The 137,865-nt window shown below is 37.9% G+C and overlaps 3 protein-coding genes and 1 long non-coding RNA gene across 12 annotated transcripts in view; 2 read left to right on the forward strand and 2 right to left on the reverse strand.

Moving 5' to 3' along the window:
• Positions 1 to 25,578: 25,578 nt before the first annotated feature.
• FAM184A (family with sequence similarity 184 member A) lies at positions 25,579 to 102,930 on the forward strand. 7 transcript variants are annotated; one of them, XM_018077914.2, is made up of 19 exons: positions 25,579 to 25,644; positions 52,871 to 53,725; positions 57,922 to 58,057; positions 61,155 to 61,336; positions 61,958 to 62,155; positions 65,391 to 65,513; positions 69,699 to 69,860; positions 71,650 to 71,771; positions 71,969 to 72,119; positions 82,609 to 82,650; positions 86,657 to 86,869; positions 87,976 to 88,129; positions 88,559 to 88,686; positions 90,945 to 91,129; positions 91,623 to 91,769; positions 94,716 to 94,833; positions 95,529 to 95,633; positions 99,134 to 99,336; positions 101,062 to 102,930. In XM_018077914.2, exons 1-19 carry the CDS (start codon positions 25,615 to 25,617, stop codon positions 101,141 to 101,143), a joined length of 3,336 nt encoding a protein of 1,111 aa, XP_017933403.1. In that variant the 5' UTR covers positions 25,579 to 25,614; the 3' UTR covers positions 101,144 to 102,930. The 7 variants fall into 7 exon arrangements, with proteins under 7 accessions (XP_017933403.1, XP_017933401.1, XP_017933398.1 ...); XM_018077912.2 differs by lacking the exon at positions 99,134 to 99,336 and having other exon boundaries at positions 25,597 to 25,644; XM_018077909.2 differs by lacking the exon at positions 95,529 to 95,633 and having other exon boundaries at positions 25,597 to 25,644.
• On the reverse strand, positions 86,404 to 105,526 carry LOC108640666. Its single transcript, XR_003916109.1, has 3 exons — positions 105,394 to 105,526; positions 94,075 to 94,207; positions 86,404 to 86,829 (listed from the first exon to the last, which is right to left on the reverse strand). It is a non-coding gene; the product is annotated as an uncharacterized LOC108640666 (long non-coding RNA).
• A 2,643-nt stretch (positions 105,527 to 108,169) lies between these two features.
• MCM9 (minichromosome maintenance 9 homologous recombination repair factor) overlaps positions 108,170 to 137,865 on the forward strand; it is a 48,622-nt gene continuing 18,926 nt past the window's right edge. For 2 of the 3 annotated variants that reach the window (XM_018077905.2, XM_018077906.1), the window contains exons 1-7: positions 108,170 to 108,213; positions 108,951 to 109,267; positions 113,056 to 113,372; positions 115,442 to 115,523; positions 116,403 to 116,603; positions 118,860 to 118,985; positions 120,193 to 120,312. In XM_018077905.2, coding sequence (XP_017933394.1) covers positions 108,958 to 109,267; positions 113,056 to 113,372; positions 115,442 to 115,523; positions 116,403 to 116,603; positions 118,860 to 118,985; positions 120,193 to 120,312 — 1,156 coding nt within the window. In that variant the 5' untranslated portion in view covers positions 108,170 to 108,213; positions 108,951 to 108,957. Of the gene's footprint in view, positions 108,214 to 108,950; positions 109,268 to 113,055; positions 113,373 to 115,441; positions 115,524 to 116,402; positions 116,604 to 118,859; positions 118,986 to 120,192; positions 120,313 to 125,384; positions 125,610 to 137,865 lie in introns of those variants that run through there. The other variant, XM_018077907.2, reaches the window with a different exon arrangement.
• On the reverse strand, positions 127,339 to 137,800 carry ASF1A (anti-silencing function 1A histone chaperone). The gene is made up of 4 exons (XM_029962815.1): positions 136,876 to 137,800; positions 135,443 to 135,558; positions 130,803 to 130,979; positions 127,339 to 128,967 (listed from the first exon to the last, which is right to left on the reverse strand). The coding sequence occupies exons 2-4, from the start codon at positions 135,455 to 135,457 to the stop codon at positions 128,755 to 128,757; spliced, it is 405 nt and encodes a 134-aa protein (XP_029818675.1). The 5' UTR covers positions 135,458 to 135,558; positions 136,876 to 137,800; the 3' UTR covers positions 127,339 to 128,754.

Below are 137,865 nucleotides of genomic sequence, written 5' to 3' on the forward strand. Positions count from 1 at the left end.
CACACAGAGGGAGCCCTGGGTTCATGCATCACTGAAAGGCAGGCCAAAAACTTGTGCTTGTCTGTGCTGTTGAATATGTTGGGTTTTTTTTAATATTCAGACAGGGCTATGCAGATTTAAGAGGTATACCCACTCTTCTAAATCATTAGTCACTAGTTACAGATAATTATTAACAAAGTTAACGGCTGTAGATTATTCGATAACATTTTTGTATTGTCTTTTCCATTTCCTTTTACCTCAGCTCCTACTTATACACCTATCCCTTTCCCTAATACAGTGGGTATTTCTATTTAAACTTTCTTCGGTTTTTTATTTCCATTTCTTTCTTATTGATCAGGAGATCACAGGAGCTATATTTTAATGTGTCTTACCCATGATGCAAAGCTTTATCAAAATGCAAGTTGTGCATTGAAAATCCAGTTTGATTCCAGAAAACATATAACTGAGAGCTTTAAACCCACCAGCTGAAAAATAGGCCTACAGGCTGATTCTTAGCACTTATGCATGGTTTCTTTGTAGCTTCCTCAGAACCAAATACATCCTGTTACATTTAAGAAGATAACAGGTGGAAAAAAAATATTGAAGTCAATCCCAAAATTGCTACTGAAGTTAATGCAGTGAGGATTTCATACTGAATCTAAAACCCAGCGACCTCTGACAATTGGTGTAACAGCTTACTTTTTTTATTTCCCAAATGAAAGGAAAGCATGCTGGTAGAAAGTCAGCAGGACTTCGGAGTTGCTGCTTCCCAAATAAGCTTTCTGCCTTTAATCCACTTTTTCTTGGTATCTTGCTTCAGCATGACTCTTGAAGATAGAGTCCAGCAGGAACTAAGACATGAGAACTTTGACCATGTCAGGGCTGCTTCTCTAACAGAAGGAAGGTGAAAGACAAGAGTAGAGCAGCCACAAGACAAGAGTCTTCTGGATGGCTATTGGGAGTGACAGGAAGAAAAATGAAAAAAAGTTTCCTTTGGAAATGTCAGCGTCCTAGGGGCAGCTGTAAGCTTTAAGGGACCCAAGCAGCTGCACTGGCGCCCAGGAGCCCCATTTCAGCTTGGAGTGGGGCTGGCAGTCCCTGCTTGGGCTGTGCAGAAGCAGTGCCAATCTCCACCTGTCTCCGTTCCTGCCACCTGGATGCCCATGGACCTATTGTTTACTGGATGGCCCCTGTGGTCATATGTTGCACCTTGTTTCCAGTCTCTAGCCCTGTCCCTTGGATGAGCTCCAGACCCATCTCACAGCCTTGTCTCAGGTACTGTCTCCAGTCCATTCTGCTGCAGCTCCTGACAGGACACCCTGGACAGTGTCTGGCCTTGGTTCTTCATTTTTCATCTCAGCAGCTGTCAATGAGCCCTGTTACCCCAGTTCCGCCCACCATAGTCAAACACACCCATCAGTAAGGGCACAGCCAACACTAGGATCACCCTCAGGACCCAGTTCACCCTTTCATAGGGAGCAAGCAGCTTTCATTGAGCCTTGACTAGAAAAAAAGGAGGAAAAATATTTGTCTTTGATCATGAAGAGCTAGCATTCCTGTTTCCTTATATGCTTGCCAAGAAAAGGCAAGGAGACCTTACTTCTCACATTAGAGTAGCAAGACTTCTGTAGGAAGGACTCATAGTGAGAGATAATTATTCCTCATTATTTCTCATAATGAGAAATAAGAAGCTCTGAAGTTTCATTAACATCTTTGCAGGTAATCTAATCTTCTGTCATTACTGCTTGCTATGGCACATTCCAGGTAAAATCCAACATGCATCTTGCACAGCATCTTTAAGGTTCATTTGGGGAAAACTGATTTTATTTCCATCTGTGTGGAAGACTTGGTATGGAGTTGAACAAATTGATTAAACTATAAAAGTGACACTGGATGGTACTGTGAGACTGCAGCTTCTTGAGGAATATTAACACTAATGTCTCTACATTTAACTTGCACTATCTGGTGTTACATCTTATATAATTCTGCAAGTTATGAACTTGAGCTTATTCAGCAAACACCAAGGTTTTTGTAAGGAAGGAAAAGCACATGTTATAACTTTTGTCAAACCTTCCCACTGAATACTGGCAGTCTTCAGATATGTATCTTACTCTCAGTGTATCATGGCAACACGTTTTTTTTCTCTCTTTCCTTATCTTCCCTAGTACGTGTTTCAGCACCAACGACCTTTTTCTTGCCTCTAAATGCTGCCTTCCAACTGCTAAGCACCAGAGCATGAAATGAGGTGGCTTTTTGGGTGCAGGACTCTTCCAGAGGCTATTCACTAGGTTGATGCACTTTATATTTTGAAAAGTAGCTCTAAAATGTATTCTGCTTAGAATACCTTTCCCTAAATCACATAAGGTGAGTAGATGCAACACAAATGCACATCACAACATTCCCTGGGAAAACAAAACAAAAGTGGAATAAAATCTGTATTAAAACTGAGCAGAGCTGATGCAAGGTTTTTTTCTGTCCTAGGCAGATAAAAATTGCTGTCCTCTTTCCTTATCAGTACTCACTCTCTTTCAAAATTTTCCACCCTGCCCTGTGCAGCTGTTACCTCTCTGGACTCTGAAGATGCCCTCTGGCAAATCTTGCAGGGAGATCCAAATCCTCAGATACCTGCACTGTCCCTGTGCCAGGGTATACTGTTCTGGTAGCAGCAGCGGGAGAAGAAAATATGTGTCTGCTTTTCTACTGCCCTGACCAGTAGTCTATGCTATTAACACAAATCCAAGCAGCAGGCACCCTAACTGGACTTAACAATAAAGGAAAAAATTCTGCCATAAAAATTATAATATACCTGAAACACTATTGAAAACTACAGTCTTGCTGTTATTGATCAGTCCTCTGTCCCTTTTAGTCTTTGACCCTCAGTCACCTCATTTGCAGCATGCATCCCTTACATTGCAGTTGACAAATGCCACCATTAGACCTTATGAAAGGAAAGGTATCATGACACACGTTAAGACACACACAGACCTATGTCACGTGTGTCACACCTAATGTGTTCTGGATATACAAAACAGGTTCCTAGTTGCATATTTGCAGATTAAAAAATGCAACAACTTTTTTTCTGAGTTGCCACAGACTTCTGAAAAAATTTCCTTGAAAACAAAACAACTGGTTCCTTCCGAAGCCTCCAGGGTCTTCATCAGAGCCTCATTACAACACAAATTAGTGGGTTTAAGCACAGGTATCCCTGGCTGTGAAGAGCAGCAGAAGGGCAGCATATGCCTTCCCCAGGCAACTTGTTTTGAAAAAAGATCAAATGTTTGTAATTTCAGTCTGTGAGACTGGGTAAGTTAGAAGGCAATTGCAAGTATTATTTCATTGTGTTTCCTGTAAAAATTGATGTATTTTTATTTAATTATTCTTATCATGTATTGCAATTCTTTCAGAGTAATTCTGTGGAAATTATAAGCATGAATTTATAAATAAAACAGCCTCGGGGGAGCTTTGGTTTAGTATGTATGAGACAGTAAATACAAAGAAAATATTTTCTCTTAAAATTCAGTACATCTTATATACTTTTCCAGCAAAATGCATGACTCTTTCAAAAACACATAAACACACCAGATTCACTCCTCAGCATTATTTTGTGCCAGGAATACACATTTTCTCTTTCCTTTTCTGTTTTGTGATTATTTACAGTTAACTAACTGTATATGTAATTTATTTATGTATGTTTAGCACAAGCATGTTTATGCATATCCATTGGCACTTTTTAAAAGGAGGCCTTACAGTACCTGGAAGCCACATTCGTCATTAAGACAGATTTTTAGAAAAATCTGACTTATTTATAGCTGTCAACATTTGTATGTTCAAGGGATGCATCTAGTTTTTTTGCCTATAGACAGTGAGTCAGAAACACGGCCAGGCCTGCAGTCTGTAAGAAGGTACACAGGTCACAGAACACTTTCCCTCCCAGGACAACAAAACCACTTTTTCTATCATGTTGCTCAGTGGCTGACAGCATTAATGTCTCACAGACTGGGGTGATAGAGCTTGGAAAGGCAGGAACACGCTGGGAGGTATTGCTGGGAACCTTAACTTGTGCACAGACTTCAGTGCTCTTCTGTGTATTTCAGTAGGAAACTACGGAACTTGCCTCTCCTGGGTTATCTTTCAAGCTCAGTGGACATGCATAAGAGGCCCAGAGGCATTGCCTCTGGAAAGAGAAAGCACCCAGCATGAAGGATAGAGCAATTCACACATTATGGAGCTCTTGTCTCTGGTTGCTTTCACTTCCAGACTCTTTCATGCAACAGAGAAGACCTTTAGGTGAGTAAACCACATCACCCTGAAATGCAATTCCTCGGCAGTTTAAACAAACCTATCTAGGTGCTTATGTGACCAGAGAGGGAGCTGGTTCAGGAGTTAGACTGTTTGAAGATTAATTACTCAGCAAAAAACAGGAGTTAGTTTTTGGCTGACCCCTGTACCAATGCAATCTCCTTGGATGTGAATGCCTCCAGGAAGAAGGGGCAGGAACATGCAGTCAGGAAAATGAAGACAGAGCTGCAGCAGCTTAGTCTTGGGAAGCCTTGACTGCAACAAAACAGTTTGACTTCCAAGACAATTTAAACCAACGCAAGTCAGATGCTGCAATCCTGCCCATAGCTTTGCACTGCTCTCTCATACTGCTGCCCCTAGTGTTCATATTGACCTTCTGATGCGTCAGTTTGGAAGGCTTGCTTCACAGAAAATTAAATTAGAAACAAAAATGTACAGTTCTCTCCTCCTTTCACTACCCAAACTAGCTTACAAAGGGGTAAGTAAAATTCCTATGCCAAAGGAAAGAAATCTGAGCTTGTGCAGCTGAAGGAAGGAAGGAGATGCCACAGGACTATAGCATCAACAACAAGCTAGCCTGACTTCAAACATATGGAGTTGCATTCCCAAGCTGTGGTTAAATGAACACCTTAAGCCAGCAGAAACTGGCACTGCTACCAAAACCAATAGCTCTGTTCACCATCCAGCCCCTAACTTGGGGCTGTCACTGCCTTTGTGCTTCTTTCCAGCAAGTCTTATCAGAGAACTGGTCCAGGTTAAAAAAGACATATTTTCCTAGATGACTTTTCAGTTCTATCAGAGAATGTCCTATATTTTTTCATAATAAAGTATAGATTCAGTGCTGAGCTGTGGAATTTTGGTACCTCTCTAATTTTGCCTTATGTCTACGAAATGAGTACATTTAAATGGCCTCCGCAGCAAGAACTCTGTGACTACAGTTGATAACAAAGCTACATATAGAAATAGTACCTTACTGTCATGCACAAGGAATATATTTTGAAGATTTTTTAACATTCATTTTCTAAAATTTAACAGCATCAAAAAATCCATTTAGATTCTACAATAAAATGCGGTTTTAAAAGATATGACCACATGGCATTTGCAAAATAATCCAACTATGCATTTGCTACAACTGTAAGCACACTTGAGGCATTTCATACTAATTATTAATTCCTGTATACTTGCACTAAATTGTGCTAATAGTCCAACACATTTCTTGTTACTTAGCCATACTACTCTCAATTTCATTCCTCGAGAATATATTTAAATAACATTAACACAGTCTATGTACCACATGTTCATTTTGTGCTAGCTGTACAACCCTCCTTAGGTAAAAAAGCAGTGAACTGTGAAACCAGCTCTCACAAATAGGTGATCTATATTTGCCAGAAAATTTTAATTCCTTCTTCTTTCTCTACATACAATTTTAACATGTTATGTACTTTCCACCTATGTGACTTCCATGAGCACTGCATAGGAAACAGTCCCACATAGCACCACAAGACATTATACTTTCTGCCTCAGATATAGAAAAGATGTGTATGATGTTACTAAATGGAATATGCATAAATAAAAGGGTGCATGATTATATGTACTGACAACAGAATGTATTTTTCTTGGTATCTTTCACGTAAACATGTATCCTTCCACATACAGATGGAAAAGGAAGGTTTTTTCCCTGTAGTTCTGAGGAGGAGGTGTGTACACTTCAGGCTTATGCACACAAACTCAGGTTAGCTCTGCTGCTTGCAGGGATTGAAGTCACCTGAACACAGCTGACAATTGAGCACAGTGCCAGGCACACCTCATTAGTCTGCCAAGGAGCAGCTTCCAAGCAAGCCACAAGCTGGTGGTCAGGCAGCTGTATGGCAAGAAGGGAGGCACAGCACACTTTGCCTTCAGCCGTGTCAGAGACTATTGTCAGCTGAATATAGAACACAGAAGAACTTCACATTTATATAGGTAGACATTTAAATATATAGTTCTATAATTCTAGAACTGCATATTGAAGTTCTGCATCTCAGCTCCTCAGATTTTCAATTTACTTTGCAAATGTCACTAGATACTTCCCAAAGTTCTCAGAAAATTCTTCCAAGCTTGTGATTTTATATCTGTGTGTTTGTTTGCCCATTATTTCTCCAAGCATGTGAACTCCAAATGCTTGAGCAACAAGTCTTTTTTTAAAGCTGTGTGCCTTACTAGATTGATAAAAGGTTAAACTACATTAGTAACACATAATTTTTGAAGTCTCATAGTATTACAAATAGAAACTAATGTTCCCTTTGACAAGAAATACATTTGTTAAGACTATTTCATGTCAAATTTTATTTTGCAGTTTGGGCATCTTAACTGCATCTGTACAGTCTGACATGATTTTTAACTTTTACTTTGAAAAAGTTGCAAGTTACTTACGGTCAAAATCATCATGACTGACTGTATATCTATTCCATTTATTCCATTTGATGGCATTTCAGTCATTCACAAACTCAGAATATTACTGACATTACTGAATAGTACAATTGAAACTTTCCATTTGCTTTTTTATCATTCGGGCAAAATATATACACATATTAACTGAAGTTATTGCCTCTTTTTTTCAGCAGTATGTCATAAATCAAGCTGAAGCCCTTATCTACTATTGTCTTCTCTCTATGCATCAGATGTACAATTATCAGAAGACACAAATTATGTGCATCAGTGGGAAAGAACATTATTTTCTATGAGAATAGCTGTAAGTGGGTGGATGACTTTAGCCATGACTGAACAAACTCAATTGAAGTGTAGTACAGAAATGAGCAATCAATTTTGGAAGCCTTCAATTGTTTGTGCTAAAACTGTGTGGGATGCCTCAGCCCGGCGAAAGACACAGTCCTGAATTCATAAAAATTTCCTTTCTCTTCTTTTCTCTATTTGGCCACTTATTTCTGCTTTCAGATGGACCTGGTGCTTACCAGTTAGAAACAAGAGGTGCTGGAAAGGATTGGAGACAATTGGAGAACCTGAATGCTTACAAGAAAGGGCTCATTTAACTGCATTTTGTGCAGTGAAAATTGCTTTTTGTGCAATGAAACCATTAACAAGAGCGGGATTTTGTGATACTGTGCTTCCCTGGCCTAATCAAACCTCACAAAGTTCAGAGGCATCTCCAGAGAGGCCCTTTGGAAGTTAACTTTTCATGTTACTGCAGATGATGGAAATGACCTGTCCCTAGCCTGTGGGCTAGCAACATTTTTTAGGGATGTAACTTTCATGTACGAGCTTTTCTGCCATTCCCTGTAAGGAATATATGCTGGAGGGAGCACCAGGGTTTTGCCATGGTGCTAAAAAATCTCTCTTCACATTTTATTGTAAGTCTACTTGAGAATTTTCATATTCTAAAGCATTTTTTGAATGTAAGCACCTTGAAAATAGGGACTGAAACCCTAATAGGTGGCTTCATGAAGGAAACCAGTGTCAGGAATAGTGAAAGGCTACTTTTACTCACAGTAGTCACTGCCATGGATATGTGTTTCAGATTAGGCTGTTTCCTAAATTGCTGGCTTCAGGTATGATGGAATCCTGAAGTCCTGTAGGGACATAATAAAATTGTTTTCTAGATGAAGTCTCTTCTGTAACCCAGAGTGCCATCATTTCTTCCACAGAGAATATAAAATGTTATTCATGGGTGTCGTGCAAAGAGCTCATTGTGGCTAAAAATTTATTCTGTTTGTTTCCTTTTGCCTTCTTGATGCCACTCATATCACTGTTTGTTGTTAGGGAAGATGAACCCAAGTGTTACCTCCACCTTTGTGGTACCTGGGTTCAAGATCTGTCTACCTCTGTTCACATAAAAATGGTACAGATATAGTCACTGAACAGAACTAGAGCAAAGATTGATCCTTCTGGGGCTCTCCTGGGTAGTCTTTACTGAGAAATGCCCAATGTATTCTGCTCCAATCTCCAAAGTCTTAGCAGTCTACATATTAATATATAACCAGCCTAAAATGGGCATAAAATTTCCTAAAATAATTCCTTCTATTGTCAGTCAAGGAAAGAAATAATTCATTCACCATGGCCCAACAATGTTCACTGAGACAGAGCAAAGACAGCCTCAGGTTACTGAAGTGACCTAGTTTCATCCTACATATTCACCACAGAGCAGCAGTAAAAATTCTCTGACAAGTCAAAGAAAGACTGAAATTTGAAAGTGGTAAATAGGAAGTTTTATAGCAGAAAGAGTCAGCCAAATAACACGGTTACTTTTTTAAAATATTGTAATATAATCTTGAAAAAAACTTGAGTGGTTTTTATCACTGCAAATGTTTGCCATGGACATTTTGTTAGTAAACAACAATTCCTTCACATCAATTAAATGAATTAATTCTTGCTTATATAGGAATAAGGAACATAAGGCTGACAGGATGTCTCAGCCAATGTTATAGAGAGATCCCAGGTACTTTGTGTTGATATTTCTGTTGTGAATTTCCACTGCCAAAACCCTACAAAGAGAATGGAGAGAGTTTACATTAAGCTGTAAGTGGTTTCATAGTATACTGCTACAGTATTAATATGTTAGAAAAACACTGTTTCTGATATCATTTGGGGCAACCTGAAAAATATTTTTTGTCATGAGTCTGTCTGTAATGGTAACGCTGCTATCCTCCCAGCCTTCTGAGCAGCTGAGCCACGTTCATGGTATAACCCTGACCACAGCTGACTTGCCTCATGGCTGTACACATGTGAGTTAGAGAGAAGCCCTCTGTTAGTTTTGTCCTACACTTTTCTGTTGCCAAGAGAAAGCAGAACAGGCGACTCTCTAAGTACCTCAGTTGTGAGGGATTGTTTTTGACAGAATCTTGATGAGAAAGATTGTATTTTAGCAACCTTACTTTACAGGCCTGGTGGATTCTGGGCAACAGCTCTACAGAAGAGGTATCTTTAATCTAATATGATGATTTTACATGAAAGCATTTCTGGTCATGCTTCACTTTGGAATCATCCTGCACATCTGGAAAGGAAGCACTACCTTTTGTTGTATAAAATTCTTTTGTGTTATACATACAGGATATCTGTCTGAGAAAGAACTCCTCCTACCACCTTTTCACCTCTGACAAGATGGAATTGGAGAAAAAAACCTTTTCATAGGACTTGATCCAACTGAAAAAAAAAAAAGCCATCTTTGCTCTCCTCCTCCTCTGGTGCTAGAATTACCTCAGTTCTTAAATTAAGAGAAGCAAAGTCACAGACGGCTGTGATTTGTTAAATTATATTTTAAGACTATCATCTGTTGTTTCAGATATTATCCTTTACTAGGAAAAATGGAAAATTTATCACTCAGGAAGAAGAGCAAAGTAGCACAAGATATGTTAAAGGCTACAGGGTAGCTGCAATCTATAATGACAGTTAACTCAAACAGCCACATGCCAAAAGTGGGGTTCAACCGGTCCTAACAAAAGCAAGGAACCAGAGGGAGGAACATGTCAGATAACCTTTTAATAAAACAAAAACCAAAACCAAACCCACAAATAATGCAAGGTAGTGCCTGTTCCTAATGCTTTCTTTTGAAGCTAGTCAGAATGGATTTGCAAATGCACTGTTGGAGTGTATTCAGCCTGGAGAAGGCTTAGGGGGGATCTAACAGCAATATGCTAATACCTACAAGGGAGTTATCAAGAAGATAGAGCCGTGTAGTGGTGCACGGCAAAAGGATTTATGGCAGTGGTATAAACTGGAAGGAGAGGTTCAAACAGGATGGAAGGAAAAACTTTCTCCATGAGGACAATCAGGCAGAGTAGCAGCAGCCTGCCAGGAGAAGTTGTGCTGCCGCCATCATTGGAGGTTTTCCAGCCTTGACCAGGCAGAGCCTGACCTCAAGCTGAGCCTGTTTAAGGCAGGAGGCTGGACCAGAGAACCCCTGAGGTCCCTCCTAATCTGAATTACTTTAGCAATGCTCAGAATTACAAACCTCTCTGGGTATGATTACTCTGTGTTGTAACTACTTAGCAGTGAAATACTTGAAGTAAATTGTCTTTTGGTTTAATAAGGAGATTTTTAGCTGACATAGTCTATTAACTTCATTCTAATATTAAGATTCTACAAGACATTGTAAGAGTTATCAGAGAACAGAATTGTCATCAGTCAAAAAAGGTTTGCTTTAGCAGGTGGCCTTCCATGTGTAACCCTGGCTTTTCCTTGCAAGTATCATGGAGAAGTAAAATCCATGACATTAGTTTTGCATATAAAAATGCATGAAATTGCTTTCCTTCTTTGACACATTTATTGCCTCAAAAAAGAGCTATGGAGGAGTAAGTTAGGCTAAAATGGATTAACATAGGCATATGTCAATTATTTCTATGAGTGATATGTAATCCTGCTTATTAGCAGTCATTTTACCAGAAAACATTACAAGCATTATAATTTCTCAAATGATTTGAAATATAACTTTTTGTGCATTTTTTTTAAAGCTAGTCCATGAATTTTATGTTTAAATGCATAGGTTTTGTGTGAAATATGTTAGTTTTCAAGTGGAAATAGTGGCACTACACTAGAAATGTTGCAGAGGAGGAAAATGACAGAAAACAACAAAAGAACGAAATTATGGAAGACTGGTGTTACCACTATGGTTTGTTTATATTTTTGTTTCTTTAATAAATGTGTGCAAGACTGAATAGGGTTGAGTGACATCCTGCAGTCCAGAGGCACTGCTGTACAGAGGCACAGAGGCACTGTTCTTATCTGAAGTGTTTGGTAAGTAGAGAAAATATCTGAGAGTGAACGAAAGGATCCAAGAAAAGAGAGAAATCTTTGCTTTGTTATATAATAGTGAGGTAGTAATACTTGGGGAACAAGTAATGTAAAATTATTATAGAGATTTTTCACTTGTTAATATGTCAAATCTTGATTACATTTGTATTATGTAATTAGTCTCCTAGATCTGTTCTTCTATACATTTGTCTTGGGATCATAACATGGAACTGACATCAGTAAGAACTTCTAACAGCAATGTAAAAAGTTTTCTCTAGGTGATACAGATTGAAATGGAAATCTGAAACTGCCTTTGAAAAGGAAGGATGTTCAGTCTCACTAGCTGCTCTGATATCCTGCCAAACAAAAAAACCCACGTCGTCCATACTCTAAATTAGCTCTATACCATTAGAACTACTGATTCTTTGAAGAGGTAGGTATCAGGAAAAGAGGTTTCTCAGTGGTATTCTGTATTCTCTCTCTATCAAACACAATGCTGATAGGTTTTTTTGTCCTTCTCTAGGAGGAAATTATGTTTAGTTAATTCCTCTAGTCCAGGACTAGTATCTGGGTGAAGCCAACTTCACCACTGTGCTCACTGGAATAAAATGCAGAAGCTGAAAGAATTCAAAGAGAGGTTAATATTCTTCTCTTCAGCCATGTCAAACCCATTCCATTTTCATACTTAGTTTCTCAGATATGGAAATAATTGGACCTGCAGAACTAACCATCTCTCCTGAGTAAAGATGCACCTCTTTTGTGCACACGGTTTTCTCCTCTCTCTTCTATTTTTATAAAAATGGTGGAACAGAACATGTTTTCCATGGCACATTGCATAAACTGTTTAAAGTATTTTGTAAAATTATTCTGTAAATTGATTTTAAAATTACTTGGCTTTTCACATAACACTTTATTTCTTTAGCATGGGTACCTGATACTGAGGAAGACAGAAGTGGGCTACATAGCACAATACAGAAATTCTAAGATATATGCATAGAAGTGAATTTTTATTTATACACAGGTAAAAAGGTATAATCATCTGTAAACCTTATTATTAAAAAAGAAATACATTTCATTCAGATCATAATTGAAGGTATTGGTAGCCCACTAATTGCAAAAAAACCCCAGTACCTCATAATTTCATAAGAAAAGTAGCTGAAAACAAGCATCTTGGTATTCTTTTTAGTATATGTTCATTAATTTTTTTTCCTAAATACTTGATCTAACAAGGCTAAGCAAGTTCTCTCAGGTGCACTTTGGAATTACATTTTTCTTTCTCCAAGGGAAAGTTAGTATAGAAGTAAATACCATCATGTGTTCCCATTGAAATAAATTTTTCTCTTTCCACCACAGAGGATGAACCTACACACTAATTTGGACTCTCTCAACTACTGATGCCAAAAAGGAACCCCCAAAAAACCCCAAAGCCCCCCAAGAATATCCAGTCAATCCAACTAAATATTTATGGACCAGCTAAAGTAACTGAGGACTAGAATCAAAAATAGGCAGTAGTATAGTTTCCTTAATTCTTCATTATTGAAAATAAAAATAAATGGAAGGTAATTTACAAAGCAAACACAAAGAGAAGTGCATGATAATCCTGTAAGGCTGACTGATGATTCTGAAAGAGCTGTTTTGTGATGAAAAATGAGTTGGAGTGGTGGACAGCATTTATCAATCAGACACCTTTATCTCTGAGTGATGTTAGATTAGAGTTGAGCAGATGAGTTATGTATCATTATCAAATAAATATTAATTTCTTATGTGAAGAATTAAAATACTCTTTTAATGAAAAAACAGCTGTGTATAGATCTTCCAGTAGTTTTCATATTTTGCATATCTACCACATGACAACAAAGTCTCTATGTTCTTTCTCTAAATATCATCTTTTACTAGACTTAGATGTTCCAAGTTTCTAAAAAAGAGAATAAGGATTGTGCCATAGTCAGTTTTATTTTAGAGCACAAGTATCATAGTCCTGTGTATGTCAACTAGGTTATAATGTAAACCGGAAATCTGCATTTACCTATGTATAGTTATGAGCAATAATAGAAATTACTGTTTTAATAAAGTATTCTTCCCACATACATATATGGGTTACAAGTGACCCTGAAGCTGTTCTTTATCACTAGTATATTATGGAGATTTATCTTTTAGCATCAAGGCTTTTTTCACTATTTCTATGGGACATGATCTGAGCCTATTTTAATAAAAATAATTAAAATTCTGGCTCTGGCATATTTGACATCTCTCCATAGTACACACTGTGTGACAGGTACATGGAGTACAATCAGTCGCTTACTTCTCAATATCTAGTTGGCCTTGCACTCTCTTTCGGGGGGATGCCAAATTGGGAGCTGCTTGTGACTATGATGGACCCATTTGTGTCGCAGCAGAAGCTCTGGCTTAGAAAAAAGGTTCTGAAAGGCAAATGATTTTACCCTGAAAAAACCCGAGTGTTAGAGATTTAAGATGTCTTCATGAGGGTTGATACGATTTATAATATAAAAGTGTGAAACTACCATATCAGCTTTTTCCCCAGGTAATCTTCCAAGATATTGTGCAGGTAGTCATTAAGTATAGAAATGAAGTCTGGCACGAAAAAGCTTTTGTGGCAAATAGTGCAGAAGCCAGCTGCACAGCCTATAGGAAAAGAGAGCTTTCCGTAGACATTTATTAATTACAGGAGATCTTTAAAACCGTGATCTGGTTTTAGATAGAAAATGAAAGGTTTCTCAGTTACTATGCAGAAACCTGGCACTAGAAATTACACAGGTATAATTCCTAAAGTACTTTATACTAAATGAAGGGGTTTTAGAGACAAACTGGACTTTCATAAACATTAGAATTACTGTATTTTCTTCAAAGTTTGGTTTGAATATTAAGTTTCAAAGTTTCACAGATTTTTAGATTCCAAAAGATTAAGGTATAATTATTCCTAGAAGCTTTATTATGCTTTTTGGATTTTCAGTCTCAAATAATTCAACAGGTTCTGATAAGCTTGGCAAGAAAAAAAAAAAAACAAACCCAAGTAACTGTAGACTAAGATTAAGCCTTATGAATGTCATACCTGAATGATGTTACAGAATGCCATGGAGAATTTAACTGTGGAGAAATAATACTCCTGATCAAAACAAAATCAAAACCCTTTTATCCTTCTGTTAAATGTTGGCAAATGTTGATCTTCTGTTTAACTGAAGATCAGCTGGGAAATGGGCTCTTTGTTACTAAAAGAATTAATTAGTTTTTTTTTCTCTGACTGATTTCCAATCTCTGAAAATTATAGTAGGCTCAAAATAATAGATAGCAAAAATTCCTAGTAGAAGTATATTTCTGTATTTGGCTGGTAGAGTGTGTGGCACGACTCTGATCAAGTGAAAGCTGATCTCAAAGAGAGGACTTGAACACTCAAACCAAAAATGTACCTGCTGGATCAGGCTTTAATCACCAAGCTCACTCTAAGTGGATGAATACTTGAAGAGAATTCTTTTTCTTGCCCTTCAGGTTTCCTGCTTCAGAGACACCACATTGCTTCATCACAGTCTTTGACTTAAAAAAATTCTTTGTGGAGTCACTCTTGATATTCAAATGCTTTATTACTTTCCTCGCTAAGTGTTGTAAATATTTATTTACTTTTATGCAGTTTTAGTCTTATAAATCAAGAAACCTGTAGTGTTTAAAACATGGATTTATGTGTAAGTTGATAAACTGTTGTGAGTAACTAGCTCAGCATACAAAGAGTTGTAATAATTATTTCAGAATTAGTCTCTTAATATCTAACAAGATATGTTTACAAGCAAGTAAACTAGATTTTATTATAGCAATTAGGGGCACTTGTAATAAGATGTAAAGTAAAAATGAACAATGATGTAAAAAATTACTATCAGCGACATATAATCTTTACAATTTTGCCCTACTGTTCATAAATTTCAAAAGATGCTCAAGAGCAATCATATGTTTTGTGAGGAAAAACTTAGCTCTTATTTACTTTCTCCAAAATGCCTGTTCTTAAACTTCATAAGCAATAGTTTGTAAATTTAAGTACTATTCTGGTCATAGAAATTATCTGTATCTTTTCTCTCACTCTCAAGAACATTTTTCAATCATTTTACAACCTTTTCCATAATAATTAAAAATACTGACATTCTTGTGCTTATAAACTAGCTTGATTATGCCCTAAACAGGATATGACACACTCTATGAAATTTATATGCATGATATACTGAAACACAAGTTTATGCTGACTTGGGATAGAATGTATTTTAGCTTCCAAGGGTAGCCCTTTCTCAAAGCAAATATCTTACCTTGGTCCAGAACCAAGCCTATGCAACACTAATCCTGATCCCTTCCAAAATTTTTAATATTGTTGAGTGAGTTGGTTTCCTGTCAAGAACTTGAAACCCTACCTTCTGCTGCACTCAAGCTGTGTTGCTGGTTGGAGTTAGAGCAAAAAGGGATGTTTTCAGGCCCGATGCACTTTAATCGAGATAGTTGACAATCCTGTAGTTTCCAGTACTCAATTCAAAGCTGGATGTCTGGCAGGCAGGTCTCAAATCACCACCACTGTGAATAGTAACAGTACAGTCACTAGATAACCACGGTTACCAGAACTTAAAGTAATAGCAGGTTATCCTATTTGGGGCAGATAAACTTTGCTCTGTTTCCCCTACCCCTGATGGTTTTAGTTACTGTATCAACTTCAAGAGGTATGCTTCTTGATTTTGATGGGTTAATTGAAGATCAGTAATAAACTAGAAGTGCTCTTCTTCATCTTCCCTTAACCACAACTTTTATGGAACACTTCTATAAAAGGCTTTCAGTCAGGAACCTGCATATGCAAATAAATTTTAAAATATTGCAGTTTGCAATACATTTATTTCAAAAGAAGCCTTTCCCTATTTCAAGGTAATAAAATCTTTACAAAAAAAATTTTATTTGAATATTGACACTTGTGCAAAGCTTTTAGTGCTTCAACACAATTTTAGCACAACCATAAATCCACCACTGTCAATTTTCTGGAAATATGCCAGTCTATCTTTCTTCCTTTTTGAGGCATGACCAAAATCCTTCCTAGTCTCCAAATCTTTATACCCAAATCCCCTCAAATACATTGGCAAGATACAGCAATTTGAATTCACATGTGTCAAGGAATAGACTGGAGATAAGCATGTGGAACAGAAAATCCTGAACAAATGTTGGAGATTAATTAGCTACGTTCAAAGAAAAATCCTTCAAGCACCCAATCTCTCCATTTCCAATACCATCTTAGTGAGAAACACAGATGACAAATGTTGTCTGTGTTGCTCTGCAGAATGACCCTGAGGGCAGGATCAGAGCTACACCAGCCATCTGTTTGAACTTTCCTACTGGAGCATTTCTGTGGCTGCTTCCAAGTGATCCCATTGGTACTGAGGGAGAAGGGAAATCTGATCAGTCCTGGTCCTTTTGGTGCCTTTACCTGCACTGTAGTTGAGATGTGCTACTCAGTGTGGCTTTCAGTGGTCCCACCCAACCTTCCACTGACGACCTTGAAGAAAAAAAATCTACATTTCATCCATTATGCCTGTTGCAAGACCATGTGAATTTTATAGGCATCATGAAGGCTGAACATTCACAGCTTCTCAGGGCAATCTGTTCAAGTGCCTCACCACCCTCACAGGAAAGAATTTCTTCCTAATATCTAATCTAAACCTACCCTCTTTCAGTTTGAATCCACTCCTCCTAGTTCTGTCACTACATGCTCTTGTAAAAAGTCTCTCTCCATCTTTCTTATAGGCTCCTTTCAGGTACTGGAAGGCCACAATTAGGTCACTCCTGAGCCATCTCTTTTCCAGGCTAAACAAACCAAATTCTCTCAGCCTTTCCTCATAGGAGAGGTGCTCCATTCTTCTAATCATCTTTGCATCCCTACTAAGGACTCGGTCCAGGAGGTCCCAGAAGTGGACATGGGATCTCACAAGAGCAGAGCAGAGAGGCAGAATCACCTCCCTTGACCAGCTGGCCATACTGCTTTTGATGCAGCCCAGGGTATGGTTGACTTTCTGGGTTGACCATTGCTGAATCACGTCCAGCCTTTCATCCACCAGCGAACAGGTATATGACATTAGATCAAGTTGCTGAGAGCAGTGACACTTAAACTGGGGACAGTCTCTCTAGCTGCGTTTTTCCTACTGAGGATTTTTTCCCCAAAGATGCATAATAGATGTGATAAATATCAGCTGGCAATAATGATGCCAAAATCAAACAAACAGCAGCAGCCAGACAGATTTTCTCAGGATGGTCAGTATAGTAAGTCTTATTCTAATCATGTTGGTTTGGGATTTTTCATCATATATTATAATCTGAACAATATTTGCATTGGTCAGAATTATTTTTATATTTTAGCCTATAAATCTGCTTTTCCTCCAAAAAGAGAATAAATGCATTACATGCTGTACAACAAATCCAGCATATTAAAACAATGTCAGGATTGATCTGAGCAAGTCATACTAATATTCCAAAGTAATCTTTACCAGTTGCTACTAAAAGGCCATGCAGATTTCCTTCCATTGGTCTCTTTTCTGAGATGATTGTAGCACTTGTATTAGAAACAACACAGCCCCACTCACAGCACTCCCTTCCATTTAGTTCCATCCTTAGAGGAACATTACAGAAGTCAGCAAAATTACTTAATGCATCCCTGGAAGAAACTCCAATAGTATATCAAAGGTCACTGTGCCTTTCAATAGGAAGGCTTTCATCTTAACGAAGATTAATATGAATGTATTAATTGAATTACCTGAAATGTATTCATTTTTTACTCTGAACAGTCTCCTTAATGAGATATTGTCAGAGGAGCATAAAAATGGAAAAGACCAACAGTCTATGATAAAGACCTTCAAATTCAACTTCACTTAATACACAATTTTTGTCCCATCTGCTATTTTGTCCATGAGCAAAACCAAAACCGCTTTCTGACATACATGGATAAAAGTGTCCTAGGCAGATGATTAGATTAATATTCCAGTGTGGAATGCAAGACTGGATTTTTCCTCCGCAGTAGACAATTCCACATAATCAAAGTTATGCTAAATTTAGCATATATTGATAAAATTGCATTTTCATGTGCAGAAATGTGTCTACATCTTGGGTCTGAACATAGAAATTAAACAAAGGTTTCTCTGCATCCCCAAATTTATTTGTAGCACTAATCCAAAAAGACTGATTCGAAACATTAAGATCAGGATTTAGTTTGACATATTTCAGGGAGTGAAATCATCAAGGTTGATTTACACAGGTTATGCAGGAAAGGATGGCAGTTCTTTTAATGTCTGCTAAATTCACCATGAGAGTCCTGCTAAGCAGGCCTGGCTTGAAAATCAAATTCTTTGGCCTCCTATTTCCCATCAAAAAGGCCAACCCTGCCCCAGAGGGCCCAAACTTAGACAACAAGACCTCTCTGTTCCCTTCCTCCTGTCTATTCACCATTCCACTCAAGTACTTGCTCTCAGCTGAGCTGCCAGCTTCACTGTTTTAGGTCTAATTTTTAATATCTGAAAAAACATACATAATTTAAAAATGGAGCACAACAAAAAATGAGAAAACCTGCTAAGAAGCAGCTTAAAGCAGTAGCTTACATGTTAAATCTTTAAGGTGACATGAAAGACTATAAGGACTACTATATCCTATTTAAGGACTTTATTGGCAACTTAGACCAAATGAGTACCATTTATTAAAAAAAAACCTTGAGAAAAGCCGAAACAAAACATTATTTAGAGTAAGAAGGCTTACTTCAAAAGATATATTTTGCCAGCCAAAATACTGTCTCTAAGCTGAAAATGAAGTGACTACTAAAAGCCTGTTCCTGAGAGGTTCCATAGGGTTACATGCTACATCTTGATGCAGATGACTGGCATAAAATATTCTGTACAGCTACTATTAACATTTACATGAATTTTTAACATGAGCTCTGGCTTTGTAATGATCAGTTGACTTATTAATTTTCTGTCCAGTGATGAGCACCGATAGGTTTAGTTCTCTGGTTTAGATGGGTTTTTAAATGTCTGGGTGCTTTCCTGATGTTGGCAAATGCCTCATGCCTTGATAAATTAACAAAGGACTAGATTGAAATAGTACTTGACAAAGAAAAAGTTACGAGAACTAATAGAAACACTAGGATTCATCCACTTTTCTCCATCTGTGCAGCTAAAGAGAACAGAAAGGTACCAGATCCTTTCTAAAACAAGAGAAAAAATATTTTATACTGCTTAGACTCTTGAAGCATCTTTTACCCAGCTGTATCTCAGCAATTTCCAGAACAACATTGAGTGAAACAGTCAACACTTCCTTTATGTGACTCCTGTCTCTAAATGACAGTCATGTGTAAGCAGCAAGATATTTTTCCAAAGGCATTAGTTTTTCTTTGTTTCTGTTTCTCCTGCTGTTTTTTTTTAAACTTTGTTTGTAAAACAGATCTGTGTTTTCTCTGTAATTTTTCTTATTTTCTTTAAAATATAACTTCTCTGCTGAAAAAAAAAGTGGATCAAGTTTTAAAAACAAAGTTAACTTCTAAGATATCTAAGATATCTAAGAATTAAAAAAGAGAGCTATATCAGAAGAAAGATAGAGCCTTGCACTGTTCTTACTGGTCTTTTTCCTTTGAAAAGTGGACTTTTCAATCCTTAACTACTGTTTTGTGCTTGAAACTTAAATATTATGAAAATCTTTACTTGTTAAAACCAATTGATATTGTCAATTTTTCTAATAAAAAGCCATATGCCCCCAACTGCATGCTTCTATGTGAGGAATTAACATTGTTAAATGTTATGCAAGAAAAGATATAAATGGATTTAAAGAAAGAGAGAATTATCTGGAGGTAGCTGCTCATGGGAATTTTTCTGTGTGCCAGTGCACATCTTTACAGAATCTGGAAAATTGTTTTCCAAAGAATCAGTAAAAAACCCCAATCACTCAAATACACTTGTTCACAAGTTGCAGGCCAAACACTCTCTCCTCCATTATATCTTGATGGTTGTCCAGTTTGGACACATGCATGAGGTTGTATCATTCCTTTTAGGAACTGGTGACCTAAATTATTTTCCACACACTAACAGTTTCCTAGATGGGTAAACATGTAATAAAGACAACAGCTTTATCTGTATCAGATGTGTGTTCACCATTCTCTGCTTCCTTATTTGAAATACTCAGTTTACACCAGGTTTCCACACATATAATTCAAGACTTGCAAGGGTTGGGTCTTTCAAGCTTTGAAGGCAAAATCAGTGTATAGCCATAAAATTATAAATCTCAAAAGATGTAAGGACTAAAAATCTACCAGGCAGAGTCATAAATCTGTATTTGTCACCCTGTACCACTGCCTCATATTGCCTGAAAGCTTACTTGCATACAGAGGCAAAAAGGTAATTGATTGTACTACTCAGATAAGTATCCTGAAATGCTGATCTGATTGTTTACTTTATATAAATCACAGTCTTGCTAACCCACAAATAAAAAGGTCATGAGATTATTACGATATTTAGTTTTTATTTTTGTTTGCTTGTTCACCTCCCCCCTGCATATCCTTCATGATTATATATGCAACCATAGTAAGGCAATTTTGGGTACTCCTTTATTGGTGTGAAAATATATATCACATATTATTATCTACAGCTCTATATCATTATCTACAGCTAACAAAAGAAGCCCTTGTTACTTGCACACTTTCAAAACAAAATGTTTTTTTATGATTTCTTACACAGAAACCTCAGCATCCTAGATTAACCTCAGCCTTAGCAATGAGGTCTTTATGTTAAAGTAGGACATCATGGGCTTATTCAGTTATTATATTCCACCAGGTTTGTTTGGACCAGAAAATTAAACCAGGAATGACAGATATGTTTAAGCTGTGCTGCTGTTATTTTGAATATTTTATACTATTCTTTTAAGAGGTGAATTCTTACTTTATGAAAATAATTAAATTTGTATATAAACTTAAGGTACGTATATAATAAATTATTTGTTAGCATTCTGGTAGAAATAAAGACTTTTTTAAAGAACCGCCATGTTTTAAGTATTTAGTTACTAAATTTAAGTATTTTTAAGTATTTAGTTACTTTCTTCATACACGTTCACAAAAAAAAAAAAATTAAATTCTGGTCAGAGTTGTAGCTGCAGGCTTACAAATTAAACAGCACAAACCTGCAAAGACCAGTAGGTCAAATTTCTCGTTAACCATCCTTTCAGAAAAAGCTGCCGACTTCCTGACATCTTCAGAGTTGTCAAAAGACATTATCACAAAGCAAGCTTAGCCCTTGTAACATTTTCTGTCTATAAAGAATCAGAAAGGGAGTTTTGTGCCTGCGGCTTGAAAAGAAGGCATACAGTGATTGCACACATTTATCTTAGTCAGAGCTGTGATGAGGTAAATAAAGGAGGGTTTGTGCACATGGAAATCTATAATCCATAATATTTCCAGCGGATTGAATGTAAATGAAATTCTTTCCTGGTTTCACAATTCTCAGTGACGGTATTTCATAATTTTAGAAAATGTTACACACACCGCAGAACATTTGAACAGCAAATATGCAAATAAATAGATAGTCAGTAGATTACAAAAAAAGGCACAGGTAGATTTTCCCACAGGAGATTTTATATCAGAAAAAGTAAAACTACAAAGTCTTCCCCACATGCTGCTATGTATCCTTAGCAAATACCTAAAAGATTGCAATCTTAAGGCATATTTCAAATGCATTAAAAAACCGGTCTGTACACATATACCAAGAGCACTCCCACATGGAGCCTACAGTCACATGGAGACACTAGATAGACACAAATTGTATCTCACTTACATAACCCCGTGGTGACAGAGACACCAACGGTTTCACTGTGCAGCTTTCAGAGCAATGATACACATCGAGAGCCCTGCCTTGTCCAATCGCTTTTTGCACCTTTCAGCAAACCCTGAGCGCTGCCTCCTCATTTGCCTCTGGATGGCCTCAGCCCAAGCCCCGGGACACCTTTAGACCTACAGATCCTACTGCACTGATGAGATGTGAAATCCCACCCAAGAAAAAAGCACTAGGATCCTGGCTGTGCTGCTGCATTAAGCCCCTTTTCAGCAGTAACCTTAAGAAAACAGGCTCTATCCTACATATGCAGGCCCGAATGGAAAAGAGCTTAGCAGTCACCATCCGAGCTCTAAAGGCCTAAAATGTGTAAAGAGAAGCTTGAAAAAATCAGAATATGCAAACTACTACTAAAAGGTACATGAAATATTGACAAAGAATATTTAATCACTTTTTTTAAAATTTAAAAGCACCTAGACAAAACTTACTATTTAGCATCTCAGTACAAGAGGAAGACAAAATTGAAGGTATTTGACTGTTTTGTCAAACATATATAAGCACAGCATATATAAGTCACTTCAAAATGCTTCAAAACAATGATTTGGGGCCAATATGAACCACAGCAAATGTTGTTCCTTAGATGTGCAAGAAACTGAAAAAATAAAGTAAGGCTTTTTGTCTCAGAAGAAATGTTGATAAACCCAAACCACTCCAATTAACTTGAAAAATAAGTCTATCCAGAATATTTAAAATGTGTAAACTAAAATGAAAATATTCTGTAACTTTTGAGATTTCTAGGACTAACAGTAAATTAAGCCAGCCATTTTTTAATACCAGGGGCATTATTAAGCACACTAAAGAATGTGCCCTTTTGCACAAGAATTAAGAAGCTCGTTTAAGGTTGCACGATCAGCCAGACACAAGCATTATCTGTGACAAAGCCTTCACAATCAGTCTACTGCTTTAATTAGTAGTTTGACCTTCCTAGACATGAAAATCACAGTCTCCTCTGCGACTGAATTATTTTTTAATTTGATAAAACTGAACGTGCTATTCATGGATGTCATCCATGGACACAGATTTGAAACAGATGCTCCTAATATTCTTTCTTCCCCTTGTATTTCATCTGCATGAATCAATGGCTGGGTAGGCACCATCTGTCCTTTGTTCTCTGTTGCCAGAATGGGCCACTTCAGAAGGAAAAAAAAAATCATTGTCAGAATTTCCTGGACAATGCAAATTCTGAGCTTAGCGCAACACAGCTACTGAAAAACTGGGATTAAGTCACGTCTTTAATCACTTTGATTAAATCAAAGACTCCTTGTTACTCAAAATAATTTGGGTTAATTATTTTCTTCATTATATGAGACTTTTCCGAGAACCTCCTTACTTTTTCTGGCCCTTTTAAAAATACCTTTCCAGTTGTGTTGACACATGGAAATTGCAGATCCCAGAACTCTATGAAAGTACTTCCCATGTACTCTCACAATCAATCTGTACAAAAGTACCAACTGTACCTTTTGGACAGCGACAAGTCTATGCATCAAAGAACCTAATTTACCCCATGACCTCAGGTTTGCACTGGCAGTTCATGTTTAGTTGGCTATTTACCATACAATATAAGCATGAATCTCTATCAGCAAGCAAGGCACACTGCTCTGTAATACAGATTTTGTCTTATAATTTACTATTCTGCCTACTTCTAATATTTGCAAATTTTAAGTGATACTTTTCTCCATACTGTTGCTGAGAAGTCTGTTGCTCAGACTTAGCTGCGTATTTTTGTGGTTTGCCTCTTTAATATTTCTGCCTGCCTACAAAGAATGCAGGCAAAGAAGAGATTTTTAGAGCAGAAAAAAAAGCAGTAAAAAGATAAACTACTCAACAGAGAGTACCAAAGACTCTGTAAAAGATGTGTGCAGAGGCTGTTAATCAGGGAATCAGACGTGTCCAATCCCATTAATATATATATTCTCACATGGCCAGAGCCTAGCAAGGAGATGTTAAATTGTTAAAGAGGGTGGTGGATCTCAGGAGTCACACAGGATGGGAACTGAAGAAGAGAGCAGGCAAACCCAGGCTAAAGGACATGCTAAATCCAGCTGTGAATCCCCTCTGGGGGGAACCTTTGTTCCATGCTCATCAGCCTATGGGCCACTGGCTATAGAGGCAGTGTCTGTGGCTATAGGAGAGACTGGCTGGCTCAGGTGGATGCCTCCTCACTCACCAGCCAGGTCACCCCAGCATCTGTGAGCACTGAGTTGTTTCTTCACAGAATCAATTAGGTTGGTAAAGACCTTTGAGATCATTGAGTCTGAATCTTGTCCTAACACCACCATGTCAACTATACCATGGTAGTAAGTGCCTCATCCCATCTTTCCTTAAACACCTCCAAGGACAGTGACTCCACCACCTCCTTGGGGAATCCATTCCAATGTCTAATCACCCTTTCTGTGAAGAAACTCCTTCTAATGTCCAACCTAAACCTCCCTTGGTGCAGCTTAAGACTATATCCTCTCCTCCTGTCGCTGGTTGCCTGGGAGAAGAGGCCGACCCCCAACTTCCCTCAAAACCTGAGGTAATCGTGCAGTCCCGTGCTTACTTCAGGTACTACAACTTTAACTCGGTCCTTTCCCGTACCACCTGCTGCTGTGAGGGGACAGCACACACCAGTACATCCCAGTACACCCCCGAGGACCAGCAACACCTCACCCGCTCCATTCACTCACACACACCGCACCATGGCGCTCCCTGTGCCCTCCCAGTGTTGGGGAGCCCCACCTTGGCCACCCATTCACTCACACACACCGCACCATGGCGCTCCCTGTGCCCTCCCAGTGTTGGGGAGCCCCACCTTGGCCACCCCCTCGCCGCACGCGGGGGGCTTCCCGCGAAAAAAGGCTTAGGCGACCAGCACAGCTCCCCTGAAGCTCCTACCACTAAACCTGATTCCCCACCCCGGCCCCCATCTCGCCCAAGCCCCCGCGCGGCAGGACCTTCTCCGCCCCCGTCCCCGCCCGCAGACATGAATAGGCGGCAGCTTTCCCGGCTCCGCGGGGGCGGCCGGGGGGCGTCGGCGCGGTTTGCCGGCCGGGCCGCGCTCGCTGGGGGGCGCGCACGGTCACGGCCCAGCCAGAGCCACAGCCACAAGCGCAGAGCCACAGCCAGAGCCACAGCCACAGCACGCCACAGGCCACAGCCAGAGCCACAGCCAGAGCCACAGCCAGAGCCACAGCCACAAGCCCACAGCCACAGCCACCAGCCAGACCGCGGCGCGCTCGCGGGCGGCGGCCGGAGAGTGAGCGGGGGCTGCGGCGGCGTAAGCAGCCCCGGCGGCGCGCCCCGGCAACCGGGGCTTGCTGGCTCCTGCTCCGCGCCCCCACCGCACCGACCGGCCTCCCTCGCCCTGCCGGCGGATGCGGACGGGGGCAGGACGAGGAGAGGAAGGCTGGCGCCGCTTCTCGCAGCGGCGCCCCAGAGCTTTGGCGCCGAGCCGGCGGCATGGCGGGGAGCCGGCGCCGTGAATGGCGCCCGGAGGCGGGAGGAGCCGCTCGGGCAGCGGATCGCGGCCCTCGGGTGCGAGGCCAGGGCCGGCGGAAATGTAGCGTTCCCGTTGGAGGATCCCGAGCGGCTGGCGGGGCCGTGCGGCTGAAGAGGGCGACCCGGGGATGGGCTGGCAGCAGCCGCAGCACGGCTACGGCGCGGCTCCGCGCCGGCGCGGGGAAACTCGCTCGGGTCTTCGGCAACAGGCGGGCTGGGCGCCGAGCACAGCCCGGACCTGCACTTCAAAATGAGCAAGAAGATCGCCCAGCTGACGAAGGTGAGGGAGACGCGCCGAGTTCTCCGCCGCCTCGGTTGTCTTCCCGCTCCGCGGTGTCTTTGCGCCTCGCTATCGCGCGGGCAGGGATGGGCCTGGAGAGGGGCTCGTTGTTGGGGTTGGTGGCAAATCCAGGAGGGATGCAGCCGGGTGTGTGCCTCGGAGGCTGCGCCTGGAGCGGCCGACTTGCCCCGCGGAGCATCCTTGTTCCCCGGGGGCCGGAGCTTGGCGTGCCCCGCGGTCCCGCGGAGCGGGAGCCCGGGGCTGGAGGCGGACCGCTCACGGGAGCTGCCGCAGTACCGGCCCCGATAGTTGTGTCCGAATCCCACCGGGTGCGGCCACCTATCCCGGTGTGTAGGAGCGGGTCCCTGGCTGCTGGGCTGGTACTTGATATTTATTCTGTGAAAATTACAGCTTCTCTTCTAGCTCTTTTTTAAGCCCTTCTCCAGATCTCTTTAAATTGTGAAATTCAAGTGTTGCTTGCCTTCCGTTTGCTGTAGTGGTGTTATTTTAGGTGTCTGGCAATAGCTTAAGTGCCTTAGATGGCGAGGGCGAAGAGTGAGAAAATCTCTGGTCTAGTATTGCTGATTGAACAGATTTCATTGTGTCATCCCTAGCCTAGAAAATACATTGTATCTTTCACAGAGGCTGGAGTCAAGCTACGAGGTGTTTTTGAATCGTAGGGGAGGTAAGGCTGGTAGGCCCCGCGTTTCAGATGTGATTGCAGCTGTGATTTACTTAAAATAACTTAAAAGAATGCTTTGGTGCCGTAATCTTTCTTGTATGATGCTCAAGCTGTAGGCAAATAGCCTTGTTTAGGGAATGAGAGGCAGATTATCTTTGTTAAAGAGAAAGCAGAAGAAGTCATTTCTGTCGAGAATTACATAGCTAAAACATTTAAAAGCACTGTGGGAACTGCTAGTATTCTTCAAATGTATGCTAAAATGGATGAAGGTGACATTTCGTTGGAACTAAGAATGAAGACTGCTGGCAGTCTCACAGCAGAGACAGTTCATATTTATATACAGTTGATGCACTATCGACCAGTTAAAAATAGTATTTATCATGGCACACTGTGCACCTTCATGTGTTGGAAAACTGATGACTGAGGGGTATTTTGTCTTAGAATTCAGAGTCCAATTCCTTTCTATGTTAATATCAGCGGAATTCTAATTTCATAAGGAGAAAAGTTGAATTAAAATAAGCTGAGCAATCTCCTTGGTTTTGCTCCCTGTGCATACAAATCACAAATTAAAACATTAAAGGTGTTACTACAGACTTGTGCTCCCTGAAAGGTGCAGAAAGCACCTAGAGACCATAAACATGTATTAGGCTTTACCTGAAGGCCTAGTGCATATGCAAAGTAATACTTTCAAAGACTAATTTGATTTTGTGTGTGTGTCTTTGATATATTCCCTTACTTTCTCTAGGAAACTACCCAGCAGTTTATAGTTTATTTCAGGAATAGCATTCCCCCTCTGTTGTGGAGTCATTTGTGCATACCCATGAGTTCCACATCACTGGGCATGTGCCCTGTGCACTCTCAGTTATGCATCAGATATCTTGAGGTGGATGTGAGTTAAATATGGATTTAAATGCATGATGATGAAATATTTTGAACATCTGTATTGGAAAATGTAAAAAGAGTGAAAGTAAATACTGTTTTTTCTTCCATTTTTTTTATGACCCATACTGAGTTCATCTAAAATTCTATATATTGTGTGCATGTCTGTCCTGACAAAGACTTCAGAGTACTGCAAATGAGTTGTCTTCTGATTGTGTATTTAAAATAATTCTGAACTATATGCTTGTAAAAGGAGTTTACAAGTGAATTAGTCTTTTGCTGGACTGGAATCTTGTATGTGTTTCCCAGTGACTTGCAGATTCTGGCAATATTTTAATTTGTGTGTTTGTGTTCTGTTTTCAAGTTTTAGGGAGAAAACTTGGAAAATCAGCTGATCTTTACATTGAGTGAAGGCCTGGAGTGAATAATAGTATTTTTAAATGTAAACCAGGATGTATATAAAAATACTTCTCTTGCACCTATTGCAACAATAAAATTAAGACTTTAAAGATTAAAAGTGCTGTATAAGATTAATTTCATTAAGGTGGAGGTACACCTTTTGACAGTTTTGTAGTTAGAGTGCTCAGGTACTACATTTCTGTTTGTTACTTGACCTTTCAGAAAGAGAAGCTTAAAAGAAGTATAGAAACTTCTAGGTAAAGTATAATCTAAACTTTCTAATCTGCTCTAGAATCTGAAGCCTGATTTGATAGCTGGCTGCAGAAATGAATCTTAATAAAGGACTCAAGCTACAGGGAAAAAATATGCACCCACTACTTAATGTCTCAAGGGGAGAGTTAACTGCCAGAGAAGAATTAACTTCACTTTGCAGAAGATTTCTTGAAGTAAGTTGCTGCAAAAAAGATTTTAGGATATTTCTATTAAGGTCTTTTGACCAAATTCTACTATTCTAACTTTGTCAAGTGCTCACTACCTTGTGTGTATAAAATTCCTCTTCAGTAATTTAGGAACTTATTTTTAGGAAAGCCACTTCTTAATTGTGCTTCTCAAGTCGTTTAATGTCACATGTAAGATACTTCTCACACACCTTTCAACTGTTTTCCCCGTTTATTTATTTTTGACTTCCAACTTTCCTCTAAGAGTGTGTTGAAGATATATTAACTCTTTCTGTGGATTTAGAGCTTGAGTCAGGCACTTTACCAGGTCAAAGCAAACCCACTAATATAGTATAGTTGAAGGAAATACAAATATGCATTGTCAAAGGAATATACACAGTTAAGTTATTCAGACAGCTTCTGTCTTCTGACGAAAGGAATGTGACTCAATAGTTTATTTTTGCCTATCCTTGTACAGTTTGTATTATGAGCTGTGATTAGGAGCAGAAGAAAATGCTTTCCCTACAGAAGATGCAGGTCACTCTTGAATTAAATGTAAAATTCCAAAATTAGGATTCCTCTCTTACTTTTTTGCATCACTTAGAGAGAATCTGATGTTTTAGTCAAAGCAATACAGGAACACAAAGTAAAAGGTGGAATTTGTTTAATAACTGGATTTAATCTCTAATTCAGAGTGAGGCAAAATAAGGTAGGAATCAATTTCACTAAGTGTAACACTTCTGAAGTGCTTTACTACATTTTTACTTTTGCGCGTGAGAGAAAGACTTACTTGATTTAACTTTAATGTGCTTAATTCACAGGGGAAGTTAAAACAAGTAGTTAGAAATGCAGCTTTAAAATATAAGATGATAGTTCGTGTCATGTTCAAAGACTGCAGTAAATTGTAACTGAAGCAATTTTAAGTCTTCCTCTTCAGTATAAGCTCCTTATTTTCAGGCATTTTGAAAGATCTGTGTAGCAGTTTGGGATAAAGGAGCATCTGACACAAAGATTAAAGCCAACAAGAAATAAACTGCGATTATGAGATTGCATATATGCTTTTGTGCATATATGCATGCAGGAGTGCCAATGCAGTGTTGAATTATGCCTGCTGCAGATGAAAATATGCAAACTAATTAAATATATATGCATAAGACAACTGGAATAGAAACAAAAAGCAAGTTGCTGCTACGCTTGCATCAGTAGGAGAGAATGGCACTAGGTTTTAGTATTGCCAGAGGAATTCAAGTGGCTTGGTTTTTGGTTTGTTGGGGTTTTTTTTGTTGTGGGGTTGGGTTTGTTTTTTATTCTTTCTGTGATGTAATTTTTAGCTTGAACATTTGCAATAGAGAAATCCATATCCTAAATGTGCCTGCAAAGTCTGTTGTCCAAGCTTTGTGACATCAACATAAATCTTTTATGGAATAACTGCATGATCCGTGCTGGGATTATAAAATGAGAATCTTCAGTATTGGTTGTTGTATGATATTAGTTGCAGACATTGGTCATTAACTGGAGCAGCTCTGAAGAGAAGGAAGCACTTGGGAGCATTGATTGATAAGAAACTCAATATGACCCAGCGATGTGCTCTTGCAGCCCAGAAAACCAGCCCAGTGTCCTGGGCTGCATTAAGAGAACTGTGACCAACAGGTTGAGGGAGGTGATTGATTCTCCCCCTCTGCTTTGCTCTCCTGAGATCCCACCTGGAGTACTGCGTCCAGCTCTGAGGTCCCCGGCATAGGAAAGACCTAGACCTGCTGGAGCGTGTCCGGAGAAGAGCCCCAAGGACTATCAGAGAGCTGGAGCTCCCCTCCTATGAAGACAGACTGAGAGAGTTGGGGATGTTCAGCCTGGAGGAGAGAAGGCTCTGGGGAAACTCTACAGCAGCCTTCCAGTAACTAAAGGGGCCTGCAAGTGAGCTGAAGAGGGACTTTTTACAAGTGCATGTAGTGATAAGACTAAAGGGGAATGGCTTTAAACAGAAAGAGGATAGATTTAGATTAGGTACTAGGAAGAAATTCTTTCCTTTGAGGGTGGTGAGGCACTTGAACTGGTTGCCCTGAGAAGTTGTGGATGCCTCATCCCTGGAAGTGTTGAAGTCCAGGCTGGATGGGGTTTTGAACAATCTGGTTTAGTGAAAGGTGTCCCTGCCCATGGCAGGGGGGATTGGAACAGGTGATCTTTAAGGTCCTTTCCAACCCAAACCATTGTATGATTCTGGAAGAAGGGTCTGTAAGTGCTATGCAGATGATCTGCATCCTACAGTTATAATTTCTGTCTATTTAGTAAAAAGAAAAGCTGTACAAATTTCTAATGTTTTTCCTTGGGAACATGCTTAGAGCTGGATGGTTCAGTTCTGGAAAGGTTTCAAAAAAGTCAGTTCAAATACTAAGGCTACAAAGTTATCCAAGGCACATCATACTTGGGTAAAAAGAATCTAGAATCTGAGACTCTTGAGACGAGATTCTGTTCTCAACTCTTCCAACAGCTTCTTGTCTAAATTTGGGAAAATGCGTTTTTTAAAAAAACCATAATTTTCTCCTTTGACTTTCATTCTGTTATCCTGTGTTAGAGAAAAGTACTTAGACAATAGACATTAATGTTGTAGTTTAACCTAGTGAGTTGCTAGGGGATGTAAATTTATTTCAAAGAATGAAGAGCAATTTTGATGATCTTTAATTCAGATGTTTATGTTTCTTATTGTATGTGCTCTTTTTCTGGGATGGTTAAAGGTTTCTCTCAGCTATTGCAGAATGCAGTTCTATGGAACCTTATAAGGTTCCTTATAGGCTATAAGGTTTAACTTATATTAATGATTCTTAACAAAATGTTTCCAGTGAAACTTTGTCAGTTTTTATTTGTAAGTATTCTGCCTCAGGGAACAAACCAACTAAACCTCTTGCAGAGGCTTCATTGTGCATAGGATTATAAGAAAACTTTAAAAAAAGAACCCTTAAAAACAGGGAAGAAATGTGAATCTAAAAATCCCTGTAGAACTGTTTTGATGTTAGCTGTCATCATGTGATGGTTGATACCATTAACAGTTTTGTGAAAACTTTGGATTTAGCTTTTTAAGCAGCCTTATGTCATCTCTCCAGTGTGTGTTAACATTGGCAGTAGGCCAGTATTTGCTAACAGTTCTAGGATTGCATGAAAAGAACTGAAATTTTGAGGCGGGTGTGATTTAAGTACATATTTTAATGTCAGTATTTTTCATATGCTTCTGACTGGTAGTGTGGGAATAAATGTTATGTTATTACATTAAGAAATGGTTTTCAAGAACTAAAAGATATGAAAATGTAATATTAGATATTCAATTCATTTACATTTCTCTGGAGATATTCAATTTTGTTTTGTGTTAATTATTCCAAAGATAGCTGAAGTAAGTCTTCTAAGACAGGAGAGACTGAAGGTAGGAACTGAGAAAGTTAGACATAAACGATATTTCTGAAGCAAGTGTTGTAAAACTTTTCTTTTTTAAATCATGCTAGTGTAGTCTCTCCATCTTTCCTGTCAGACTCTTTCTGCATGGTGTTCTGTGTCCTTGTTCTGCAGTAATTATGGTCTTAGCAGGGAGCAACTCATAGAAGAGAAGTTTTCTGTACCCATAATGGTACAAGGGCAAAGATGGGACTGGGTAAAAATGTCATGTCTTTAATACCATCTGGCAGAGTTCAGAAGAAGTAGAACTTCAAGGCTTTCAATATCTTCTGCAGGCCTTCAATAAAACCATCAGTTATTGTCTTTATCCAAATACTTGCTGGCTGATGTACTGGGAATTGCTTTAAAGCACCTGTGGCTTCCTTCCACATTTTGTAGGACAAGAATTATGGTATGTGGTGTTCTAGTTAGTACGCTCTTTGTTTCTAAAAAAGAGATCAGGCATCTTTAAAAAAGAAAAGGGGAAAAAAAAAAAGAAAAAGGTTGACATTGCTGATATGATGTCTGGGAACTCTTATTTAGTTCTGTGATTTCCCAATCAGGACTAATTGAAATAAGTTAATTATTGTGATACTTAGGAGACCTCAGGACCATATATCTGTCTCAAATGGTTCTTCCATTCATTATCATTGCAAACTTAAGAGGTGAGACATACTTTCTACATGGACCTGGTATGGGTATATTTTAGAGCTCAGTGTTGTGATATGTGTGAATTAGGTCAATGACTTCACAGTCTTTTATCACAAGACATCAAGAAGAAAGAAGTAGGACAAGAATGAAATATTTTTAATATTAAAAAATATATACTCAAGTAAAATTCCTTTACTCTCCACCCACATGGGTTTAATGGTTGTCTAGTAACTTGTAGTTCTTTTGAGACTACTGACAGCTTTATGTTCTAAAGATATGTTCTGTATGTGTGTGTAATTGAAAGTGTGATGGTGTTGAAAAACTGTCTGATCACACATTCACATAAGCTACTAGTCTAAAATGCCTCTTTAATATACTTGTGCATATATCAGCTTCTCTGAGATCATTTTGGTTTCGGTGTTTTTTTCTCCACATTTTACAAGCATCCAAAAGAATACTCAAAATGAAGCAACAAATAAACTGGGGGAGAGGATGAATAATATGACCTGACACGTAGGAACATAGTTTAGTGGTGGATTTGGAAGTGTTAGTTTAGAGGTAGACCTGATGATCTTAAGGATCTTTTCCAACCTAAATCACTCTATGATTCTGTATGTATCCTCTTTCTTATTCATTGCTACATCAAATAATATAGTTACAAGGAGCTGGAAAACTGTTAAATGTTATTGCTCTGGCACTTACTTCAGCTGTTAAAAACTGTGCATCAGCACACTAAGGATATTTAAGGAAAAACCTGAAAGATAGGGATTTTAGTATGAAGTTCAATGTTATCAACATGTCAAAATTTAAAAAACTAAAGAAGAAAGAACATGCAGGTCATAAATGAAACCTGATATTGCAACATCCATGAAATTTAAAATCTGTCAACCTTCAGCTGCTTTTTACATAGGATGATATAAAGCTTGTGAAAAAAAAAATAAGAAATATTTTGAATTTATTTTGATTTGGGGTTTTGTTGTTATTACTGTTTTAAGCTAAGTACTGCATTATGAAAGAAGTCTTTTGCAATTTTCTTGATTTAGATAAAATCAATAATATGTCAGTTGAGAATTGAGTGTAATACTGAAATGCTTTCCTCCAGATGCAAAAGTTGTAAAGTGGAGAGTCTTTTATGTATTTGAAAAATGAAATCAATAGTTGAACTCCCTGTAACTGTACAAGGTATTTATAGATTAATTTCTCTGTGCAGTTATAAATTAGCATATGTACAGGACATTGAAGTACTCAATTCTGCAAGGAGATTTTTGACAAGTCTTATAAAATTGTATCAGCAGAAGACAGCTGGGTTTTGGTTTTTCTTTTTTTTTTTGTTTTGTTTTGGGTTTTTTGTTGGGTTTTTTTTGTTTATTTGGTTGGTTGGTTTTTGTGTGTGTCTTTTTGGGGCTTTTTTTGGGTTGGTATCTGGAATACCATGAATGTGCAAAGAAGTTGTTTCAAATGGATGAGACTTGCCACTTCTTTAGAAGAAGTCAGATTACAGTTTAGACATAGTGGTGTTGTACTTTCTTCAAATGCAGTAAAACTGTATTTAACAATAACACTGTTTGTATGTTTGAATATTTATTATTGTCATGCAACCTATTGGTCACACATACTTTGTTTTTTCATGTCTAGAAGTACAATTAGAGGCTTACTGCATCTAATACATGTGCAAAAGTGTTACTTGTAGTAAGTCATTGTATTGGTATAGCAACTTCTAGCCTTAAGTAGCTTCTAAGCACTGAAATTATTTCAATATCTCATTCTCTGAACTCGGGCTTTGGCTTTAATAAAACCAGTAATTTTGTCAATGACATTGCTGTTTCCCACCCTTCCAATTCTCCATTGAAAGCTTCATTCTCCTTTGAACTGTGTTAAGGAGGAGAGCATTACCTTAAATAGTCACTAACTTTTTCTTACTGTTTGCAGGCTTACTGTTAAACAAACCCAGCAAATCTCAACATAACATTATGAAATCAGATGTATATGTCTCTTGGCTGATTCGAGTTTAGCAGTAGTAAGCCAGGCTTCTATGTATTTTCCTAATGACTGATGTCATACCAGTAACCAAAGGCATTGCATTCCAAAAATAACCAGAAGAAACAAAACCAGTCTAAAGCTATTCACCATCTTGTCCTACTTAATGCGTATTACCTGGTTCTGTTTCCTCAGTCAGGCTCTTCTAACTGAACCTAGAAGGGTAGGAGGAAGAACAACCTTTTGCTGCGATTGTCACTTGGCTAGTCTCAAAATGACAGCTTTTAAAAATAGCTACTGTTAAAAAGTTCATGAAGTCCTTCTTGTTCAAGATGCTGCCATTAAATGAAAGACAACCTTTCAAGTACAAAAAGTAGTATGAGGTGAATATAAGAAATACTTACTTTCTATTTTCATTTTTATGAGATTAAAGTAATCTTTCCATCCAGTTTCCTAAAATTTAACTTCTAGAAACCTGAACTGTAATATTTTTATAAGCAGGTGGGCTATAATCCAAAGATTTTTAATGGAACAATATTTTTGCTCAAAACATGACTGAAAGCTATAACTTTTAGTAAAGGGTGTCTGACACTGCCTTCTTAGATCTAGTATTTTGCAATATGTATGCTGATGTGTTTGGATAGGTCGTACTCAAATGTATTACAGTAATCTTCTTTGACTGTCTTTGTCCCTTCAAAATTTGGCAAATGAAAATAATGGTAAATTATTTCTGTAATAAAGGTTAAGAAAGGACTTTAATTTTTTGATTTAACTGCTTTGCATAATTGTAAGTGTAGATTTCACTCTTAAAATGTAGTTTATTGTAGCTGGTAGTAATAAGTAATCAATTATGTGTTTATAGGCTAAAAAAAACGCAACAGCTTGAAAATCTGTATATGTGTTTCTTCTCAACGTTAACCTGTATCGCCGACATAGTTTATTTATTAAAAAAAAATACTTTTTGTGTTGTGCCACGGAATGGTAGAAATTTATTTGAAACTTCTAATCTGTTATTATGGTTAAGTTGTTCACTAGCTTTCCATATTGTATCTAACAATATAGTGTTGGTTTACAGTTCCATTAAATTCCTATGCCATAAAATTCAGTCAGACCTTTCTTTGTCCCCCTTTTTTTTTCTTTTCTTTTGTTTTAAAAGCATATGTCCATTTGCTTTGTGCTGAGACTGGGCTTTGACACAAAGATCAGTTTACATGTTCTTTGAACTGACCTGGGAGTGTTCTGTGGCCATTCGTTCTCCTCCCATGATTCTTCTCTTGCCTTTCATTATTTCCATGCTCTACTTCACATCTTGTGAATGGTCCATATTGTGGATCAAAAAGGTATACATGGCAATTTGGTGTATTAGATATGTTCTGTCTTACCTCGAAATACCGAATGCAAGCAGTTGCAATTCTTACCATTATGTTTGGACAGACACTGCATTAGTAAGTATCCCTGCACCTTCTGTACAAGTGAAGAGCCTGAAACAAGTTTAGCTTCTGTTCATTTGCATTCTTTTTCATAGCTATGAGTTGATACTGTAGGATAAACTAGATTTCAAATCCCAGATTGTTGGGTTTTTGTTTTGTTTTGGGTTTTTTTTTGACAAAGCTGTTTGTGTAATAGATGATTTTCCTCTAATGGAAATTTTAAAATGTTTTGGGTTGGGATTTTGCTGTTGTTTTGTTTGTCTTTTTCTGTGTGTGGTTTTGTTTGGGTTTTTTTATGGACTTATGCTCGCTGGTCCTGAGGGAAACTAGATTTCCTGCTTTCAAAACACTTTGGTGAAGTTGGAGACAGAAGTAAAATGCCTGTTCACTATAGGATATCGAAAAGAGTTACATGATGATCGTAAACTGTAGCTTCTGTGTGTGCCTATATGAAATTTTTGTAGAGAAAGTCTTAATGAAGTCCTGACTCATGTGGTATATTTGACTCTGGATTTGCTTGAGCCTTGTCTGTTCTTATGTATAGAAAAGGGATTCTTATAGAAAAAGGAATAATTTATTTAAGGCTACAGAACGCAATAAAGTTCTCTGGTCTGGGAAGCATAAAAACCCAGTAGCTTTGTCAAAGAATTGAGAGTAGTCTTAAGTTTATCTGCAAGAACTGATTGACATACATATGTTAGCGAAGGCTGAGGCTGTCTGTGTGCTTTGTGGAAGACTTGTGAGGCTCTGCCCCTGTGAAGAGGAGCCTTGTCTGACGCTTTGCCTGTCGGCTGTGTTGGCACTGTTGAATTGTTCTCTTGCCCCGTGTTGCTCCGTGGCCAGCCGGGCGGCAGCTGCCGCTCTCCGGGGTGCCCAGTGCGGGGCTACCTCGATGTTTTAGCTTCACTAGTGTCAACAGCAGCCGAGTTTTACTTGGTTTATGCAAACCAGTACATTTCCCTAGTGGCAAGATCTCGTTAGAGGCCCGACTTATATAACTACAATTTCCCAATCCTTTTATGTAGTCAGTGTGGTGAGCTATAGCATTGATTACGCTGAACACTGTGAAGGTAAGTGCAGGGAATTATTTCTCTGAAAGTGTGTGCCATGCCATTTTGTAGTGTCTTCACAAAAACCAGGCCAAAAAAAAAAAAAGGACAAAGAAATGAAAATAAAAACAAGCACAAGCACTGGCATTTTTCAGGGAGTTCTGTCAACTAGCAAATTAAGAAGTGTTTGAGTATATCTGAATAAACACCAGTACTTCATTCACATTGTTGGGACTCTGAAAGGGGGGTTCATGTTTGATTTTTCTAAAGCTGACTTAGGAAACATACAAAAGAATCCCTTGATTTATTCCTACAGGATTTGTATTTGGGTTTATTCTGTTCTGAAATAGCTGCATTTTTAGCTTTTAAGGACCTTAAAAACTTGGAAATACAATTGTCTTGTCATGAAATTCATTCAAGGTATGTATTCTATTTCTGGATGCTGCCCACAGTATCTAAGATTCGCAAGCCCTCAAAACAAGAGGAATTTGCATCTTGAAACAACATACTACTTAAAAAACACTTATTTTGATGATTAATCAAAAACAATGATACGGGTCTGTAAGATGACTACCTTTTTCACCTTTTTTCACCACTTAGGTGTTGCTACTTCTTGGTTTAGGAAATCCTGAACTTAATATCACTCTGGTGAGAGAAAATTCATTTGTTTGTATAGGAAATATATAGAAAGTGAAGAGTGAAGATCCTTAGGGATCTGTATACCTGAAAGGCAAAAATCAAATATGCAAATATTCAAGAAATAAATGTGAAGGGAAATGCAGCTTTGAGACTAAAACACAACTTGAGAGTAGCCTTTGGTCTATCTTGTTTTCCTTGCAGCAATTTAAGGTCTAATCATATAGCAGATATGTCAACTATATTCTAACTAGGTGATTAGAGGGTAAATGTGATTCTTTCTCTCAGGAAAGCAGATTGGGGAATTTGTACATCTGTCACAGAATCTTTTTTTCTTTTTATTTTTTTTTCTTCATTATGCTTCTCAAGATTTAATGTCTTGGGAAATCACCCAAAGCTAACTGTGCTACAGATTTGTAATGCTTGTTTCTGACATAACTTTATTGTTAGTGGTTAACATGCCAAAACTGAAAAGGGCTTTTGATTGGGTGTTGGTACTGCCACACCTCTCCCAGCACAAGGGTATTGATTTGTTGTTGCAGGTAAATCCTGAATAAGTCTGTAACAGGAGGAAATAGTTGTTACCAGTTGAATGAAGAGTGAATACCTATGTTATTCCTGTTCATTAGAGGGCTAATCCTTGCATATGATCCCAAAGCACTGAAAACTTCAGTTTTCATTTTTTTTTAACGTGACCTGAGAAACTGAGATGATTGGGTTTCTTTAGCTTCTGTTGGACCTCAAGGTTTGGAGTTTTTGTAATGGAGTACAAAGGAAATCTAATTCTTGGTAAGTGCAGGGGTTTACTTTAGTAACCAGTCCATTACTGCTTTTTGCATATTTTTCGATGTTCATGTTTGGGTTGGGGGTGATGTTGTTTCTTTATTATGATACACTGGAATTGTTAATGTTTAATTTTCGTGGCACTTCAATGAATTAGTTGGAAACTCTGCATTGAGTTCCAGTGTATTTTGTATCTGGTTTTGTGATTGAAGATTATGCAAAATATAGGAGGTATATTAAGAACTTTATGAAAAGTCTATGGCAAACCATCAAGTGCAAGCATTTATTTAACTTTTTATTTGTAAAAGGAGACATTTCTGAAATGTACATGGCTCTGTCGTTATGCATCAAGCTTGTTAATTTTTAATGTTATTATAAATAACCTTACACTTTCATGGAAGAGATTATGTTTTGGAAGCTGTATTGTATGCAGTCTTTTTAACCCTTAAACTATAGGTAGAAAGCAATGGAAATTCTTCTAAAGTATAGATTAGAATTAGGGAGACAATCTGCTAAAAGCAGAACAAAAAGCTAAATATCAAAAATTTTCACCTTCCTTTGAACCTTTTCTGACTGTGTAATGGGCACAGTGGTGCATCAATTGCTGAAGATACTTTTCCTTAATGTGTAAGAGTGATGTTAAAAAAACACCAACAAACCAAAGCATAAATGGTATTTGCTAGCTAAATTTGAATTCCACTTTGAAAAAGTATCTGAAAACTTTAGCAAATTTGCTGTTGACTGTTAAATATTTTAGTCTGAAAATAAATTGTTCCATGCTGTTTCTTACCAAGTTAAGACAACATTTATAATGATATCAAATTACAACTGATGTACTAGAAGTTGCATGGTACACAGAAAAGTCTTAAAATGTGCCTTGGAATAATTTCTCAGCATTCTATCAGTGTGTTCTTTGTATATGAGTTACATAGATCATTCTTAAATTTTTCTGTTAACCAACTGTGCATTTTGCAATATGCCACCAATTTAGCTTATTTTTTATTCATTTCCCTTTTTGTGTAAAAAATGGAGAGTTTTGCACTAGTAGTCGGAACTAGGCATGTTTGTTTGAGACACTGAATATATAAAAACTGACAAGTGCGTGATACAGACCTGTACCCACCTCAACGCCAGAGGCCTCGAGCTGATTATTTAAGGTGAAGTTGCACACAAGTGCTCGGTGATTTGGTTTTTTTAATCTTCTTTTTTTTCTTGTAAATCTACGTGTGTTTGATTTATATGTATTCCTTAATTTAAGATTGCCACTATTTTCTCATTTGCTGAATTAAAGTAATATATATGCTGAAAGAAGACTTCTTGATTTTCCTTTAATCATCTTTACCGTGTTAGCTATCACAGATATTTTTTTTTCTTAAGGTAGTTCATCACAGCCAAAACTTGAGGTCTTAGATTAAGCTCCTTATTGGACTGACCCATCAGGTGTGGGGAATTTTTGTTGGAAGTGAAAAATTCTGAACAGTCTTACCTACTATGTACAGTGAATTGCTGGAAGAGGAGTTAGTGTCTCCCATTTCATGTGAAATAAAGCAAGTATTGTAAAAGAGGCAAATCATTTACAATATAAATACTCTTAAAATAAGCTTCTTGTAGAAGAAATTGTAGAAGGCTTTATTGCAATTGCATGAGACAACTTTTTAAGCACATTCACTAGTGTAGCTCTCCAGAGGATTATATCACTGATGACGTTTAGATTCGACTGGATAACCATAACAAGAAAATACAGATGTTGAACTGGTAACTGAGTGGTCATGATTCTACTTACTGTATTTATTGGGATGAATGGAAAAAGAGATGCTTTAGGACAAAGCAATATAATTGTATGCTTTTACCAGGACATCAGTTTCCTTGTAGGTCTCTAATGGAGATATTACAGTTTTCCCACCTAAATATACACAATCTTTTTTTTTTTTCTTATATTTTTCTTTAATTTTTATCAAATGGTTTAGAAAACTTGTGGTGAAAGGAACTGCTGCATACTAGGAGAAAGAATATATTTATTCTTTTTTTTTTTTTGTGTGACTGTTTTTAAGGAAATTTAAGATTGGTTACATCTTCTCTGCTCTTTGTTGTGTGCCTGTGAGTGCTGGACAAGTAGACCTTAAGGTAGACTAAAAACTCACTGAAACTCTGGACTTAATGTGTTGTGGTCAGCTGTGTGAAGCTCAGCTGGGGGCTGGTCACTAATGGTGTGCCCTAGAGGACGATAATGAGGACAGTACTGTTTAACATCTTTGTTGGTGACTTGGATGATGAGACAGAATGCACACTTAGCAAGTTTGTAGCCAATACAAAAGTGGGACATGTGGTTGATAAAACAGATGGATGTGCTGCTGTTCGAAGCTGGACAGGCTGGAGGAGTGCACAGACAGGAACCTCATGTGGAGGCCTGCATCTGGGGCAGCACAAAATCGACTGGCTGGAAAGCAGCTTAGCAGTAAAGGCCCCCGGGGTCCTGACAGACCATGAATTGAACATGGTCCAGCAACGTGCCTTTGGCAGAGGAGGTCAGTGGCATACTGGACTGCGTTAGAAAGGGCGTCACCAGCAGTTCGAGGGAGGTGATCCTTCCCCTCTATTCGGCACTGGTGAAACACACCCGGAGTGGTGGGTCCAGTTCTAGGGCTCCCCAGTAAGAGAGAGGTGTGGACATACTGGAGTAAGTCCAGCAAAAGGCCACTAGGATGATGAAGGGACTGGACCATCTGTCATAGTAGGAGAGGCAGAGAGAGCTGGGACTGTTTAGCCTGGAGAAGAGAAGGCTCGCGGGGGGATCTTGTGAGTGTATGTGTATACCAGATGGTAGGGAGTAAAGAAGACTGAGCAGGCATATTCTTAGTGGTGTCTCATGAAAACATAAGGCAATAGGCACAAACTAAAACATAAGAAAACACTTGTTTTGCTGTGAGGATGGTTGAATTTTGTCACAGGTTGCCCAGAGAAGTTGAGGAGTTTCCTTCCTTGGAGATATTCAAAACCTACTTGAGCAAGACCCAGTACTGTCTGTTGTAGCTATGCTTTGCACAGGGAAGTTGGACTATATGACTTCCAGATGAACTTCCAACCTCAGTTTTTCTGTGATTCTGCATACATGGTTTCTTTAATAGTGTGTCAAACCTTTAAACTGTGGGTGTCAAGTGTCAAAACTAATAGCTAGTATTGTGTAAATACTGAGATGTAGCTGGGAAATAACAAATTTTTTTCATTGCATGATAGATACCTGGAAAGTATCCCAGTAGGCCACTGCAAACTTGTCCTAGATTCATCTCGGGCTTGGCTTTGACAGTAAACTTGGAGTCTCAACTGGTGTGATTTGAGCAAAAGTGAACTATGCCACCTTGTACTTAATTTATGGTTTTGCTTCTATAACCTACATTAAAAAAAAACAAACGAGTGTAATTGGTGATCAATCCTTAGTTTGAACATGAATTTTATTTTTTTTTAGATAAAATCTGGATAGTTTTTTTTCCAGAGGAAGGGAAGAGAAATTACTTCAAGATAGTATAATATTTCTGGGGAAGTGGCTCAAATTCTTCTGCAATTATTAAAAATTCCATGAATAGACAAAATTCTGGCTGGAATTTCCTTTATTTGTTCTGGAAAATGATCATTTACCACTAAAGCTTCCAGAGATGATTTGTAGTTAATACCTTCTAGAAAGTGAAAAATGCTGTAGATGAAAATATCAAGTTGAGAGTCTTGCAGTGTATGCTTTTCACTAATAGGTGAAAAGCATACACTTTCCTGCATAGGTGCATACTTTTTTGGAAGGCTCTGTGCCTTTCCTTCACTTAAACAGACCTGGAAAGTAGAGAGACAATTATGAGCAAGAAATGGACTTGTTTGCTATTGAAAACACTGATGAAGATTTCTTCTTTGCTCCATAGAGCCGAGTGGTATATTCTTGTCTGTGTGGTCTCTTCTGCTGTGAGGAACCTCTAGATACTGGAATTGCATAGAATCTGCAGAAGCTCTTGCAGAAATAAAACTCAAAATAGATCATGCATTGAGAGGAAAAGACCTGCAGGCAGAGAGAGTGCAAAAATGAACTCTGTTTTGATGGGGAAGAGGAAACTGGGAAGACCTTTTCTCTGTCATACAGTACTGCTGTTTCTTTTAGAAAACTGAATACAAGAAACCTTTTGCTAATGTTTTCATCAGCTCAACACTTGAGGACTCGTCAGTAAGACTGAATAGCATGTATGAGTGATAATAATGCTGACTATGCCTTGCTTTCAGGTTTACAAGCAAACTAAGAGGAACAGAGATCATCTTTCTTTAGTGTCAGCTTCATTTACAATTTTCCAAAAGTACTTGTGACATTTTCAGGTGATGGCACTCAGAAATATTGCTTTGGATATCCTCTAGAGCAGATTTAGAAATGGAGATATTTCATTTTCCTTCACATTTCCACAGTTCTGGAAATGTCTTTACCACCCCTGCTTTCCCCTCTTCCTCCCCTTGCCAAATAAAAGAAAAAACAAATCCTTTTCATTCTAAATAGTTAATGTCAGTTCCCAATATTAGTGAGTACTTCCACAAAAATTATTTTTTCCTAAAAAGTAAGACAACTTGCCTTGCATATCCTTAGTTATTTAAAAGCTATGTGTTTTGGGCTAAGCCATGTGTGAAGAAATCCAAAATCAGTCAGTGACCGGACAGTTTTTAATCATAAACATCTAGTGAAAACTAAATGTTTGAAAACATGATACTTCAAATGGTAAAAGTTAGTAGGAGGTTAGATTTGGTGGTGGAATAGATTAAGATTTAAGAGTAAGTTTTTAGTCTTGAATTATAATGTAAATGAACATGAATGATGAAACAAGGAAATAGATTTTGAAGGAAATGGGATGGTGATTATTTAGATTTTGGATTCTTTTGAGTCTTATGACATTTTTTTGTGTAGTACAAATAACTGCATGACTGAAATGTTTCTTTCTGATGAAAATAAAGGAGGTGAAAGTACAGATGTGATTGTATGAAGAATAATTTTGCCAAGCCTAGCAAAAAAAAAGGAGACAAAATATAATTTATGTCAATATAATTGTTTATGACTGTTAGACATTTTTTATAGTGGCCTTTTCAAAATAAGAATTGATTTTAGAAAATAAAAAAACTTAAGCTTTGCTTTTAGGCAATAAACGGAATCAACTGCCTAATCTTACTCTTTTTATATGATTGGTTTTTTACTCTAAATTGAGAATCTCTAAGTGTGACAGATTCGTTGTTGATATATGCTTTGTATGCTTTCAATTTCTCTTCATCCTTTTAGGCTCTCATCATTTCAATCTCAGTGAATGTTATCCTTTAAGCCATTTGATCCTAGTGAAGAAAATTCACTTCAGTGCCATCACTCGTATATTTTGCACCAAAAGGCTGTTTTTCTTGTGTGTATGCTCTTTCAAGGAGTAATATGAATAGCTTTCTATTAAGAAAAGGAATAAAGTAATGCAGTGGTGAATTAGAAAATATTTTTTGCTCTTAAAAATATGCAGGGAGTGAGGGAAATTTCTGAATGAGATAAGGTCTGGAAAAAAATTCCAGCTTCATTAACTGTGGCTGACTATTAAGATGTAATTTGATGATACTAAATACAGAAACCAGAAAAGGAAAGGAGCAGCTTACTATGGTGTGTGAGTAATTAAAGCAGATGGAAATATGGCATCTGTATTTTTTCTGTATTGTAGTTCTGAAACAATGCTGATGATTTGGAATGAATCAAATAATTTTGAAGTCATAGTGTTGAAGTATTCCGAGAAGCTTTGTAAATAGCTGTTGTATTTTAGTAACATTTGTGTAGTAGAGCTCTCCTTATTGGTTAAGCAGGTATGTGGTTTAGAGCCACTTAGCTTGACTTACAGATATTGGCCAAGTTGAAAATAAGTGCTGATTTTCAAGGAGCCATTACGAAGCATTTAAACTATTTTCTGCTGGTATTTGCTTCCATTCTGACTAACTTTTGAAGCTTTTTCTAAACACTTTTTTGCTCTTTCATAAGAGTCTTTCCTTGGGTTGTATTGAAATCTGTCACCATGAAAATATTTTTGATATCATGATCAGATTGAAACTTAGACTAAACTCTGTTTTGACTTACTTTGCAAGTTGGTTTTATGCTTTGGCACAGAAAGCAAATTTATGTGCAGTTAATAAAACAAAATGTCTTAGTCATGCAGGTAATATATTGCTTGGAAGTAGCTCTATTTGAGAACAGCGCAGTATGAATGTATGGAATTGGACTGCTGAACTCTGTACAAATTTATGTAACTCCATTAAAGCCAGCAATGCCAGTGTAGAACAGCTGAGCATTTCTCTCAGAAATAGATGTTGTGTAGTAGCCAAGTGGGGGATTAAGTACCAGGTCATACAAAGCACTAGGGGTGATGTCTCACCCAGATACAATGGTGCAGCATTGTATCTGTCTGTCATGCTTTAGCCGGGTCATGATTATTTAAAAAACCTTTATGAAGTGAACTTGTATTTCATCAGTGTTTAAGTTATTCGTTTGATTTTTTAAGTAACTTTACTATGAACATCCTGAAAATCAAATTAGAAGAGCTTTCAGTATATAGGGTCTGCGTGCTATATCTAATACATGTTAGGTATCTACCATTCTCATTTTTTCTGCTCTTCCGTCTTCTAGACTTAGTAGGAATAACAACTTCACCTGTTCTCCAAAATCCAAATTGCATATTGTCAAGTAAGTTTTCCTCTTTGTAGTGGGTTGACCCTGGCTGTATGCCAGGTACCCACGAAAGCCTCTCTCTCACTCCCCTCTGCAGCTGGACAGAGGAGAGAAAATATAACTAAGGGTTCATGATTTGAGATAAGGACAGGGAGAGATCACTCACCAACCACTGTCATGGGCAAAACAGACTCAAAGTGGGGATATTAATTAAATTTGTTACTAGCAGAATCAGAGTAGGATAGCGAGAAGCAAAATCCTAAAAACATCTTCCCCCACTTCCTTCCAGGTTCTACTTCCTTCCCCCAGAGGCACAGGGAGATGGAGAATGGGGGTTACAGTCACTTGTCATTTCTGTTGCTGCTCAGGGAGAGGAGTCCTTCCCCTGCTCCCCATGGGATCCCTCCCACAGGAGACAGCCCTTCATGAACCTCTCAGATGTGAGTCCATCCCATGGGCAACAGTCTTCACAAACTGCTGCAACATGGGTCACTTTTCCACAGGGTGCTCTAGCGTGGCTCCCTCACACGTCACAAGTTCTACCAGGAAAACCTGCTCCAGTGTGGGCTCCTCTCTCCACCGGTCTGCAGGTGCCTGCCAGGACCCTGTTCCAGCATGGGTGTCCTATGGGGTCACAGCCTCTTTTGGGCATCCAGCCATTCCAGTGTGGACTCCTCCGTGGGCTGCAGGTGAATTTCTGCACTCTTGTGTTCCTCCATGGGCTGCAGTGGCACAGCTTTTCCACCATGGTCTGTACCATGGGCTGCAGGGGAACCTCAGCTGTGGCACCTGGAGCACCTCCTCCCCCTCCTTCTCAACTGATCTTGGTGTCTGCATAATTGTTCACATGTTCTCACTCTACTCTGGCTGCAATTTTCATTTGCACAGTAACATTTTTTTCCTTCTTAAATATGTTATCACAGAGGCATTCTTACCATTTCTGGTTGTCTCAGCCTTGGCTAGCAGCAGGTCTGTCCTGGAGCCAGCTGGCATTGACTCTACTGGACATGGGGGAAACTTCTAGCAACCTCTCACAGAAGCCACCCTTGTAGCCCCCTCTCACTCCCCTCTCCCCCCCCCGCTACCAAAACCTGACCACGGAAACCCAATACACTTGTTTTCCCTTCCATCAAACATCATGTGCTTTCCATAATTACTGTCTTGTTTTCTGGATGGGAGAAAGGCTAGATCTAAGGGTTTCTATTTTTTATTTTATTTTGATAAATATTTGTAAGGGGTATCTGCCATTTTTTCTTCCTCAGAAAACTGGGTATAGTTATGAAATTCCTTTGCTCCACTATAATTTTTTGGTATGAGGAAAATACCCCACTTGTCCATTTTCTGCACATCCAAGATAGTCATATAAGAATTTTCTACTACCCATATCAGGATGCCAGCTGTTCTCCAGTGGTCACGCTGTATCCAGTCCAAGACCTCGCTTGGTCTGCCGAATGGAGTTGCCCCCAAGTGTCTCTTTCTGTCAGCCTCATATCTGTGCTAATGCCTCTGTCAAATCCCCTTTTATCCCCCTAAGGTAGTATTTCACTGGTGAGACCCAGTCTTGGAAACACTCAGCTGCTAGAGCAGAAGGAGCAACATAGCCTGATTGCCCACTTGACCCCTTGTAATGGGTGAACTCCTTGGTTCACTAGTGATTGCTAAAATCATTTGGAAGATTGCATGTTGTTGTGTCCTGGCCCTGAGACCTGAGGTTTAAACCACTCTTGACTGGCAGCAGACTGCACGTCTTCTGAACTTGTGAACAGCGTGTTATTGCTCAGTGTGTTGGGCTATAAAAAGAGGTGCAAGTAATGCGCTCCTCTTGTTGAGTGTGATTACAGAGTGTTCTGCAGCTGTAGCTTTACCTGCCAGCATGCTTTTGATTTCTATCACCTGCTTGACTTGATAAAGGTTATCCCTATTCCTGGATTAGGACAAAGTGCATGTTTCCAAGATAGGCTATGGTAACATAAAGCTCCTGATTAGCTCCCAGAAAGCCTCTCATTTGCTGTCTGGTACAACTCTAGGAGAAAGAAAAAATGCTGCAGGGAGTGACCGAATTGGCCACACTAACCACTGTCCCTGTGCTGAGGCACGCTCTGCATCTCTTCTTCAGGTGAGGACATCTCCTACCCCACAAGTAATTGGAATGTGGCATGCCTTTTTCTGGTAATTAAATTTTAAGGTACGGGCCCTGTAATAATTTATAAATATGCTGGGCAGTAAATGCAAGTGGATCTTTTAAAACAGCAATAATTAAAAGAGTTAATATTTCAGTGTGGACCATACACACACAAACAAAACACAGAAAGGATTGTAAGTCAAGTAGTTAAATGTGATACTGGTCTGTACTGGGCAGTTCTGAAAGTAAAAATGGGTTATTAGTGCATCAGGTACAGGTACTTGAGGAGCATGTATTTAGGAGCATGAAGAAAGCGTCTTTAGCTGTATGTGCCCCTGTGAGGCTTTATGCCTTAGGTATATGGTATTAAACATCAGGAAACCTGAAAATATAAAATAAATTTTCCCCCCGTGTTTTATTATCAGTGTAGACGTTAGTGAACAGTGCATGGCCTCTGACATACCAAGATTTCTCTTAGTTAGAAAGTTAAGTGTAAATCTTTAGCAACAAGTGCAAAAATGAAAAATGGTTGTCATTTGTTTTCATTCAAAGGTTGGAGGTTAGGTAGAAGTGGATATCTGTAAATGTTCAATGCCTGGAATTAATGCTGAGCTTCATGGTATCATTCTCTAAGTAAATAATTGTAAACAGAAGTCATTAGAGATTAATTTGGAGAGCTAGTTGCTGTAATAAAAATAATCCAGTATGTTTTCAGAATTTCTAAAGGAATAAATAAAGTACTAAATTTTACTTAGTCATAAATTGGGCTAACACATGAAGGCTGTTGAATAGCATAAAGGATATTTTAATAATAAATTTTCTGTGAAAGTGTGGGGTTTAGGGAAAAAAATTCAAGTTCATGCCTTCTGTGGATTTTGTCTCAAAGGAAGACCAGTATAGTTAGGCCATCTTTTTTGGGGAGATGCTATTGGCAGGGGACACTACAGCTGCAGACCATATTTGTGTTGTCCCTGCTCATAATGCTGTGCCCCTGATGCACTGGCCCCGTTATTTAGGAAGGCTTGCAGTGAACCACATAGCTGATGAACAAGGGCTTTCCTTCTGCCTTTTCTGTGGTGTCTAAACAATCCTGGGCTAAAGTTCTAGGCTTGTTTCTGTTTGTGTTATCAGCAACACAGAGATCTGGATTGACAAAGCATCTTTTATTTGCAGTATTTTCCATGAGGTAACAAAAGATCTTTCCAGATAAAGGGTTTTTTTTTTTTAATTGGAACAAAAAAAAAGGGGGGAAAAAAGAGGGGGAAAGAAAAGAAAGATGGACATACAGAGGTTTTGGGATTTGGATTTTTTTTTTGTACACATCTTATAATTGTCTGTTTACTTTGTATGTAGTAATGCATTTGTAAGAATGTGCTTTGTGATTGTGGTCAGCTTTTCTGAAAGACTGTTTTAAGTAGCTTTGAAATATTTCCTATATTACTATATTTTTATAATATACTAAGGAGAAGAAATTTGTCCAGTAAAACAAACTTTTTCTGGGCATTAAACTGGTTATTTTATTTATTTTGTTTTAAATCGACCCTTTGTTGGTCATAATATATAAATCTTAAATGCTTAAATATAACATACTTCTCGTTACTTGGCATTATTTGGTCAATGGGAAGAAAAAGGGGAAAGTTAATGCAATACCCCTTGCAACAAAAAGACTATGATCAGTCTGGACTATCATATCTCATTTCTACATAAAATTAATTCATGATAATGCCAGGACTTTTTTTTTTTTAATGTTTCTTGTTAATTTTGTAGACTGGACTCTTCTGTTTGCATTCTGCTGCACTTTTTACTGTTTTTTGTATATATATATATACATATATATATATGTATATATACTGTTTTTACCAGTATATTTTACTAGTTTCTGTGTGTAGCAATTCTTGTTTTTCCCCAGAGAGCAAAGATTGGTCAGACTCATTGGTCCATGTCTTCCAAATCATTAACAGGTTATGCACAAGCAATTCCTTGTTGGCACTGTGCTTGTGTGGTTCATTCAATTAGGCTGGCAGCATCAGCAAGATCTTGGGATGTCTCCAGAGGCTCTGGTGTTTCAGGCAGCAGCATTGGGAACACACTTTACCTGAATGAGGCTGAACAGCGCTCTTACCCAGAGACCCACAGGTTAAGTCTAAAATGAAGGTTTAGCAGAGTTGTAAGGTTGGTGTTTGTGTAAGATCTGTACTGATGGTTTTTTCTCATAGGTATCAGCTCTTTTTTTCATGTAAAATTAGAGATGATGAATGACACATTTTTGGAGATATTTTCATGGAATCGTAAAATATGGTTTTCAGTGCTGCCAAATAGATTTGGCACCCAGTGCTAGTATTAAGTTGAATTACACATTTTTAATTAGAAAAACATTCCCTCGTAACTAAATTGCTGGCAGGAGCAGATGACCAAAGTGCAGCTGACTATGCAAGAGGTGGTCATCTCTCCAAATCATAACATGTGGTTTGGAGTAAAAAATATTTCTCAACCAAATAGTCAAACTTTAATCTTGCAGTCACAGTGTGGAACAGGTATTTTTGTTTGTATTCCATGTAGTTCAGTGCACCAGAGCTGATGCAGTGACTGACTTGCTTCACCTTACTACACAGACTATGACTAAACACTTCAATAATTATTGGCATAAACGAGGTTATTACTGTTATTGTTACTAACTCTGTTGTAGTTCTTCAGGCCAAGGCACATGGTATTTCAGTAGATTCTTATTAATAGTTAATTATTGTTACTGTTTTCTATAAAGAGTATTAAGACCTTTAGCTAGCAGACTTGGTATCCTTGGAGAGAGTATAGTTCTGTCTGTACCTCTGAAATGATATGCTGACTGAAAATACAGCAAAGCACAATTATTTCTCTTTCTGTCATTTGATAGGAATTACTATGTGTATATGCATTTAGAGTGAAGCTGGAAAAATATTAATTACTCAAATGAGCAGTTTATGCTTCTTAGTACTATGCATTTGTACTCAAAAAGCTGCTAGTATTTTTTAAAGCATTTTAAAAAGTATTTACAAGCATGCTTAGCAAGTGGCTCATCCTCTGATTTAAAGAGTGTGCAAAACTTGTTTTATCTACCTACCTTCAATGTTTGCAACCTTTTAACTGCTTTTCAATTTTTAGAAATTTACTTGAGAAGGACCTATTTATTTTAGCTGCAACTTTGAAATACCTTGGAACAAATTAATACATTTAATTTCTTCTTTCATTTCATTGAAATGCTGTTGGGTTGCTTTTGCTTAAATTAGTACAGACTTTCTTTCCTGTGTTCCTATACTAATACATCAAGTCCATCAAATTCTCAAAGATAAAATCTGATACAACTGTTCAATTTCTTTAAAAATACTGAGATTTATAGTAATTTCATAGAGTTGGAATTCAGGCTGCTATACAACATATATTATGACACAACGTTCAGTTGCATGCATTTTATTTTATTTGTACATGTTCCATAAGATGCTCATGTCCTTCATTTAGGGAACGAGTGGTGCTTATTGAGTTTGTCAATGTTCAGTGCTTTTTGTGGGGAGCAAGTCAAGGATGAAAATTTAAAGATACTTCTGAATCTGGAATTGCTTATAGACTTATTTTTTACTTGGAATTTTCACTGAAGTTTGCACTGTTAAATCATGATACCCTTGAAAATACTTTGATTTACACTTTCTGCAGATCATAGCACTGCATAACTTGAGACACTGCCTGAAGTGAAGAACATTATGGCATTTCTATGCACAAAGACAGGAGTCAAGGGTTGTTTTGAGTACGGGATTTGACCTAGTGTTCTACAAATGCTTATTATAATAACCTGATCTTAAGTGTGAAATTTCTTTTTTATGGTACCTTTTAAACTACATTGTCCGGCTTCTTTAACAAAAACTAAGGCCTATTCGTGCAAGATAGTGTATGTACATTTACCAAAAAAAACCCAAATGGAGTGTTAGGTCCAATAGCTGAAACTGTATGTTGGTGACAGGAGGGAGGAGAGAGCTTTGTGATTAGAAGGTACTGTTGGCATCACCAAAGACAATGAGAACATAAAAAGTTGAAACCTTGGGTGAAGGACATTGCAGTGATAGTTGTGATTTTCCTAATGGAATCACACGTGGTTTTGTTGTCATTTTTTGCAATTTGTTGGTGGAGTTTTTGAGTGTCTGAACTGTGAAGCTCCTTCACAGTAGGAGTTTTTTTTGGTTTTGTTTTTTTTTCTGGGGAGGAAGAAAGCCAAAAGTCTGCTTGCTGACTGCAGAGATATAAGCAGTATTAAAAACCATTACCAAAGCTATGGAAAACCTATGTTTTTTCCTCTGTCATTAAATAGCATGTACCGGTGTTAGAAAAATTGAATTAGAATAAGTTAAAGTGTCCTTTTTTGATATTTCTAAGTTATTTCCTTGGTATATAAAGTTGAGTGAGGTTATTTAGTTTTTTCATTACATCTGATAGTGTTTCAGAACTTTTTTCTTTTTGTGTTTTCTACTTTTCTATTTTAATCTAAAGACTGTCCTTTTAGCTTTCTGTGTCACAGGTAAAAGAATGGGGAATGTTTGTTGTTTCAGGCATAAAATTTAGAAGACAGTATCTGGACTTTTGCTAAAACAAACAAAAACCAACCAAAGAAAAATACCACCAGAAAACAGAGCACGTTATATTACATGGCCAGAATCTTGAAGCTGCTTTTCTACTTATGAGAACTCTCTTGAGCTTTGTAGCTTCTCTGAACACTGGACTGTAAATACCTTCTCTAGATGGAACATAGAGGCTTTGTGCTTGGAGCCAGGAGAGCAATTCTGAGCCTTCTTCATATTTCCCAGCCCTGAGGGCAAGTCAGCACCATCTTCCTCTGTTGCCTGGTTGAATGCCAATGGAGGACTGGCCTAGGTTCTGTCCTCATGGGAAAAAAAAATCCCCTGCTGCTTCTTTGTTGTTCATTTTTGTTGCTTCTTGTTAATTTTTAAGATATACAATATATACCAGTCAGAAGACTTTTTTTTCCCCAGATGTGTGTAGCTTTTGTTTTATTTATTAAACTACTAAGCTATTTATTATAGCTCTTCTGCCAGTGAGATATCTGGGAAGGGCGGGGGTATTTGCTGGAGTTCTTGAAGCACAAAAGATTGTGTTAACACCACCTATTGCATGAATACTTTATTCACTGACATGTACACACACATACCCACATACTTACCCATACTTCCTAGTTAAAAACCAAGATGATGATCTACTGTGTTGTAGTGCAATTGAAACATCCCAGAGCATATATCTGGTTTTCTTAAAACTTCTGCTGAAAGTCAGTGGCTTTACTGTTTTCACAGCCCTCTTGAACTGCTTTATTCCCTGGGCTCCCTAGATTGTTGCCTGCTCTGCCCTGAACTTTTCTGTTCAGCTGACTTACTTTGTTGTTGAATTCTGTAGCGAGTGACCTTAGACCTTAGGAGATCTGCATACACCTACTGCTTACTAGGTAAGCTGTCAAAAGTGAAATTGTGTGCGGGCAGCCATCAAGCTTCCAAACCAAAACAACTAGTGTTTGCTTTTTAGATGCTATTTGATGTTCTGAAATGAAATATTTAAGAATGGTTAGTATTTGGAAAGGAGGGATTTGAGATTTGGTTTTTGTTCCAGTTTAATTTCTTGTTGTAATATATTCTTGTTGTAATATATGCTGCATGTGTTATTCTCCAACAGAAGACCTCTGTTCAAATTATTTTTTAGGCTATGCTTTTAATTATTTAAAAAAAAATTGGGAGGGTTTTAAAATGTGTTGACTGTGCTTTTAGTAGTATTTAGAGCAACAACATGCAAACTTTCATCAGGAAAATTACAGGTCCAAAGAGTATAGAAAAACTGTTCTACAAGATGTGTAAGAATATCATGACTAATACAACATTTATGCTGTTACAACCATAATAACATTTGGTGTTTTATTTGTGTGATGAAAACAAGCCAGATTGTCAAAGTAATTTTCAGAGTGCTTACATGTTTTTTTCTTAGGATTTAGCAGGTAACCAGAATGTCTTTTCTCTAATATAGTATTTCATGTTTGCAGGTAATATATGCTTTGAATACTAAAAATGATGAACACGAAGCAGCTATCCAAGCCCTTAAAGATGCTCATGAAGAAGAAATTCAACAGATTCTTGCAGAGACCAGAGAGAAGATCTTGCAGTATAAAAGTAAAGTGGCAGAAGAAATGGATCTCAAGAGAAAGATTCAGGTTTTGGAAGAGTCACTAGAAGATCATAAAAAGATGAAACATCAGGCCTTGACAGAATTTGAAGCATATAAGGATAGAGTTGAAGATATGCAGCTTTGTGCAGAAGCTCAGCATGTCCAACGTGTAGTGACCATGTCAAGGGAAGTAGAAGAGATCAGAAAGAAATTTGAGGAAAGGCTACGAAGTTTCATACAGTTGCAAGTGCAGTATGAGAAGGACAAGCGTACAGCCCTGGAAGACTTAAAAGCTGCCCACAGGCTTGAGATTCAAGAACTTCTCAAGACTCATCAGAGTCAGAACGCTACCTTAAGTAAGGGGCAAGAAAAACTAGAGGAATTGCATAGACTGGAGCTGGAAGACTTAAACAATAAAGTTGAAGAGTTAAGGCTGGAAAGAAAAAAACTCATTGAGGACTATGAAGGCAAACTCAGCAAAGCTCAATCCTTCTATGAACATGAACTTGACTCTTTGAAAAGATCGCAGCTTTTTACAGCAGAAAGTCTACATGCTTGCAAAGAAAAAGAAGTGGAGCTGAGAAAAGAATTTCAAAACCAGGAGAGTATGTTACGGAAGAATCTGGGAAAGCTTAAAACTGAATTGCAAATGGTCCAGGATGAAGCTGCCAGTCTAAGGGAAAAATGCCAAAAACTTCAAGTGGCTCTTGGTACAGCAGAAAACAATGTTCAGGTGAGACTGATGGTGCCATTCCCAAGGTTGTGAACTTTCTTTTCCTATTTATTCTATCTTTACATGAGGCTGGTAGTTGAGGTAATGGGAGCGTGTAAACTTAATTTTATGTCACTCATTCTTGCTTATCATATTCTAAATTTTTTAATTTATTTATATTTTAAACTTAATTGTTTAATTAACAATGTTTTCACAAGCAGTCACTGAAATACTGCACACATTTTCAGTATGTTACTGGTTTTGGCTGGGGTAGAGTTAATTTTCTCCATAGCAGCTTGTAGGATGCCATGTCTTTGATTTGTGCTGGAAACAGTGTTGGTAACAAGGATATTTTAGTTATCTCTGAACAGTGCTTACACAGAGTCAAGGCCTTTTCTGCCTCTTAACCCACCTCACCAGCAAGGAGGCTGGGGGTGCACAAAGACTTGGGAGGACACAGTCAGGACAGCTGAATCCAGCTGACCACAGGGGTACTCCATACTCTGTGGTGCCATGCTCAGCATATAAATGTGGGGGAAGGAAGGGGGAGGATGTTCAAGGTGATAGTGTTTGCCTTCCCAAGTCACTATTATGTGTGATGGAGCCCTCCTTTCCTGAGGATGCCCGAACACCTCTCTGCCCGTGGAAAGTGGCAAATGAATTCCTTGTTTTGCTTTGCTTGTGGGTGTGTGGCTTTTATTTATTAAACTGTCTTTATCCCAACCCACAAGTTTTTCACATTTACCCTTCCAATTCTCTCTCCCATCCTCCTTTGGGGATAGTGAGCAACCAGCAGTGTCATACTTAGCTGCTTACCCAGTTAAACTCCAACACAATTTTATTTAGTGTATTGAGTTGACCCTGGCTGGATGCCAAGTACCCACCAAAGCTGTTCTATCACTCCCCTCCTCAAGGCAGGGAAGAGAGAATATAATGAAAGGCTCATGGGTCAAGATAAGAATAGGGAGAAGTCACTCACCAGTTACCATCAAGAGCAAAACAGACTCAGGCTGGGGAAAAGGAAATCAAATCAGAGTAGGATAATGAGAAGTAAAACTAAATCTTAAAAGCACTTTCTTCCCACCCCTTCATCCTTCCTGGGCTTAACTTTATTCCCAGTTCTCTATCTCCTCCCCCTCCAGCTGCACAGAAGGATGGTGAAGGGGGGTTGTAGTCAGTTCATCATACGTTTCTCTGCTACTTCCTCTTCCTCAGGGGGAGGACTTCTCACACTTTTCCCCTACTCTACATGGGGTCTCTCCCATGGGAGACAGTCTTCCACCAACTTCTCCAACGTGAGTCCTTCCCATTAACTGCAGTTCTTCACAAGCTGTTCCAGTGTGGATCCCTTCCATGGGGTGCAGTCCTTCAGGAACAGACTACTCCAGTATGGGTCCCCCCCAGGGTCACAAGTCCTGCCAGGAACCTGCTCCAGTGTGGACTTTCCACAGGGTCACAGCCTCCTTTGGGCACCTGCCTTGGCATGGGGTCCTTCATGGGCTGCAGCAGGACAACCTGCCTCACCATGGTCTTCATCACAGGCTGCAGGGGAATCTCTGCTCCAGCACCTGGAGCACCTTCTCCCTCTCCTTCTTCACTGACCTCAGGGTCTGCAGGGCTGTTGCTCTCACATACTTTCACTCCTTGCTTCTCTGGCTGTGATTGCTTTTGGCAGTAACGCTTTCTCTTTTTTTAAATCTGTTATCCCAGAGGTACTCCTGCTGTCGCTGGTGGGCTTGACCTTGGCTAGTGGTGGGTCTGTCTTGGAGCTGGCTGCCATTGGCTCTGTCAGACACATGGGATGCTTCTAGCAGCTTCTCATAAGAACCACTGCTGCAGCACCCCCTAGGCTAACAAAACCCTGCCACACTAACCAAGTACATTTGGAAACTAAAGTTTCTTATCCCTAAAGAGAGACAAGACATCCCAGAAATACAAAGACTGGGGATTTTTTTGGTCAGCAACAAATAGGACTGGGTATGCTGGACTTGAATAAAAAGATTCTGAAATTCTGCTCCTTTTTTTGGTAACTGGGCTGAGGTTTGAAGAACAGCAATTTCTGTGGGTAAGCTTGAGCGTCTTGTCTTGGATTTATAGTTACTCTCAACTTACAAAGCCTTAAAAGTGATGGTCCTAGTAATTTTGGAAGCATCATTGGTAGAGCTAAGATGGGCCATGAGCTTTTCTCATTTACTGTCTAATTCCAACCCATCTTTTGGACTGTCCTTCCTTCTTGTGTAAAGGCTACACAACATAGTGAAGGAGGACTGCTGCCTTTATCAGATGTTAAATTCAGAATACATTTTTCCAGTTTCCCAGGGGGCCTGCCAAGAGTTCATTTCCAACTCTGTTCAGTTAGTGAAGCAGAACTCTTGTCCTTCAGTTGACTACATTGAGAAGGTAGGTTTCTGGCAAGCTGCAGTGAAGAGGAAACCCAATGTATGTTGATCATTCCTGCAAGAGGAAGAGTCTAGTAGAGTATTGGTAGCAGATTTTAAAGTCAGGTCCTACTCTGATTACTGTGGTTGAGATGCTCAAAAGCATCATCTAGTGTCTATGTTTCATTACCTGTCCTGTACAGTGTTTTTCTCAGTTCTCTTTTCTGCTTTAGTTTCTGAAATGACCCTTTACTATTTCAGTAACTTGAATGATAAGAAATCTGTATTTCCTTTTAAAACGGAACAGGATTTTCTTTTCCTTCCTGCATGGCTGTGAACACATCATCATGCTATCCAAGATATGCTGTTGTGAACCAGTGCATCAGACTTAAGGCATATTTGAAGTTTAGAATCATAGAACCAATGAATAGTTTGCGTTGGAAGGGACAGTAAAGATCATCTAGCTCCAACCCCCCTGTCATCGGCAGGGACACCTTGTGCTAGACCAGCTTACTTAGAGCCCCATCCATCCTGGTCTTGAACACCTTCAGGGATGGAGAGTTCACAACCTCTCTGAGCAATCTTTTCAAATGCTTCACCACCCTCATGGGAAAGAAAGCATTTCTTCCTAATATCTAGTCTAAACCTACCCTCCTTCAGCCAAGGCCATTCCCCCTTGTCCTGTCACTACATGCCCTTGTGAAAAGTCCTTCTCTGAGTCCCTTTTTAGTCCCCCTTTAGGTACTGGAAGGCTTCTTGAAGGCCTCCCCCAGAGCCTTACCTTCTCCAGGCTGAACATTCTCAACTGTCTCAACCTGTCTTCATAGAAGTGTTCCAGCCCTGTGGCCACTGAGTGTATTCCTCTGGAGTTGTTCCAACAGGTCCTTGTCTTTCCTGTGTTAGGGGCCCCACACCTGGACACGCAATACTGCAGGTAGGGTCTAACAAGAGCAGAGTAGAATGGCAGATTCACTTCCCTTGATCTGCTGGCCACACTCCTTTTGGTGCAGCCCAGGATACAGTTGGCTTTCTGGGCCGTGAGTGCACATTGCCGAGTCATATTGAGCTCTTCGTCCCCAGGTCCTTCTCCTTGGGGCTAATCTCGATGCATTTTCCACCCAGCCTGTATTTGTGCTTGGGATTGCTCTGACCCAGGTGCAGCACTCTGCACTTGGTCTTGTTGAGTTTTGCAAGGTTCACACAGACCCACATGTCAAGGTCTCCCTGGGTGTCATTCCTTCTCTCCAGCACATTGACCGCACACCACACAGCTTGGTGTCATCAGCAAACTTGCTGAGGGTGCACAAAATCCCACTGTCCGTGTTGCCAAGAAAGGTGCTAAAAAGTGCTGGTCCCAGTACCGACCTCTGAGGAACATTTGGTTTAAGTAAATGCCCAGCTCTCATTTATATGTCTCCATGTGCAGCTTAAATCTGAGTCAGTACTAAAAGCTCAGAGTTGCAATGAAGGACACTGTAAACTGCTGTGAATATATGATGTATTTTTTAATGTGAAGAACTCTCACATATTAGAAACTAGGTTTCCAAAGTTGGCCCCCAAACTCTGTGGACCATTTTACAGTTTATATTTTTTCATATATTTTGAATATTGTCATGTTTCTGTTATGCATTATTGTCATGCCATATATCCACTAACTTGTTTTTCCAAAAATATTTTTAAAGTATTACAGATAACACAAAATCAATATAGCAGTAATATTACACTATTTCAGCTTTTGTATGAAGAAAACTTGTTTGCTGAAAGGTCTTTTCTGTGCCTTTTAACCTAATGCTCATTTAAATTTACGTGATGATAACAGGTATTGTGTGTTTCCTCTAGGTTCTTCAAAAACAGCTAGATGATGTGAAGGAGGAGGAGATGTCATTGTTAAGCAAACACAAAGAAGTGGAAAGCGAGCTCGCAGCTGCTAGAGAGCGCTTACAGCAGCAGGCCACTGATCTTGTTCTCAAAGCCAGTATGTATGTCAGTAACTTAATCTGGAAATGAACTTCATCCTTTTATTCTAACCTTTCCTTTTTCTGTCAGCCTTGTGCAGGTTTAGAGTTTCTGAAGACTGTTTAATGCTTTCCATAGAAATTTGTGACAAGTTTTGGTATTTTTTTAACTTTTTTGATATTGCATGCATTGTACTTAAGACTCTTTTTTTGTGTACTTATTTCTCCAAATGTTCTATTTGAATGGCGTGTACATATCTTCCAGGCCTTGGAACTGCATTTGTGCAGAATGCTTATACTGTGTGTCTGTCCTCCACATAGTCACTGAAACATGCTTCCTGCTCCTCCATCTTTTTCAGTTGCCTTTTCTTTTTGCTGACACTGTGGTACTTTGCTTTTTACCTACTGTCAGAATACTTATCGGATAATAAATCTCTTAGGGTTTTCTCTATAGCTGTTCTTTTTTGCTCCTTTGTGTTTGTTGGCATACGGAAAGGCATAAAAAATTGTTTAAGACCTGGCTGTACATGTGCAGGTTTTCCCTCTTAGGCCATGTCTCCCTAGTGAACTGCTGAGTGGTAGGGAATTGGCCCAAGAGCTTGAACTTGGTCAACTATATGATAGGTAGGGTCTTGGGCTGAAAAAAAGGCCCTGGTTTATCTTTGACCTTGTTCAACAAGACCAATTGTAGTGATACCTGATTGTTTTCCACACAAATTAGCACAAGCTCAGGAATAGTGTAGGCTGCATATTTGAACAATATAGTGGCCAGCAGGGGCCCAAGACTGCAAGGTTCTGTTGGATGCAAACATCTGAAAGAAATAGGCTTGCCACCTGTTCCTTGAGTATCTCAAATGGGAATCTGACCCCCCAAAAGGTGTTTTGTGAGGCACTCATAGAAAAATTGATGACCTGAGATGGTTGGGGGGAAAAAAGCCCCTGTTCTCATACACTTTTCAGCCCTTACTGTTTCGTTCCTTAGGCAGAAGCGTGTGAGCAGTTCACCAGGCCACCCCAAATAAAGTGGAAATAAACTTAAATATCCAGGCTGTTCTTCCATATTACTAATGGCATCAAGTCAGCTAGCCTGTGATTGAGTCCAGCTCTGGTCTCCTCTGGCACTGAGGCTTTTAGCTTTACCAGAAATTCCTGTATGTCTGTGCTGTTGCCAAGCTCAGTGGCACTGTCAGTGGTACATCTTTGTTTTACAGTGCATCACTGTGCAACAAGAACCAAGATCCCTGTTTACATTGGTGCCACCAAACCATCCCCATGTAATGTAATTGGCTTCCAGCCTGTTTCAAAATGGTTTCTGACACTGGCCCACTGCCATCTCCTTGATTTTCAGCTCACACTGTCAAAAATCCTGCTTCAAAGAGCCTGAATTCTCATACTTAATTACCATACAGAGTGTTTACTCATCATATTGCAATTTCAGAACACTGTATTGAGTCTATTTCGGGCAATTAATACATTCTTCTCCCATTTATCCTGAGATTCCCAGCTTGGAACTTCTGCATTTCATACCTTTTGTGTAGAGCGTGAGGAACGGGAAACCTGTTTTGTGTGACGGTATTGCTAGGACAAAAGCTCTAGATCAGTGTGTGCTTACAATAAAATATACATGGTATACTTCCCAACAAACTGAAAATTCTTCTCTCCTTGCTACATTCTGAAATTCTGGGTTTGAAAGCATCTTTCTTAAATGGCCGAACTTTTGAAACAAGTTTGTTTTTTCTTCAAAATGTTGTAGAAATTAAGCATACCCATTATCTTAAGTTTTTTTCTTCAGTTTTTAGTTTTACAAACAAAAATACCAAAATGATTTGTAGAATTCTTCAGGGCTTAGTACAAGTAAAGGTGTGCATTTTTTATGAAAATACTTTAAGCTTGAAAATACTTGAAGCTTTTTTAGTTTTCAAATTTCATTATATATCCCACTGTTATTCCCTTCACATCAGTGTCCACAGACAACAAAGGCTAAAACAGTTTCCTTTTTGGCACATCTTCCTTTTAAGCACAGATAGAAATGAATCATGAGGCTCAGTGATTTTGTCTTGTGAGAAACAGTAGCAGGTAGTCCACTTTCTTAGCTATTTCTTAGTGACTTAAATTTAAAAGCAATACTCTGTTATTAAAACTCAATCTGTCATTTTTGAGGGTTATAATAATGAGAGAGGAAACAAAAAAGTCTTACCTAGGAGTTGTGACAAAAAAAAGGAATAAAAAATTATTCTGAGTAAACAATACCTCTCATCTTTCAGTTGAACAAACCTAGAAGCATCCTCTTTTCCAAAATAGTCTTCAATCCACTCCCGAGCCTCTCCCAGAATAACAGGAATTTCACTGCTATAGTCAGTTATGTAGTGGTAGTATTTTCAATAATGCAAATATACATCAAAAAGAACAAGGACGAAAGTTTCTGAAGTCATAAACCTTTTTCCACTGGTTATGTGAAGGACAGATGATTTTATTGTCTAGTTTGAAGTTGTTGGGGTTTTTTTGTTGATTGGTTTTTAAAAATATATCTAAAGAAATAAAAATAAAAAGCAAGCCTCTAACCTGCAATACTTTACTATAGAGAAAATGAGTTTTGTTACATCTTTTAGTCATACCCGTATACCAAAATAAACAAAGTTTATTAGTAGTATTATTATTAATTCTGTAAGTTTTACAGGAGCTAAAGCTATGTATCTAGCATGCTGGCTAAATTATGAGTTTGGTAAAACAATATTTTTACCTTTAGATGTCAGTGTTTTGCTTTCTATTGTGTAGCTTCTCATGGGGTGAAATCATGTGGTTTTAGGGTGGGTAAGTTCAGATAGACTGTCAGTGTTCACAGTGTTGCCTACTTCTGCTTTACCTTGAGAGTCAATATGCAACTCTGAACCAGAAAAATTGAAACTAAAGGAGCCCCAGCACCAAGTACTCTATTGTTGGACATTTTGTAAAAGTAAAAAAGATAGAAGTGGAGAGGAAGAGAAGTATTGCAGTGAAGACAAGGGAGATACTACATGCAAGCTTCCACTAGATTTGTACTGTCGCTGGAGTCTGACTGTGCACTTCAATTGCATGAAACCAATGATGTGAGGTTTTAAAGAGCTGTTTTGTTTTTAGGTCACATTGGAATGCTTCAAGCTACTCAAATGACTCAAGAAGTTACAATCAGAGATTTGGAATCAGAAAAATCTAGACTAAAGGAAAAATTGTCCCAACTGGAAGAGGAAAGAAACTTATTACAAAGCAAAACACAGAGTCTGGATGAGCGACAAAGGCAGCAAATTCTGGCATTGGAGAAGGTTAAACAGCTTATTGGCTTTAGCTGAATAAAAACAAAAGACATAGAATTCTCAGGGGAAAAAAAGATTATGTTTTAATTTTTGTTTGGCGTGACTGGACTAGGACCAGTATGTTTCAAGTATGTCTCATGTAGCAACATTGATTAATTTAGAGTGTAAAATGAGATTAGAGGGAAGTTCAGACTCCTTTGGACATCTTTTAACAATTTCATTTGATTTATGACCTGGTGTGTGTATGCCTAGTATCTAAAGTGTCTCAGGAAGGACAAATGTGAAATGGCTAAAGAACAGTTTTAAAAGCCATTTGCTGCAAATGCACTGAACATGTTTGAAAGTACTGTACTGAAATTCTCTATAGGCTTGATACCTGATTGGTGTTTTTCCAGATTAAATAGAGGAAAAAGTAGATTTTTAGTAAGGATATATTGCTTTGCATGGATCTGTTGAAACTACCTTTTTGCTTATGGAATTATGTAGTCAGTACTTCATGTTTGCTTAGTTTGTTTTATATGGAAGTTAATTTTTTGTAGATTTATCTCATCAGTAATATTTTTGTATTTTTTTTCTGCTGTTCAAATTTTTTTACTACTTAATAGATTTTTTTTTTCCTGTATTTTATAGAAAGTGAATGAAGCCAGGGAAACACAACGTGAATATTATGAGAAGGAGCTGGTAAAATTGCAAGCAAGATTGGAAGGAGAGGCTGCACAGTTAAAGGAGGCTCACTCCAAGACCTTAGAAGAGCTGGCATGGAAACACCATACTGCAATTGAGGCTGCACACAGTAATGCTAATAAGGATAAGAAGAAACTGCAGATGGTAGGTTTGTGTTTTCTTAGTAATCAAACATATTACAAAAATCAAATGTCACAGTTTGAATCTTGTATTGCATGGTTTTGTTTTATGGCAAGTTAATTTGGAATTACCTACAGGTCTGCTGGGTCTCTCTGAAGAAACTTCTTAGCTTTCATTTAAATAACAAATATCTTGGAAAAAAAATAGCACTTGTATTGTCATTTGTCTGCATACAGAAGAGAAATTCTCAAATTATACAACTATCTGTTCAAGTATAGTAGTTGTTTCTTCCTGGGATTTGTGACCCATATTCAGAAGGGTTGGTATATCAATCAAGATCAGTTCTTCTGAAGAAGATGAAAGATTATATTATTATAACATTTATTTAGAATTTTCACAAACAGTCCAGAAAGACAAAATGGCACTATATTAGGACTTGGCTGTAGGTGTACTCAGAAGATGACAACAGCAGTTCCTAGCTTACATCATAGAATTGTGCTCACTGTACAGGATTCTTTTACTGGAATCCTGAAACTGAAAGGCCTTTTTTTGTCTCACAAAATTGGCCTTTTTCTGTCGGGAGGAGAGGATCATTTGTGAATTATTTCCTTATCTGATTGTCTGTACCTTATACACAAATTTTGCCTTACACAGGAAATACAGGATAAAGATTAATTGTTTAATTCAAGGCTTTGTTACGCTCCTCTGATGTACTCACAGGAAACATACCAAGCAACACAGTTGTAGTTAGTGATGTGCACCTCAGGCTGAGGTTGAGTTTGTTTTTGTAAATTGTTTTACTAGTGTGTTGCTTCTTAGTTTTATTTTTGATAAATCACAATTTTTTTTTTATGTTACGTAGTAATTGAAGTTGCTCTTCGAGATATATGTATATCTGATCTTTCAAATTTACTTTCTTTGTACCTTTAAACATGCCTGTTATTAAGACAATGTCTCAGGGGTTTCTGGGTATATTTTTCTTTTATTTCAGTACAATGTGGGGTTCTTTTCATTTTCTTTCGTTTTGTTTGTTACTAAAATAATGTAGAGAATAAAACAAAGCATATAATAAAATATTTTTTCTTAAATAATTAAATTAGTTGAAGTAAGGAATACTTCTGTAAATGTGAGAACTCTGAAATTATTTTAACAAAGGAAAACTAAGTATGAAATGATGTTAGGATCAAGATCTGGGTAAATCTTAATCAGATTTCATTGATCTTAAATCTTAATCAGATTTCACTGTCTCCTCTGTCAAACCTGTCTCATGTTGTGGTGTTTGAGTAATCCAAGGAAGAAAACAGGCTTAAATGCAGAGAAGAATTGAATTTAGTATAAGGAAGAAGCATGGTTACCAGAAGCCTTGGGATAGAGGACATGAAGATTTATTAGGACTGGAAGCCTGGGAAATGCATCTGGTGTGTGCAAAGTTCTGAAAAAAATAGAACAGAAGAGAATTCTACAGGATTAGAGTAGGACTCAAGAAATAGCTTAAATATTTCTTTTTGCTTCAATTCTTCCATCTATAAAATGAGCTGTAAAAATGGCATCAAGAGGATTAGGAAAATAAGAGTCGCTCATAATTTTGCAGTACTACACAGCTGTACTGACAAGTATCATCAAAGAACTATTTATTCTGTTATCAGAATAGGGTCTAAATAGCACTAGTGGAATTTAACAGACAGCAGATTTCAGCATGAACAAGATAAATTGATCCAAGTTTCATTGAGCAAGGACCATTTGTCCCACAAGGAGACTGATCTGGGACCAGTGAGAATAACAGGCACTTGTTGGGTTACATTGTGTAGCAGAGTTAGTGGCAGTGTAACCCTCTGATTTGTCACTCTGTCCAACTTACACTGTGAAGGAAGAGATTGTGCGAGCAGTTTACACAGACATTATTACCTACCTCATACCCTAACACAGTGCTAGAACTAACAAACTACTAGGCTTAATGTGCTTACACCCCTTGCAAAACACTTGAAGAGTCTCTGGTTTTGGGTGAGGAAGGCTTCTTGGAGTCAGGTGGATAACACTGCAATTCCGTTGTGCAGCTCCCTGTTTTTCTCTAGAGTTTTATATCTTTTTAGGACTGTTTTTTCCTCTTTAATACTTGAGAGCTCTCTCTCTCCCCCCCTGTCTCTGCAATCTTATTGATATCTGCTGTTATACTTTTTGTTTCGGGTTGTCTCTGTTCTATATATTTTCATAGCTGTTTTCTGAGGTATTACTGATTTCTCAGAAATCTGAGCCCAGGGTTGCACAGAGGCACTGAATCAATGCTAAACCTTGCATTACAGCTGAGCCCCTAGGAAGGAGTTAATTAAGGAGCCTCTGTAGCTGCACAGAAAACCTTGAAGTCCTGTATGACATGACTCTGGAGCACATTGCTTGGCAACCTTAATTTTCTTCAATAAAACATTGTGGTATAATAAATTATATAGTATATTCCACTGAAATATGTGATGAAGTTCTTAATTTTAACATATTTCCTTTAAAGAATTTTGTGAAAGAAATTGTTCTTCTGAAAATGTATTCTGAATATTAATAAAGCTGAAGTGTAAATTTATTGTTTTCCTTGAAAAAGGTTTCTAACATATATATATATACACACAACATAGGCTCACGTAAGACAAATATAATTCATTCAACAGTTACTTTCAGAATTTGGCTATTACACCACAAAGACTGAATGAAAACAGAGGTGTTACTTGATTCTTTCCATGTAGTTAAACTTGAAAACTAATTATTGATTTCTTTTGATTCTGTGTAAATTTTGTAGATATGGTGTAGGTGGTTTTTTTTAATCATAACAGCCTCATTCTGGATTTTAAGATTTACTATTTTCTGTGGGGGTTATGTGTAGGAAATAGATGGCTAAAGGCTGAAGGACATGCATATTATCAGTGTAATTTTATAAAAAGTGAAACCTTCTGTCAACTCAAATTGAAAAACTGGAAGTGAATATAGTTTTAATGATTTTGATAATTAATTGAGAAGTAATTGATAGGAAAGTTGTGTTTGTCTCTATTTTGTGCTTAATAAGGGATGTTACATTATAAAATAAATGGGAAAATGAAGACATTCATCATAAAAGGAAATAAATATTCATATTTTATGAGTTTAAGGAAAGGGTGATTCTTGGTTGAGATAAAGAACATTTATGCCAGTAAGAATCATTTTCATGTGGGACATCTCTACTTTGCAATGACTGTATGGCAAGTATTTAATATTTCTTCCATCCTTCTTATCTCTGAAGGAGTTGGAGCAGCAGTTTGAGAAGGAGAAACTACATTTGGAGGATGACAAGAATCAGCTCCGACAACAGCTGGAAAACATGAAGGAAGAGCTGACAACAAAACTGACTTCTGCCAATCAGGAGGCAAGGGTTAACTTGGTTCTTTCAGCTGTGTGTCCTTTGTGCTAGACCACATTTCATCAACAGTGATCTTGTGCTGAGAGTCCAGGACAGCGGTAGGACTATGCTGTTCGGTCTGTTTAGTGCCTTATTTCTGTTTAAAGTGGAGTATTCTTCAAAGATGAGGAATTATTTGACTGCTGCTGAGCGTTGATTTTCTTTTCCTTTACAAAATTAACAAAGTGGGAGATGGAGCTTTGTTGATGTAAACAGCTTTTCATTTTTAACTCTGCTATATTCTGATTAGATACACAGACCTCTACGCAAAATATCAAGAGACAGAGAGAAAATTAACAGTATTTAAACCCATATTTAGTTACAATTAACATATTGGAAATTCTGGTCAGCTACCTGACTTGAAAATGTTCTTCATATATTTTCATCAAAAGATGACATGAAATACTTACAGTAAGACCCAAATTATTTGCAATGTTTTGTTATATGCAGTGTTAAATGTATCATATTTCAAGACAGTTTTAATATTTTGAGTTTGAAATTATTACCTTTTCATAGTATAATATGTTTATACTAGACATACATTCTACTGATATCAAAAACATTAATCCGTTCTTTTCTGGAACTTTCGCCTTGTTTCAAGAAAATTATTCATCAGCTTCATTGTTCAGCAAGGCCTACATAGGATTTCAGTGTGTGTTTTAGGACAGACTTAAGCATGAATTTAAGTACTGTTTTGCAGCAACATTTTTCATTACTATTTTCTATACAGTGCAAGTTCTGGAGAGAACAGGTGTCTAATTCTGGTGGCTTGCAAATTGCACAAATGCTAAACTAGCTTAAGAACAAAACTGCTTGTTTTCAATGTAATTAGTGGGCGAGACTGCCCTTTAGAAAGTATAGATTAACATACTGAAGTATAGCTTTATGTGTTAATGTATATTGTGATATTAATAGTATATTAATTTACATGATAATGTGTTAAATTATTGCCATCATAGCTAGGCTTCGCAAACAAAGATTTGGGAAGGGCTCTACCCACATTTTCCACAAGCACTCTGGTGGCTAAAAAGGCCAGTGCCAGATAGACAGGTCCAGTTGCAAAAGGCACAGCAGAAAGACTCCTTAGGTGGTATCAACAAGACATGGTTCTTTCTGCGTTGTCTTTTCTCCTCAAGGGTAATCCTGTGTGCGTGCTCAAAGGAAGCATCAGCATTATAGATGGTGTGTCTCCAGACCTTCTGATTAGAAGCCAGAGTAGACCAGTTATGTTGATCAATATGGTCAAGGCTGAGATGTTGTTTCAGGGAGTCCTTGTATCTTTTCTTCGGGGCTCCTCTCTTGCGGCAGCCGGGGCAAGTTCACCATAAAGCAAGATCTTAGGGAGGCGGTGGTCCTTCATCCTGGAGACGTGTCCTGCCCAATTAGTATCTACTTCCAGAGTAGTACCTACCAGATAGATAGGTATGACAGAGATTATATAATAGCAGAGCAGCTGAATCTCCCATCTTTGGAGTTCAGCAGCGCTGCTGATGAGTCACTCATGAGTACCAGTTAAACAGGAGACTGCGCTTCCTTCTGATGGTTGTGTCTGCCTTTGCCAGTGCATCCAAGCTTAGAAAGCTGCAACTGAAGCTGGAACTGCTCCTGCTCTTTTAACATTATGCTTATCTGCGTTCAGATTGATGAAAATATGGTATATTAGTTATTTATGATAACAAAATCAAACACAAGTTTATTTTTCATTTCAATATTAAAGAAAGTTTAGTTATTTCTTTTTAGCTGTAACTTCTCTGTTGTATGCTATTTTTTCTTGTTGCTGAATTAGATCTGAGGAGAGCACTGTTGTCATTCTATTGTCACTCAACACTGTAGGCTTAAATTTAGTTGTTCTTTCTCAGCTTCTCTTGGATTCCTGAGCAATAAACTTGCTCTTTCCTTAAAGGAAATAACTTCAAATGTTTTAAGAATGAATTTTCGTTACCTAACTGCTATGAAGTACAGGCTTGAAAAATTTATCAGCACACTGAAATAAAAAAACAGAGGCATAGCTAAGGAATAGAAGATTAACATAAACTAAAATAGTGAATTAGGGCCAGCTTCTATTTAGTATTTGAGTTTATATACATTCCTATGCCAGAATACATATAATATAGTGTATATTGCATATTGAAAGAATGAGAGAAAATGTACAGGCAATAAATTTGCAGTGGTCTGTAAATCCACTCCACGTGCTATGGAGGAGATATGTTTAATTTCATTATATGTTTATGTTGAGCACATGAAAGAAGTGCCTCACTTGTAACCACAGCTTACCCTTAGATCTCTATTGACAACAGACAGCAGTTTCTCAATGCCTTCACTGACCTGGAAGAAGCTTCCCTATGATGTGTCTGGCACATCATTAGCTTAGCTCTTATGTTTCTACTGTTGCATCCTTTTTTTGGTTTCTTTAAAGTTACAGAAGTCATTTAACAGTAGGCATGTACTTATTACTTTCTGTGGATGTTAGCTTAGTTCTGGCTTCCCTGCTGAGAAAGCTGCTTTTGAACCCATGCCATCCTCTTTTCTTTTTGACAGACTATTTGGTGGCAATTATCTTGGCTAAAGGACGAGGAAGATTCAAGCCTCATTAGGCTTCCTCCTAGTACTAAGCTATTTAAGAACAGTGTAATCTTAAATACTTGACAGAGATTTTTTTGAGAGTTCAGGTTAAGTCAAGATAGTGGCTTTCTCACATATATATCAGGATGAGGCTGGCTGTTTGCTCTGTAGGTTTGTTTCCTTTCACTGTAGACCAGCCAAGACCTTTTAGAAAGATGTTTTGTTTGTGTCACTTGACAGAGCAATCTAAGGACTTGCTGTCTCCACGCAGAGGATTTCTGATTATATTGCTAAGGATCATTTTAAACAGCCTCCAGCATTGCTTTGTTAACAGCAGAATATATCTTTAGCCCTGTGAATGGCATTCCTGCATGCTCCCCTAGCCTACAGGACTGCTGTTCAAGTTTTATGCAAGTGGTTTGCTATTACCAGGTATGTAGGTAGTGGTACACTTCCAGGATATCAATACAGTTTTGAGGACAATTCTTCATGTAGGAATCCTCTGTCACGTAGTAGTGCTTTTTAGGGAATTACTAGTTGTTTGAATGTAATGCAAAGGAGCACAGAGACAGGTGCTCAAGTTTACATTAGTTCTTCTCTGAGATCTGTCATGCCAAAAAAAATTTGGATTCCTTTCTGAGAGGAAAGGAGGAGTCCTTCTTTTTAGAATTCCATGATTGCCTACAGAGGGAGAGAGTTCTGGGAGGGAGGGGTGGTGCCCCTGGGTATATTATAAAGAGTATTTGCATATCATTATTCTAACAAACAGAAAGAGTGGTTGTAACTCTTACCTGTTCATGCCTGCAAACCAAAGCAGGGACACTTGTGCCATTGTGAATGAAATTCATCTCAACATACAAAGGCAATGGCATAGACTACTGCTTCTGCAAAAACTTCAGTTCCAATTAGCTGCTGTTCTTTGGTTCCTCCTGACTCCTGTTAATCTGTTTTTCCAGCCTACATACTTAAAATTTTTTATCTCTCCTGTAGCTGGTGAACAATGTTCAATCTCTAATATTTTTATCTGAAACAAAGAAGTATAGTATCATCATTTTACGGATGGGGACCTGAAGCACAAGCAGGCAGAAAAGAAGTGTTACGTGGCAGTTAAGGAAATTACCACATTATACTCTACAGGTATTAGATTGAGCTTTAACTAGGCTAATTTATGGACAGGTAGCGATCTGAAAACAGAGAAACTTATACCTTAACACAGGTTATTTATGTATTATATTAGAGTTTATGTATTTTGAAATAGTTCTCATTAATTTGTATAAAACATGCTTTCTCACAGTAAAGTTAGAGGCAATTTCAGATCTTTTATATAACCTTGCAAAGTGCATCAAACACACATTGGATATAAATTTTTTTTACTTGTAGAAATCCTTTAATTGTCTTTGATTTTCTAATATTACAGGAATTTGTTTTCAAGTATGGAAATGTTAAGTGATATTAAAGGAGAACAGGCTGTGCAACTAAAAAATTTGCTTAGGTCAGAATTAGAAAATACTGGAAGAAAATGAAACAAGGTTGGCTTGGCTGCCGTTAGTAATAATTATGGAAATGACAACTTTCTTTGTTTTATGATAGGTGTGTCGTCTGCAAGACCTAGTACGAAAAAGTGAGCAAGGCCTTGGGACTGCAGAAGGACATATCTCCAGTCTTCAAGAAGCTCAGGAAATACTACAGAAAGAACTGGAATTAACTAGAGCAAGACTGCGAGAGACCACGGATTCCTTGTATAGTGTTGAGGTAACCGTAATGTTGGAGAATTAAGTTGTGCAAAGCACAGTCACAGTGATTTTGGTCTTGTTTTTAAAATGGCAAGAAGTATTCTGGTGTACACGTTATTGAAGGAGCCTCATGTGGCTTCATTAAAAGAGAGATTTCTATATCTAGCAGAGAAGAAAAAAAACCCTGAAAAGTAGGATGGGTTGTTTGGGGGTTTTTCTCTTTTTTTGGTTGGTTGTTTGGTTGATTGTTTTGGGGTGGATTTTTTTTTTGTTGTTGTCAAAACATTTTTAGTATTTTAACAGGTAGTGCTGCATCTTTCTGTGGTTAATATAAATAGTAGCTGTGGCAAAATATGTTCAGAGGCTGGATAGAATTTCAGGAGAATGTAAAAACTGTATGTGTTACAATGTTGCTATTCCAGACAGTTCATGTCTTGCTGCAAAATAAGATCCAGAGCTTACTAGTGCTAGAATTCACTAAAACATATTTAATGTTTTCTTTGAGTAATGGGCACAGTCTTCGTTTTAGTCTCAAATTTAGAATTTCAGTAGAGACTTGAGGATACTTTAAAGATATATGCTATGATATCTTGAAAGATAGCAGACTGTCACCTAGAAAAATGTGACCACTTTGAACCATTGAAGCAGTTAATCTGTCTAGGCACAAATGTATTGTCATTTTAATTGGCTTAGTTGAAACTAGAACAGTCAGTTAGTCTGTCAATAACTCATTGACTGTAATGCTAAGTAAACATTTCCTTTTTCTTTCCTCAGTAAATAATGTACATTTTACAAGATCCCAGAAATGTTTGGAGTAGCAAATATTAAAAAAAAAAAATTTCACTGAACCTGTTTTCTTATTTTCATAACAAAACCAGCTGGAAACAGGATATTGGTATATTTTTTTAATTTCTTTCAGCTGTGGTCATTGGGTGTGCACCATATTACAATTTATAACTTTCTTTGTATTTTTTGTAATTTCTGTAAGTGTCCTTATGAACTTGTATTGCTCTCTTCACCTATTAAAATATTTCAATAGTTTCAATAGCAGGTTACTAACACTAACATTTATCTTAACAGATTTTAAAATATATAAAAATGCTACATTTTAAAAAGTCTTAATTAAATTTAGAGAGACATGTTTGCATCTCATGTATGAAGCAAGCACTGCTGAAGAAAATTCATGTAAGGCTTTCTAGGTAGTACCTAATATTATTCTAGTATGGTAAAATTTGAACAGAAATTGATAGGAATTTTAAAGATAGTGTTTTCTGTGTTCAGACTGTGAAACCTTGTTTCTAGCAGGTTTGTCCAATCAAGAAACAGAAATAAGTTATATGAACTTTGTATCAAATACAGATAGCTCAAGCTTTGAAATTCGAATACTGAATGTTTGATGCTTTAAAAATTTTAAAAAACAATCAAAGCCTTCTTGACAAGGACCCAAGCAACCTGCTGTAGTTCTGGAGTTAGTCCTGCAGTGAACAGGACTTAATGACCTTTTGAAGTTCTTTGCAACATAAATTGTTCTGTGGTTCGATGTAATGGTATTTGAAAAGGCTACCTGAAGAATGACCTATTGGAAAATTGCTTTTTATAGTAATGTAGACTTCTGTTTCACAAGTATGAAATATCAGCAGATGTTTAGGCATTAATTGTGCATAATGAGGAATTATACACTGAAGAAGTTGTAGTTCAGATTTTATGAGTCAGTTGTAACTGTTATTTTTATTATAAATATATTCATTTAAGGCTTAAAATATGTTTTTGCTGCTGATCAGTCTCTATTGTAAAGTTTGTGTTTGCAGGGGGAACTAGATCAGGAGAGACAACAGCACGAGGCAATGATTGCTGCCATGAGAGAAGAGGAAAAGTTCAAAGTTGACAGAATGGCACGTGACTTGGAAATAAAATGGACAGAAAATCTTCGGCGAGTATTTTTTTTCCTCTTTTATTCTTTAATAACAAATGAGCTATGTATTATATGCAAATGTACTTTCAAATGAGATGTAAAGCAAAGGTTTCTGCTATTATCTAAGATTTTTCCAATTACTACCGAAATCTTAATTCCTTTTCACTTCTTGCACAAGGTCCACTGCATTGTGGTTATTTGACCTTTGTTTTTAGACAGGAATGTAATAAGCTTCGTGAAGAGCTGAGGCTGCAGCATGAAGAGGATAAGAAGGCTGCCATGACTCAGCTGTTGCAGCTGAAAGAACGTGAAAAAAATGCAGCAAGAGATGGATGGCAAAAAAAGGTTGAAGATCTTTTAGACCAGGTAACTATGGTGTCTTTGAGAATTGAAAAGCCATTACAATTTAGGTGCAGGTGGTTTATTCCTAATTAACTGCATTGAATTGGTTGTGATATCTGACTTTGAAAAGAAATTTCTTAGCATAGTGCTTTTTAACCTAATCATTATAAAATATTTTAAATAATATATGAACATAATTTAATTATATGAATGTTCTTCTTTACATTAACTGTGAGTAAAACTTTTTACAGTTTTGAGGGGAGATGTGGGAGGATGTTGACAATCTCACATCTTCACTACGAGATGTTTTTGATTCTGTTTGCTCACCTGTTCTGCTGTTAAATATCTACCAATGCTAATTGGTTGGACTTAGAGTTATCCCTTATCTTTACAAAAATAATAATTTCCTATCTGTACAAGAGTAACACTGTACAAGTCACTGAAAAATCAAAATGTCTGGGATATTTTGGGATAATTTTGTATAAATATTGAGGGTTTTTGTTGGTAACTCATATTTATAATCTCAGTTACATTAGATAACTCAAAGAAAATACTTGCATTGTACTTTTTCCAAACCATAAATTCTATAGGACTGGTTTTATTGACTCCAGTTTGAAGGAATAGCTGATAATGAACAAATACGTTTTAAAGTAAGAGAAACAGATTTTGCAACTCATTAAATGACTGTGATTTCAGGGTATTATTGGGGAACGGCTTTTAATTTACTGTCTAATTTGAGAAGTCTAATAACTGAACACCCATTTGATTATACAGCCTCTTATAGGAGCATATAACAATATATTTTGCTGACAGGAGAATTTAAGCTTGTGAAGTCTTGTGGTTTAGACTCATAAAACCTGGAGGTTTTCAAAGTTCTTTTACAACATGAACATAATAAGATTTGGACTCATTTGATTTTAAGTATCAAGTTACACAAGCCTTAAGCTTCATTTACTTTTTTTACTTCTACCTATAAGTAAAATTTCTGTAGTTTTGACATACGTTCTAAAAACTTTACAGGCTCTTTAAATAATCTTTCAGGACTTAATTATTCTCAGAGTGAGGTTTTTCTTTAAATTTAGGCAGAACCTTCTCTGTATCAGCTCATGATCATTGTCTCTCATTGTCCTGTTGTACAGCACTGTAACAAGGCTGGGTGCACTTTCTCTATAACCACCTCATAGGTACTGGAAAGCTGTTAAGTCCCACAAAACCTTCTCTTCTTTAGACTGAACAGTTTCCTCAGAAGGATATATGTTCCAGTCCCAGCCATCTTGATGGTAGCTCTCCACTGAACATGATCAAGTTTATCAATATGTGTCTTGCACCAAAGACTAATGAACTGGAGGAGGAAATGGAATATGCCCTCCAGGTGATATGCAACAAGTGCCAAGTCAGAGGGACTGATCCCTTTCCCTCAAATTACTGGTTGCTGTTACAGCCCAGAGTGCTGCTGGCATTCATTGCTGCCAGGCCGCACTGCTGATTCACATTTAGCCTACCATCAACTAGGTTGTGTGAAGCACATCTGTAACCCAGTATGGACCGGTGCAGGGGTTCAGTCCGTCCCATGGGAAGGACTTTGCACTTGTCCTTGTTGAATTCTGTGAGGTTCCCATCAACCCAAACCTATAACCTTTATAGGTCCCTCTGGATGGCAGCCCTATCTTTCAGTGTATTGTGTCCCCTCCACTGTGTCATTCTCCACTTTCTACTCTTCCTCGTTTGGTGTCATCCATAAACTTCATTAGGATACTATCTGTCTCCTCCTCCAGATACTAGAGGAGGTACTGAAATGAGCAGGTCCTGGAGAAGACGCCTTAGAAACTCTACACTGAACTAGAACAGCCTGAGATACTAAAGTAGAGCTGTAAAATTGTGTATTTGTTACACCCAGCCCTGGTTTTCATTCGTGGGAAGATGCATTTAAAACCCATTTGAAAGGCATGAAGCCCATGTAAAAATTTGGAAGAGTGGAGGGATCCAGCTCTTCATTCTGCAATTCAGATTTTTATACCTGAAATAGTGGTCTGGTCTATACTGGTAGTATTATACAATGATTTTTCGAAATAATGCAAGACCAGAGTCTCTGCTAAATCATTTGTAAACTCCTGCCTTGACAGCAAATGTGGCCTATGTGCATTCTTTATGTTGAGAAAGTGTCTAGAGCTTCAACATTTAGTTGCATAAATGCTGTTCAGAAAGATTGAATTCAGAAATAAAATGCTCATCAATATGGGTACTTAATTTTCTATTATGTATTGATGCATCTCCGATTTGATTTAAAAACAAGCTACAAAGTGTAGCCTAACCTGAAGTACAGGAATGGTTATGTAATCGAAGTGTTGAAAAAGCAAGTTTAAATATAGTTCCTTAAACTGTAGAAAAATACAACAGAGTATGCCCACCTTGGAATGCTGCTGACTGGTGCTGGAAAAACTGAATGAAGAGACAGCTGTAAATGTTAACAATTAAAAAATCCCAAACAGTTCAGTCAAAAAACTTTATGCCCGTAAAGTGTACTAAGCTGGTTTGGGGTTTTTTAATTATGTTATACTAATCTATAAATTTATGCCTCTTCTATTTGTTGCACGCTTGATGCATAAAGCTAGGTAATAGTTTTACCAGTAATGCTAAGTGGTGCCTCACAGAATGCACGTAGGATTATTGTTATTCTAACAGTATAGCTTTGTTATGAGTAAAATAATTTTCTTGAGATAAAATGCTATTCAGCAGATTAAGTGCCTTAATACATCACTTACCATCTACAGTTAAATGCGGTTGGTAGTTTAACTAGATCAGTGTCTGGAGACCAAGTGTGTAGTTCTTATCACTGATATGAGATATTATTCTAGAAGACAAAAAAAGAAAGTGCTTTTCCTTCTTTTCCCCTGTAAATGGCACCAAGTACTTCTACATCAATCCCTGAGAGACTTTCATCATGAAATATGCAGTGAATTCGGATGTGCTTGCTCGTTTCCATTCCTCTTATCTGTATAGTGGGGTTTTAACACTTTTCTTAAAAACGTTTTACTGCTGAGAAAGCTTCAGCCATGGACAAAATAGGAGGAATTTTCTTTTTTTTAGAGCATGAGCATGTTCTCTCTTTTGCCTGTGTGTCTTATGCAATGTTCAGTTCTGAGCACTGAAATATACAGTTTAAGACCTGTACTCTTCTTATCTGTTTCTTCTTGTGATAAATATTTCTTCCTGTAAACTGAATCAACTATCTTCATTGTGTATGGGCTTTTCTAAATTTGAACAAATATTGATTCTCTCATCTTCCTTTCTTTTCAGTAACACATTACAGTAAATTAAATGTTTTTGACAGCATTTTTTCCCATATGTAGCTTTTCCATTCTTATGTAGCTTCATACATGACCAAGCATTAGTGGGACATTCTTCTTTCTAAACTTGGCCAACTTTTCACAGTGGAAGTTACGTCTTCTATTAATGGAAACATCAGAAGTAGTACAGTGAGAATTGACAAAAGTATACTACATATGCTTTGGTAGCTTTCGTTTATTTTTCCTAGTTTTTTGCAAAATATGTTCAAGTTTCCTATTCAGTTTCTTTTTGTGATGGTGTGTTCCTTTTTAAACTGTCAAAGTAAATAGGAGGAAGTTTGACATATCAAAATATAAATACTTCCTTCTGATGTAGACATTATTCAAATTCTAGTTTTTGGAAAAGTTCAAACTCAGTCTTAAAATGCTGGCCTTAAAATCCTGAGTATACTCTTGTTCATGAAGTGGAATGCTGAGAAAAGTCACTGAACTCCTGCACACACCTGTAAATGACTGTTGATCAGCCTTCAAGCCAGAGGCAGTTACTGCTCTGTCTTTACTTGCCCATGTGGAGGTGCTAATTGTAGAACTGATGTGCATCCACATCAGCAGAATCAGGAAATGCTCCTTTCTTTCCCCAGCACAAGGATTACTGGCCTGTTCCACGACCTGGGTAATCCTTGGGTGAGAGGAATTGCTCTCAAATGGGTGCTGGAAATTTCTACAAGAAGTAACATGTATATACCCTTTATCAGTTTCCTGAAGAAGGGAGATAAACTTTCAGCACAGAATCCTTTTACTCAACTTCCTTGCACTTGATATTGTCCTGAACACACTGTCTAAAGGCTTGTCTGTCAGAAACAGAGTGGAGGTAAATTTCAAGTAACTCCCTCTAATTCACTTTGGCAGTTCTTGTATTCAAGAATACTTGTAAGGTTACCATGACATCTAGTGGATGGTAAGGGATTTTGGGCAAGATATAAAAAGCAATTCAAAATCTAAAATGCTGAAATCCAAAAGAATAAAAAGAAACATCATAGCAAAGAGGCAGAAAAGAACAGAGGGCACCTGGAATGCAGTTCAGGATAAGGTTTTATGCCCTTCTTTCATCTGTAGATACCTGTTTTTCCAGAGGAGCATGCTGTCTTTGACTCTTGAAAACTTTGACAAGTTACTACAGCTCTCAAAACTGTGGTCTTAATGGGACTGTGCTGCAACTCATGCAGCCTCACAGAGAATCAGTGGAGATTTGGGAGTTTCTTCCTAGATCCAATGTCTGTGTGCATCCTTCCACTCACCACTGATTTAGAAGAATGGTATTCCTGTATTCTAAGTGGGAAACCTATGCTTTAAGCAAGTCAGAAATTAGCGTATGTGAGCGTGTGGATAATCACACAGTCCAGAGTTGGTGCAGTCCTGAGGGCCAGCTATTCAGGGTGCTTTCCCCCGTTTCATCACTGTCTTCTTCTCAATAGGGAATCCCCCTTGTTCTGGCCTCCCTGTTCTATACAGAGATTAGTTGGTGCATTTTTCTGTCCACATTGGTCACTGTTGTTTTATCTGAAGCTTGAATGATAACAAATGCCTAACATTCAGCTGTTTGTTATGAGCCTGTAGTTTTGATGAGCCCATTCAGCCCACACTGCGCCTGTCATTATTTTACTCTTTGTTTAAAAGATTCTGAATATAACAGAGGAAATTCATTAAAGACCATTTACAATTAAGAGCTGCTCAGCAATACAGACAAACAAAAGCAACAGAACAAATCAGTGCTTTCAAAGTATTTTCAGTAGAATATAGTGGGAATCCTAACAAATATGAGTTTGTTGCTCTGTTATATAATAAATGTTTTACTGGACTTCTTTTTCATCTCTCTCTTTTGATTTCTTCTTGATTTTACTTTTTTCTCCCATGGTGTTGTGTTTAATTGAATTTAAAAATTTATGTAGGCTATGTTTGAAGTTGATATCTTCATATCCAAAGAAACTTGTCTATCTGATCCTAAACTTCTAATTGAAATTTAATGTCACCAGTTTTCCTTTGGCAGTAAATCTGGAGGAGATGGAAAGACTGTTGTAATTCTATATGTCAATGGATGAAAAGAACATTAAATTCTTAGTATTGTATGTAATAAATGATGCATGAGTAAAGAGTTTAATTTGATATTTGGAAGTTTACACTTCCAAAGCTGGAAAATAGAAATCTAAGTCAGATCCAACAGTAATACAATCCCCCAAACAAAATTTTAATCCTATATCTGTATATGTTTTTCTGTTAAATGTAAGATAAAGACACTGGTAAGAATCTAGTTTTAAAACATTATCCTTAGCCTCTTTGCTCCATACATGCTCAAGTAGCTTTTCCTTTTGGTTCAAAACCTATAAAAACAGCACACCTTGGAAGGAACTTACCAGGTGGGGCAAAATTTGTTTGAGATTCAGCAGATGAATGAAATTCTAGATTAAGGGCAATGATACCTCTGTAATCCAGGAAGAATTAGTCAAGGCGTGTATATAATCTTTAAGATCCTGACAGCTTTATGACAAATAAATGAACTGAAGCTCTAGTATCATTCCAAAACCTTTAAAAATTATCAGGAGGTTCAAATGGTCCTGGTTTTCCCCTGATCATTAAACCTACAGTTTGTCAGATTAAAAGCATGTATTCCAAAATCCACATGGATACAAACATGCAAAACACCTAGGCCAACCCAAGCCATTCTATGATTTTGCCTAGATGTTTGACAGATTCCTACAGCTGGAAAAGAGAAGAGCTCCATCTTTTTAAAACAACAAGATAAGCTCCCCACCCTATGATATCCGGGAGACAACACCTTCCCTCATGGTTGCTACAAAACCAGGAGGAAATCAGGACCAATTAGATCCCAGAGATGGTCACACATTTCAGAATGGCCTATATATACTTCATTTTCCTCATCAGAAAACTGTTGGGTTTTGAGACAGAGAAAATGCTCTAAATGCTGCTTTTTCTTACCAGTCATAGGGGACAAATTTTGATGTAGCTCTTCAATTTCTAGCGTGTCACAAGCCTCGAGCCAAGTACAAAATGTTGTAGTAGGAAACAGCTGCTTTCCAAATCTCTGTGGAGTCATCTGTCGTGTAAGCACTGCACAGCCAGAGACTGCACATCTGCTGACAAATCAGTCTTTCTTTTCAAACGAAAGACGTATCTCGAGGGAGAGTTTTAGGGTTCTTGTTGTCGTTATTAGCTGGATAAAATGGACTTAAACCAAAGGTTGCTTCAGCTTCTTTGCTAGGCACCTCAGAAACTAGTTTCTTTTACTGATATCTGATGAGGCACATAGGGTTTCTTTTTCAGAAAGGTAAGCAGCATCTATGGGAGGTCATTCTTAAAGTGAAGCAAAGACTGTGTAGCCAATCTAAATCTTCTTTGATAAAACAGATAAAGTAGGACCTTTCCAAGTTAAGGTCTCAGGTTTTATGCAAGAATTCCATTTTGCCAGCAGTATTTTGAAAATTTAGTAAACCGTACAGCAAAATTGGATTGTGACACAATTTGACATTGATATTGTCAGTAAGGAAAAAGTGTTACATAATTGATGTTTGGGCGATACGAAGACTAATGCCGAAACTCAGTGTCAAGCCTCTATAATCCAGTTTAAAGTAATTTTTAGCCCAGAGAAACAATCAAATTAGAGAACTTCTGTGCATTCAGTAGGTTGGTGTCCTGCAGAAAGCAGGGTAACTGGTGCAGTAAATGTCCTCCTCGAGAAAAATGACACTGTTTCATCACCAAGTATGGGCCCTGTGACAGTTTCCCCTGTGATGGAAAACAAGCAACTGTTCATTACAATAAGCAAACCCAAACCTTGAATAGTTTCAAATCTCCAAATCCATGCTTTGCTGCAGCAAGATGGGCCCAACTAAGTTGAAAATTGGACTCTTTCATGAGAAATGTTGAAAAAGAGGCTGGAATACCAATCTTGTCCCATGTATTGTGTGCAAGGTCTTTCGGTCCTGCCGAGTAGCCTGCAATGATCAGTGAGTTCTAAAGACGCTGCATATGAAGATACAGATTGTATTCTCTGCTGCATCTCTCTCTGCTGTCCCTCTGGGTCATGATGAAGTTCTCTTAGTTACACCTGAGGCTTATCTGTGCATATGCTGAAGGTGTAGAAGATAGTACTTCTGTAAATTGAGACTGCAAAATCAAGTAAAGTCAGGTTAGCTAATACATGCATACCACATAGTGATGTGTTTTCAGGAGCTCCTGTACTTCCAAGAAGCAAATTGATTCACTTGTACACCCCATAACTACAAAGTCTGATTTCGAAGAGAAGTGAGCAAGGGTTTCTTGTACCACAGTAACATCACAAATCAAACCTTGAATTCCAGCCTGTAGGAATAGAGTGATAGTTAAACCCACCTTCTCCCTTGTTTTTTTTCTCATCACTTTCCCCATCATAGAAATACAGACAGTAATAATTATGCCTACATTCTTTTTGGTTTTTAACACTTTTTCTCCAGAACATGGACCTTGTTGTGGAAATACTCATAAGGTTGTTTTGAATTTTTATGGAATTTTTTAATAATACTGAAACCAGCGTTATTTTGGAGTTCTGCATTCTGATTGTGTCCTGCATACTTTTCAATATGGAGCTGCATCTGATTATATTGCTACATATTTGGCTGGAATCAGCCCCCATACCAGTTGACAAGCCTATATAATTCTATAGTCCTATTCTATTGTGTATGGTTATTAGGAAAATGATTTACTATCTAATAAAGGATGAAAATAATAAGTTCTGGTCTGGTTTAGTAATAATCCTAGTGAATTCATGTTTGATTTCAGTGATCAAACAACACTGTTTTTGAAATAAAGTAGGCTAGTTTTAATCTTTTCAAATATCCTTCAATAATATTGTACGAGCACACATTTTTATTAAAATCTCATTTGATAATAGATTGAATACCATTAAAAATTTCTCTTAAGTATTATTTCTCTACAGGAGCATTTATTGCCCAGGTTTGTTATCAAAGGTCTTTATTCCATTGCTGTGTTGACTGCAAATCATCTTATTTTCATACTTGAAGATTTTCTTGTTTGACTTCTAAGTCATCTTTTCCAGTCTTTTTACCAGACTGATGTTTAGCCAGCTGCCCTATAATTAAATGCTTTTGAATAGTGATATACTTAGACTTCCAGATTGTGTATTTCAGGTTTTGTTAAAAATAAATAAGCTGTATTTACTGTGTATTCAGCATTGCTGTGTGTCTTTTTAGAATATGTAGGAATGCAAAATATATAAGTTCAACTTTATTAAAATATAACTTTTTTTGGTCTTTGCATGGACTTCCTTTTTGCTAATAAGATCTGAGCAGTTAGTAGTTAATGTTTTTTGGACAAGATATTTACTGATCTCATTTCACAGTTTTGGAAAGTTTTAGTGCAGAACCTTCACCAAGAGTTCATTTTAATTCTCTAGAAAACTTTTAAATTTGGTGAAATCACATGTATTAAAATGGTTATTCCATGTTATGTGTACTTTTAATTGTAAGATCAGTTTGACAGCAAAGCAAGACAAGTTTCTTTCTTGGTGAAAGAAATCTGTTATTCTACAAGTGGCAGAGGGCAACTGTCTTAAATGGCCTTTTTTATGATAGAGTAGAACTCAGAATACAGCTTCCTAAAAGTATTTTTACTTGGAACTTCTCTTCAGTGTAGAACAATATGAACCCTTCTGCTTCAGTTGTAAAATCTAAATACTTCTTAGTTGTACCGCAGTGCTGCCTAGATATGTCCACCAATATTAAGTCCAAAATGTTCTATAGACTTTACATTTATTTTGCAAGAGATTATTCCTGCTTGTAACAGCACCAAACAGATGGGAAAGGAAGCACAGCAAAATTAGACTGATTTGTTCAGACTGGCACTGTCAAAATCCTGTATTGAAATCCGAGCTGTTAGATGCCAGTCTGTTGTCTTGTCTGCTGGTGTATGATGCCTCCTAGTGTTATGCTCTTGCATAGAAAATTATTGCTTATAACTCTCTTACTATTTTAATGAGCTCATTTTGGATATTTCACAATAATGTATTTTTGTGTTGTGCCTTTTTGTAGATTCATGAGGATGAATAACAATTTCTTTTTGTATTTTGACAAAGTATTAGATAATAGTTCCCACCTGTATGCTTCTAGGCTGGTATCAAAATACCTGCTGTCTCCTGGAGAAAGCCATGTTCTTGACTGACCTATGCCAAAAGGGGAAAGTGGTCATGCTGGCTTTGAAATTGCTCTCACTTAATTTCTGATGACTGTTTTATGCATGTGTGTTTGCTTATCCACGTGATTAATATATAAAAACACACAGGCAAATATATGTATATATATATAAAAATATAAATGAATCATAGAATCAACCAGGTTGGAAAACACCTCCGAGATCATCAAGTCCAACCCTTGATCCAACACTGCCGTGGTTACTAGACTAAGTGCCACATCCAGTCTCATCTTAAAAACCTCCAGGGACGGTGAAATGATGTATGTTATTTGTATGATCAATAATATTTCATAGAGCATGTACTTGGCAATATGTTGGGGTTTTTTTTGCTTTTTATTAGTAATCAACACTAGTATAAGTGGTACATTAAGTCATTTTATTGCTGGAGACTTGCAAGAAGAGTCTTTTATGTACCCATCTCATTCTGAATTTCAAGAAAAATAAAAGTACTTTAATAGAAATGTCTTCATTGCTGACTAATTTTCTGCTCTTTAGCAGTGAAATTTGTTCTTTAATATGATGTGTTTGATATGCTTGTGATATTTGGGAGGCACAGCTGATTGTTGATTGCGCCCTAATTTTTCTAATAGGAATGCAAATTGATATACTTAATGATTTCTGCCAAAATTATTTACCATAAAGGAGAAGAGAAAACAAGTGGATAACTTCAAGTGTTCAGCTGTGTAGTATGTGACTATTTAGTAACATTATGTGAAAGAGATAATGCTATTCTGTGTGTCCAAAACATAACATGGGAAACCACATCATTCTGTTCTGTGTTCAGTAGCTTATCTACTGAGTCAAAGCAATGTATTCATTTTTTTTTCCAGATGGTTTTCAACTTATTTTTCTCTGATCAAATTATAATTAATGTTCTATGTTTACCCTTCCTGCCTTATCCCTTTTTCTTTTACTTAGTTGATTTCTGAATGTTTCCCTTTATTCCTGTGATCTTTTCTTCATAGCGGCACTGTCTCGGTGAAGCTTTGCATAAATCTATCAGCAATGTAAGTGATTTGCACTTACAGCTTGTGAACAGGGCATGCTTGCACTAATCAACCTGCCTATCCTGTAATACTGCTTTGGAGCTTTAGCCCATGAAATGGGAAACATGGTAATATTTGAGAGGAGAACGTGTGCCACTAGTTACGAAAAGCTTGTGTACTGCATCCATTCATCTGTGTGACTGTATATGTATCATTGGGCATCAGACACTGTGTACGTGCTCATAACATAAGCAGCATTTTTATGTCATTGTTAACGCAAGCAAGCTTGTGGGCAGCGCAAACGTGTATTGCAAGAGCTTTCTACAAAGCATGAGACTGAGGCTGTATTATAATTTGCAGTTTTGCAGTGCAAGTCTTAATTGTAGCCAAAATATTCTTTCTTTCGATTTTATTTTTAAAATTCTCACTATTGTTTTTAGTGCACTGAAAACCGTGGGTAAAAGTATTGGAAGTTCAGAGAGTAGCGGTGAGAGCTGTTTTCTTTTGAATCCTCAGTACAGAGGTGTATAGAAGGAGTGGTACAAAGACATGCAAAGGAAGGCACTAATGTTCTCAAAAATTTTCTCTTAAGGATATGTATATGTACTGAATAATCAAACTAATGTTGAAAATTATATGGTCTTCTAAAAAGACTCAGATTTTTAACTTTTTTTTTACTTTTGAACAACAAAAGAAATTATTAGATGGGTAGACTTATCTGACTTGCTTGTTAGAATCATTTAATCCTCATTGTCCTTTATTTTCTGTGTAGTCTATTGATGCAAATAGGACATCTCCAGACATTGACTCATTTCAGGTTGTGGTTTTGCAGTCACTTTAATCTGGTGGAAGCATGAACTGCTCTTGCGTATTCCTGGTCTCTTCTAAGATGGCTTCCTGGCCAGATGTCAGACTACTCTTGGTCATCTCAATTAAAATATTTTCTGCATTTACAAGAAGGAAATTAAAAGAAAATTGTTTTACCTTTGGCCCATGCTCAAAATGTTTATACATGGTATACTAAGAATTATCAGAGTTTGGAGCAGGAACTTAAATGAGAGATAGATTTAACTTCAAGCCAAAAATACATTTTTTTCATGTAATCTTAAAAATTTGGCTAAGTTACCATGGTTGACTCCATTTGAATATTATCATGGAAGGCTTGTTAGAGTGTGGTGATTAAATGGCCTGAGGTTCTGCAGGACTGAGCAGGAGTTCCCCTAGACTTGTACTTCCTGGTGGCCGTGGTGAATGGGCCAGGACAATGGTGAGAAACTTGAGGGACATGAGAAACATGGTGAAAGGGACAAGTAAGAGTGGGCATAGCATTCCTCTAGTGAATGTGTCTCAGTGTTCCTGCTAAAGGCACTTGGAGGAGGAAGAACAGGATGTGAGTGAAAATTGTGGGATTTCCTTCAGTGAGATTTTTAAACCATAATTTGTGTATAAATTTCCCACCTAGTGCAATAAATTGAACTGGATAATCTCTTAAGCCTATCCTAAGTGCAGATTCCTATGATACTAAAAATGGAGTTAGAAAGAAGAAAATGAGAAAAGGAGGGGAGGAGGAGGGGAAGAGATACTGGAGTATGGGATGGATGAAAGAGAAGGAATAGAGGTTCTGGAGCCAAGTTGCAGTTGTGGTCTCAGGGAAACAAACAAAAAAAAATCCGAACAAACCCGAGAGTTTACGGATGGTGGTTAAATAGGAACAGAAGTAACCTAAAGAAGCATAAGTTGTCTAAAAGTACAGGGGAAAAACAGACCTCCAGACAGGGTCTGCGTTTTGCTAGGTGTAGTCTGGAAGAGAACCAGGAAATAAAGGCAGGGCTCACAGATGAAGAGAAGGACCCAGGTAGGTGTGAACTCTCAGAAAGGTGGGGAAAGAGAGAAGGGCCCAACTGTGAATGTGGAATGAATTAAGAGTAGATGGAAGTTGAGGTAATATAGATTATTTTTTCCTGGAGAAGGAAGACAATAGCACATTGCATGACTAGAAGATGATGCGTATATGAAAATTCAAAGCTGGCCATGCTGGCAGTTGCATGGTGCAAACTCACCACATCAGAGGAGTAAGTTTCTAGGGGTAAAGAGAAAAAAATACAGTATGTGAGTTGTTATTTTTTTGAAATACTGTCTGTGGTGATTTGTCTGACCAGCCTGGCAACTTTGGCCATAGTTGCTGAAAGAGATCAGCCAAGAACTTCTGGGGCTTCTGAGGAAACTAAAATTCTGCTATACAAAGAAGGGAGGAAGGTTTTGTATAGATAAATATCTAGTTGAAAAATAGGTATTAAATAGAGTGTTACCACAGTGAACAAAGATTCTCAGTGGAGTTAAACAGATGTGCGGCATATTTTCTTTTGCAGGTTGTTGATAAGTAAGGTGGGAAACTTTGCAGCTTATAAAAGGTTATTCAGGGTGGGAAAAGCACTGAAGAATTATAGAATGGCTGTAAAAAGCCAAGGGACATGGCAATAAAATGGCAGATGAAATTCAGTGTAGATAAATGCAAAGTGACACACAAGGGAAAACAAATTGTAACTTCTTGTGTAAAATTATGAGCCTTACCTTGACCTGTTACAACTAGAAAGTAGGTTTGGGGACTACAGTATATAATTCTGTAAAAACATCACCTCAGTGCTTTTTTGTTCTTCTTGTTTTACTGCTAATTTTTATTTGTGTAGCTTTTTTGTTTCAAATCTGCTTCAGCTGTGTTCTTCTGAAAAAAACTAAACTCATGTGTTTGACAATAATGTTTATGCTGCAAGTTGTACTTGGTATGCTGCTATTAATTTTTCGTTAAGTGGTGGGTACTAATGTTCTCTAATGCAATAAATTGATGTGCAATGTCGTTATTAATTTGTCATAATTAGTTTTACGATATGCTGAACCAAATGACACTATCAGACTTTAATTTATAATTCCCTATTATGTAATGCTCTGAGGCTTGAAAAGTATCCTTACTGATTCAAATTCTTTGTCACAGGGCAATTTTATTTTCCTTCCTTTGAGTCACTGTAGCAAAATTCTCTTTTGGTTAAATCTTGTTTCCAGAATTGGAGAATATCTCTCCTGTGTTTAGCTCTAAAGGGAATACAAGTTTAGTACTTTCAGTCTGAAAAGATGGTATCTGATGTGCAGAACAAAGTATAATATTATTATAAAGATAAAATTAGATTTTTCGAAGGAATACAGTGTTCTATATTACTTGGATGAAAAACATCATTTGTAAAATCAGGTATTTCTAAGAAAATGAGTTATTTGTGATTCAGAATGCTTAGATCTTAGATCTTGAGAGCAAGCATAAAAATCACTCTCATAGTCTTACTGAGCTAACAAAGAAGTGTTACTTTTTATTTGTGACATAGAATGTTATGATACCATTTCTTTCTAAATGAGAAAACTACCAGTAAGATAGGACCATAATATATGAGATTAGCTCAGTTGGTTAGAGCCTGGTGCTAATAACACCAAGGTTGTGGGTCCAATATCCCTATGGGCCCTTAACCTAAAACTTGGATTCGATGATCCTTGTGGGTCCCTTCCAACTCAGAATATTCTGTGATATATCTGTGAAAAAGGATACAAAAATCCATCAATGTTGATGTCGCAGGCTGTCCTCACCTATCCAAGCACAAGATTATCCTTGGAGAATGGATGTTCCCCTGAAGAATAGTTTAACAATCAAGTGGTTGATTTCAGACCTTGATAGTGTCATTTTTATTATCTTTTATATAAAACCTAGAAATAATTTTTGAGAATCTGGCCATGAAAAATTGTGTTACAGGCAGTGCTGTAGTGTAAACTAACCAATGTGATAATCCTTACAAAATCATTAAAATGTAGTTATTATATCTCTGACATATAATATTAACAGCAAATTCATACATGGATGACATTGCTTGTCTGTCTTTCAGCTAACAATGGCTTTAAAATTTCAAGTGTTGTCTTCTTTGAATATTTTCTTTACAGTTGATTTTAGTATTAATGACTAACAGATATTTGCTGTTCTCTTGTGGATTAGATCTCCTTACTGAAGCAGAATCTGGAGATGCAGCTTTCCCAGTCACAGAGCTCTTTACAACAGCTACAAGCCCAGTTCAGTCAGGAGCGACAGAGGCTGACTCAGGAGATCCAGGAATTAGAAGAGGAGCATCAGCAAAGGCATAAGTCCCTTCAGGAAGCCCATATCCTTGCCTTTCAAAACATGGAAGAAACAAAAGAGCAAGAACAAAAGGCATGTTCATATGGTTATTCCAAATTCTATAGAGAATGTTGCCATTGTAGCATTTTATGTACACAGTTGGAATTAGTAAAGAACAGTATCCACATAACTACTAAATTTCTGTTTCAGATTATGTATTACAGTAATATTGTTATCCAGTTAAATCTGAGCAAGGCATATTTAAAATCATCTCTGACATTAGCATTGTTTCATGTCTTGCTTTATGTGCATGTATATAGGTGGGTGTGGCATGTATATAGGTGGGTGTGTGTATATATATATATATATATGTGTAAAATTATTATCTTTATGGTAGTTTGACATTGTTACCCTTAATAGTATACTCTAAGAATTTTCTATTACAGTTACTTAATTTTGCATGTATTTTTTGTCAATTGACTCCTTTTCAATGTATTTTATATTTTCATTACGTTAGAAATTGTATAAGCTATGTTCTGCGACTTGCAAGATAATTTTTGTGTCTCACCCAAGATATTTTTTTAAAACCTTGACTAAAACATCTTTAAAAATGAAAGTTGGCAGTGCATGGTACTTAATGAGGGGATGTCTTAAGGTTTTTTAAGTTCAGATCTAGAGTGCACTTTTGCAGTCAGTTTTCCCATTAGCCACCCTTAATGTATTTTGGTTCACATTGTAGACTGGTCTTGGAGCACGCAAGGTGGATTCCTTTTGTTCAAAATCAAACCAGAAGGTGTGCACCAGGAACATTATGCTTCATACAATTCAGTAGGGAGTAAACGTGGGTGTCCTCAGGGAGCAAAATCTCCAAATGTGTATTGTGTGCACACTAACCCCATCTATGGATCTGCACTTCACTACAGTGCTTGCTATTATACATATATCCATAGATTGGTTTTTTAATCTTTTCCAGCTGTGAGCAGAACAGGGCTTTTGTGTCCAGGTCATCTTGATAACCATGAGCCACTGAAAAAAGAAATGTAGTAGTAGGATAAGAAAATATGAGGTAAATTAGTGCATTTTTAAAAATTTCTAGAGTAAATCAATGCCTGCTTTTTGTTTTCAGTTGTTTATTGTGTAATACTTTATACTTTTTTTAAGTTTGTATAGAATAAATTCTGTCAATTTTGATTTCGTAGGAATTAGAAGAACGTTTACAACAGAAGCACTCAGAAGAACTTCATGCACTGAAAGAAACACATAAACAAGCCATGGAAGGCTTTAAATTGGAGATGGAACAGGAACTTCAGACTCTACGATTTGAGCTGGAGGATGAAGGAAAAGCTATGTTAGGTATACTATTTTCAAATTTGAAAATGGGTTCAAAAACTTTATTTCTACTCATGCAAATATAGATGCACATCTATATGTGTGTATGTGTGTGTGTTATAACACTATAGTGTATCTGAAAGTCATTCAGTGTTGACCTAAATGTCCCTCTTAAAATCAGTATAAGCATTAACAGGTAAGTCCAAACTGTTCACTTTTGAAATATCTCACCCTTATCCTATCTTATCTAGTTTTTTTGGAAGAAGTAAGTGACCAAAGTTCCTGATGGAGAGAGAACATTTCAGAAAGTAACAGGAATAGAATGACAGGACAATTGCTTAGCTGGTGTAAACAGAGTGTATTAGGTCAGCCACAATACTAGAGGGAGCTGGACTGTTATTGTTACTGTAAAGATTTCCAAAATAAACTTTTCTGTTTGTTGCCGGTAACCAGCTTCCTTGCGCTCAGAGCTCAATCATCAACATGCAGCAGCCATTGACCAGCTGAGGCACAACCATCAACAGGAACTGGTAGCTGCCAAACTGGAGCTGGAAAGAAGCATAGAAATTGGCAGGCGACAGGTAAGGGCCATGGCTGGCAACTGAGTGTAAGACGGCATGAGCGGTATCTGTTTTTCTCTTAGCTGGAGGAAAGAACTGTTGTGAACAAACGACAAACATGTAATCCTTCCAAGTCACCTGACACCAGCAGTTTATGCATTCCTACCAGTTTCCTGAACTTTCTTGCTTAGCGTTTTTTCCTTCTACAAACTTCATTCAAAGCCTACTGAAGTCTCCCGTATCAAGGCAGTTTCCTCTCAGAAATGTGCAGCCGTCTGGGAGCACAGTGGCTTGCTGTGGGATGCAAGTGCCCATTCTTGCAAAATTGTACTTATCCTCAACTGCCAGCAGGACTTAAAAGAAAAGAGCTGTTTCTCTTTGAAGTCTAAGTGATATGGAAAAAAAAGTGGTTGCTTATAACCAACCATGATTGTTTCAAACTTAAGAGATATCTGTCTCTTTCTGTCTCAGGAGCCAAATGAGAAAAGATTAATTAACATATAAAGAAAACAGAATATGATGTAACATCTTGCAACTATTTCTTAAAAATATAAAGGGACAAAAAATCCCCTAGAACAAAACCCCAGAGACAGTATGGACTACCTTTGCTTTCAGTAGGAAATGAATTCATTCACTTTTATCTTTCATTTTCATTTTATACACTATTAGTTTTTCCACTGGTAACTAAAAATTCAAAGTTTAATCTCTATTGAGAGGAATCCAGACTCTTGGAAGTAAGAGGACCAGAAAACTACCTCTTTATTTGCCTATACAATAGGCTTTTCAAGATAGATTTACTAGTAGTCCAGCACCAAGGAGGAGAAGTAGTTTAAGAAATATATTTAACAGAGTAAGCAGGCTTAGCTGGACATAGCCTTTACAGAAAAACAGAGGCAGTCAGAGATGAGCCCTTCTTTATCTCTTCCTTGCTGATTTAAAAGTGTTAGCACCAGAGCCAAAAATGTAGTACTGTCATGAAGGATTTAGGAGGATATATTTTCAGTCATGTGTTGTTTAAGCCTAGAGTCTGACATCTAAAGGAGATGTCAGAAAAAAGAGTTTAAATTACAAGAGCCAATGTTTGATCCAACCACATACCCTGTACTTTTGGACTCAGTATAATGATCTGCTAAGCACAAGCTTGAGTTGTACTGAGGGCAAAGCAAGTAATTGTGTTTTCTTGTGTTAGAATGCTTATCAGTTCACAGGATCAGAGTTGAAATAGATGTAGAGTAGTCTACTTTTTGAAATATTTAAATATGTGGATGTAACTTTTCCACTGCTTTTTCCTATAACTTTAACATAGTCTATATAGAGAGAGGTAGATAGTTATTTTTAATGGTCTGTTCTTAAAGATGCCCTGTAAAATTTGTGCATTGGGATATATTTGTATTTCCTGGAGACAGAAAGGCACAAAACACAATTACACCTAAAACTACTTTGAAATATCTACTGATTTTCTCTCTGTACAAACTATATGGTTATTAATTATTCTGAAACTGTAAGAAGTGGAATAGGTGGAAACAGAAAACTCTGGAAAAGATTGTTTTCATTACAGATATTTCTTAACTGATGAGAAGCATTATCAAAGCCAGTTGAATGGGCTCCAGCTGCGTTTCCCAGATATTAACTTTATTGTAGTTTCTTATGTAAAAAGAATGACTTTTATTATTGAAAGCAATATAAATATTACATAAACTATTTAGTACATATTCTGCTGCAAAATATTTATGACCCTTGTATATATTTGTGAGATAAGAGACCTCTGAATCAGTGTTTGTTCGTGCAGGGCATACATCTTGAATAATTTTCTCCCATTGAATGGGTCTGTAAAGGAAAAAAAGTTTCTCTGGAGTGTGTGCTGACAAGGCAGAAAACGCTAAATGCCTGGGCCCCTGGTTCTTAGCAATACCTGTTTTTTTTTGTTGTGTGTGTGGGCAGAAGGAAAATGTGATGAGCTACACAAATTTTAACTGGCAATGACAATGACAGGTTTTAACTTTTTTGGCAAATGGAAATTGCTTGTTACATAACTCTTATTTCTTCTTTCTTTGCACTTGTACACAATAAAAAAAGAACCCCTTCATTTTAATTATAATTTGTATCAGCATCTAAAACTGAAAAAATTGTATATTGAATGGAAACTTCTGCTCAGCTCACAATACAGAAGCAAGTATTGTGCTTCTGAGACACAAGTCTATCTAAAATTTTTTTTTATATTTAAATGCTTTATGTTTATATATAAAAATATAGATACTTTATATTTATATTTCTTATAGGAGAAAGAATTTTTATGCCGAATATCAGAACTTCAAGATGAACTGAGACACCGAGACCATCATATAGCTGAACTGGACAAAGAGATTTTGCATCTTCATGAAAATATAAGTGCATTGACAAAGGAATTAGAGTTTAAAGGGAAAGAAATTCTTAGAATACACAGTGAATCCAACCAACAGATCAGGTATGAATTTCTTCACTCTAAACTCAAATGTGTATTGTTTCGCTTATCGTTTTACTTAAGAAATTTTACCATTTGCAATTCTTAATTTATCTTCTTAATCAAGTGATGTTACATATCATTTAGTCTTCTTTAGGAAAAGCTATGCCTGTTAGTAGTAAACTTAGTGAATATTACCATAAACGTAAGCTGCATTTCAGTGATACATTTTGGCATATTTTAGTAACAGTTCGCTCAAGTGTTGGTTTTTGGTGGTTTTTTTTTTCAAATTCATTATGTTTGTTTATTTAAAAAAGCATTAAAGGAGATGCATTTTCCATGAAATAAGCTAGAAGATTGGAGAACAGTAAGTAGTGGGTTTGATGAATGAGTAATTCCTTCTGATTTGTTTTCTGATATTGTGTAAAAGCCATTAGAAGCATGGCAGAAAATCATGATGAACAAACAAGTCTGATTTTAGAATAACTCTTTTTTTAACAAAAAATAAATTAAACAGGATGCATGAGCAAGATTTAAGCAAGAAACATGAGAAAGAGCTGGATGTCTTGACAGCAGATCACATCAGAGAGAAACAAAGCATGCTGGCAGATTTTAATAAGACCCAAGAGCTGCTCAAGGAAATTAATTCAGCTTTACAGATTTCGTAAGTTTTGTTGCATTAAAAAAATTTGTATGTAGCTGCATTTGAGTGTATCCATAAGTTCCTGAAGATATTGCAGAGGTGCAGATGTACAAATACCTCAATCAAGTATGGGGCCCAGTCTTGCATTCTTTAGGCAACACAATTCTGTAAGCTTTAGGGGAATGTAGTGAGATAAATTGTTAGGGGTTTGAGACCAAAAATTTCAGGTAGGAAAGATATTAAATCTGTGCAAGTCCTAGAAAATTGGAGAAAACATTAGTTCAAATATTTTTTCTCAAACTTCAATACATCTTTTTTGAGAACACAAGAGCTTCTACAAGTTTATAAACAGTTTATAAAATTTGCTACTGAGAAGTGAGATTATAGCATGAATAATGCAAACATTTTCAGGTTTGCTAAGAAAAGGAAAGTTAGTGTCTGAAATGGATTGTATGAGCATAACATAAAGAGAATACTTAGTGTTTCTCATAGTCAAAATGCCACCTGAGATTAGACCACGTCTGGGCAGAAGTCATGTTAGTATGTTGTCTAGCTACTGTTTTCCTGTCTTTCACATCATTCTGTATCTCTGTGATGTGTAACCAATTTGGTCACAGTTTTCATACTGCACTGAGGGCTTCCTGCCACAAATTTGTCACTGAGGGATTTGTATTTGCAGCACAAAGGATTTATGGCAGAGAAAAGAATTGGTTCTAAGTCTTCAAAGTAAATATCAGTTAAAAATTAACAATAAAGCCCAAATGCATCTAATTTTTTCTTGATAATGAGCACTCAGAAATTGTCCTCACATAAGATGGGTATAAAATTCTAGTTCTCACTGCCTTGTAATCATCCACATGCACACTGTTCTGCCCTGATAAATGTGGTAACTTGCCATTCAGTAAATTAGGTGTAAGCTACTTCCTGTTTGCTGCATTTATTTTGTATGAGAAAGGGGCCTATGAGCACCAGAACTAGGCTTTGGAACTGTTTACCCTAGGTTTTTTTCACATTTAGTTGTTTGCTTTGGAGTGTCCAGAAATTTTCTGAATTGGCTGGCTCCTTACTCCTGGTTCTTGCTCGACTTAGAACTGCAAGGAAGCAGCCGCTGGCCTAAAGTCAGAAGCATCATCCAAGATGCCCTGACCTGGCTTCCAGTGTGTTATCTCTCTACTTACACTAAAGCAAGAAGCTGTCCAAAGAGGAAACTATGTAAAAAAGCAAACAAATTAAAAAAAAAAAAAAAAGGAGGAGTTTTATGTAGCTGTTTCTCAAGTAACTGTTTCCAGGTTCAGCCTCACCTAAAGCATGGCCTCAAGAACTTCTGTGAAATGGAGAATCTGTCTTAAAATAATTGAGAGTGGATGTCATTAATCAGGCTGTGCAACTAGAGTCCTTAAATTACAAATTATCTATTTGAAATAGAAAAATAAACCCAGTTCTTTGAAGTATCTGAAAATTAAATGACAGCTATGCGTAACTATGTGCTATACTCTGGAGATCTGTATACAATAGCTTAACCCAGCATAAAACATATACACAAAAATTAAGCCAGCTGTGGCTATTTCTGTTCTGCTGAGTGAAATGCCTTCTCTGCAAGTAAAAACAGTCATGTTGTTCTCATTCATACTGTTTTATGTAAATACATTATATAATCTCATCAGAATATGTACAGGTTATTTGAAGGTTATCAATACAATTTAATATTAGCTGCATTTTCAGTTGCAAATCAAAGTAAAAATCATATAGTTGATTTTGAAGAGAAAATATTTATCTAAAGTGAGAAATTATGTCTACTTCCAAGTGTCTTGTGGAACTAAGTTTGACTTGAGTTAGATGATTTAAATTCATAGATTTTTCTCAGCGTTTGATTGGGATTTTTTTTCTTTTTTCATTAAGTTTGTTAAATTTCCTGAATCTGTTCTGAAACTTGGCTCTCTAATCTACATGAAGGCTGAATATGTGAGACAAGTATTTTAGTATTTTCCTTGGAAACAACGTTTAGCATCATGAACATTGTATTTGTTTAAAAGAGACACGGTCATTTGAAATTGTCCTGTCTTCAAAACTTGTTCTTTAAGTAAAAAGGATATTTGCGCAGTTATTTTTACAATTCCTCTGAGTTGGCTTATTTCACTTCTCTCCTTTAATGCTTTCCCACCAGGCATTTCAAATTTCTTCTTTTTTTTCAAATGTTTATCAGTTGTTACATTTCTCTTAATCTAGATATCCTAATATCCAAGTGTTATTGCTTTTGTTTTGCAGCTCATTCCTTTATTTCATCTCTAATGGTACTAAGTTGCTTTTGTGGAGAGGAGTTAGTTACCTGTTAGTCTTCAGTGTTCTTGGATATCTTTGTTCCAGTATGTTCCACATGAACTGAGGAAGATGCTGCCAGCTTTTTCTGTCTATCCAGTTTCTCCATTATCACAAGCATGCATCTTTATCAGAGTAGTCTTCTTTTAAAATTAAAAAAAAAAGAAAAATATACTGTTGTTTTTCCTCATTAGGAAAGTGAATTGCCACCTTTTTAAATTTACATTAATATTAAATATAGTGCTGTGTAGTCCCTATATTTTACATAAGAATTGATTTTAGCTATGTCTTCTGTAACTCTCCTGTCCGTATTGTGGTTTTGAATGCCTTATTTTCAGGCTGACTTCCAAGAGGCCTTTTTCAAACACATAGTACTGCATGCACAGGAAGGATGTTAAGTTTTTAGAATTTTGCCCAGATTATTAGTTGCTGGAGAAAAAGTTATTGTTATTGGGGTTTTATGTTTTGTTTTGTTTCTTAACTGTCTAAAGCTGAATGAGAACATAGAAATTAATTTTCTTCAGGATGATAAGAAAGATATCTTCTGGTTTTACTCCTTGAACTGTCTTTTGTACTAATCAAAAATGCGACTGTTCACTCATCATTTAACACTGGATCAGGCTAAAGAGGGTATTCTTCTTTTCTATAAAGTTTAGAAGAAATGGAAGAAAAATATAAAAACAGAGAATCAAGACCAGAAGACTTGCAGCTTATCTCAGAACTGAAAGACCTAATTGCAGAGCGGGACCAGCTCATAAAGAAATTGATTGTAAGACTTCTATGCTCTCTTGGTGTAATATCTTGACAGATACAAAAATTAATCTAATTCAGGGTGTTTGAAATGTGTATAAAGAACCAATCCTGCTAGCATGTTATTCATATTCTTTAACACTTTATTCCTGTGGTTCCAATTACTCATGATAGTAAAGCTAATAAGATACAGTGTTTTCCACAATCAAGCATAATACATTATTACAGAAATATTTGGGTGTGTCCTCGATCAGATGTCTTCTGTCTCCAGTCCTGGAATAAGCCGGCCATGTAAACCATATATGAAATAGTCTCTTCTCTGAGATTTTTAAGACCAATATCCTGATCCACTGAGCTTCCCAAATTCAGAGCACAGCACCATAACTCGGGCTAGTCTGATTAGATCTTAATTAAGAAGCAAGAAGGAATGAGGAAATTAAAATTAATTAAAGATCAAAAGTTAACTATACTGAGTCTTTCCTAGCACATAACACATTAGGCTATGCTCACTTTCAGGATCGTAGAACTACGGAAATAGAAATTATTTAAATTATGACATATAATAATATATAAAACATGAAATGCAGTTTTTAGAATTACCAGTTTATTTTAAAATGTAAGCATAAATTTATTTGAGAACATTTTATAGGCAGATTTGGCCACTAACTGATTGAAAATGCATAAAAAGAAGTTTCTATTTGTTGTTCTTTTTAGGAGGACAAAAAGTTCTATCAGCTGGAACTAGTTGACAGGGAGACTAACTACAACAAAATGTTTAATGCAAGCCCTAATGTTGGTGTTATTAATCCATTGGTGAAGGTATGTTCCATGGACTTCATTGCTAAAGTAAAGAAAAAGACATCTAAACTTAAGATACAGTAAAAGGAAGAAATATATGTGTATGTGTGTGTGCCTGCATCTGTACATAAATCACTCTTAAAAGACATGTTCAAAACAAGAAACATAGTTTTCCATTTGTCTCTACTTATTTCTGTGTAGGTCTGTTTCTTTTGTGTTGTTGAGAGATCCAGTGATGCTGTTGCCCTGGTTTGCTTGACGTGTGTGACATAAAACACAGTTCCTTCTCACAAAACTGCAAAATCAAAATTGAAAAGTGACAGAAAGGCAACAGAGGGCAGAACTGTAGCATACAATAGAAAGCAGTGACACCCCTAACTGTTTTTTAGTTTCATAATTTTTCTTGGCTATTTTGGAAAGTGCAAGGGCACTTAGCAATTTTGAGAAAGTGCTCAGGATGGAAGAGCATTAGAAATACAGAGGGACAGGTGACACTAAAAGGAAGGGAATAAGGGTAAAAAGTGGAAGGGGAAGAGTGTGAGAAGGACATAGGCTAAGTTTGAATGAGGAAAGGTGTAGAGTAAGACTGGAGCAGTGGAGTGACAAACCAGGTATGGACAGTGGAGGCAGCAGGAGGCAGAAGTCAGTCTCTAGCCTTCTCAGTTGTTGTCACCACCTATACAAGTCAAAGCACTTCAGTAGCCACCTTTTCCAGTTCTCTCCGTCCTGCTGAATAGCAGCCAGGGAAGGCTACTGTACACGTAAGCATAGTAGCCTTCCTGTCATTTCAAATGCCAGCAGCATTCCGTCATGAGGAACGTGAATAGACTGTAGTAAGGTACCTTAATTCTGTTTCTTTTCACCACTTCAGGAATAAGAATGAGTCCTCTGACATTTCCTTCCTCCTTGTGATAGGTTATTTCACCTGTATGGAAGGGGAATAGATTTTGTCCCAGCTGTAGAGGCAGAAGAACTCTGGAAGGTTCTGAAACAGAGGCTAACCCAAGGGGCACAACATGAGCAGTTCAGATGCCTGAGTGCTTTAGTGATCAGGGTTCAGGCTCCCATTATTTAAAAGGAGTTCTGGCTCCACTATTTGGGATCAGGCTGTGCTATTTAGCCAAGCCTTATTGTAGTTTCACATCAGATCAATGTATTTCACACTTCTGCACAAGCTCAGCTGCAAAATGTCAATATTCTCCTGTGATTTTCAGGAGCCCGGCAGATCTCACAAGCTTATCTGTGGATGCCTAATTTTTATCCTAACTGCATAAAAGAACTTAGTTCGGGCCCAGTAGAGACAATACCAGGACATCCAGATACAATTTGAATGCTTTGGTTTTATGAAAATTTTGGAAGTTTGTCTGAACCATTCATTCATAAAGATGTGAAATGTAACCATCTAGTATATAAGCTTGTTTTGTGTGAAATCTGAAGTGTTTGGCAAAAGTACTTTTAACATCAGATTTCCGTAGTGATAATTCATATATTTTTATAATATGCTTCTATCACTCAAAACTGTTTAGACTTTAAAACTGTCTTGTATGCCAGAACATTCTGACCTCTCATTTCATGAGTCGTGGACTATGTTACTTTATTTTGTCAAAGCATGTGCTGTGTTATTGGAGAATGAATTACAGAGAAACTGAAAATCTCATTCTCTTTTCCTTTTTTAAAAGGAAAGACAGAATTTATGAATTACTACAGGCTTTGCACATTAATGCAAAATTACAGCCATTGCAGTATGTATTACTGCTTCTCTAATTTATGCAATGGATCTGTTTAGTATTATATTGTTACATCTGAAATTTCTTAATACTTTGCATGAATTTCATGGAAACAATACACACAATTTTCTCTTTCCAGATTTGACCACTTCAGAAGCACAGATTTTTTTTTATAGAGAATGTTATATGAATTGCAGTATTTTTCTAAGCACTTATGTGGATAACTTATATTTTCCAGAAATGGGCCACCTGTGGAGCACACAGATTTAACTACAGTTTGTTTAACACACTGTTTTAATTGCAAGGTATATTGCCTTGCAAGTGTATTTTACGTGCAGTCGGTTACTTTTACCAAACTGTTTCTTCCATCATAATATTTCTTGCTTCTTCAGCTACTAAGGCAGAAGTGTATGGGACAATCTTAGTTTAATCCTTTGTAGCTGATGATCTTTAATTGTGATGCCTAGAAAAGAATTTTTTCTATTATAGCATTTGGTTAAATTGTTGAGGGTTTTTAGTTATATTTTGACAAACCACATCCACCAATGTGGCTGCAATTAGTAGCATTTGCATCTGCCAGCCCAGAGAGGCTGGGCACTGAAATCAAAGCCAGCAGAGAGCTACAGAGAAGAAAGTGCAAACAAACAGTAGGACTCTCTGTCTGTCTCTATTTGAACTTGTGCCCACCCTTGAATAGAGCAGCTCTCCTGTTTCAAGTGGAATTCTGCTGGAAAATGTAATATAGAAACAACACGAGATTGCACTCGTCTTTCACGTTCGTTCAGATTTGTGTAGTTCATAAACCCTTAAGGGTTCTTCTCCTAGCTGCCTTGTTAGGGTTGCATGTAGGTAATTGAAGGAAATTATTTATTATATATTCAAATAATACATAATTCATTATATTTATGAGGTATTTTTTCATTGCTCTGGGTATGTTAAAAAATCCTATTTTTAGAAATGAGATGCTTTTAATATTAATATTTTATTGTGGATGCGGAATATTTGATAGAAGTCAGAAAATACACAAGGTTTCTTGTCACACAGCCATTTTAAAAAAAAAAGCTATAGAATTATTTGAAACATCCTTCTACATTAAAACATCTATAGAGAGGTTGAATACTGACTTCTTTGTGTGATGTGTTCTGGAATGTAGAATAGTGATATAAAAATAAATTTCTTCAATATTTTGAGTCCCTTGAAATGCTATCAGGAGAAGTATAGAGAGTATTACAAAAAGAAAAATGTTCAGTTGTGCCACCTGGTGTCCAGAAGTGACAGCTATAACGGCATCAAAGCCTGGCTTTTTCCTTATTCAAGAAACTGAACTCCTGTACAGTAATATTTATATCTTCAGCCGTACTGCTGTAATGCTTGCTGACCATGAGGGTGTTGATTGCTGTGAAAGGTTTGCAGATATCAAGAAAAGTTTTGAGTAAACATGAAAGGTTTAGCAGACTGAGAGGAAGTTTTCCACAAGATTGTCAATGTCCAGTGTTTAAATAGAGCAAAATGTTATATTGGAAGACCTCCTATGACATACTCATTGATTATTATGCTAAGTCACAATAATTTAATCATCTTGATCAGAAATTTGATTTTTCTGTGAAAATCTGTGGCGTTCAGGTCTCGTCAAAGCAAACAGGATAACTACAACTGGAAAAAGGGGCCAGTCTGTCCCAATCTCTCCTTCAAAAAAACCTCCAAACCAGCCATCAATAAAACTTTTAAGTTTGCCAATGTCCTCGTCTGTCCAGGTGCAAGAAGGCTTCCTTACATTTGTTATTTTTAATGCAGCAAAAGAAGAAGAACGATAAATCAACAAACAGGTTTGTGAGTGTCCCCAATCTAAGTGCTCTGGAATCTAGCGGAGTGGTGGGCAATGGACATCCTAATCGCCTGGACCCCATTCCTAACTCACCCATCCACGATATTGAGTTCAACAGCAGCAAACCACTACCACAGCCAATGCCACCCAAAGAGCCCAAGACGTTTTTGAGGTGAGCACTGCCTCACCAATCTTTTTTTTTCTTTTTATTTTTGCTTAACTCAGAAAAATTTTGCATTCCTATTGAGCTGAATCCCACTTGCTTTATCAGCCTTTCAGAGGTACAAGTACTCTTACGGCATTTTAATTTTTACATTGTATTTATAACCTCTTTATAGTATTCCTTTTTATTGCAGACCTTGTTGAAATATGAAGTATTCTCTCACTTTTTCCTAAGCCTTGAACTTTGAAAACCTTTATAAATACCCTAACAGGATTCATGTGCTTTCAATTGTTTACATATATGAACAATTGTTTTAAATGTTTGTGTTATTTACTGATTTTCATTTAGGAATTGATACGAGCACGGAATTTCTTTTATTCAGTATTATGTGATAATGAGTTTTATGTAAGAAAATTATTTTCCGTGCTACGTGAATGTTTTATGTTTCCCCTTTCCTCACCTGTATCAAATTGTTTCATAGGAATAACCTTCCTACAGCAACAGGAAATGTGTAGGCTTAGGTGCTTAATGCTGAGCTTCCAGTAATCAAAACCAGAATTAAAGTCTCAAATAATTCTTTCACAAAATAACCTATTGAATTGAATAACTTAAAAATGGCATTTTAGAGGCAGGATTTTAATCTTTTAGCTTGATGTGCCCACATATTAAATGCACCGAAGTGCTGTACTCTCTATTTAGTAGGTGCTGATCTCTTACCTCTAAATTGACAACTTAAAATGATGTCTAATTAGTGGTTCCACTGTTGGTTGTTTGCTCTCTCCTTTGATGTAATGCAAAAGATCACATACCTAGCAACTGCTAATTATAAAGGGAAGCAAATGATAGAATCCAAAATAGATAAGGGAAAACAATATTTTTCAAGAAAACAATTTAAAAAAGAAAAAAGTACTGTTGCTAATTTTTTTTCCTGTGCATGTGATGTGCATGAGTATGCTCAGATATCTATAACATGCATGTGCATGACCCCATGAACTGTGATGCTGGAGTTTTCACTCCAAATTGGTTTTTGCCCTGTATTATCCAATAATCAAGATTACTTTTATTACCAATTTTTATTGATAAAGGAAATTTAATTGTGTAAACTACTATAAATTATTCTCTCCTGCTCATTTTGTGAGAATGTTAAAAGAGAAACCAAATCCTGTTTGTAGCACAGTAGTTTCTTTTTCCTAGTATATGAGCATATTCTAATTGTGTGCATGAGCAACAATGCAAGTGATATTCATGATCGGTGTTAACTATTAAAATAGTGTGTATTTCTGTTCAGTTGCCAGCCAGTCTTTGTGAGCACATGTCTACAAATATGATGCTCGCATCATATTTTTCAAAATTAACTTTACCACAGGAAAAGGATGCTAAAAGAGGACCCTCTACAGTCACGCTTTTCCAAGAAAACTCTTTTTATTCTTCCTGAAAACCTACAGTTATTTATGAGATTCTAAATTATGTTTTCCAAAACATTCTTTGCCCAGTCTCTAATGTGGTTTCTGAACTGACTTGTCTGTGCTGCTGATGCTCTCCAATGGAGTGGATGATCACAGATTCTATAGGCAGACATTAAATCATGTCCTGGGGCACACTGATAATTAATCCATGGAAAAACAGACTGTGTTCCTTACTGAATATTCTCTGTGATTCTTTTTTTTCTCCTAATAGTTGTACCTTTTGTGTAGTTGTGGGATAATTGTGGTTTTTTTCTTTCTGTGAATTTAGCCCTCCTCCGACTGATGCCTCACCAGTGGCTTCACCAGATCCACAACGCCAGGAGTGGTTTGCCCGATACTTCACGTTCTGAGAGATGATTTCTTTTTGTGGCACAGCGTGATGTGGACTGTTTATAAGAGCATGACCTTAAGTAAACCCTCATGTGAACAAGCTATCCTGTAATTTGTCAAACACTGTGAATGAGAAAGTAATTGTCTTTCTGATTTGAAACTGCACTGTATTTCATGTTATATTTGTTGAAATCACTTGACATGATACTATACAATATGTGTAATTATAACTATTATTTTTATTTAAAATGGAAGAATCTTTAAACTTTGTAATTACTACATAATAAATTTTGGTAGAACAAACAATGCTTTCCCCCTTTTTCCTATAAATGCTTTCTTTGATTTCAGGTAAGGCTTTTCCCCCTGAATAACATAATTGCATGGTTACTATAAATACAACTTAAATTGTAAAAGGAAAAGGTATGTATCTTGCACTCTCTCTCAGATTTGAGCAGGATATGTTTAATGCATCCCAATTCTGTTACTTTGTAGCAGTTTAAAATTGTCTCTAACGTTTAAAAGGAAGAATGCTAAATAAAACTAGCGTAGCTGCTGGCCTTCAAAGCAGAGTCATTCTGATAGAGGATGAAAAAAGCCACAAACCAGGAGCTGTTCACTGGGGTTGGGGGTTGACTCCTCACTTATTGCTCATGAGGCTTTGCCATCTCATTATAATCAAATATTTTATCACTGAATTTAAACAGAAACTGTTTTCACACGTTCTATATTTCTTTTATGAATATTAACAAAAACAAATGCTCGATATATTTAGAAAACTCTGCTAAGTATCTCTGCATAAATCAAGAATCTACATTTTGGGCATATAGTCCTGCTTTGGATAAAATTCATGTCTGAAATAAAAAAAGAAAGTCCCAAACAAACAATCAAAAGCAACGACCCAACTTTTTCCCATTTATTCATACTACAGTACAGATGTTTCCTTAAAAATTAGTCACCTTCCTTTGTCTATATTAATTTCTTTTCTTCTTCTTAATCTGATATATGAAAATGTTTTTTCAGCTAGTGAGCATGATTCTCCAGTCTGTACCTTTTATGATGTCAGTGTTGCTCGAGAAATTTGTTGTAGCATATAGAAAACCAGAGCTTATTGTCTTTTTTATATTTTTTCATTCAAAGATTACCACAAAGTAACTCACACTGGTAGTCTCAGGGAGAACATTGTCTTTGTTTTATGAATGTATTTTTAAGCTGAATCTCTTATCTTTTAAAAGCAAGAAAAAAAAGTTTGAGTTATTTGAATAAGGTTCTAGTTAGCATATACAAAGGTCTTGAACTTTAATATTTCATCTGAAGCCCTGACTACATCCTTTTTTTGCTATATGCACAAAGATAAATACCCAGATGAAGATACTTGCTAATTAAAATGAGTTTTATATGTAGTATATGTATAAATGAAAAATTTGTATGTTTTCATATAAATAATATAAAAATCTTCTAAATGCACATTTAAAAACTTCTATCTTATAATTCAGCTTGAAAACGCCACTGAAAGCTGTATTCTGGTGATGCTGCCATGGATTAAAGATGTATACAGCAGATTTTCGGTAGCTGGTGGACTCAACTGTAGGTATATGCAACTTTTTAATTTTAGAAGAAAGCCATATTGGGCAAAATGTCAGATTTCTTGGCTGTTACCCAAAATAAAATTCACTAGATCATTTTGTTACAATGTTCTGAAGTGAGTGTCGCGTATTTTTTCTTGCATGCTTTGCAAGGGATCAACCTTTTTCTCCTGTCCTCCACTTCATTTGTGCATTTGTACTTATGGAATGAATAACTGAACACTAATACAAAGATGATAATATCTACATTTACTTATTCAGTAAAAGCTGTGCCCATTGTTTTTTTACTAGAAAAGAAAAGAAAGTTAAGAAGGACACAGTTACCGTGTCTGCCACAGTCAGCAGCTGTACCACTGCCAAATCAGTCTATTCAAACCAAAACCAAAACCAAACAAACAAAAAACCAAAACAAAAAACAAAACAAACAAAAAAAAACACAACCAAAAAAACTCCCCAAAAACCAAAAAAACCCCACAAAAAACCAACAAAAAACCCAAAACCAAACCAAACCAAACCAAAAAAAACCACAAAAAACAAAAAACCAAATAACAAACAAACAAACAAACAAACAAAAAAAGAATAAATTTGGAAAAAATTTATTTTCTACCAAATGGCATTGAGAAGTCTGTAAAATGTATTCCTAAAAGAAGGTAATATTTGGATTTTGGGATTAATACAGTAACTTGGATGATCACTATGCTATTGTGCTCCTGATCTTTGCAGTATGTGGTATTCTGGAAAAACCTAGAAGTGTGCATATTCGTGAGTCCAGTCAGTTGTGCAGACAATTCTGCAAAGTCTCTGCTCACACATGTGTGCAGCATTTCCAAGCTCAACAGACAACTCTGAGTAAGGAGGTACAGAGTTAGCATAATGTGGCATAGTATTAGTTACAACAGTGGGAAAGTCTTTTGGCTCTCAGGAACTATCTCTCTGCATTCCGACACATCAAATCTCATTACCAACACTTAGTGTAACTAATTCCCATGACCCTTTAATTCTATTCAGAAAGAACAATAAAAGGTCAAAGAGGAAACAAGGATGCAATATTTCAATCTTTACTGTCTTTTCCTATGGAAGAAAGAATAGGCTGTACTTGATACAGGGGCAAAATGCAGAAGATTTCTACATTTCATCAGAACATCATTGTAAAAATCAGTCTTAAGAGCGGGTTTGTCATGGTCTAGATTGTTCCATGTACATCTGTGATAAGAGTTTGAATGCCAGTGAATTTTCCAGTTCAGCAGAAAACTCCTCTAGCCAACCCTTCTGCCACAATCTCATAGCACAGGGAAGAATTATGTCCCAAGAACTGCATGGCTTTTTTTCTGCTGCAGGAATTCTACCCAGAATGTATACTTGGGGGGAAAAAAATCCCAAAGATTGTTGAAAACCAAGCTGCAATCAGCACCAACGTGGAAATCACTTTATCATATTGACTGGCTTCCCTTTGCATTGTTTCAGTTACTTCAGCATGTGTGTACTACATTTACCTCAGACTTCAAGGAAAACACTAGTCCCTAAGAGAAGCACTGGATATAAATTACATGAGTCCATAGCGTTGAGTTTTTAACATTTTAGTCTAAATAAATTTTCACTTCTGTTTTTCTCATGATCTCCATAGGCAAATGCTATTATTTTTTTTTTTTACTACAGTGAAAATTTGTAGTATTGTTGTTTAGCTACTTTTGGGTGTTGGGCATTGTATCAGTTTTATTTCTGCACACATTTCCTGGCAAAATCTTTAAATGGAAGTAACTAATTAACATGTACAATATACATATACAATATACAGAAATCAGCTTGCAGTTCTAAAAATTATTTACTTTGCAGCGTATTTGTGTCATGTAAATAAACATCCATTTCTTAGGATACATCACAGTAATTGCACCTGTGGATAGTACTGGACAGTGTAACAAAACCAGGCAGCCAAGCTGAAACAAGTTTTGCTCTTTGTCTGACCAACTGCTGAACTCCATTTCTTGTTTTAATAGAACTTGTTATTTGCTGGGTTCAACACTGGGCTTTTCTACTGCACAACTGTGTTAACATTTCTAATTTTCAAGCACATACACTATTAGATAACTCAAGCTTTGCTGACTGCACAAATTGCACTGCAAGTTCCCAGGTTAATGGTGGGACCTAATGAGGTGAACTACTGATCCACTATGGAGTCCTGCAGGGTCTTAAGGATGAGTTTGTAAATTGTCTGTCACTAAGGCAGACAGAGTTGAGCACAGTGTAGTGGTCTGTTCACAACAGCTGGTTGAACACAACGAGAAGTAGCTGCTGCCAGTGGCACTGATAGCAGTGTTGCTGGGGAACATGAAGAGTTAAGCTTAAGAAAATAAAAGCATAATTCAATAATGACTACCAAAATCTGGCTTCATTACAACAGTGAGTTCTCTCTGACCTTAGCAGGCCTTCCACAGTCAACCTGACACATGAACAGAAAAGTTTAGAGAGTGGCTGATTCTTTACCTGGAACTACAGCAGTTTAACTTCAGTCATAGATTATCTGTGTGATGGCTGGGCACAAAGCAGAATCAGCACACTTCAGGCTGACTGAACCACCACAGGCAGTCTCACCCATGGCTGGTAAGAGACACAGAGCCTGAAGCCCAAGTTTTACAGCTACGTGAACATCCAAACATATTCACACTGCTTAGACTGAATCTTTACCTTACCTGTGGCATCCATGAGCCCTTCTCAGCTCTTGTGCAGCCTTACTGGTACTGCCCCAATTGCACACAAATGAGATGTGTACCAGCCACACCAGCCATAGTATTATGGGCAGTTCTTGTACTCTCCTGGGACATACCCATACCCATAGGGCACACACTATGTTCTGTAAAACTGATAAACAGAGGACTTTTAAGTCTTTGTCTCTTTCTTTATTACTGCACAAGACTATCAGAAGTGACCTGAAAGCAAAAACGTGATACGGATTTATGCAGGAGAGCCATTCCAAGCGGAAAGCAGAGACAAACCAGGGAAGCATTCCGAGCTCAGAACAAGAGAGCTTTTCAAGCCGGTGACTGCCGGCACTTCTCCATCCACTTGTTTGAAACAATTACTTTTTCCTGTCCTATTTTACACCATGATTTCAAAAGAGGCTACTCATGGATTTTCAAATGGGCATAATATATTTTTGGATGACTTCTTGCTGAGTAAACATTTCTTCATTATTCAGCTAAACACATACCAGTTACTGGTTATTATTAGATAATAACAGGATGATAAATAACTTTCGGGGTTTTTTTGTAGGAACCACTACCTAATCGCAGCCTTTACGTACCAACATCAGCTACTTGCTCTGTAGTTATAAAAATCAGCTGCCCCAGTTGCAGGCTGCTGCACTGTTTTTCATACTACTCTAGTTGTTTAAGCTACAAAGCGCAGTCTGAGGAAGCACACATGGACACCTCCTCCAGTGAATCACAAAGATGACGCCTCTGCCATACCAGAAGCCAAGTAACTGTGCTAACAAACATGCAGTAATAACTGTGTCTCATCTTTAGAAAAAAAGCAGCCAGGCTTTCTACCTTGCAAGACAGCACTATAAACCGAGTAAAGCTGATACTGAAAGCATATACTGGAGACAGGGCTTGTTTTGAATTTTCACAGTGATCAATTTATATATTAAGTGCAGATCTCAGCAGTGCTTTTGCAACCATAATCTATGAAATTTGATACAACAGGACCATTTTATAAAGCACAATGTATTTTTCTTCTAGAGACATACCTAGGAGTTAAAACATTTCCTCTTTATAACCACCTGAAGCAGTTTTTGACTTTTACTGTAAACACTATTTCCTTCAGGTAAGGGTTTAGGAAACATCTACAGATAGCCTGAAGAAGAATATATTTGCAAACAATGCAGGAGAGGTAACTGAAGTTCCATCCAGGGGTTCATCCAGCAGGAGTTAGATGCAGAAATCCTCTTCCAATAGCTTGTGAAGTAGCAATTCAGAGAAATATGATCTGTAACTTAAAGCACCTGTAAAGTTCCACACGAGGATGAACTCATGGATAGTGAGATATTCAATATAGTCAAGAGGTGAACCACTGCAGCTTTCTTATTCATTAAGATAACACATTCAAATATGACTTGGAGAAAAAAAAAACATGTTAGACATTCAAATTTATTAACTTAGTTTTATTAGGGCTGGTAAGGCAGTTACTTTACACATTGAAGTCATACATCATAACATGAAAATAAGGGATCTAAAGTTTATTGGGGTTTGGGGAGGGCTGTTGTTGTTGTTGCGGTTGGTTGGTTGAAAAGTGTTGATTTTCCTCTCCACCAACCCTAAAAATTTGTATTAAAATACAAATTGTGTACATTTATTAGAGAGCATATGTTGGTGATATTGTAATATCTTAAAACAAAAAGTGTTCTAAATGAGCAGTGATTTTTGTTTTGATTGCCTATCAATAATTCACCATTAATACAGGCCAACAGTGGGAGGTCCTGGGACTGAGGAACTCAGTGGAGAACTTTTAGGATTCTTCAACACTTTGAAGTTACGCAGATTAAGTTATGCTCTGTGATGTTGCAAGACTTGAATGGATGCATGAGAACGATACTCAAACGTATTGTCAGAGGTACCAAGAAAATACATGTAGTAATTTAGAAGACAGTCTACTTACACTGAACCCAATGAGGACAGAACTCAAACATGCAAGCACAGAGTTGTTAGAAGTGTGCACACGTGCTGCAAAGTAACTGGAGGAAACAGACATGCTGCTGGAGAAACTGGGAACCGGTTTCACTCCTTATGCCTGGAACACAATTTTGAAATAGAATCAATTAAAAGACAAAATATTTCAAATAGCTAAAGCATGTCACTGCGTCACTATACACGATGCGGGGGGAGAACACAGAGGTAGGAAATTTTCAAAACAACACTGGGCAAAAGCGAAAGCTTTAGAGCCTCCAGGACACCCTATTTTCTGGTTATATTAACACTATAATCCCTAAACTCCTCAGACTTCGAGGGAGGGAGAAATGGCTGGTTTGTTATGCAGTCCGCTTTTTCAGAAGTCCAATTTAGACTCTGTGGTGCCTGCAAACCGCGGGGGAGGACTTGTAAAAAGCAGCTCCAGCTGCCTGGGGGCTGCCCCTGCCGTACAGTCCCCCCTTCCGCCCCTGTACACAGGAGCGGCGCCTCTTTGCAGCGAGGGAACAGAGATATTTAGGCAAACAACAAAGTGCGGCAATACTGGAAGGAGAACCCGTAGGTGGATCTGTTCTTCCCGAGAGGCCGAGCAGCTGCAGTGTTCCCCCCCCGAGCCCACGGAGCGCTGACTGGCGCGGAGCCCGGCCCACCGCCCCTCAGCTGCTCCGGCAGGGCCGGTTTCCCCGCCGCCGCTGAGGCCACCCGAGGGAAGCGCCCCGGGCCCGCCCGTGGCGGCCGCGAGGGGGCGGGGACGGAGCGCGCTTCCCCGGTGAGGGAGCTGCGGTGGCGGGAACCCGGCCGGAGGGGCGGCGGCGCCCGCTGCAGGTACCGAGCGGGAGCGGGGGCGGCGCAAGAGCTCTGCCCGCCTACCCGGCGGGCGCGGGCACGGGGGTGAGCTCGGGCGCGCCCCGCAGCACGGGACGCGCTTGGGGCAGCTTCCAGGCGGGCGGGGAGGCAGCGTGCTGCTGGCCCGGTCCGGCCCACCCCTGCCTCGCCACCGCTCTAAACCTGCTGTCCTGGCGGCGGCCGACTGCGCCGCTGCGGAGAACCCCGCCCTGCCGCCGGTGGGGCGGAGCGGACACGCCTGCTGCTTTCCTCCTCCTGTCACCGCCCACAGAGCGACGGAACGGGGTGCCTTCGAGCTTTTCGCTTTGTGGCATTCACGGGCGGAGCGCCCCCCGCCCCGGCTCCCGCCCGCCGCTCCCGCCCGCTCCCGCCGCTCCCGCCCGCTCCCCGCCGCCCTCCGCCTGCCCCCGGCGGGCGGGCGTGACCCTCTGAGGGGGCGGGGCGGGCTGGCGAGTTGGCGGAGCCGGCAGTGAGGGACTGCAGGCGGTTCGTCCCGGCTCCGGAGCCGGCGCGGCGCTGGTGCCGTGCCGGGCAGCAGCGGGTCGGAGGTGCCGCTGTAACGAGGTGCCGCTGCCCGAGCTCCTGAGCCGCGCCCCGCTCCCGCCCGGCTCCGCCATGGGCTTCCCCGAGAGAAAGATAAAGTTTCCCGCTCGGCGCGTGCCCGCACCGGGAAGCCTCGCCGTGTAACCTCCTCCCCTCACCTCGCCCCCGTGTAGGCGCAACATGGTGCTGAGCGCGGACCAGGTGGCCCTCATCGGGCAGGTGTTCGAGTCCTACGTGCTGGAGCACCACAGGGACGACATCCTGGGCATCCTGAGGGAGGCGGACGACCAGGCGCACTACCCCGTCGTCGTCGATGCCTTGACGCTCTTTGAGACCAACATGGAGATCGGGGAGTATTTCAACGCCTTCCCCAGCGAGGTGCTCCCGATTTTCGACAGCGCGCTGCGCCGGGCTGCCCTGGCAGCGCTGCAGGACACCGCGGACCCAGCACGGCTCAGCCTGAAGCAGAACCTCCACGCCAGGGTCTCGGGTGAGTGGCGGGGCAGGGGCTGCAGTGAGCTGCGTCTCCCAGTCAAGTTTCCTTACTCTGGAACAAACTATTGGGGTGCCATGGGAATGAGCAAGTTGAATTCTTGCCGTTTCACTGTTTGAAGCGGTAGGGAATCTTTAGCGTCTATTAAGCAGGAAAGAACACATGCAAATACATGGAGGTGTGTAGACCAACCCCCCCAAAAAAGCTATGGCCATTGCCACTGACCTGCATGCAGTGATTAGTATTAGTTGGGTCAGGGCTTATACTAAAGCCTTTCCGTGGCAAAGACTCCTCACATCAGCAGCTGGTCTTACATTATTTCTCTTCTAGACAGAAGATCTAAAGAAAAGTTTTAGGGGAAGATATATGGTTTGTAAGTTTAATTGCAGGTTGACTTCGCTACTGTGCCAGTTGGCTCATCGTCTTTTTTCACTCCAGCCACCTCCCAGAAGAGGCAAAGTCAAAATTTTGAGTTGTCTTGTAACAATTCCATTTGAAATTGTTGAATTTTATGCTTAGCTGTAATAAAATTGCTTGTTATAAAATTGGAATGAACTGTTGAAAGGCATGATCGTTAACAGGGAACTTTGTCATTTTTTCCACTGCAAGTTGATATGCCATTATTCCTTATTAATAAGAAATTTCTGGTAGCTTTGAGGGCTGGTAAGTGTGGAGTGCAGATTCAGGAGTTGAAATGTCTGTTTTGCCTGCTTTGGGAGACTGGGTCAGTGGTGGCATCATCCCTTCTGATAATTTCTGGTCGTAACTATTTGGAGCAATAGTCCACAAAGCCAAGAGGTGGCAGCCTGTGTTTCCCTCCCCTGCCCTCTTGTGGAGTGGATTGTGGTCATTCAGTCTTTTGACATCTTGGACTTGGATAAATTACAGTTGTTAAATAGGCCTGTGTTTCATTCCAGTAAGTTTCAATAAAAATGTTGTAATGAAAACACATCCATCAGAAATACAATTAGCCTGTGGCTCTCACAATGCTATTTTTTCAAGATTTTTAGAGGGAAAGAAGTTAAAAAAAATAAGGCTTGCTACCAATTCAGTTATTAAGGAGCTTGTACACAACTGCTGAGTACGTGATGTAAAAGGATGGCCTCTGTGCTTACTGAAATTTGTCATTGGGCATCTCCCTGTACCTATGAAAGCAGGAATGAATTAAAACTCTCCTCCTAGTGTTCTAGGATGCATGTGCATCATTCAGAGCTTCAGCATGAGAAAAAGACTCCAAGTAGGATTATTTTAAAAGCTAGCAAGAAGTATTAGAAGAAGTACAGCAAGGGGCAGATGATCACTGCGTGAGTAGCGGTGTCTTTAAGACATTCCTGCTCCTGTTATCAGCCTGTTACTGGAGCTGATCATTCCTCCCACAGTGGTGTTTTGTCTGAATATTCCCTTATAAACCTCAGGCAAAATTAGCAACGTTTGATCAAGTAGTTTTAATAACTGATAAAAGCAAGCCTGACAGAAGAAGTTAGCAGATTACAAATAACCCTCTCACTAAGCTGGAGGGAAATTGATGAACAAGGGGGTTATCCTTGAGTGGTCCAGCTGGATCAAAATAACATCTGCCCACATAGTTTAGTTAATGTTCTGTACCACCGAAAGGCTGGCTTCGGAAGAAACAGAAGAAATAAGCTAAGGGATCTGTAGCCTTCTTTCCACATCAATTTTCCAATGGTACTGTTACCTTTCAAGTGGATTCTGTGTTTTGATTACCTTCAGGATTCTCCTCTTGGAGTGCCACTTCCCATTCCTACATCAGATGAGAAGGGAATGAGAAGGTGGGGCATTATTTTTGGTGAGAGCAGCAGACAACTAACTGGAGTGCAGCTGAGGGGATCTTCGTGTCAGGCATGGAATGAAGTGAGGAAAAGTGGTTTTGCTTATGCTGGGTATAAGAATGCAATCTCGACACACTGCTACCAGTACATCTAGGAGTTCAAAGAGGGATTCAGGGAGTGTGAGTGTGCAGCAGTTAATAACAGATGATTACCTTGGGTTAACTGAAGAAGGTAAAAGATGAAGTTATCTGAATTTTAGCATTGTAGGAATTTGACTGTGTAACTTCTGCATTTTGCTACAAATCCATGAAATGATTTTTCCTTACCATTAGCCTGAGCACTGCTGTGTCTGTTACTGAAGGCCAAGCTGCTTCTAATAGTTCAGCGTTTTTGTGACTGATACAGTAAAGTTGATTCAAAGAGGCACATACTCAATTAAAGAGTTCATCAAGCAGCCTGATGTGATCAGAACAAAGGCTCTTTTTTCACATCCAGACTCTTGTCTCTTCAAAATTCACAGGGATGATCGTCATATATCCTGACAACAGTGCTGCAGTTCTCTCTAGTGTAAGATGTGTTGTATTTTGCAAAGTTTCTTGAGGGGCACCAATACTGAGCTGGGAAAAAAATGCCAAAACAGTTGGAGAAATAATGGATTTTTTTCCCCTGAACTGATTAGAAATGCAAACCTGTGGGAGAAAAAAAAATTCAACAGGTTTGGTAGAACATGTAAATAGCTTTGCTAGAGTCAACTAGGAAAAAATTGTTTGCAGTTTTACAGATTATTTAATTCCTTTCTACGTTTTCTTAACTTTATTCTTTTACCTTTTAAAATTAGCTTTATTTTCTTTAAATTATTTTCTTTAAACAAAAGCAAAAGGTTAAACGTTGCTTAAAAGCATCAAAACAGAGTGTTTCAGAGTGTCTGAAATAAAGCATTTAGTTTTGAAAACACTGATATAAACATATGATATCTTTTTTTTAGCAGTCAAAGCTCCTAAGAAGATTTGACCTAGATGCACAAATAGTTTTAGTCCCCTTAGAAACATCATTTCCCAACAGATTTGTAATTTTACATCTCTATTTTCTGGCTCTGTTTTAAAGCTAAGAAATTATTTTAGGAGTAGGTAATATCTTTTTAAGTTGATAAATATTAGTATCTTGTAGTTCATTACTACTTTCTGAAGAAGCAATATTGTGCTCAGGTGATCATTTCAGAGATGTGTAAAGTTGAGGTAGATTAATTTTCCTGAGGACTTTAGCCACCGTGGTGCCAAGTGATGGCTGCATGAGTGAATGCTGGAACAGGATCAGGACACCACTGAATTGGCTGTTGGGGTGGAATTAAAGGAGGGCAGGTGGAAAGTGTTCTGTCACTATTCACTTGAACTTACAAGTGAATTGGCTTTGGTTGTGTTCAAAACTCCTTTACATTTTTTTTATGCTGTCTTCCTTGTGCTTGAGCTTTACTGGTATGCAATGTGGATTTAAGGTCAAATGCTCACTAACTGCGAATTTTAAATTTGCTTAGACTTGAGAATTCACACAAGACTAGGAGCTACAGCTGTTTAACTATGGAATAACATTGAACTACAATTAAGTAGCATAACTAAAATTTTGTAAGGCAGATAAACTAGTTGTAGAATAAATGGCTTCTGCAAAAAGAACATTTTAATTAATAAATAGATCTGAGAACATCAGGATCTTCTTCCATGAATGGAAACTGTTCGTGACTATTCAGCCCTTGGCAAGAGAGGGAGAGTAAAATGGCAACATTTTCAGTTAATGCTCAGTGTCTGATGATTTTCACTATCTGAGGCCAGTGAATCAGATTTATGGTACAACAGATGAATTGCTGAGTTACATTTATGAAACAGTAATAACAATGGCTACTGTTCATATGTCTGGCATGTTTTCTAGCCTTTCTGTTTAACTGCACTGTAAGTCCATGTTTTATATGCACAGCCTTATGCTGCACATATTTCTGTTTAACAGGTTTGCCTGTTTGCCCAGAGCTGACTCGAGAGCACATTCCTAAAACCAAGGATGTTGGTCACTTTTTGTCTGTTACTGGGACTGTCATACGTACCAGCTCGGTGAAAGTTTTGGAGTTTGAACGGAGTTACATCTGCAACAAGTGCAAGCACGTGTTTGCTGTCAAGGCTGACTTTGAACAGTACTATGCATTCTGTCGTCCATCAGCCTGTCTTAATGAAGAAGGCTGCAACTCAATCAAGTTCACTTGTCTCTCTGGAACAGCCTCTTCTCCTACCTGCTGCAGAGACTATCAAGAAATCAAAATTCAGGAACAGGTAAGGAAAAAAAAAGATGGAGAAGAAGGGAAAGGTATTAAAGTATAGATGTCTCAAGTACAAAAATAATTAACTTATGAAAGAAGACATTTGGGGGTCTAATTTCCTGTTGAAATAAGGTATCTCTGCTAATCTTGGTGAGACTATTCATGCTTACATTAGAATTAAGATTATCCCATTTTCATCGTTAAGTTTTACATGCTAAGGTAAGTGGAAAAGTTTTACAGGTTCTACTGTTGTTTAAATCAAATGCCTGAGAAGACTAAAAGAAGCCAGGCAGCCTGTTGGTCAGAGATTTCTCAAAGAGTTAACAATTAAGCGACATGTTGATTAGACTTCTGTTATTGGGTAACTCCATTTGATGTTGTACAAAATGCCCAGGATCAGTGCACAGATGAAATTTCTGTAGATGAAATTCCATTCCATGTTGAATCCTTACATCAAGTGTGCATTGTTTCTCTAAGCACTTACTGGACATGATGCTGATGTTCAACACTGCTTCTGAGGACTAGAGCTAACCCAGTGGTGGCCAAGGCCAACTGTAGCTGTGCAGTATGGTCAACACATGGTGTCTGCAAATGTCTCTTCCCTTCAGCCAATATTGAATTCAACAATTATTGCACATGTGATCCTTACAGAATTTGCATTTGTTTTCTGATGGTAGCCCTGGGTGGAAGTACAGCCAAGCTGGAGGAGTGAGAAACAATTGGACCTCTTTTTGTGGTAGCACATAACCAAGACAAAACTGGCAAAGGAAAATCTACACTGTATGAAAATTGAGAATAAGCAGGGTATATTGCAGGCAATGTTTCTGTGTTTATTTATATGCTCAGTGTCTTTATTTCGTAGATCTTTTCTAAGATATCTTCAGTTGTTTCAGGGTTTTGATTTTATAAATGGAGAGGATAGTGGTGCCAATCTACATGCAAGATGTATGAAATTTGAAATGAAGCTCTTGAAAGTTCAGAATAGCAAAAAAAAGTAAGGGATTAAAACTTTCTAGGAAATAAACCCTGTCTTACATGTTCATATAATGATTGTTCCTGACATATGGGAGATTTCTATAACTTTTTGGTTTATTGTGTGACAATAATGTGATAGAATAAATAAATAAATATGATAAAAGGAATTTTCAGCACCATGGGCTTATTAAAAACAGTAAAATTAAACCAGGATTGAATTTCACTTCTGTTTCACTACTGAGCTCTGCAAGTAACTGTGCGTGTGTTACCAGTACTGACAGTGATGTGAAGTGCCTGTGGCCACGTAGATAATATACAAGGGTGGATTAACCTTCCTAGGCACTAGAGAGAGAATAAGTCTAGAATTCTAGCATGTGTGACCTGTGCTGCAGAATGAAAAGAAACTTCTGACTGTTGTACTTGTGCAGTGGATACTCTAAAAACTATTGCAAGCTTTAAGTGTAAATGGGAAGATTGCCGGTTGGAAATAGATTCTGACCAGATTGCATAGACTTTGCCCTGGAGAAAAGAAAATGATATTACAGGATTTACTGGCACATTTGTCAATATATATATTTGTTTTTTCCGGTTGTTGATTTAATCCTTGACACCTAGGTGTACACTTAATCTCAAACTCTCAAATTATGGTTAAATACCAGAAAAATACAGAGAATATTCTCTCAGGATGTACTTCCGTGAAGGGTTATCTAACGCATTGACACACTTCAGTACCCAAAGTCAACTTTGCATATTGAAGTATCTAATAATAGCTCAACTTATAATAAAAAAAAGATCAACTCTTTCAAATGACCTCTTTTAGTGAGCTTTCTTCAGCAAAATATTGAAATCACACTGCATCTCCCAGCACTGAGCACCTTCTGCTAATTTAATACTCAATCCCATTTCCATTAATATCAGCATTAAACTTTCATTGTTAAGTTCATGGCAGCAGTGCCATCTTTTACTGTAAGTTTTGTGATAAAAGGCAAGAACTGACCTCAGTTCCAGGAAAGAAAGGAGTGTAGGTCTTTAAGCCAGAGCAGCTATAAATGAAAGGCTTTTGAAAGGTGCTGTTCTTAAGAAGCTCTTTTGCTTCCCATCTCCCAGGTTCAAAGGCTGTCTGTTGGAAGCATCCCTCGTTGCATGGTGGTTGTTCTGGAAGATGACTTGGTGGACAGTTGCAAGTCTGGTGAGGATACAGCATATATCACATATGTTTGTACCACAAGCATTTTTAGTTTTTCATTTGAGATGAATCTTTGTCAAGGAGGCTGTGTTAGTGCAGAGAGCTTGTCAAATGAGGTGTCTGCATCTGTCATGTTGCTGTTCCAGGATGGACAGTAGCATGGCAGTTGAAGACTATTCTAGAGAATGTCATGACCCCCCATATTACATCTTAACTTTTTAACAGTTCAGTTTCAATAAGTAATGGGTTGTGATATACAGAAATTATATTAAATCATGTTAATGTAGAACACCAAACCTCTTGAGGAAATTGGTTCACACCATCACCCAGCATGTGTTGCCCCTTCTTAGATTCAAAGAGCCGGGTAACCCGGCTTTCTATCTAAGGAGTGCTGCAGGTGGAAAAAGCTACTGGGCATTCAAAGAAGAAGCTAACTGGCAGGAGGATGAATGAAGAATGGACTACTAATTCTCAGATAGGCACATCTCCACAAGAAATTAATTTCTGGTCATACTTTCTCAGAAGAACACTGTACCCAGAATGTTAATGAGTGATTCTGGAGTTCATAAAAGTTACCAGAAATCAAATAAGTTTTGACTGAATTTTTTGTATAGTCAATCTAATTGAGAAAGCTTCTACAGTTTACTGTGAATTCCTCTCTTCTAAAAGAGGAAACAAAGAGAGGTATAGCTGTAAGAATTCACCTCCTTTAAACAGAAATGGAAAGACACAGCAACTTCCTACCACAGATGTAAGCACTCTACCTTATCTTTGTTTTAGACTTCCTGTAAGTGCATTGCATTATTATGCATTACAGCTAACTAAAATGGCTTCATGTCTCAAGTCAGATGTTATTTTGCTAACTTTTGTTTTTACCTCCAGGAGATGATATCACAGTGTATGGCGTGGTAATGCAGAGGTGGAAACCTTTCCATGAGGGTTCACGCTGTGACTTGGAGATTGTTTTGAAAGCCAACTACGTTAAAGTGAACAATGAGCAGCTAGCAGGGGTTGTAATTGATGAAGAAGTTCGCAGGGAATTTGAAGACTTCTGGGAAAGGCATAGGAATGATCCCTTAGCAGGTTAGTAGTTGAAAGCTTTTATGTAGGGCACTTGATCGGATAGAGATGAAATCAGGAGTGAAAATACAGTGACTGAACACATTTTCCCCCATTATCCTATCCCACCACCCATTAATGCAAGAATATATTTTTTTCCCGTACAAGAATATGAAATTTTTACTTTAATATTACTGAGGGGGAGGAAGTACCAAAACTACTGCATTGATCTTCCTTCTTTTGAGCTTTCTAGTCAAGTATTTTGTGGAACATTTATTAACAAAAAATGAGAAACAATATAATTACTGTGGGGGAAAAGAGGAGTGTTTTATAATCAAGAAAGACGAAGCATACTTCTTAGAAGAAATGGTATGGACCAGATCAGCCTTTAGTCAGCGTAGCTGTTGCCTCTGGGACGAGAGATCTGACTCGCGGTCTCTGCATCCCAAACTAAGCTGTGAATCTTCACCATAGAGCTTAGCACATCTTATCTTTAAGCTAACCCTTTCATGCCTAGACCCTTGACTTAGGTGCAGTGGAACCTCTCAATTCACAGTGGCTTCCAGAACAGTCAGTGCCGGGTCCTAAACTTAGTGTAGTCTGTAGTCGACCACCTTGGAGTAACTGGGAGTTGTGCCTGAAACTCTCTCCTTCTCCATAATCTGAGTGCCTTCTCCTCAACTCTGTGGAATCTCAATGAAATCTTTAGGGTCTCCATCATTGAATTTTTTTAGGCTGACACTGTATCTTATAAAACCCTGGAAAGGGCTTAGTTTTTCTTCTTAAAAGACAAACAGGAGGAAAAAGAGGTGGGAATATCCCCCAAATTAGCCTGCTCACATAAGAAGCTGTAGATCCTGTCAATGTTAAAGATTCTTCAGAACTGCATTTCCCAGAAAGCAATTTAATTGCTAGCTTCCTGCTGTTTGGAATAATACATGTTTGGAATGTTTGGAATACAATGTTTGGAATAACATTTCATCCTTCTGCTCTTTGGAACAAGATTATTATCACTCTGGTTAGAACTGTTCAGAAAGTAATTCAGGATCTTCTTTGAAGGTTCCATTTAATCTTTCATTCTCAGGACAGTTTTTGGAAGCCTGCAGGGAGCAATGTGATTTTGTGCAATATTACTCATTCTGAACAAATAAATATGAAGTGGGTACAAGAAAATTGAGGTGGAAATGAGAAGGACCCTGACTGCCCAAGATGTCTGTTTCAGGCTGTTAGTCTGAATTTGAGTTAAAATGGAGGACAGAGATCAAATTTGACTGAGGAGTCTAAGGTATAGGCCATTGCACAACAGAATGTGTGTACATTTGTTTTTTTTCAAGAGATAATGGTAGCTACTACTGCATTTTGTGTCAGTCACTTTGTGATGCTAACTCCTAAGTGTGGAGTTAATTCTTGAGTTATGCCATGGCTGACCAAAGTTTTTAAAATTTCACTTTTGGATGGACAAAGATGTGTTAATTCCTTCAGAAAACCTCCAAAAGAAACACATATGCCTCAAGTCATCTATTAGGGGCTTACATATTTTGCCAGTACCACGTAATTGCATCTAAATTTAAAACATGAAGTTAAGATCTCAAAATTGGTCACTCTCTTTTATTCCCTAGCAATGGGAGTAACACATCGCGTTAAACCTGTGACCCCTTATGTGCTGGTAGTGTTAGAATATTAAAGGACAGAATTAATTCTGTTACATATCTTGCAAGCCATCAACATTTGTGCTGGGAAGAGACTATGGTAGGGAGGAAAAAAGGGATCTGTGACACAGAAGGGTCAAAAAGGAAAAGGAAATTGAAGGTAACAACAAGAAAATGAGCCATGCTATGTGTGCACAGGTTTAAGACAAAATAATTCAAGTGTTAGAAGTTTTCTTTATTTTCTTAAATGTACAACACACCAGTTTTCAAGGGCTATTTCGAAGTCTGGAAATTTTTAGGTTTTATTCTTCATAGCCCCTACACTTTTAGCTATGAAACAAAAGAATTTGGATGATGGTATTTCTTTCCTTAGAGCCCTTTTCTCCTGCTATCCAGACCATACATTCCTTAAATTGCAATAGGATTGGCTTTGCTGCTTGTGACTGTTTGGATCAAACAACTGCTTTGGGTCCCATTTAAAAAATAAAATAATTTTAAAGAAAATCTTCTCCCTACTCTGTTCCTCTTGTTCAAGAAGGAGGCCCAAATTATTTGTCAGTATACACAGGAGTCTGTGGGAAACCAAGTTTTACTCCAGGGGCAGTGCTGAGTGCCATTTTTGCTGTTTTAGGGAGGAATGAAATTTTGGCTAGCTTATGTCCTCAAGTTTTTGGCTTGTACCTGGTGAAGCTGGCTGTAGCCATGGTGCTTGCTGGTGGTGTACAGAGAACAGATGCTACTGGAACTCGAATCAGAGGTTAGTATTCTTTCTAACAGTATCAGATCCTTTCTAACAGTCATTCCCATCCCTGTCTTCACCCACATCCCTCCCCCCTACAAAATCAAACCAGTAAGGTCTTGGAAGCATAATGATCCCATTTTCTTGAGTGAGAACAGTTTTGATCAATCCCGAGTATTATTGCAGAATCTCAGACAAATAAATTTTTCCCCCCAAAAAACCCAGTAGAAGCAGACTTTCAGGTTTCCATTAGGTACAATATTAAAGGCAGCTGTTTTATCTAAAATATAAATTCACTTTTTATTGTATAAGTGACATTTTTAAATGATTTCTAGTAGACTATTCCCAGCAGTATTGGCATCAAAGGATGGAATCTTAATGTTCCCTTAATGTCAATCACTACAGTTCATTGAAAGGAAAAATTAAAGGATTCATTTTGCTTCCTAATGCCAGACTTTTCCATCTATGATTGTCAGCACATCTCACTTAGTTCTGTAACTCCCAAGTTATCTGCCTGCTGATTCTCCTTCTGTTGTTATTAGATGGCAAATCTGCCATGTGCCAGGTGGTATGCAGGTCATAATCTATGTAGGTCATAATAATTCTAAAATAGGATGTCTCTCTATACACATACAGGATTTTCTTAATGCTCCAGCAGCTAAATAAAGTTATAGACTTTATGATTGAAGTTGTAGTGATATTTTGTAGACAGTGAAATAATTTTAGAGCACTTCAGTGAGATTGTAGTAGCCAAATTATTGTTTTGAAATTATGAAGTTATGTAACTGTTGGCAAAGAATTAGTTAAGAAAAACAACGTGCTGATTTTATTAGTCCATTTTGCAATAATTTAAGTAACCAAGTAGTGGAATGATAACTAAAACCTGGTATCCTTCTGTATCAAGTTCAGGAGTGAGATGAGCCTGAGAAATGAGTATTCTAAAATGTAAGAATTCTCATTACAGGAAATGTGCAGAAACCTGCTAATACTTTAAAAATATTTCACTGTAAATATTTGTGTCCAGGAATATGACTAGATGCTTTTATTAAACAATAATTTATCACATCCAATAAATAGTGCAGTCTTAAACAGAATCACATATTGTCATGTATATGTAGCGCTAAATGTCAGGTGAATAATTACAAGTATTATTTAATCTGAGCATTTTTTGTATATGTGTGTCTTTATCTGTACTGTCTGCTCTACGTCAATGTTCTCTCCCAAGGTGAATCGCATCTTTTGTTGGTTGGAGATCCAGGTACAGGGAAATCTCAGTTCCTGAAGTATGCAGTAAAGATCATGCCACGCTCCGTGCTTACCGCAGGAATTGGATCTACAAGTGCAGGTATGTGCTTCTTCACCTGGAAAGGTTTATTTTCTCACTCAAATATGTTTGTATAGAAGCCTTCTACATGATATGAACATATGTGCTCAGGTTGTATGAGCACAGCTGAAGCAGAGAACTACTGTGGAGGCATATGAGGCCTGATATAACTCTGCAGAAGGGCAGTCCTGCCCTTCAGCTGTATCCGTGGAGGACTGTAATGGAACCTTCCAGGCCTCATCTAGAGGCACCTCTCAATGCTTTACTTGCAGAGGGTGATCTGGACCTGTATTTTTAGTGCTTTCCAGTATGACAAATACGACATCTTTCCAGAGCTCACACTGTGTGATGGGCTAGCATCCTGACCAGATATCTCCTTTCTTCTGTTCTTTCATAAATTCTGTCTGGATGCAGTTGAAATTCACCCCTGTGTTGAGGAATTACTTCTTACTCGTAAAGATGATTTCAAGGTGGTTTTAGAGAGCAAGTGGTTTTTTTTCTTCTTTGTTTTTTTTTCTTTCTCCTTTTTGTTAAATTTAAGTATGTCCCAGTTGGCTCTGAATGCTAGGCATTTTTACAAACTCTTCTGGGGACAATGTGCAGAGTCAGATTATCTCTACCAATGGCTTTATTTGAACAAATGAATGTATTACTTGTATGTTCAAAATCACAAAATAATTAGGGTCAAATCCCAGTGTCTCAACTAGCATGTGTAAATTGAATATTTCTCAGATAGTGCTGCTTTTCATTTTATGTCTGGGAAACAGCATTATTTATACATGGGACAAACAGAGAATAAATCCTTCCCAGTTCCATAGCTGTGTGTATACTGGGCCTTCTGTGGCAGTGGAACTGGAATGTGATGTCAAACATAAACCCACTTGTGTGCAGGGAACTTGTTATGAAACATATATACCTCTAATTTTCCATTTAAACTGTTGACAAATAGGTCTGGAGAGAAGCCAGAGAGAAAATTTTTGGCTCAGCATAACCTTTTCTGAAGTCTTTTTTTTCCGTGTTAAGAATTGAGAACAGAATGGATAATTGTGGGTTTGCTAGGGGACTTATAGTGATCTGGAGTGAAATTTTACCATACATTTCAGCGTGACTTTGCCCACTTTTGTCAGTGCACTTCCTGTGCAAGGTGTGTCTTACTTATGAATCTGTTTGTAGCTGTACCTAACACTGATTTTTGTCAACTTACCCTTTGTGCAGAAGCTTCAAATTATGAGTTTGAAGAATTATTAAACTGCTTTACTTTCCTTACCATATTTGCACACCTCGAAGTACCAGTTTATGCTTTCTCATGAGAGGACAGTCCTAATTCATATTTTTCCCTTCCGTGTACAACTATTAAATCTGTAAATTTCATTTTCAGCTAGTTCCTCACTATATATAAAAAGCAGTCCAGATTACATTTAATTGCTGGGTCTGGGATTTTAGTCCACATAGGCCAAAAGACACACCTCTGAGGTTTGGTAAACCCTGGAGAAGTGCTAAAAGCTGTTTACATTTGGATCCCTCTTTTAGAGAAAACTGCCGATATCTAACCAACCTTTGGTAAGATTCTGTGCATTAACATATCTTGTACCCTTTACCCATCTGGTACAGTTTTAGGACACAAGCTATTTAACAACCATTGAATTAGAATTCTGCTTCCTAAACTGTCTGTCATATCAGTTTTCCTTAGTTTTCTGCACAAGCATTTCTTTGTACCAGGACAACATATTAGATCATTAACATTCTCCTTGTGCCACAATTCCCTTTCTTTCCTGCTCTATCTTAGGTATCACGTACTTTGGGATCCACCATGACCCTTTGGGGTTCTGCAGTGTCATGTTCCTGCTGCAGCCCATTAACCCATCCAGTCCTAACTGGAATTGCCTTGCAGAATTTCAGAAAACATTGACCTAACTCCTGCAGCTTAATTTGCTGTTGGGCCTCTGCTCTTTCAATCAGGTTGCTGCCTTCCCCTTCACTTTTTAAACAAAGCCTGTGCTTCATCACTTTTTGCATGATTCAGAAACTGTGACCCAGGAAAATGCCTGCTTTCTTGCTGAAGATCTGGAAGACCTTCATCTTCCTATCTCACCGACAGGCTCAAGCTGCCTTATTGCTGCAAACAGCCCTTACAAATGACCAATAATCTATTCTCTGTTTTGAAAAAATAGAACTTTACCTCCACGCAGTGAATATGTTTCTGAGTTTACTTGTTTTATTAGGTTGCCTTTCTTGCAAGCACTTAGTAGAAATTTTCTGTTGAGTTTTCTACGGGTTTAGGACTTCAGTGAGGAACCTGGGTTTTTTCCCGCAAATCTCTTTAATGAGAGTTGGCAGCTAGAAGACCAGCCCACATGCAACAACTCCAGAAATTTATTTGACCAGTGTAGGACTTTCTGATTTGTAAATAAAAGATGGGGTAACCATCTGTCTCACTGTTTGGTTCTGTCTACACTGTTTTTTCAAAGGCCTGTTTCATTCTTCCCAGCTAGTCTCTCTTCTGAGAATCACAGAGAGTCGTTCAGCTTCCTTTTATTTTTAGAAATTGATACATAGTTTTCCATAGAGACTTAGTGAGGCTTAACAAACTCTCTCTGTAGGTTCTCACCTTACTACTGAGTTTAACCAGCTGTTTTGCAGTCCCCAGAGCCATAGCACTGCTTATGCATATTTGGATGAGATGATCACTAGTAAGAAAATACTTCATTTACCCTGGAGTTTGAGATCTGCAGTGATTGACTGGTATGTTCAACTCCATAGGGACAGGAACCAACACATGCCTGTTCTGGCAGGTCTGGAGCTCAGGGACATCTGGGCCAGTCATTCTGCTGCTTCTTGGTGCATATTTGGTCGTTCACATTTCTGAAAGTTTCGTTTGGTGTTACGTCCCTCCACAGATGGACTGCTTAAATAATTTTGTGAACTGTATTTAAAACAGCCTGCTTAAAAGTCTGGGAGACTATCAGCTGTTTCTCCAGCTCTCCAGTTTTGTATAACATGCCTTTCTGAGCTGTATGAAATGCAGCCTTGTTGCCTTTCCTCTTACAGCCTCTGCAGAGCCTTGTGAGTGCTGCCTTTTTGCTGACATTTTGCACTGTGTGAGATTGTCCATATCATGCCAACAGCAGTTTGCTACCGATTTTCTTTCTTTTCATTGAAGGGAACTGACTCCAGGGGAAACCACCTCTTCTTTTTTTTCTGTCATAGTAAGCGTCGCCCTGCTAGGCAGTCTTCAGGTGCTAAAGGCTGTCTCTCCTCTGATCCATTAGAAACCAATCCAAAGTGGCTGACATGAGCCATCCAGCTGTGGTTATAAATAGAGTACATGGTGTCAGTATCCTGAGGTATGCAAGACACTGAAACTGGAGATATTTTTCCCTCTTTGTAGATCCCAAACTGTCCCTGGGCATTCCCAAGTTGCTACAAGCCAAGGCAGTGGCAGGGAACAGTTTTCCACTGTAGATTCATTCCCTGTCCCTGATAAAGTTATTAATACAGATGCAGCCTTTAGGCCACTCTTCTCTGATCTTCACTTCCACCAGGGGATTGTTTTCCTGAACAGTTATAATTGTACATGAACTTGAAGTATTTTCTATCAGCATGTACCTTGAAAATATTTTCCTGAGAGCATGGCTTCATTGGCTGTTCCATCAACAGTTGGGCCTCAAGTTGAAGAGGCCTTAACTCTGTAGGAAGTCTGCTAGACTTCCTGCAGGAATAAAATTTGAACTTGTGATCAAACACCGTCAGATATGTTCCATCTGTAACAATGTCTCATCTATTGCAGATTCTTAAAATCCCTTAATTACCTCCCAGTAATGCTGCTCCAAGATGGCTTTGTCCTGAGACAGCTTACCTTCACCTCCTGCATGCCAGGGATTATTTAGCCAAGTATATACCTGTCTTCAAAAATTTTGGTCTGTTCATACATCTGTACCTGAAGACCTATAGTTAGGATGGATGGCAAATATTGCAGGAGCAGTGCAGCAACTTCATCGTGTTGGCTGAAGGTTTCAGGTCTTTCACACATCCAGGCCAGCCTTCATCAGACTTATTCATCCTGCTGTTGAAATGGCAGGCATTTCAGTTGATTTCTGGATGGATATCAGATGTCTTCAGGATTCCCTCTACTGCACCATGAAGTCCCTGCTTCTTTCCAGTTTGGATCAGAGTAGGTCTGCCCCACCTTTCTCGTGAGATGGGACAAACTGAAGAACACCCTTATTTTGAAAAGTAGGCTTCCTTATCTCATAGTCCAGGAAAGTTTTGGATGGAGACCCCAACAACTCCCTAAAAGTTCCTGACATTTCAGCTAGTTCTAACACTGCTGTTGACTCGTAGCTGTTGTCTCATGCAGTGCACACACCTCTGATTTTCCCTATCTGCAGATAGGCCAGTCACACCTTTATCTTACAGACAGTGAGTACCCAGCCATGCCTCCAAAAAAGCTTTAGGTAAAGCTGGAAATGTTCAAGTGTATCCTCCCTCCATCTCCTCTTGAAAGAGCCTTTGCTTGTCAAGTTCCATGTAGAAGCCTGGGTTTGGCCTTTAATAAAGCGTCTGTAGTGCCTCCAGCTGGCTTTTCTTCCTTAGATTGTCTTCACTGCCTAGACCAAAAATTAAGAAAAAATCCCTCCACCCATCTTCTCCAGCCCAGTTTTCATATCACACACTACAAGACCAGCTCTTAAAAAGAGAACTGTAACTGGAAACAGAAACACAAATAGGAAGGCCTAGCATGAATAGTCCCACACACACTGCCAATGCTGATACACAGTTGTCAGGTTTGCAGCATCTTCCTGGCTGGCACTGAGCAGAGCTCCCCAGCTACCCACCACAGCAACAATTAACCCATCATCTTCAGACCAAACTTCTGTGGCTCTCAAAATATGAGATAATCTGTAAGCTTGCAGACCATCGTGCTATGGATAAGGAGTAGGGTAGTTAAGTATGTGAAGGATCTCCTGCAGCTGTCCAGACAGAAGTCACAAGATTTAGTTAACTTTACTCTTTTTTTGTCTCTGGTAAATGAAGATTTGCCAGGAGTGGATGTGCATAGTACATTTTGGGTTTTTCCTTTTTCTTCCCTGCAGCATTTTCAGATGGCATGGACAGTATTAGTCTAGACTAGTCTGAACTGACTTCCAGAAAACCAGCAGTTGAGGCACTACAAAGAAAATAATGGACTGTCAAATACCAGATTTCTCTTTGTGACTTTGTCACTCACATCTCAAGAACAGATTGTCTGGCAAGGCTATAAACTAAGTTATTGTGTTTATTTTAGCAAAGTTCTGAGTTGCTGTGCTGTTGAAGATTGGTAATAAGGGTTGGCTTTGTAAAAGCCACTGAAATTTTCACCACTATGATGGAGCTGGAGCCTTTTTGCCCCCATCAAACTTAAGTGTCATAGAAATTCAGACTGAAGGTGACACCTGAATAAATCACAGTAAGATGGACAATTTTTTTCAAGCTAGACATAAAAACCCCACTCCTGTTTTTCATCCATAATGTTACCTTGTCTGATCCACTTACTTCTTTGTACATGACTAACCTCTGATAAGCATTATGACAGTCTTCTAATGAAACTAGCTATCTGTCTGAGGTAAAAATACACCAAGATGCATCACCAGTCCTGTCAATAGACTCTGTAGCACTTCCTCGTATCTTGGTGGTCTCTGCGAGTAGAAGTTCGTGGGAAAGCGAATTCATCTTCAACCTTGAAATTCTAGTGCTGTGCTGTCAGCAATGGCTGTGTGTCATATGGACAACCCTGCTGCTTGAAAACTTACAGAGATCATGGATAGGTCTTTACAGATGCCCTACATGCACTCTACCTTTTAATAACACTAAGTTTGTGCTGTGATATTGCCTGAAGCCTGTGGAATACTGGAACTTGGTTTCTCAAATTCCATGCATCTGGATTATGATTTTTAACAGGAAACATGATATTCATAAGGCAGTGTGTATGGATTGCTAAGATGTGGACAGAGTTGTAGAAGATCTGAAAGGCATCCAGCCTCTCAAAAGGCATAGAAAAGCCATTTATCTTGCAAAGATGATGAGGTAGGGTTGTTCCTCTCCAATTTTCACCAAGCACAGTATTCTTTCTCCTGTAACTGATGGGTCAGCTATATATAGGACATGTTAGTGTGTCGGCTAAGGTAGTGCCAAATTCTACTGCAGCATCTGCCATACAGTTGAGCTTCAAGTTTATTGCACCCAAGTTCATGTGCACAGTTGACTCTTTTGCTCCTTAACAGAACAACAGAGCTTCACTTTCCAATTTCTCTAAATTAATGGGTTTGCTGGGTGAGACTATATATTTTGTAGCTGATTTTGCAATAGCAGCAATAGGTTCTGCTTTCATCACTTTGTGGCATAGGCTTCTAAGAAGCCTTTATGCTACTGATGGATAGATTCTGGTTAAAGCTTGTACTTGATCATGTTTTCATTTGAATATTCAATAGGTGCAAGAGTTTGAAATGCTACTACTGTAGCCTAAGTTCAAGGCAGACTTCACAAGCCCATCAGTGCTTCAGCAGATGACTAAGTTATTTACATGCTTACATTTAAGATATATCTTTAAAATAGAGTTATAAATAGAACAATAAAGTGCATGAAAAATCTCAAAATGTCACTACAGACCTGAAAGTTGCAATATAATTGAAAACCAAAGACCTTTCTTAAAAGTTCACAGAACTTCAGCCCTCAAGTGAAACAACTGTTAGTTTAGGGAACCAATTCTGTTAAGTCATACCAATATTACAGTGTTAATACTTTTAAATTGCTAGTCATCATTTTAAACAATTACAGAGAGATTTTTAGGAGCACACATTAGAACTATGGTTCCAAATATTAATGGATTTCAGTAATTCATTCAGCTACCCTATGTACTGCTGAGCTTCCATATGCATGTACATTCAGATAACTCCTTTCCAATATAAAAAAATATACATGTTCAAAATGAAGATAATTTCACTAACAATGTGGAAAGACAGAAGCACTAACTGCCTGGCACATCTTCATCCACATTAGAGAATGCAGAAAGAGAAGAGAAAGCATTCTATTTTTATTCAGAGCTCTACTGTCAGTCATCATGAAATCTACCTTTTTTTGAAGGGCCTGGAACCTACAAGGGTTCACAGTTTGGGCGGTTACTTGTAACTAGCAGAATTATATTCCTGTAATCTGGCATGACAGATTAAAATGTAAATGCACATACTGTCAAGAGTATATGTATAAAGCTAATGAGGACTGGAAGAATAACTAAATTGTTAGTGTCATAATGATGTCTTAAGTCTTTGCAGTTTACTGCTTAGTTCTTTGTATCTGTCTTCAAGGATGCCTCAGGTAATAGGGACATCTCAGTGCAAGAGCTTCAGGGCAAGTAATGTATTCTGCCTGCCACAACAGGATTTGAATCTTGATTTATACCAGTGCATAGGGTTGCCTTAAACAGTAGAGAGAAAACAGAAGTTTTCAATTCCAGGCGTTTCAAAAAAAATGAAAGACAACATCTAAACTCCTTATTACTAGTGAAAAAGACTACAAGAACAAAGCATACCTGAAAATAACCATACCAACCAGCAGTGGTACATAATAATCTTACAGAAGACCATTTTTGGGATACTCACACCATTGCTTTTCACACTTAGAACTTTTTAGTAATTGCTTGCATCCTTCCAACCAATTGCTATTAGGGTGGCTGAAAAAGGGTTCTTTCCTGAGATACCCACTCAAATCCCCACAAAATACTGTCCTGAACAAACCACTGTTTGACTAAAGAGCAGCAGGAGGAGATTTAAAAAAAAAAAAAAAGTCCTAAAATCCAAAATAGCAGATGGTAAATCTCAAATTGCATGCTTTAAGTAACAAGTATGTGCCTTGAAAAAAAAAAAAAAGAATCTTGCACCTAAAATTATACTGTGCTGTCTGCTTTTAGAGCAAAAGGACATTTTTGGTCTTTTTTTTTTTTTTTTTAATCAGAGATACTTTTTTCTTTGCACTTCATCTAATGACAGTTTTGTTCTTAAGCTGCTATTAAAGGGCAGTTTATATTTGGCAATCTGGGTATCAGAGACAAGGACATGGCATTATTCCTTCATTCTGCCTGAATGTTTTAACCTTTAAACTTTTTTTTTTTAGCTTTTAATAGTGCTTACAAAGTAAAGGGGGAGGGGGGAGAATACATATACTTTAATCAGGTTTGGTTCAGACCACATAGAATAACACATTAGAAAAAAAGGCAATTACTTAAAAATAGTTGTATTTATATTCCACAATTTGCTCAAATACTGTTTGTTTGTTGGTTTTTTTGGTTTTTTTTATAAACTTTCTACAGGATGTTTTAAAACAAGTTCTTCACATTGCTCATCAAACTATGTACTTATGGAATTTGAGGGAAATAGTTCTGGTTGTTTTTACAGTTTAACACATATACAGTACCAAAACGATGGTGGTTAGTCACATGCAGTCCATATGAGATTCTAACATAACATTTAGTGAATTTTCTGATGTTGACCATCCCTTTGATGCTGAAGGTAACGCATCTGTGGAAAGCAGAGACTGTAGATTTGGGTTACTGCTCTCTGCATCTTCCAGTTTTTCAGTGTTGTCCTCCCAGTTAATGTGGAATCTTGTGACTCTGGGATTAGATGCCAAAATATTCCTTTGAAGCTGGGAAAGAAGAAAATATATGGATTGTAATATGTACATCTCAAATGGGAGTTCACATGCATATAGATTTTTTTCCTTTTACTCCCCATAGTCTTGCTTGTGTAAAACAATTTGTTTAAAAAGGGAATTTATATAAATGTGAATATATAGCTACTACCTGTGGATCAGAAATGCACTTACAGTACACATTACTTAGTCATTTACTCTAATATCCTGCTCAGCAAAAGAACTGCTTTCTTAGGAGGATATTTTAACTCCTCCATGTGTTCAAGGCTGTGCAAGAGCTCCACAAATAAAGTGCAAGTGTTTATTATTTTATCCAGCTTTTAGTAAAGGAAATTACTTTTACTCCTTAAAGATTCTGCAAACTACTGTACTCATAAAATTTTGCATCAATTTTCCAGTATTTGCAATAACTATCAATTCCATCAACTCCCCATCTTCATTTAAGAGTACAACCTATCCTTAAGTTAGCAAACATTAGACTGATTTCACTAAGTAGATTTATCTACTAAAGTTTTCAAGTAAAAGTAAAAACATTACTTAGATTTGGGAGATACTAACATTGTGGCAGTGGACATGATTAGTTATATATTTTATTCTCATGCTGGACTTCATTTTCTTTTGAAAACACATTGCACTTGTTTATTTATGCAGCAAAAAAAATGCTCATTTTCTCTTTATCTTGAGAGGGGTAAAAGATCATAGTTACCTAGAGGATGGCAAGTTATCACCACTGAATACTCGTTATGAAAGTTAAGACTGATAACAGGAAAAGTCTGCTTTGTTGATTTTATTCTCCTAGAAAGTATGCTCTCATTAAGTATTTTCCAATCCCTCATGCAAACTACCAAGATCGCTACTTTTTTAAAACCTAGTAGGGTTTATTACCACCAATTAATTTATTAACCTTCTCCTTGTGTGCTTCTACTCTGAGGGGGACTTCTTATATAAACATGCTAGCTTTTGCTGTTCTTTTTTATAGGAGCAAATCTAGCTTTTTATATAAGCAGAGAATGAAGACAAGTAGTTCTAGGCATTTTTAAATTCAAGTGCTTAAAAGAAGCCACCTTTTGGCATTTACAACCAACATGTTATGACTTAAATGAAAGAAAGAAAAAAGAAAGGAAGATATCAAAAGTTCAAGAATCCTCAAAATAAAAGGAAATGTAATTTTGAGAACATATTGACTATCTGATCCCTGAAAATTAAGTTAAGCATAGAAAAACATACTATTTCATTTCAGTTTTTCATTCTAGTCCTGGGCTAATTGTTACCATGAAGGATATCTTTTTTTTTAAAACTTAATCTGCATACTTCCTTTGTCAAGTTGTCCATTCATTGGATAATCATCCAACCAGGTTACCCATCTTCTCTCATTTTACACCTAACTTGTTCTTCAGGTTTTTTTGTTTGTTTCAGTTTTGCAGAAACTGCAGCTCTGACACTAGAACAGCTGGGTAACAACTCTGGTAAATTAATATCTACTACTTAGTTCCTGGCTGATGGGCCTAGAAAAGCATTATTCTCTTTTTTTGAAGAAAAGAGCCACTTTGTCAATGCTGGTGCAGGTAGAAATAAATCCAACAGTTTATTTCACACAGTCGGCCTGAAAGTGCAGCCAAGTTTTCAAGATGGTGGAAACTGTTGATGGTTTCTCAGCATTATCCAAATTTATGACAACTACATGGTACTTGTAGTTTGTTTCCCCAAGTTTTTTCCATTATTTAATGCCTTATTCCATGCACTTTATGAAATCACTTGATGTTTGCTTTTGTTTCTTAAAAACGTCTAAGCATACCTCTGATATATGACTAGAACAAAACATGCCTTACCTTAGAAAAGTCTGGCTTTACTGGTGGATTCTCTCTCAGTTCTGTTTCAGTATATTCATTGTTTACATAGTAGCCAACTCTAATAAATTCTTGACCTCGGTAAGTGCATGTAATTAGCACAACTGTTACACCTACTGCATCTGCATCTGGAATAAGCCCTGGGTTAGGTGCATCAGCCTAAATGTGAAAGGGAAAGATAAATTAAAATAAAATTGATACTACGTGACTTTCTAGCAGGGGAATCTTAAACAGTATGTTTTAGCAGCTGAGTAGTGACTATATTTAAAATTGTTCAAGTTAACCAGAAAATATACCTGCTTTCACAACATCAACCCTAGATTTAGGACACTATCCTGTAGAGACAGAATTACGTAGAGTACAGTAATGTTGTTGTCTGACATTTCTCATGGGCGATTAGGCAAGTTAGATCCCAAACTGCTTTTAAATAAAAAAAAAAATAATAAAAATCAGCTGAACCATTGTTTGAGCAGGTGTACTAATATCACTCCAATTCTACAGTGCTATGGTTCTTCAGCCCATCTTGGTAATTCATTAGAGCAAGATTATTTTCTTTTACACCCTCAAGATTGATTTGGTCTATATGTGTGTTTTTAACAAGACTGAATCTTTAAAACTACAGAAATGGGCTATGGTGAGGTTTGAGCTGTCCCACAGACTTCTAGGAAAGGAATAAACTACTTTCTCTCGCCTCTTTCCTAATAGCTACGTTTGTTAAAATTTATGCAGTTAAATGCATCATCTCTCCAAGACACCTGACATTTTCAGCCAATACGCAAACCTAATTAATAGGCAACTCAAGTGATCTTCCTCAATGTCCCTACTTACTACATCTCTGCAGGTTTTTTTCAATAAAATTTGCCTTGTAAAATGTGGCTCACATCAGTTCCTTAAAATGCTTCCTAACTCGACATTTATTGATTAAATGTGCTGCCTCATTCTGCTGCGGGATTTAAAATAACAGCAATCAAGGCATAGTGAAACACTTCATATTTACAATTTTATGTGAAGATCTGAAGTTAATAACAAACACCCAGGTTGCAAGAACAAGTTGGTATTAATAAGGTGTGTTCAAATGGTTTGGGTGTAACAAACCTTGCCTAGGGACAGAGGATGAATGGAATTAATTCCTGATGTCCCTCTCATCCCTACTTTTCTGTAGTATTTATATGCTCCAGCACAGTGAAATTTGGGAGCTACAGCTCATGCAGCATTGGCTTCTACTCTTTGCAACTTCAATTCTAAGCCTTCAAAGCAGTCTTGCTCTTTGTAAGAAGCTGTAGATACTTTGCAGAAGGATTAGATGATCAGACCTCTCAGGCAGAAAGACACCAGAGAGAGGAGAAGAAACCAGGGAACCAAGTAGAACACAACTTCCTCCAGCCCTGAAGTAAATAGAAAATGGCCAAATGGCTTTACAACTTGCATATGGATATGGAAAAGATGTCTGGAAGGAACAGGACAAGCACAGAAGCTTGAGGAAATTAAAAGAACTGCCAATACAGATTAAATCACTATATTAATTCAATAATCTTGTTCTGTGCCCAGAAGCATTTGATTACTTTAAATTCTACAGTAATGGACACTGTTCAGTTTATCTCCCTGTGAAACTCACACCCTAATGTAGGACTTTAGTTTTCCAGGTTCCCACTGTCATTTCCTGTCTTGTAATATCCCATAACACAGTTCTGAAACCAAGGAAATACTCTGTTCTAATCCTTCTTATCTCTCCAGCATTGTTTTGCTGCATGGAAAAGACACTGAAGATTGTTTAAAAGAGTTCTCTCAAATTTTGAACTTCCCACCTTTGATGTCAAAGCTCTTAATTGCTCAGGAACCAAATGATCATACAAAGGTGGAAGAAAAAAAGATATTTTGGTATTTGTTATATATATATTTATATATATATATATATATGCTTGATATTTGGGCAAAGAGAGGCAGTAGGTTATTTTTTGCATAAAAATCAGTCTTAATATTCCATTCTTATGCTATAAATTACTTAAGAGTTTTATGAAATCACTCAATGTGTATGTTCTCAAGTTATCTTGCTTTTCCACAAAACATAGTTATTACTGCAGAGTAGGCAGCAAAGGTCATATCCCCACTTAAAGACAGTAAATTATTTATGTGCTTGTATTCTCAAAAAACGAAGTTTCTGTGATTTTATTACAAATACCCACATTCATAGAGAGAAGGAACCAGATTTCACTATGTATATCTTGGCATTTAGAAATAAATAGGTCAAGCTGTGGGCCTTTACTATTGAAACATTTTTAAATGGTTAAAAAAAAAAAAGAAAAGGGGGAGCTGCTTGTGTCAGTCTGTAAAGCACAATAATTTTCCATCTTTCTGTATGTAAGGCTGAATTCCCAACCTGATACACAGCTTCTTTTCAACTAAGGTGGTTTTATCATCCTTGGTATTCTGTCTGTGTGGTACTCCATTTTAGTTGCTATTTCAGCCATTTTCCTATCTCGAAAAATCTAAAGTATATTATCTGAAAATTTTATACACCTCTGCAAAGGTCCTTTCCTTATGCAGTCCCTGGTGAACACAATCTCTTTTCTTTATATTACGTGCCTCCTGCAGTTCTGTGCCTTGCCCCATTCTCGCCTTCCCTTGCTTGATCTCTCCATATTCCAGGCTGCTTCAGTTTGGTGAATAAAATGGCTTCAGTCATCAGCAAAGGCTTCTTGCAGCACTTTGGGTTTTGGTGGTCTCCTGTGTACACACTAGCTCAGCCCTACCCTCACTTGCAATCCAGAGCTTTTGAAGCATAATACACTCAGACCAAGGGTACTTCCGTAAGAAATAAAAGGGATACTTTAATATATCACAGAAGGAATCTCTTACAGGACCTGCTAGAATCTAAGCAAGGTGTCTACATATCTCCTCCTAATTTAGCTGTAGTGTCATTTATAACCAGGATACAATTACTGACTCCATTCTACATAAACCGCCAGACCAGTAAATTTAGTTTTTGAGACCTTCCTAATCATACAGCCAAAACATGCCTTTTTAGGCACCTGCTTCCTGCTCCTTCCCATCACCATCAACAATGAGTCTTTGTAACTGAGAACATCATTTAAATTAGAAATGTAAATGCCAGCTGATTCCTCTGCATACACTACCACAAGGTAGCCCCTTTGAGGGCAATTGAGGATCACCTATTTCTGACCAATTAATGCCATAAGCTATAATAACCTGCTAATTGAAGAACTGTTAATAAATGATGCATTTGTTACACATCTACTTTATTTGTAGTGTGGAAAAAATTAGGCCTGGCTCCAAAACCAAACAAAAATGTTTCAAGACTGATTTGCACATATGTGGTTGATAAATGCAACCTCCAGCCTAATCCTATTCCTTTAACCTGTCCTTTACAGAAAAAAAAAAGCCAAACAAACACCAAAAAAAACCCCAAACCATAAAAACCAAACAAAACTTCCCTGGAACTCACAGATGCCTCACAAACGTTTACAGCATTTTAAAACAGCTACAGTAATAGTGAGAAAAGTATTCATTAGCACTTTTGGGTTTTTTAATGCTCATCCTCCAGCATGCATCTGCCATTAAATAGTTAATTGAATTTGCACTATTTGAGAAAGTAGTAGGGTCCTTAGACTCAGTTTCTATCTGATTTTTCATCTGATGGATTCTGCTCTCAGTTTACAAGAAAAATTCTTGTATTTCACAGGGAAAAGAGTGTTAGTTTTAATTAAAATTACAGGTTTGATTAAAAAAAATAAAAAACCAACACCACCAAAAAAAAAACAAACAACAAACCACAAACAATTACCACCACAAAAGAAACTACCCCAAACAAACAAACAAACAAACAAAAGCTTCTGTAAGAATTTGGGCAGGTTCACCTCAGGTTTTTTCCCCTCCCTGACTTAAAATGGAAACCAGAGCAGCCTAGTAAGCCATCTCAGTGCTGCTCTTTCCTTGTTTTCTTTCCCTTCATTAACTTTTGGCTTTAACAGCAGTATATTATAGGACTATCACATTCTCTAGACTTTGTTGGACAGTCTTCATCCACACGTTTTTCCTAAATGCCTACTATCTACCACTGGATTTCTGTCTTTATTTTAGAAATCACTGTATTTTGTTATGATTTAGCATGCTTAGCCAAACATCATGATTGAACATGTGTCCTGCCAAATAGAAGTGAACTTCTTGATTGTTCTGGCTGACTTTTACACTGATCTTCTGAAAGTGTTGGCTACATTAACCTAGTGCTCCTGACTGTCTGAAACTGCCACCAATTGCATTGAGCCTGATGGTGCTGGTGTAAACCAGGTAATTGGCACTGTTGATTACTGAGTGATCTAGAATGTATTTACAAACCAGACTGGCTAAAATTATCAGTAGCTGTGGGAACTGTGCTTATGTCACTATCTCTAATTATTGATACCACCAATGAAAAATGCCAAGAAATATCAGGGGCAAGAAATATCAGCTTATGAACAGACTTAAAAGGCAGGTGTATCACACCTGAGGAGCTGACAAATATTTTTTTCTAGCTTACCATTATTTTTCAACTGCCTGTTAGTTTGAAACAGTCCTCTCTAAACAAATTAGCACAACCCTTTTAGAAACCATTAAATCAAACTTACCTGAAATACAAACATGTGTCTGCCTGCAGGAACAGGTCCGACTAAAACAGAGTCTAACACCTGATCATACTCTTCACTTTCAGCTGAACCCACATAAATTATTTTCCATTCCAAATCTGTAGCAAAACAAAATAATAATAAAAAACCATTATTTAATCATTACAGTTAAGGGTCTTCAACTGTTGCCTATCTACAGTTTTGAGGCCTAAAACTGCTTCTTTGTAAACAGGCCTAAAATAAGAAGAACCTGTTTTCATGGGGGAGATTTACTGATGATTTACTGACCCTATCCTCACAAATCTTATCCCACATTGTCCCTCTAGTCAGTTGGTACAACAACAATCCCTCAATTTCATGGTGAGGTTAATTTTCAAATTTTATACAGAGAACACGGCCCATTTACTAATTGGGAGCTTGTTCAGCACCTTCTCAAAGTCTGTCTGAATGGCTGCAGCAGAGGGATGATGCCTAAATACACCTATAACGCACTGCATGCCTTGAATACTGACTCACCTCCCAAAACCCAAATTCCTGCCTTCCACATATACACCTCACACCTTAAATTACACAGATTATGGAAGGTAGTTAATTGAGTAAGAAAACCCACTGTATAAGCACCAGGCACACTAACTGTATGTCCCCATTCCCTCACAAGTCACTTGTGTAACCCATGAAGTATGTAAAATTGTGGTAACATTCAAGATCATATTCTTGAAGACATTGGTGCTTGCATTTTATCTACATCCTGAAATGGAATTATAGGCAGAAAAAAAAAATCAATTTTGTTTCTTAAAATAATGCACCAAACCCAAACATTTCTTATAATTCAGTTTTTCCTAATTCACTTTCCCCGACAGGTGTTTGAAAGTTGAAATTGCACATTAGCTCTTCCTGGGCCAGCTTTTCACCTTCCCTTTTTGATTCAAAAACACATGTGTAAATACACATATGGAACTAATCTTAAGATGAGACAGATTTTTTGGGTTTTAAACAAGAGGAAAAAGACATAAACATTACAGAAAACTATGACTAAGACTTTTTTCTTAATGAAACTGTTGCTTCAGATTGTACCTTGAAAATTTACATGGTATATTTCTTTTTATCCCCTTGTGAATAATGCCCGATAGCCTATGCAAAAGCACAAACCTGTACTCTATTACATTTACTTGATTACTACACTGCAAAATCCAAAGGTCCGCATCACCGTTTCTTGATGCAGGAACAGTACTTAACTATAGAAAAAACTTGGCACTTTAACAGAACTCGGCTGCTTTAAGATTGCAACTCTTTCTCCTCATTAGTTAATTTTTCTTGCTTATGTTTATCATCAACGCAGGTTTTGCGGGTTTAACAAACAGGGCTTGGGAAGTGATTTTACTACTCTGTACAGCACAGCAAAATTAGCCAGGTACTGTATCAGAGGTTTTATTTACCTTTTAAGCATGTAGTATTAGCTGTTGACAGTACTGCTGAGTACTCATCCAGGACAATTAAGGAGCTTTCTTGTCTGCATCTGAGGAGGAGTTACTACTTACAAGAATTGAGGACTTTAGGCTAAACTGCTTAAGATTATCACACTACCCTACACCATTATTCTAGGAGAACAGTATTAAGCTCATTCTAAACCAGTAGTATTTAGTACTAAAACTGGACTTTTTAGAAGCTTTAAATTATAAATTTAATAGTGAACCTAATGTTGTTTAAGTATCTTGATACAGAACAACAACTTTAAGAAAGAAAGGTCTGGAGTTTGTGAATTTAATTTTAAGATCAGTGTTGCACAGGACTGGCTGAAGAGAAAACAGCACAGTAAACAGATGTACTAGCAACATAGGAAAGCTAAAGCAATGACTTTTCATCAAGTATACAAAGGCTGTGTTTAATCTTATTTTTAAACGTGCAAGATAGCACTGTTCATCCCGAATTTATCCTGTAGTCTAACTTGCATTTAGATGGAAAAAGGGAGCTGAGAATTTTGCATTGGACTATCTATAATTCTTCTCATCCCGACTGTCCGGGATTAACTTTAACATAAATCCAGAGTGTCAGGAGCACGTCACGTACAGCTGTGCACAACTGGAAGGAAAAGCATAACACCTTACACTGAGCCCCTGTGTCGGGCACTGCCACCCGCCACAGCAGTTGCCACCGAGGGGTCCAGGGCTGTACCTCAGATGAGGCCAGGCTGACTGCAAAGATCCAGCCAGCGACCTGGAGACCGGCATGGAGCACAGCTCCAACTAACGGGTCAGTTAGCTACAGAAGGGCACGGGACCGGCGGCGGAGGCCTAGAGGAAGTCTCCTGGCTCAGGAGAGACTTCCTCTAAGTTCCCGCCACCGCGGTCGCCCTTCCCTCCCTGCCCGCGCTGTCACAGCCCTATGCCGGCACGCAGGAGTACGCGCTGCTGCAGAGGCAGGCGGGG

This window comes from Manacus vitellinus, unplaced genomic scaffold (assembly GCF_001715985.3).
Source record: "Manacus vitellinus isolate BGI_N305 unplaced genomic scaffold, ASM171598v3 scaffold_4_pilon, whole genome shotgun sequence".
Classification (NCBI taxonomy): Eukaryota; Metazoa; Chordata; class Aves; order Passeriformes; family Pipridae; genus Manacus; species Manacus vitellinus.

What these genes read in the sequence shown, in the direction of transcription:
- FAM184A (XM_018077914.2), top strand. Translation starts at nt 25,615, where the DNA reads ATGAGCAAGAAGATCGCCCAGCTGACGAAG. An exon ending in GAATCCAACCAACAGATCAG is followed by an intron (nt 91,130 to 91,622) that starts GTATGAATTTCT and finishes TAAATTAAACAG; the next exon opens with GATGCATGAGCAAGATTTAA. An exon ending in AGCTCATAAAGAAATTGATT is followed by an intron (nt 94,834 to 95,528) that starts GTAAGACTTCTA and finishes TGTTCTTTTTAG; the next exon opens with GAGGACAAAAAGTTCTATCA.
- ASF1A (XM_029962815.1), bottom strand. An exon ending in TAAAGCCAGACTTTTCTAAG is followed by an intron (nt 128,968 to 130,802) that starts GTAAGGCATGTT and finishes CTTCTTTCCCAG; the next exon opens with CTTCAAAGGAATATTTTGGC.